Source organism: Narcine bancroftii, chromosome 4, assembly GCF_036971445.1.
Source record: "Narcine bancroftii isolate sNarBan1 chromosome 4, sNarBan1.hap1, whole genome shotgun sequence".
Taxonomy (NCBI): Eukaryota; Metazoa; Chordata; class Chondrichthyes; order Torpediniformes; family Narcinidae; genus Narcine; species Narcine bancroftii.
The window spans coordinates 262,910,209-263,054,387 of NC_091472.1; the positions used below are offsets into that span (position 1 = coordinate 262,910,209).

General features: G+C 40.9%; 1 protein-coding gene and 1 long non-coding RNA gene across 8 annotated transcripts; one reads left to right on the forward strand and one right to left on the reverse strand.

Annotated features, from left to right (window-relative positions):
• Positions 1–10,500: 10,500 nt before the first annotated feature.
• LOC138761912 (ras-related protein M-Ras) lies at positions 10,501–83,351 on the forward strand. Of its 7 annotated transcripts, XM_069934861.1 has the most exons (7): positions 10,501–10,848; positions 13,396–13,483; positions 32,189–32,394; positions 58,833–58,986; positions 71,195–71,294; positions 78,926–79,005; positions 82,985–83,351. In XM_069934861.1, exons 3-7 carry the CDS (start codon positions 32,202–32,204, stop codon positions 83,082–83,084), a joined length of 627 nt encoding a protein of 208 aa, XP_069790962.1. In that variant the 5' UTR covers positions 10,501–10,848; positions 13,396–13,483; positions 32,189–32,201; the 3' UTR covers positions 83,085–83,351. The 7 variants fall into 7 exon arrangements, with proteins under 7 accessions (XP_069790962.1, XP_069790961.1, XP_069790963.1 ...); XM_069934860.1 differs by lacking the exon at positions 13,396–13,483; XM_069934862.1 differs by lacking the exon at positions 13,396–13,483 and having other exon boundaries at positions 10,501–10,787.
• Positions 82,348–84,563, reverse strand: LOC138761913 (uncharacterized). Its single transcript, XR_011356613.1, has 2 exons — positions 84,267–84,563; positions 82,348–82,899 (listed from the first exon to the last, which is right to left on the reverse strand). It is a non-coding gene; the product is annotated as an uncharacterized lncRNA (long non-coding RNA).
• Between the last annotated feature and the right edge of the window lie 59,616 nt (positions 84,564–144,179).

Genomic DNA, 144,179 nt, shown 5'->3' on the forward strand with positions numbered 1-144,179 from the left:
ATTCAGCGCTGTCGTGGGCTGAATCTAAAGTCTTAGCGAGCTGGAGGGCTCTCTGCAATGTCAGCCTGTCTTCCTCTAGCAGTTGCTGGCGGATGTAATCGGACCTCACCCCACCCATACAGGCACCCTGGATCAGCTCCTCCACATACTGGTCCATCGATACCGGGGCAGAGATATTGCCTCTTCATTCTCACCCCAGATTGTGCAGGACAGAGTCTCACTGGGTTGCTGTTTTCTTGAGGCCAGGAGATATCGTGAGTAGATTTCATTTACCCACGGTCTGTAGAGGTTGTGGAGCTCAGTCATAGCTGTGGAGTAAGTCGTGCAGCCCCTGATCACCAAGTATGCATGGCAGCCAACCCTTGCTTGCAGTAATTTGAGTTTATTCTCATCAGAGTCCACGAGGTCCTCAGAAGCTTCCAGGAAATCTGTGAGGCATTCGATCCACTAACAGTTCTAGGACTCCGGGTGACTGTGGGTCAAGGTCTAGTCTGTTGGGTCACAGCAGTTTGTCCATCCTGTGAGGAAAATTGAAAATATAATAAATTGATACACTCTTATCAATAACTTCAAAGCCGTAGAGTGAGGAACAGTGGGCTTTATTATACTTTAGACTTGTAGCTGGCCTGATTCCAGGTGCAGGACTGAGGATAGGGAGAGGGAGGTCGACCTTTATTCCAAGGTCACAAGGGGAGGAGTTAGCAGGGAGCAAGTCACCAGTGGAGGACAGGTCAGCTATCCATTGGCAGTTACATATTCATATCACCACAGTTACCCCACCCGCTGGTAAGCGCATACTTTACTATTCTTTTGACTATACATTCCTCACTACTGGCTCCCTTAATCACCTTCCCTCTTTTGGGCATCCCTGAGCTGGTCCCTCCAGCCACCTGCTGCAATAAGTCTAACACATGGAGCAACTGCCTCTCTTTTCCCCCTGAGAACAAATCCTAGCTCCACTCTAGTTGCAAGCCAAGGGCTTGCCAATGGTAAGATGTGTGCCATAGCAGGGTGCAGGGCTAGAGTGGGTGCATGTCTGTATCGCTGTTGTAATATACCCTTTATTGCAGTTGTTCTCAACCTTTTTCTTTTCACTCACATACCACTTTAAGTATTCCCTATACCATCAGTGCTTAAGTGATTGCTTAAGGTGGTATGTGGGTGGGAAGGGAAGTTTGAGACTCACTGCTCTAGACCCAATTGTCACTGAAATATTTTGCTTGAGAAAAATTGTCATTGGCCCAATTCCTTTGGAGTTATGAAACCGTGCATATAACGAGTCAATTAGGTACGATTAAAACAGTGGTTTTCAAACTTTGTTGGCATTCATTTCTAGAGAGATGGCATACAAGAGCAGGGATGTAATGTTGAGTCTCTATAAAGCACTGGTGAGACCTCACTAAGAGTACCATGTATAATTTAGGTACTGTATATGAAAAAAAAACAAGCCCACATTAGGGAGAATTCAGAGAAGATTCACTAGAATGAAACCAGGAATGGAAGGGTTAGTATATGAGGAACAATTGTTGGCTCTTGGACTGTACTCGTTGGAGGGGGGAAATTAATAAACACATTTCAAATGCTGAAAGGCCTGGATAGAGTCGATGTGGCAAGGATGTTTCCCATGATAGGAGATTCTAAGAAAGCATAATTTCAGGATAAAAGGGTGTCAATTTAAATATAGATGTGGAAAAATGTCTTTAGTCAGAGGGTCGTGGCCACACATGACTGTGGAAGTGAGGTCTTTGGATATATTTAAGGTGGAGATTGACAGTATTTAATTAGTCAGGGTATCAGTTTATGGGGAAAAAGCCAGGGAGTGGGGCTAAGTGGGTGGGATGGATCAGCTCACGCTTCGAATGGCAGAGCAGACTCACTGGGTCAATGGGCCTAATATCTTGCGATCTTGTGATTTTATCAATCCCTCAGCAGTGCTCTCAATGCTTGATACTAATTGACCTTTTTTTTGCATTGTAGCTCTGCACACTAGAGTTGTTCTCTTGCCCTTCTATTTTGTATGGCTGATTGAATGTTAGAGCTCACCTGTTAGACTGCTAGGTACAATATGGCAAAGAAGCTTAAACTCTGAAACTTGGTGATAGCCACTGCTTAAGGAATCACATAGAAATAATATGGCATGCTGAGGCAAAAAGGCAAATACAAAGGAAATGCATGAAGATGATAATTCACTTCATGCATAATTTTACTATTGATTAGGTTCAAAATTATTTGGAATAATGATGTCCTTATTTCCTGTATAAGTTCTCAGTAACCAAGGCAATGTAGGAACTGTGTCACAATATTCATTTGTATTCATTCTTTTCATCATGACAGACAGATAGGCAGTAGAATCATGGAAAGTTCAACATTAATCAAATTCATTATTGAAAATGTGATGTCTCAGCATCTTGCAGCATCAGTGAACTGATTTCATTCCTGACCAGAGGTGTTGACTGCATTGAGCTTGCATGGGTTTCCTCCATCTGGTCCATTTTCCTCCACACCCTAATGACATGCTGATTGGTAAGTTACCTGACCTCTGGAAATTGCACCAATCTGCAGGTGAGTGCTATGTGGGGAAAAATTAAAATAGAAGTAATGATGGATTGGTGTGAGAGGGTGATAGTTGGCATTGACTCAAAGGACTAAAGTGCCTGTTGGGATGTTGTATCTCTCTATAACTCAATGGCATGAAGATATTTTCAAAGCTGAGACACCAAAGTCATGATTTATTCCTTTTTTTGTCAGTGTAGGGAAGAATTAAATCATGGTTGTACAAGAGAATAGAGGAGGAGGGATGCAGTGTTCTTGGAGACATGGAGAATTTTGAAAACAAATATGATATTGTAATCATGTGGTTTTATTTTGGTGCCAACTGGATTGCAAACATATGAAGCTTTGAGAAAAAAATATTACAATGCCACTGGCTCTTTTTTTTCCCAATCATTTTCACAATCTCTTTGCCATGTGCCTGCTGCCAACATGGGTGATGTTTGTTCTGCTCTTATACTCACAACAGATTCCAGTGCTGGACAGTGCAAGACATTTCCAAATTTGTCAAATGGTATGTGCACCTGACAGTCCTTGGGTAGATACACCAATGTCAATGATCTGTGCAGCACGAGTTCACAAAGGGAAGAAAAAATGACCAAGAGTGTAAACCAGGAGATCACAAATCAACAGTGATGAAGAATCAAATTGGAAATGTGAAATGAAATGCATTCTCTAAAGTCATAGACTCATATAGCACGGAACAGACCTTTTTACCCAACTTATCCATGCTGACCAATTTAACATTCTAGGCCAATCCCAGTTGCCTGCAGTTGGCTCATATCCATCTCAAACTTTCCTGTTCATGTATTTGTCCAAATGTCCTTTGAACTTTGCAATTATACCCACTTCTGCAGCTTCCTCTGGCATCTCATTGATTACCAGATTGAAAAAGTCCCCCTCATGACCCTCTTAAATCTTTCCCCATTGAATTGGGAAGGGTTGTGGCTGTCATGTGACAGCACTGCCCCCTACCTAGCCGGAGGACACACTAGCTGCCAATCAAGGTTTGGTCTGGCCCCACCCATTAGTGCACATCTTGCTGTTTGTCCATGTAAATTACCTGGACTGCACTCTCCAGCCTGCCTGTACTTGGCCTTGGCTATTATAATTAGATGAACCCTCCTGCCACCAAGCCATTGGCCCCTGGTAAATGATGTGGGCTTGTCCTCTGGCACTCTAAAGGTGCCATGTGCTCTTTCTTCTATCTTTTTGCCAGCTTGGGACCACCCTGCTTCACTCCAGGCCTAGAAATGTAGAAGGGTGCTGGAGAAACTGTTGGTAAGATGTGCAATGTTAAAACGGTTGGAACCTTTAATCAGTTAGCACTGAGTCAAGGGCTGGTGGAACATTGCAGTGATATTTCCCTGATCAGTGTGTGCGTGTGTGTGTGTGTGTGTGTGTGTGTGTGTGTGTGTGTGTGTGTGTGTGTGTGTGTGTGTGTGTGCTCTGCATCTGTTACCATTTCCCACATTTACCTTCTGTAAATAAAATCCTTCCCTACATCAAATCTGTGTTCAGAGTCCTTGGCTTTCAAACCTACCAAACCTGTTTGTTAACTCACAACACTCTTCCACCTTAAACTTCAAGGAGAATTTAATATAAGCAGAATTATTTTCACTTTTGCTCCTTACCCACACCATTGGTATTCAAATGAATCATCTTGATGCAGTAAAGATATTGTGAGGCAACATCTGTTAACTTGATTTTGTACGTAGTCCACAAGCTGTCTATAATATAATGCACAACAACCCAACACACATTCTCACTTTATATCTTTAATTCTATTTTTTCCTTGCATACGAGTATGCATCTAAAGCATTTCTTCATTATGAAAATGTCATTCTGATAGCACTTCACAAACTACCACCTCTATCATTAAGGAGGCAGCAAACATTTCAACAAAATCTTGCCTGCAAGATCACCTCTAACTTATTCATTATTCAGATTTGGAAATGTATTGCAAATCCTAACTTATTACTGGGTTGAAATTCTGGAATTTTTTATTCTGATGGCAGTGGGGAAGAAGCTGTCCTTGTGCCATTGAGAGCTTGTTTTTAGGTCCCTGTCCCTTTTTCCTTATGGAAGCAGAGGTGAAGATGGCATGGTGGGGGTGGGGGGTGGTTTTTGAGGATAGAGGCTGCTTTTTTAAGACACTGCCTCATGAAGATGTCCTGGATGGAGTGAAGACTGGTGCCTGTGTTATTTTTTTTAATTTAATTTTTAATTTTATTTAAACATACCACACAGTAACAGGCCATTTCGGCCCACGAGTCTGGGCCGCCAAATTTACCCCCAATTACCCGACACCCCTAGGCCGAGTTAACAACCCTCTGGAGTTTATTTTTGTCCTGAGAGTTGGCACCTCCAGACCAGGCAGTTATGCAACCAGCCAGAATGTTCTCCACGGTACACCTGTAGAAGTTGTCGAGAGTTTTCGGTGACATACCAAATCTCCTCAGACATCTCACAAAGTATAGCTGCTGGCGAGCCTTCTTTGTGATTGCATCTACGTGGAGCCTCCAGCAAAGATCCTCAGAGATGTTGACACTCAGGAATTTGAAGTTCTTCACTCTCTCCACTACTAAGCCTTCAATAAGTCTAGGTCATGTTCCCCTGACTCCCTTCTGAATTCCACAATCATCTCCTTGGTTTTGCTGACGTTGAGCACAAAGTTTTTGTCGTTACACCATTCAGTGAGCTGATCTATCTCCTTCCTGAACGCTTCCTCATTGCTCTTTATGATTCTGCTGACAACTGTGGTGTCATTGGCAAACGTAGATAGCAATAGAAAGAGTAAGGGTCCCAAAACAGATCTCTGTGTAACTCTATGAGTCATTGACCTCCAGACAGAATACTTTCTGTCCACTACTACGCTCTGCTCTCTACAGGCAAGCCAATTCTGAATCCACATAGCCAAGATTTCATGGATCAATGCCTCAGAACTTTCTGAACGAGAGTCTCCCAGGGCAAATCTTGTCAAATACCTAACTATAATCTATATACACCACATCTACCACCCAACCTTTAGGCTCTTTTGTTACCTCCTCAAAAGACTCGGTTAGGCTCATGAGGCAAAATTACTATTTGGTGTGCATTATTCATAGAAGCATTAGGAAGAATGTAAAGAATAATTTGACATGGGCAGCACAGTTGCCGTAGCAGTATCACAATGCCAGCAAAAGGGACCGAACCGGGGTTTGAATCTCACGCAGTTCTCCCTGTGTCTGTGTGGGTTTTCCCAGGGGACTCATTTCCTCCCACCTTTCAAAAACATAGGGGTGTCGGCTAATTGGGGGTAAATTCGGCGGCCCAGACTCGTGGGCCGAAATGGCCTGTTACTGTGTGGTATGTTTAAATAAAATTAAAAATTAAATTAAAAAAAATAACAAATCAACTGATTCCATGCATGTGATTCACCTGTTGGTCCAGAAAAGGGAACCATTGAAACTTCAGAATCTCACACTTCCTGCTGTCAAATTGGTCCTGGAAAATTTACATTTACAACGTCAATAATTTTGTTTTATCACTTTCTCTCGCGCAATCTCCAATTGAATTGTTGCTTCCCACATATTTCTGTATCTGTTTCAATTGTTATGAACAATTTATCATTTAATTAATGCAATTTCACAATTGCACCTCCTGCAGCTGGAGGTTAATCCAGCTGCAGCTCTTTTCAGACCGAGTTAGGGAATTGGACCTGGAGCTGACTGAACTCTAGATAGACAGAAGCTTCAGGGAGATGGTCACTCCCAAATGTCAGGAGGCAGGTAGCTGGGTGTGATAGTACAGATTCTATCACCAATGTGTATATGTATAGATCGTAGTGTAGGATGATTCTGATTGGCTAAGAGCGTAGCCACGCCTACTGGCAGGTCTTAAAGGGTTGCTCTGAGCCAGATCAGGTCATTCTGGACTGGTCGACCTACATGTGATATGCTCCAGTCTTCTAGTTAATAAAAGCCTTGGTTTGGATCAACAAGCCTTTGATTCTTTCGACGTGCTCTACACTAGGTGACTGTTAGGAATGGAAGGGGAATAGGCAGTCAATGCAGAGTGTTTGTTCCCCTCAGTATTAAGTGTAATATCTTGGATATGTTGAGAGGGATGATCTACTAGGGACAAGACATAGTGGTCAAGTCTCTGGCACAGAATATGACCCTTTGGCTCAAGATGAAAAGGGGAAGAAGAGGAGAGCTATAGTGATTGGGAAATTGTTAGGCGAACAGATAGGAGGTTCTGCAAATGCGAATCCCAGATGGTATTTTGCCTCCCAGAGTCTGACCTGTACAAAAGGATGGGCTGCCTGAACTGCTGATGGACCAATATCCTGGTGGGCAGGTTTTAAACTAGTTTGGCCAGGAGATGGGAACCAGAATGTGAGTGCTAAGAATAGGGCAGAAGTTGAAAAGGGTGATGCAATATATTCTGGGTTTGTGAAGAAGGACAAGAAGTCAGTTGGAGGTTTTGAAATGTGTGCCTTTCAGTGCAAGGAGTATTAGGAACAAAGGAGATGACGTTAGAGCATGGATCCATACATGGATTTTGTGATATTGTGCCCAATACAGTGAATTGGCTGACAGAAGGAGAAGATTGGCTAATGAAAGTACTGGGGTTTAGGTGTTTTAAAGGAACTAGGATGGGAGGTAAGAGAAGGGGGATTAGCATTGCTAGTCAAAGAAAGTGGAGGGAGGGTCCACTGAGTCGGTGGGCTGAAGTCAGAAATAGGAAGGAAGCAATCATTGTGCTGGGTGTAGCCAATAGGCTCCCAGATAGCTCTTGGGGGTATAAGGATCAGATAAGTAGGCAGAATTTGGAATGTTGTAGAAATTACAAGGTTGTTATGGGAGATTTCAACTTCCTTAATATTGACTGGCACCTCCTGATTGCAAGAGGGATGAGGCAGAATTTGTCAAGTGTGACAATGAAGGCTTCCTGACACAGTATGTGAAACAGCCAAATCTAGTACTGGGCAAAGAACCTGGTCAGGTGATAGACATCTTGGAGGGGGATAATTTTGGTGCTAGTGACCACATCTCTTTAAGCTTTAGTATAGCTATGGACAAGGTTAAAAGTAGACAAAATGGGAAAGTGTTCAATTGGAGAAGGGTTAATTAAAATGGGATGATGCAGGAACTAGGGAGAGAAAATTGGGAACAAATCTTCAGAAGAAACCACAAGTAATTTGGAGGATGTTTAAGGACCACTTGCACAGGGTTCTGGATGGGTTTGTCCCACTGAGTCCAGGGAAAAGATGGTAGGAAAAGGGAACCATGGTTGACAAAACAGGTGAGGAAGAAGAAAGCATACATTAGATTCAGGATGCAAAAAACAGGAAAGGCTCATGAGAATTATATGGTAGCCAGGAAAGAATTTAGGATAAAATAAAGGACTGGAGAACTTGAAGGGGCATGAGAAGGCTTTGGCAAGTAGGATTAAGGAGAACTCCAAGGTGTTCTATGTGTACACGAAAAACAGAAAGGTGATGAGAATGAAGGTAGGGCTACTTATGAATCAAGGGGGCACATGTGCCTGGAGGAGGAGGAGAAGATTTGGGAGGTCCTACATGAAATCTTTGCTTCAGTATTCACCAGAGAAAAGGGTCTTAAAGAGGATGAAGTCAGAATATATCAGGGTGTGTGCTGGATGATGCTGAAATTAGGAAAGAGGAAGTGCTGGATCTTATTAAAAACATGAGGATTGATAAGTCCCAGGGGCCAATTGCAATATTGTGACAGAGTATATAGAAATGTTTTTGGGAGATAAATTGGGAAAGGTTTGTTAGAGTAGGTTACATACAAACACTTTAAAACAGATCTTATTTAAAATACTGGAGCTCTGCCCCATGGTAGAAATATCAGACTGTGAACCAAAGAACTTTTCTGAACTTACACACACATTACACACATGTGTGCTTAGAATTAGAAGGGGGTTAAGTTAGGTTACTTAAGTTAAAGTGTGATTCTGTTTTCATGTTTAAAGATAATTAAAAGCAACTTTTGTTTAAGTAACCATTTGTCTTGGTGAATTTCTATTGCTGGTGAGTTTATGGGTCCTCTGGGCTCGTAACAATATACCCAAGGTTGCTGTGGGAAGCGAGGGATAGATAGATGGGGTTTTGGCTATCATCTTTGCATCTTCCTTGGCCACAGGTCAATGTCATCCCCATGTTTAAAAACGGTAATAGGGTAAGAACCCTGAGAATTATAGACTGGTGAGTCTCGCATCAGTGGTGTGCAAACTATTAGAGAGGATTCTTAAGGACTGGATTTATGAGCATTTGGAAAAGTATAGTCGTCTCAGGAATAGTCAGCATGGCTTTGAGGGAAAGGTCATGCCTCACAAGCCTTAAGTTTTTTGAGGAGGTAACAAAAGAAATCGATGAAGGTAAGGTGGTAGATGCGGTATATATGGATTTTAGTAAAGAGTGCGACAAGATCCCCCATGAGAGACTCGTTTTGAAAGTCATAAGGCGTGGGATCCATGGAAACCTGGCTGGACGGAATTTGCTTGTCTGTAGAAAGCAGAGAGTAGTAGTGGATGGAAAGTATTCTGCCTGGAGGTCAGTGACTAGTGGAGTTCTGGGACCTCTGCTCTTTGTGATTTTTATAAATGACCTAGGTGAAGAAGCAAAAGGATGAGTCAGTAAGTTTGCAGATGATGTGAAGGTTGGTGGAGTTGTGTATAATAGTGCTGAAGTTTATTGTAGGTTGAAAAAGATTATTGACAGGATGCAGAGTTGGGCAGTAAAATGGCAGATGAAGTTCAATTTGCATAAATATGAGATGGTGATTTTGGAAGGTCAAACCTGAAGGCTGAGTACAGAGTTAATGGTGTGGAGGAATAGAAGGACCTTGGGATCCAAATCCATACAAGTTGATAGGATAGTTTAAAAAGCCTATGGTATGTAATTTCTGTGAATCCAAACACACTTTGTGTCCTCTTTTAAATTCCCCTGTATCATTCCTCGCTGGCTAATTTCACTGAGGAGAAATTGAGCATTATCCCAGGGGCATCATTGGAAAATGTGTTTGATCATGTTAAATCTGTTATCAAGTTGGTTCTGTTCGACTTGCTGATTGGTATGAATAGAAATTGTATTTGCGAAGGGCAGTTCTGGAACCTGTTGGAATATACTTTTCTCAATTCTTCCAGAATTTTGTTGATGGTATCCAGGTCGTTTTCATCTCTGGTCCCACGTTGGCTGTGATTAGAAGCAACACCTCAGTTTTAAGCTTTTTACTCTGTTAATCACACCCGTCACTATTCTTGGCTCTTTAAAAGACCCGCTGAGTTTCTAGCCATTGTGTTTTCACTTCAATCTCTGCATCTGCAGACTTTAGAGATTTTACCCCCTCTCTGAAAAGACTTATTCGCTTGCGACGCCTCAGGACAATAACCCCTTTGGTCAATGGAAATGGGCTTTTATTTCTTGGAACTGCACAAAAGTGCTGGAGAATCTCACGCGGTCCAGCAGAGTCCAGAGGAGGCAGATAGGTAACCAACGGGAGCCATTCGACAGGGGCTTCTATTTCACAGACAGGAGAGGAATTTCAACCCAGTTGATGGAGGGGATCCCGAACGAGGTGCACGTTTGGACGCCGGAGCGCCCAAAAATACACCCAGGCTCATTGCTCACACGAGGCACGCAGGCTTGTCAGTGGAACCAGGAGCGACCAACGGAGCAGACGGCCGTGGGGCTCGCTGGTGTGCCAGAAGCATTGGGTCGGCAGGAGCGCGGCACATTGCGACCAGCGCTCATTGGAAAGACGAGGCCAAAAAGGGGGCGAGGAGAGGGTCCCGGCCCCCAGCTGTCGTGAGGGGGTCGCCGTGGGAGACACCACGCCAACAGCCCCACGCAGCCACCTGACTGGTGGCTGGACCAGTCCATTTCGCAAGCGTCAGGCCGAGCTGTCAGTATAAAAGAGGAGGAAGGGGGGGGAGGGAGGAGATTCAGTGTTGAGCAGGATTTATCCACGCTGAGGCAGCAGCACTTTGCCTGCTACTTACAGCACCAGCTGGTGGGGGAGAGAGCCGATTTGGAGGAGGGCAGGTTCGTTCAGTGGGATCAAAGAGGACGGAGGCCGTCCCTTTTGATACTGGAAAGAAAAATGAGGGCATCTGTATTATACTGGGAGAAGGAGAGCGGACTGAAATAGGGGATGATAGAGAGATTGGCCCGGGGTGGGGGGCTCGCTACAGTGTTGACCAGCGCGGCGAAGAGAGGCAAGGCAGCGGTGAGTGACTGGGTGAACGCCAATTCCTGCCTTGTGAATTGAACTTCGCCTGAACCTTGAGGTTGGAATTTCCACCATTTTTTTAAAGAACAGCAAACTCTTGTGCTTTTTTTTTAAAACTCCTTTCTTTCAGCTTTTTTATTTAAAGCCTAAAGTAACCCAATAAGCTGCTTAGCCTTCCATAGATGTCACGATCCCACATTGCACTGTCTAATACGTTTGAGGCATTGTACAGTTTGAAATCAGTTGCCAAAGCTCAATACCTATACTGTGTTTGGCTAGGATATGGTAAATTAACTTAATTCAGCAAATTCTGGTGGTTTGAAACTTTTTGTCTGCCTGAGTTGATGTGTTTGCATTATTGGAAGATACTGCTTGTGTTGAGAAGGGAATGCATGAAATGATCTTGCTGACTGTTTTCAACCCAAGGCAGTGGTGTGAGTGAGTGGTTCCTCCTGGAACACAGATTTTCTTTCTATTTTTTTCCTTTTCTGCCTTGGGCCTCTTTTTAAGGTTTTTTTTGGTGAAATGTATAAAATTGTTCAGCAAATACTTCAGACATTTTACTAGATTTGACCCATTATTCCTTGTGCCCACCCCCACCTCTCTATACCTCACCTCAGAATCAGTCACTTCAAGGTCATGAAACAGATTTACACCGGAGTTGTGAATCAAATGCATTAAAATGGGCTCTTAACAGTTCATTTTAACTGTGATGCTATCAACCACCAATTCTATTTGCATATATTCCTTCTGCTTTCATTTCCAAGTACCTGCCCAAATGCCTTTTAAATGTTGTCATTGTGCCTGCTTCAGGGCAGTGTGTTCCAGATGTTAACAATGCTGTATGGGGGGGAAAAAAAACCTGCTCCTCCCTTATCTGGTTCCACTTGTCACCTCTACTTTCTACCTCCCTTTATATTATCCCACCTCAGCTGACTCCTCCCTCTCAACTCCTTTCTACTGGTTATCTTCTTACTCTTCTTTCTTCTTTGGCTTGGCTTCGCGGACGAAGATTTATGGAGGGGGTAAAAAGTCCACGTCAGCTGCAGGCTCGTTTGTGGCTGACCAGTCCGATGCGGGACAGGCAGACACGATTGCAGCGGTTGCAAGGGAAAATTGGTTGGTTGGGGTTGGGTGTTGGGTTTTTCCTCCTTTGCCTTTTGTCAGTGAGGTGGGCTCTGCGGTCTTCTTCAAAGGAGGCTGCTGCCCGCCAAACTGTGAGGCGCCAAGATGCACGGTTTGAGGCGTTATCAGCCCACTGGCGGTGGTCAATGTGGCAGGCACCAAGAGATTTCTTTAGGCAGTCCTTGTACCTTTTCTTTGGTGCACCTCTGTCACGGTGGCCAGTGGAGAGCTCGCCATATAATACGATCTTGGGAAGGCGATGGTCCTCCATTCTGGAGACGTGACCCATCCAGCGCAGCTGGATCTTCAGCAGCGTGGACTCGATGCTGTCGACACTTCTTACTACAGCTGCGCTGGATGGGTCACGTCTCCAGAATGGAGGACCATCGCCTTCCCAAGATCGTATTGTATGGCGAGCTCTCCACTGGCCACCGTGACAGAGGTGCACCAAAGAAAAGGTACAAGGACTGCCTAAAGAAATCTCTTGGTGCCTGCCACATTGACCACCGCCAGTGGGCTGATAACGCCTCAAACCGTGCATCTTGGCGCCTCACAGTTTGGCGGGCAGCAGCCTCCTTTGAAGAAGACCGCAGAGCCCACCTCACTGACAAAAGGCAAAGGAGGAAAAACCCAACACCCAACCCCAACCAACCAATTTTCCCTTGCAACCGCTGCAATCGTGTCTGCCTGTCCCGCATCGGACTGGTCAGCCACAAACGAGCCTGCAGCTGACGTGGACTTTTTACCCCCTCCATAAATCTTCGTCCGCGAAGCCAAGCCAAAGAAGAAACACTTTCAGTGCTGATCGAGGGCCTTGTCTCAAAACTGAACTATTCTTTCATCTCCACAAATGCTGCTTGTGCTCCTTTATTCCTCCAGCAGTTTGTTTTTTTACACTTCAGATTTCCGTTAAACTTCTTCTCTTCCCCCCCCACCCCCTCACCTTAAACTTGTACCATCTAGTTGGAGACTCTTCTGCTCTGGCAGAGGAAAAAAATCCAATCATATCTACATAGCTCATAATTTTGTAATCTTCTATAAGATCACTCAAAAGCCTTTTATGCAACAGTGAGACTAAATGGTAGTAAAAACACAATGCTGGAGAAACTCAGCAGGTCAAACCATACTTTATATAATCAATGTTTCAAGCTTGAGCCCTTCATCATACCTTGATCTTTGCTACATAAAATATGCTGCTTCATTTGCTGAGTTTCTCCAGCATTGTTTTTTTTATTTCAATCACTGCATCTGCAGACTTTCATGTTTTACTCCAGAATAAACGGTAGATCTGGTTAAAATCTAGACTCTAAAGTAGTGCTACACTATCCTTCAAATGTGATTCATTGTTAAGCCAATCAGCCACATTTATTATGGTGGCAGTCACTAATTTACCATGGGAACTGATGATCTACTACCGATACTAATTATCATGGGTTCTAATAGTGAAAATCCCTGTGTTGTCACTTGCCTCCTCTTCTAGTAACAGAGGGAGAAGTAAATCGATCAAGAGTATTCCCATCCTAGTCAGAACAATGAACTGAAATTGCACTGCCAGATTTGTACTGCAAGTATGAAAAATTATTTCTAAGATCGTGGTATGGTCCTGGGGTTCCGATAAAAGACCCGGGTAAAGTCTGAACTGCTTGCATTTAACGATGTAAGACTGCTAATGAGATTTCTGTTTTGTGATTCAATTATGGCAAGTGAGGGTAAATGGTCAGAGTAGCAATTTTGTTAACTTTAATCGAGAGCAGTGATTCTCATTTTTTTTCCCACTCGCGTATCATTTTAAGTTATCCCGATGACATCGGTGCTCCGTGATTAGTAAGGGATTGCTTAAGATGGTATGTGAATGGGAAGAGAAGGTTGAGAATCGCTGCTCTAGACCCAATTGTCACTGACATATTTTGCTTGAGAAAAATTGTCATTGGCCCATTTCCTTTGGAATTATGAACCGTGCATATAACGAGTCAATTAGGTACAATTAAAACAGTGGTTTTCAAACTTTTTCTTTCCACCCACATATCACCTTAAGCAATCCCTTACTAATCACAGAGCACCTATGGCATAGGGAATACTTAAAGTGGTAAGTGAATGGAAAGAAAAAGGTTGAGAACCATTGATCTCGAGGAATAAGTAGTCCTGCTCATTTTGGTTGAGGAGCAGTAAAAATCAATTGGATTTTGATTGTTCTGCTCCATATAGCTTAATTCCAACCGCAATTGTCATGAACAATTGAGCAACATAATTTTTGTTGCTTAACAGTATTAGCTACAAGAAATTTCTAATTTAAAATTAAATTTAGATATACAGCACCTTAACAGGCCCTTTCGGCCCATGAACCTGTGCCATCCAATTACACCAACTGACCTACAACCCCTGGTATGTTTTTAACAGGTGGAGGGAGGAAACTTGACCCCTGGGGAAAACCCTCACAGATGCAGGGAGAATGTACAAACTCCTTACAGACAGTATTGGATTTGAATCCCGGTCCCGAAGGCAGGTGCCGTCACAGCATTGTTTGAACAGCTACATTAACTGTGCTGCCCCTCTCTATATGTTTACATTTGTATATCAACCATATTACATTGTATTCTCTTTCTCACTCATTCATACCCCAAATGTATATTAACAAATAGCTGTAAAGACCCTACAAAAAATGTATATAAAATAACTATTCTAATAATCTCACCCTCCCATTATGAAATTATGATTAAATTTGAATGTTCCATTAATGCATTAAAGAAAGGACAACTAGCCATAAAATGGGATCCAATAATCGTATAAATTCTAAAAATAATTAAGGAAAGAACCCCAAATTTAGAAAATTAAGGTTCATTACATTAGTAGAGCATCTAATTTTTGCAGAGTCAAGCACGCCATCACATCAGATAACCAATGAGTATGTGTAGGAGGGACAGCATCCTTCCATTTATAAGTACAGGTCTTCTGGCAATAAGAAGAGCAAAGGCAATTACATGGGATTATAGCCCAGATAAATTTAAATCAGCTGACATACTTTTTCCAAATAAAATTGTATTCTCAACCAGATATTATCTTGCTTTCCATTCATTTTAGAATAAAGATGACATATTTAAATAGTTTCTTTGTTTAAATAATGCTGCATCCAAGTTTGTTTTCTTAAACTTAGAGCCCCAATGTGAATTAAGAATAGTTTCTCTGCAATCAGTAATATTGGCTCAATTCAGTCATTGGATCTGTTTAAATGTTTGCCAATTTGTAAAGCAAACGTGTACTGGGTTTAATACCTTTTCCTTCACACTGAGTGAAGACAAAAGGAAAATAAAATTTACCGACAGCTAAAATATTAAAGGCAGCTGTTCTCACCATAATGATTCTCTGATGGTATGGTTAAATTACTGGATTGGTTCTGGACCATTGAGTCAGCAATATGTTTGAATCCCACCACAACAGCTGGGGAATTTAAATTCAACTCATTAAACAAATCTGGGATTAAATCAGTCTTGGTAATGATAGCCATAAAGCGTTAAGTTGTTGTAAGAAAACTGGTATTATTTGAGGAAGACAATTTACCATCCTTGTCCAGATCGACCTCTGTGTAACAAATCCAGCAGTCTGGGTTTAACCCAAACCCTTAACTACCAAATGAGTTTGGGAATAATTCGGCACAGACAAGGAATGCTGGCATTGCAAATTGTACCAATATCCTGCAAGTGACTTCATATCAATATTGATGCAATGGGATGGGATACACCACTACTGACCAAATTTTAAAAAAAAACACAAAATGCTGGAGAAGCTCAGCAGGTCAAACAGTGTCCTTTAAGTAGCAATGGTAGAAGAAATGGAAGTCAGCCGGAAGAAAACTGAGGTCCTCCCATCAGCCAGGTCCCCACCATGACTACCAGCCCCCCCACATCTCCATCGGGCACACAAAACTCAAAACGGTCAACCAGTTTACCTATCTCGGCTGCACCATTTCATCGGATGCAAGGATTGACAACGAGATAGACAACAGACTTGCCAAGGCAAATAGCGCCTTTGGAAGACTACACAAAAGAGTCTGGAAAAACAACCAACTGAAAAACCTCACAAAGATTAGCCTATACAGAGCCGTTGTCATACCCACACTCCTGTTCGGCTCTGAATCATGGATCCTCTACCGGCATCACCTACGGCTCCTAGAACACATCCACCAGCGTTGTCTCCGCTCCATCCTCAACATTCATTGGAGCGACTTCATCCCTAACATCGAAGTACTCGAGATGGCAGAGGCCGACAGCATCGAATCCACACTGCTGAAGATCCAACTGCGCTGGGTAGGTCACGTCTCCAGAATGGAGGACCACCGCCTTCCCAAGATCGTGTTATATGGTGAGCTCTCCACTGGCCACCGTGACAGGTGCACCAAAGAAGAGGTACAAGGACTACCTAAAGAAATCTCTTGGTGCCTGCCACATTGACCACTGCCAGTGGGCTGATATCGCCTCAAACCGTGCAACTCGGCGCCTCACAGTTCGGCGGGCAGCAACCTCCTTTGAAGAAAACCGCAGAGCCCACCTCACTGACAAAAGACAAAGGAGGAAAAACCCAACCCCAACCAACCAATTTTCCCTTGCAACCGCTGCAACCGTGTCTGCCTGTCCCGCATCGGACTTGTCAGCCACAAACAAGCCTGCAGCTGACGTGGACATTACCCCTCCATAAATCTTCATCCACGAAGCCAAGCCAAAGAAAAGAAAAAGAAGTACATGAGCGATGTTTCAGGCTTGAGCCCTTCATCAAAGTATGAGAGAATGCTGGCAGGCGTCTGAACAAAGAGGGTAGCAGGGAGGGGAGGTGGCAAAGGCAGGAGATGACAGGTGGATGAGGGGAGGGAAGGGAAGGTAGCAATAAGGGGGAGGAGGGATGGCTAGGTGGGTAAAGGGGAAGGGAGGGGAGAACTAAAAAAAGACAGGAAAGGTGGAGGGGAAAGAAAAGGCGAGCAAGTTTAGCTGAAAGCAGAGAAATCAATGTTAATGCCATTTGGCTGGAGAGTACCCAGATGGAAGATAAGATGTTGTTTCTCTGATCTGCAGGTTCGGGGTGGGATAATGCAAAAGGCCATGGACAGACATGTGAGTCTGGGATTGTAATTCAGAATTGAAATGGTTAGCTACTGGGAGGTCATTGTGATTGCAGACAGAGAGGAGCTACTCAGTGAAGTGATCACCCAGTCTGTGACCAGTCTCTCCAATGTAGAGAATGCCACAGAGAGAGCACTGAATGCAGTAAATAAATCTTGCAGATATGTAATTGAAGTGTCATTTCACTTGAAACTTTGGGGCCCCGGAATGTTGTGAGAGAAAAAGTATGGGCACAGGTGTTGCACCTCCTGCAGCCACAGTGGAAGGTGCCGGGGTTGGGGGGGTGGGGGGAGTGGGTGGGTGGTGATAGACGGGAGGGATGAATGCTCAAGGGAATCACGGAGGGAATGGTACATGCAGAAGGCCAAGAGGGGAAGACAGGAAAAAATGTGTCTGCCAGTGGGATCCTGTTGTAAGTGCTGGAAATTCCAGAGGATAATATTTTGGATGTGGAGGCTAGTAGGGTGCAAGGGCGAGGAGGATTTTATATTTGTTGGATCCGGAGACAGAGGGGTCCAAGACAGATGAGCAGGAAATAGAGGAATTGCAGGTGAGGGCTGAGTTGATAGTGGTGAAGGGGAAGCCACTTTTGAGGGAGGAGGAGACATTTCAAAAGATCTGGACTGGAAGACCTCATCTTGGGAACAGAGAATTTGAGAGAAGGGAATGGAATCCTTGCAGTGGACAGGGTGTGAGGAAGTGTAGTCAAGGTAGTTGTTGGTTGTAATATATGTCAGTGAAAAGCATGTCTCCCAAGATGGAGACAGAGATCCAGGAAGGGGAGAGTGTTATTTAAAATGGACCAGGTGAGTATGGGATCAGGGTGGAAGTTGCACGCAAAGTGAATGAAGTTGACAAGCTCATTGCGGGTGCATGAGGCAGCCCCGATGTAGTCATCAATACATCGGAGAAAGAGCTGAGGAATCTTGCCTGTGTAGGCTTGTAGCATAGATTGCTCCACAAAGCCCACAAACAGGCAGGTGTGGCTGGGACCCATGCGGGTACCCATGGCTAATCCTTTAATTTGGAGGAAGTGAGATGAGTTAAAGGAGAAGTTATTTAGTGTGAGAACAAGTTCTTCCAGGTGGAAGAGGGTGATGGTAGAGAGCACCTCCTCTCCATCCACAACCACAGCAACCTCCCAGTTGCACCTACTGCATCTGGTGATCCCTTATGGTGTTCGACATCGGAGAGTCCGGTTGCAGATTGGAAGATCGCTTCGTTGAGCACCTCCTCTTCGTCTGTAACCACAGTGACCTCCCAGTAGTCAACCATTTGAATTCTGAGTCACACTCCCAGACTCGCATGTCTATCCATGGCCTTTTGCACTACCCCACCCTGACCACCCACAGATTGGAGGAACAATACCTTCCATCTGGGCACTCTCCAGCCAAATAGCATTAACATTGATTTCTCTGATTTCTGCTAAACATGCTCGCCTTTTCTTTCCCCTCCCCCCTTTCCATTTCTCCCCTCCTTTACCCACCCAGCCATCCCTCCCTCCCCTCATCCACCTATCATCTCCTGCCTTTGCCACTCCCCCTGTGATAGTACAGATCTATCACCAATGTATATAGTGTATATAGTTACAGTATCTAGACTGTGCTTACAGCGATTGTCTGAGAGCTAAGCCACACCTACTGTCTGGGCCTTAAAGGGTTGTGTCCCTAGCCAGGTCAGATCATTCCGGACTGGTCAGCCACCTGTGAAGAGCTCCTGTCTTTTGCTAATAAAAGCCTTGGTTTGGATCAACAAGTCTTTGATTCTTTCGACGAGCTCTACACCCCCTCACCCCTACCCTTTTGTTCAGATTCCTGCTGGTGTTCTCTCATACCAAGATGAAGGGCTCATGCCCTTAACTTTGGTTATGTACTTCTATTATTACTACATTAAGGACACTGTTTGACCTGCTGAACTTCTCCAGCATTTTGTGTCTTTTACTTTTCATGATTTACATCTGACCAAACAAAGACCTGCTGTGGAACCTGGTTTCTGTGTTGGTCAAATGTTTTCTTCCAGTGACCTTGCATGTTCTGAACTATATGGGTATGGATATGATTGCAGGTTAAAGTGGATGGCCGGTTTGGATTTCTGAAAACAGGCTAAATGAATAAGAAAACAGTGCAGCTTTGTGAAAGTCTCTTAAAATTCTGGTTTCAGATCAGTATTTAATTAAGGAAGAAAATTTCTTCTTTCAAATGAGAATGGTAGAGTGCAAGATCATTGACATTCAGTTTTTATGGGGGGGGGGAGGAGGGAGGGAGGGAGAAGAAACAGGAAGCTGTATTTTTTTTCCGAGAATTGTTACAAGGAGGTTGGGGGAGGGAGTTGTTACATTGGCCTACAGGATCATCTGAAGTTGCTTTTTACTTAGCAGCATGTAAGGTCCTTCAGGGTCATTGCTTTCTGTGTTCCCTGCAGCTACGTTTAGGTATCACTCTTTGTTTTTTTTTAAAATACTGTGTTTAAAGAGATTCTCCTTCAACACGGTGTTGTCCAAAATACTCATCAGCTGTTTCTTTTACACTTGTTTTTGCTTGACCGGTGTTAGATTTCAGTTTTATAAATAACAACAGAACATTGAGTCACAAAGTGTACAGAAAGTATGTCTATAACTGCTTCATAAAATAATGAAAAACAAACACAACATTCATGAAGAAAAAATATTCTGAATACATTTCAGAGCCCACTCTTTATCTAACCTGTGTATTTGGATATTCCCATTAACCTGAATTGCAGCATTGTTTGAAAGTCAATAAGGCCCAAAAACAATTTTTTTAAACCAATCAAAAGACTGTTTTACTCAATATTGCAGATTCTTGGAATTTTCCAACCCAGAAGGCTGGCTGTTAATTTGGGGTTGAATCTTAAAATAAATTGAGGCAATACTCTGTAAGAGAATGAATAGAATTTGATAAAGAAGATGATGACTGTCTCCAAGATCAGGTGATCTAAATGAATGGTGGAGGTGAACACTGTCTTCTCAATCTTCAACTTGTTCTTGCATTATAGAAGCATAGACAATTACAGCATTGAAAATAGGCCCTTCTAGTCTGTGCAAAGCTATTATTGTGCCTAGTCCCATTGACCTGCACCCAGTTCATAGCTCTCCATACCCCTCCCAACCATGTACGTGTTCAAATTTTTCATAAATCTTAAAATTGAGCCTGTATTCACCACTTCACCATTGTTTCTATAAATCATAATTAAGACAGTTTTCCTGCTTTTATTTTTTTTTAATTAAGTATACTTGTACAATATGCAACAACATTAAATTTGTTTGACACAACTCCAGTGCAATTGATCGTATGGTCTGAACTTTGCAATTTATCTTCACAATATCAGAAACCGTGAGATTCTTGGTAACTCCTCCCCTATGAAAGTTGCTTTCTTTTTATTTCTGAGGATGTGTTAAGAGCACAGAGGACCCCAAAGCCCAGCAGCAATAGATATTCACCGAGACAAATGGTTACTTAAACAAAAGTTGCTTTTAATTATCTTTAAACATGAAAACAAGATCAAACTTTAACTTATCACTATTAAGTTAACTAACCTAACTTAACCCTCTTCTAATTCTAAACGCATGTGTATACAAGGTATGTGTAAGTTTAGAAAAATTCTTTGATTCACAGTCCAATCTCACTTCTCATTCCTCCAAGTTCATTGGATGCAGGCAATTCTTGTTCTGTGCACAGAATTTAACATTTATGAAGTTCACCAGGCTTTGGTGCTTGAAAGGGAAATGGTTAGCACTCAGGAAGGTTCTTGTTGGTTTTCAGGGAGAGATTTGTTGTTCGCTGGACACAAACCGATCCCTTCTAATCAGCCACGTCAGTGTCTTGCAGAAGAAACTTGCCCCATCAGGGTTTTCCAGATGATAATCTCTTTCTTTCAGGTCATCACAGAGTTTCATTTTGTTTCTCTTTTTTCAAATGAAACATTATGCAGCCAGTCCTCTCCTCTTGTATGGACCACAAGGGCTTTGAACAGGCTGAACTAAGAACTCACAACCTGTCTTCAAAATGGGGTTTTTCCACAAGCTTGCCAGCTTGTCCTGTTCCAGTCCCAGCTGCTGTTGCTGAACTATAGAACTGCAGAACTGAATTTTCTCTGAGAGAAAATCCTATTTGACTCTCTGCTTGCAAAACCACATGACCCCCTTAGAAACAGCCTGTGTCTCTGGACCTAATCCTCCGAGTTCTTTCATCTGTTGCTTTTCAAAACAACAATCCATTAATGAAGTCTCTATAGGCACTCCCTAAAGCTTTTGCAAAGGCACTCAGAGCCACCCTGTCTGGCTTGAGCAGAGCGCCAGTATTTTAAATGAGATCTGTTCTGAAGTGTTTGTATGTGACCTACACTTAAAAAAACTTGCCACAATTTATCTCCCAAAAGCATATCTATATACAATATAAAACACAACATATTCTGTCACAGGATGCTTGACATTTCTTGTAATCGTGCTCTTATGTATATGGCCCCATATATTCTTGTTTCTATAGTAAACAGAAAGCCTAAATTAATACAAAATCCTAGAGAATGATAATTTCTATTATTGAATTTAGCCCATTTTTATATTGAGGGATCTGGAAATTACTAGTGCTTGCTTCTACATTAAAACCTCTGCATGCAATTGTTAAATTAGACCATAAGACCACAAGGCATAGGAGTAGAAATAGGCCATCCAGCCCATCGAGTCTGCCCTATTATTTATTCATGAGCTAATCCATTTCCCTACTCAGCCCCACTGCTGCCCCTTCTTCCCATATCCTTTCATGCCCTGGCTAATTGAGAACCTATCAATCTCTGCCTTAAATTCACCCATCTGCCTGTGGCAACAGATTTACCACCTCTGGCTGAAGAAATTCTCCTGCATCTCTGTTCCAAGCAGATGCCCTTCAATGCTCAATTTATGCCCTCTTGTTCTAGAATTCCCCCATCATGGGAAACAACCTTTATACATCTACTCCATCCATGCCTTTCATATTCAAAATATTTCTGAGATCCCCCTCATATTCCAAAAATTCCAGTGAATACATGCCGAGAGCTGTCAAACACTCCTCATATGATAACCCTTTCATTCTTTTCATCTTTGTGAATCTCCTCTGACAATGTCACACATCCTTTCTTAATTAAGAGCCAAAAACAGCTCACAATACTCCAAGTGAGGTTCACTAGACTGATACCAGGGATGGAAGGACTTGCATATTGATATACTAGGTTTGTATTCTCTGGAATTTGGAATATTGAGGGGGAGTGGGGGGATCTTATAGAAACATATAAAATTCTTAAGGCTTTAGACCAGTGGTTCTCAACATTTTTCTTTCCACTCACATACCACTTTAAGTAATCCCTATACAATAGATACTCTGTGATTAGTAAGGGATTGTTTAAGGTGGTATGTGGGTGGAAAGAAAATGTTTGAAAACCACTGTTTTAATCATCCTTAATTGACTCGTTCTGTTCAGGGTTTCATAATTCCAAAGGAAATGGGCCAATGACAATTTTTCTCAAGCAAAATATTTCAGTAACAATTGGGTCTAGAGCTAAGATTCTCAGCCTTCCCTTCCCTCTTACAAACCACCTTAAGCAATCCCTTACTAATCACAGAGCACTGATGGCATAGGGGCTACTTAAAGTGGGATGTGAGTAGAAACAAAAAGGTTGAGAACCATTGGTTTAGTGAGACTAGATGCAGGAAGGTAGTTTCCAATGTTGGGAAAAACTAGAACCAGAGGTCACAGTTTAAGGATTTGGTGGGGGTGGGGGGGGGGGGGGGGGGGGTGGGGTTTAGGACTGAGCTGAGAAAAAATTTCTTCTCGGAGAGTGGTTGATCTGTGGAATTCTTTGCCACAGGAAGTAGTTGAGGCCGGTTCCTTATCAATACTTAAGAGTAGGTTAGATTTGGCCCTTATGGCTAAAGGGAACAGAGGTATGGGGGAAGGCAGGAACCGAGGACTGATCAGCTATGATCATATTGATTGGCAGTGTAGGCGTGAAGGACCAAATGGCCTACTCCTGCACCTATTTTCTATGTCTTACCAGTGCCTTATAAAGCCTCAACATCACATCCCTGCTCTTATATTCTCATCATGTTGAAATGAATGTCAGCATTGCATTTGCCTTCTTCACCATTGACTCAACTAGCAAGTTGGATATACTTCACTTGTCTTGATTAAGTTTGTGGCTGATATTCTAGCTTACACTACTTTCCTGAACCAGGCCCATATTTCCTTCATCCTCTCAAATCCAAGTCCAGATGAAGCTTCTCAACCCAAAACTGGGTGGCATGGTTGGCATATTGGTTAGTGCAATGTCTTTACAGCGCCAGCGATCAAAACCAGGGTTCAAATCCTGTGCTATTTACAAGGAGTTATACTATCTCCCTATGTCTGTGTGGGTTTTTCTCGAGATATCTTGTTTCCTCCCACTGTTCAAAATGGTTTATGTTAATTGGGTGAAAAATGGGTGGCATGGACTCTTGGGCCGAAATGGCTTGTTACCATGTTGTATTTTTTTTTAATTAATTACCCATTTACCTCTACAGATGTTGCCTGACCCACTGAGATTGTCCCACAGTATTTTCTTTCTCCTTAGATTCCAGCAACTTCAGTCTGTTGTCTCAATTCTATCCGCATATATTCAGCAAAGGAGATTCTCTTCCAAGGATTCTCTTGATAAAGAAATTATCCCTTGTCTTTCTTAAATGATTGACCCTTTTGTGCCAGCCAGCAGAAAACATGCCAGCATCTACTTGTCAAATTTTTTATTTTTTTTTATTCATCTAAACTAGAAAGCATAGATCCAGAAAGCTGAATCTCTCTCCCTTTTGGATGTAATCACTTTTAGCCTTCGCTGCATGCTTTACTGTAAATAATGTATATCCTTCTTTTGGGAGGGAAGGGATTCCATCTTTACACTCTTGTAATAAAGGCTAATGTATTGTTTACCTCCTGTAGTGTGGATTGTGGAGGGTTGTGTAACCTCTCCATTTGGAATCTGGTAGGATTGTGGAGGGTTTCTTGACCTCTCTATCTGGAACCTAGTTGGAAGCTGCATCACCTGTCAATCAAGATTCCATCCACCCAAGATTCCATCCACCTGACCATTGGCCCCTTTAATCATCTAGTGATTACCAGTTTCTTTGGCTTGGCTTCGCGGACAAAGATTTATGGAGGGGGTAAAAGTCCACGTCAGCTGCAGGCTCGTTTGTGGCTGACAAGTCCAATGCGGGACAGGCAGACACGGTTGCAGCGGCTGCAGGGGAAAATTGGTTGGTTGGGGTTGGGTGTTGGGTTTTTCCTCCTTTGCTTTTTGTCAGTGAGGTGGGCTCTGCGGTCTTCTTCAAAGGAGGTTGCTGCCCGCCAAACTGTGGCGCCAAGATGCACAGTTTGAGGCGATATCAGCCCACTGGCGGTGGTCAATGTGGCAGGCACCAAGAGATTTCTTTAGGCAGTCCTTGTACCTTTTCTTTGGTGCACCTCTGTCACGGTGGCCAGTGGAGAGCTCGCCATATAACACGATCTTGGGAAGGCGATGGTCCTCAATTCTGGAGACGTGACCCACCCAGCACAGCTGGATCTTCAGCAGCGTGGACTCGATGCTGTCGACCTCTGCCATCTCGAGTACTTCGACGTTAGGGATGAAAGCGCTCCATTGGATGTTGAGGATGGAGCGGAGACAACGCTGGTGGAAGCGTTCTAGGAGCCGTAGGTGATGCCGGTAGAGGACCCATGATTCGGAGCCGAACAGGAGTGTGGGTATGACAACGGCTCTGTATACGCTTATCTTTGTGAGGTTTTTCAGTTGGTTGTTTTTCCAGACTCTTTTGTGTAGTCTTCCAAAGGCGCTATTTGCCTTGGCAAGTCTGTTTACTGCTCTATAAAGTACACCATTTTGATTAGCTCTTTACCTTTTGCTCTTTGGTCCTGAGACAAGCCCTGCTTTACTCCAGGATGCAAACTAGAAATTACTGGAGAAGTCATTGGTAAGGCATGCACTACATGGGGATCGGGGCTGTTGTACATTAGTGTTGTAGATATGCCTATGTTAGACAAGGAATTGCAGTTAATATATTGCAATCTTTGGTTATTATGTGTCTGTACACAGTTACTAGTTTCAATAGTGTTAAGTACAATGTGACTGATTATACTGTGTTGAATGATTGAGAGTACGAGTGTGTGTTATCACTGTTGCAATTCCCTTGTTTGTGTTTTTAATAAAGATCCTTCTTGTGTTCAGCTTGTCTCCAGACTCATTGTTCTTTGAAACTTCTGAACATGTTTCTCTTCCCACATAGCACCTTCCTAACTGTCTGTTGTCCTTGCACATTGTATGCACGGATATGTTGATCCCTCTGAACATTAACACCTGATTCCTCTCCATCTAAATCAATTTTTTTCTCCCTCTCATGTCCTCAACCATTCACCTGTACCAACTATATGTACCTGAAGTGTCTCTGCATCATGTTCACAATGAATATTACTGCCCAGATTTGTGTTGTCAGCAGATCTGGAAACTAGACCTATCTGACTCAGTTTGTGCAGGCGCAAGAGTTAAGGGTGCAAATTCAATATTGTTAGGACACTACTTATCTCTTGCACATTCACCAACCAAACTCCAATACGTGAACCCACCAAAGACTTGCACACGTGCACATGAATCAAGATGGCCACACCCAACCCTGGAATGCTAACTAACAAGGTAAGCATGGACCAGAATGTCAAAATATTCACCAAGGTTCATCGACAAATTCAGAAAGCTTTAAATTGTTATCGGCAAATCTACGAGGAAAACTAGATTTGATTAAAAATGTTGCTTTAAGACTTCGGTACTTCACGGGCAAAAGTCCAACTTGTGACCATTCCAAGATGCAACCAATTCTTTATGGTCATAAGTCAGAGAATACCTATATTCTAATCAAAGCCTGGCTCAATAAAGAGTGGAGAAAATATGTCTAGAGGAACAGCAAATGCGTCTAGTTACAGGATACCAAATGGGTGAAGCTCAATACAAGTCAATGTGCATATTAAAGTAGATTGATTCAGCGCTGGCCTCCAGTGCTGTGTGTGTCTTCATGGGATTCCTGCAGAATTCCAGTGATTCACTGCACTCTGGATGGTGCAACATCATTCTCTTGATCATCTCTCACTTCAAGATTGTGATGCCCCTGATTCAATGCTGAGGGGAGGCTTTTGCAACCCTTAATATTCACTACATCTATTGCACTCAGGAATGCGCAGACTTCCTCCCACCTTTCAAAACTTACCGGGATTGTAGGGTAATTGGGAGGTACAAATTTGTTGGCCGAAAGGGGCTGTTACTATGCTCTATGTCTATGTCTTAACTTGAATCTATGTCCTATTATTTACCTCTTGTGAGGGGAAAAGTTTCCTTCAGTTAAGTAAAAAAAAATATTACTTGCTGTTTATTATCCCATGCCTAAAATATTGCCTATGTCTTGATGCATCTGGCTGCTTCATTTTCTGTGGATGAATGGAATTGAACATTGTGCAGTCATTAACAAGAATCTCCACTTCTGACCCCCATGGAAGGAAGGTCTTTAATGAGACAGCTAAAGATGGTTGGGTCTGGACGCTGGCCTGAGAAACTTCTGCTGAGATAAAACCATCTGTTTTATGCAAGATGTGTCTCTTGCTACTGAAATGTTTCTGTTGATGCCCTCATTTTGCAAGTCTTGACACCATATTTTGTCAAATGCTGCTTTTATATTGCCTCTTCTTTTGCTGTGCCGATAGAAATCAAAATCCCTGAAGTCATCATTTGTGTGTTTGAGTGGAAGGCTTTTGGTGTGCTGGATAATCCGGATAATCAGACATAGTGTTCATGTGCTTAAATTCTGGTATAGAGTTGATGATGTACATTCACGCACAAAATTATTGAGGACCCCTTCCTTCCCACACACAGCATCTTTCAGTTGCTCCCATTGGGAAAGAGATCAGCACCGGCAGGCTGAGGAACAGCTTCTTCCCACAGGCAGTGAGAATTCTGAACAACCAAAGGAACTGCTCACACTAACCATCTGAGATAGTCATGAAACAAAATTTATTTATTTATTATATAAATACTTGCCTTGCACATGTATGTGTGTTGTGTCTGGTTGTGTGTCTGCCTGTTTTGGATCGAGGGCTAGAGAACGCTGTTTCATCAGGTTATACTTAAGGAATCATGACAATAAACATCTTGATTTGACCCATGTTGTATTAATTAGGATACTGATTGTAAAGCACTCCTGCAAATTCCAAATAGATTATGGAGAGTTACCGTTTAAAATACCAATGTAAATTCCATCATGGTCAGATAATCCTGGGCTGCAATGGTAAAAATGGGCTTGATTGAGTAACTCATAGAAAGAATTGTATCCAAATTACCAAGTAGTTTCAAAGATTGTATGACTTTTTCAAGTGGGAAAACAGTGGCCAATTGTTGCTGAGTAATTGTCATTGCAATGAAGTTCCTGTAATTGTGGCTGGTCCCATAAGATGTATCACATTGAGTGAATAGTTAACTTCAATTTATTTGGGGGAAATTTATTTGGAGAAATAGCTCATTGAGCAGATCCAAAAAATCAACAGCTGCCCAGCTTCAGTTTAAGATTCTACTTTAAGGAAGAGAGTTTTTAATGACACAATTTCTCTGATATAACTAGGAGAAAAAGGAAACAGCAAGATTAAGACAGGTTTGCAAAAAAAGAATAAATGTTTGAGGTCTGATTTGAAGACTAAGTTCTATCATCAAAATACAAATTAGCAGTTTAAAAACTACATGCATGAATAAATATTATTACATGTATTTCTTAACATTTATAGATTTTTTTGTAACTAAGTGCATGTAAGAGTAGAAATGTGGATGTAATTTTTAAAAATGTCTTACACTAAGCAAGTTTGGCTACCCCTGCTCTAAAACCAACAAGGTTGTTAGGTTAATTGGGTGTAATGGGGTGGCACAGCTTTCATGGGCCAATAGACTTGTATCGTGAAAACTTTAAAAAAAATAAAAATTGTTGAAATCTCATGAGATTCTGTTGTTCTGCTCACTGTGGCTGGATTTGCATAATAATGAATTTGTCATATATTTTGTACAAACATGCTGATTTTTTTTTCCTACAGCCAAGCAGGTTCTTAACACACAAAAACGCTGCCATCGTATACATTAAATTAAAATGAGATAAATACCCCCCCAAAAAATGGATAATATTCAAAGTTACCATTGTGCAAGAAAAAAGTGGTGTTACAGACAGACTTTTTGGTGTCAGAGCGCTCCATAATTAGGGTAGCAAGGGCAGGTTCAAGAACCTGATAGCTACGGGAAACCAGTTTCTCTTGAACCTTGAGGTGTCGGTCTTCACGCTTTTTCTGTACCTCCTATCCAGTGTAGTAATGAGAAGATGTTTTGATCAGGGTAATGGGGGTTCATTATCATGTTATTTGCTGCCTTGAGTATTCACTGGATGAGAAGTCAGAGCATTAGACAGAGCTAGATATATTTTCTACCTTCTGTAGCCTTCTCTGTTCCTGGGCACTTGAATTATCAAACCAATTAGTGTACTTTCCACAGTGCATCTGCAGAGGTTTATTTAATAAAGTATTCAATGTCATACTAAATCCCCTCAGACTTTAAAAAAAAAGAATTGTGTTCTTTGAATACAATTAAGATTTTTAAAATTTTAAACTGCTCTGCCATCTCTCTGCTCTGTCTATGAGCTCTATGTAATGTAAAAAAAACCTTTTGAGGCAGAGATTAGTATCTTGTAAAGAGCAAGAAAAAAATAAAGGAAAAAAAAATCAAGTGGTTCTCCAGTAGTGATCAATAATTTGTTTGAACATTTTGGGCAGGACTTGGGAGCATCAGATCTTGAAGGATGCCTCAAGCTAATCTTCTTCTTTGGCTTGGCTTCGCGGACGAAGATTTATGGAGGGGGTAAATGTCCACGTCAGCTGCAGGCTCATTGGTGGCTGACAAGTCCGATGCGGGACAGGCAGACACGGTTGCAGGGGAAAATTGGTTGGTTGGGGTTGGGTGTTGGGTTTTTCCTCCTTTGCCTTTTGTCAGTGAGGTGGGCTCTGCGGTCTTCTTCAAAGGAGGTAGCTGCCCGCCAAACTGTGAGGCGCCAAGATGCACGGTTTGAGGCGATATCAGCCCACTGGTGGTGGTCAATGTGGCAGGCTAATGGATCCATACTAAAGGATCAATAAATCAAGAGAGGTTGTAGGTTAGGGAGAAGTGAGCACTGTAACTTTCCACCCTTGTTCCAAAAGATATTCAGTGACCTGCTAGCACTTTGTTTTTGTTTTGCACATCTTTGTGCTTTTGTTATCTCAGGACCAAATGAGAAAAATAATATTTTTGTTTTCTTTAGAAAGTTAATTTTCTTACTGTAACTACATTTCCAAGTAAACTCTCTGCAAAGTCTCTGAACAACTTGTAGTTTTCATGAATAAATTATTCATAAAGAAAACTTGTAACACCTTGTATACAGCACAATCTTGTTTTGCTCAGTCAAGGTTCTGTGTTTATAGAAATCTTATTTTTGATAAGATTTTTTTTTGACCCCTGAATATAGCACTAGTATCTGAATCACTACAATTATCTGCTTTATTTTAAATGTGTTTACACATCAGCATTTGCCAATCTAAAGTAAAGGTAAGATTTTGGTGTATAGCAGGATGGTGTTTATTTGCTGGCATTATGAGTTTGAATGGGTCATTTTAGCATTTCGAGAGATACACTTTCCATGTGCAATTCTTAACAACAAACTATTGCCATATATTTTCTTGTGGTCACATTCTGACATGATTTTGCTGTACCAACAGCTCTTGGTTAATATTTGTCATGTCAACAGTCACACTGTCATTATAAGCTTTGACCACTAAGTTGTAACGTAGAGTGAATTTCTGAAATTTATTTGTCTTCAGATAAATTTAAGTAAATTGTAGGCAACATTGGTCATAATTAAAGTGAACGTCCAAATTCATAAAAAATAATGTTCTCTGAAATTTGGCATCCTGTACTTGTGCACAGAAATATTTGAAATAACATGGGAAAAGGCTGAAAATACTCAGGAAGCAACCTCTGCAGAGAGAGAAATAGTTAACATTTTGGACGGATGGTCGTTCATCAGAACTGGGAAATGTTAGAAAGTAAGAGATGTTAGCAAGTAGAGAACACAAAAAGCAATGTCCGTGACACAACTGAAACCAAGATTACTTGGCATCTGATGGTGACGACATAAGGAAAGTGGTGAAGGTTTCTCTTGATGTGTAGATAGGAAGTTAATGAAACAATAAGCACCAGAAATAATGCTGGAAATATGAAATACAAGGCTGAAATTACCTGAATATTGGAGGTTGTTGAAGTTAATATCGTCCAGAAGATTGCAATGTGCCAAATCCGAAATGGGGAGCTTTTCCTCAAGATTGCACTGAATTTTATCTGAGGTCCAAATGAAGTACCGCTTTGGGTAGCTGCAGGCAAAGAACATAGAAATCTACAGCACATTACAGGCCCTTCATCTCATAGTGTTGTGCTGACCTAATAACCTACTTGAACTGCCGAGAATTTCCCTGCTGCATATCCCTATATTTTTTGTCAGATAAAGGTTCACCCTTTTAAGCTAAACAGAATAATTCTGTGAATGTAGTTGCCCAAGCTGCATTTGTACTGCAGAGACCCTACGGTGAGCATAGATAACAGTCTGTTAAATTAGAAGTGTACAAATGATTCACCTACTCTGCATTTTGTAGCAGACATCAGCGCCTGATTTATTTCATTTTCACAAATAACATAACATAACATATAACATAACAATTACAGCACGGAAATAGGCCATTAGGCCCTTCTAGTCCGCACCAAACCAAAGACCCCTTTCTAGTCCCACCTCCCTGCACAATGCCCATAACCCTCCATCTTCTTCTCATCCATATACCTGTCCAACCTTTTCTTAAATAATACAATTGACTCCGCCGCCACTATTTCTCCCGGAAGCTCATTCCACACGGCTACCACTCTCTGAGTAAAGAAGTTCCCCCTCATGTTACCTCTAAACCTCTGCCCCTTAATTCTTAACTCATGTTAAGAATTTTTATATTTGAATTATTTGGTTGCTTTATTAATATTTGGAGTGCTTGCTCTGTACAAGTTTCTAATGCTGTGAGCAGGGCTGCCTATTATAAATTTGGCTTTATTTATATAAAAAAAATACATCTTTTCAACTGCATTAATTCCTACCAAAGAAGATCAAGAAGTGTTGTGGACCAACACTTGTAACATAAAATGGGAAGGGCCACCATTGACTTGTTAAAGTTAAATTATAGGGCATGGCTTTAAAAGGAGAAAAGGGGTGTATGAGAGGAGGTGAACATTTTAACAAGCAGATGCTAGGTTTGAGTATAAATTGGAGACTTTGCGAAAGGAGATGAATAGCCATGTGCAAGGCACAAACTTGTTGAGGGAAACTATATAGGTCACGCACCATCTGCAGGAGGTAAAACGCAATCGATGTTTCTGTCTAAGGCCCTTCGTCAGGAATCACGAAAATCAGGTAGATACCTGAATAAAATGATGGAGGAGGGGTGGGGAGGAGAAGAGGAAGAGGAGGAGCATAGGCTAGCAGGTATGAGGTAATAGGTGAATTCAGGTGTCAGATTAGAAAGAACTGAGAAATGATGAGAGAGGGAAAAGGACTAAGAATTGGGGAGCTGGAAGAATGGTGATAGAGGGATAGGGAAAGAGAAAGACTGGGGGGGTGTGTGGAGTTAACTGAAATTGAGGGTCGCTGTTGATGCACTATTACTGAGATAGAATACAAGGTGTTGTTCTTCCAATTAGTGAGTAGCCTTGATTTGGCAGTACTTGAGGCCATGAACAGACAGCCAATGTGGCAATAGTGTATTATAAATGGGGGGGGGTTGGAGCTCATGAGTTGTGGGACTGGAGGAAGTTGTGGATGAGATGACGAGTGACGGAATGCATTGCTTTGAAAACCTCAAAGTTATGTGGATCAAAAAGCACAATTTAATAATGCTAACAGTGGAGAAAAAAAATATTTTAATTTTTGGTTTCCTAAATATCTGAGCCTTATCAATTAAAAAGAAAACTTGTACCCTTTGTGATAAATGTTTAATACAGTGTTTTATTTTTAAACAGGTCCAATTGTGACATGGCAGCGAGTGCAGTACCAAGTGATAATCTTCCCACGTACAAACTTGTGGTGGTCGGGGATGGTGGTGTGGGGAAAAGTGCACTCACCATCCAGTTCTTCCAAAAGATTTTTGTGCCAGATTATGACCCAACAATTGAAGATTCTTACTTGAAACATACAGAAATCGATGGTCAATGGGCAATTCTAGATGGTAAGTTGTGCTAATTGTACTTGGGTCAGAGCATTGTACTCTTTTCCATTTAATGTGTCAAAGTTGCAGAAAGTGCATTGACATCAATTTTTTAATGTAAATTTTTTTTTCATAAATATAGAAATGCAGCACAGTAACAGGCCCTTACAATTCACAAGCATGTGCCACTCAATTACGCCCGATTGACCAACAACCCCCCCCCCCCCCCGTACGTTTCTGAAGGGTGGGAGGAAACAGGAGCCTATGGGGAAAACCCACACAGACATGAGAGAACAAACAAACTCCTTACAGACAGCATGGGATTCAAACCCTGGTCCCAATCGCTGACGCTGTAACAGCATTGCATGAACAGCTACATTAACTATGCTGATATGTTGTATTGTTTTACACTGAGCAAAATATTTGAAACCATGCATTGAAGCATATTTTAGATATCAGCAGTGGCAACATTTAGATTGTAGTGTCTGGTTTCCCATTCTACAAGGAACAGAGTATTGAATCATTAGACATTTACAACCCTTGGCACATGTCCAAAATCTATGAATAAGCTGAGCTTGGTAAGAGCTCACCACCAGTTTCAAGAAAAGTTTCTTTCTTCCTATTATCTGACTCATGAACAAACCTTGTACATTTACTGGCAGGGGAGACTAGAACTAGGGGACATAGCATAAAGATTTAGGGTGGAGATAAGGAGAAATTGCTTTTTGCAAAGGGTGTTGAATCTGGAATTTGCTGCCCATTGAAGCAGTGGAGGCTACCTCAGTAAATATATTTCAGACAAGGGTGGATAGATTTTTTACATAGTAGGGGAATCAAGGGATATGGGAAAAGGCAGGTGGATGGTGATAAGCCTATTATCAGATCAGCCATGATCTCATTAAATGGCAGAGCAGGCTCGATGGGACGGATGGCCGACTCCTATTCCTATTCTTGATCTTGTGTTCTTTGCTGTTTCTGACTGGCCTGTACTGTGCTTTACTTGTGTACTTTGTATGGGTTAACTACTATAAACTATAAAAATCTATTTTATACTTCCAGGACACATGCCAATGAATTAAAAATTTGAATTTGCAAACTTGCAGTTCGTTAATACTGCTTCCCCGACCAGGACTTTAGCTTTGAAGATCAAGGTTCCATGGTGCTTAAAATAGGTGCTTTTTAAATGTGAGGGTTGTACAATGAGAAACATGAAAATTCATCTCATATCCTACAGAGGAGTTTTGTGCTAACCGTGCACTTCAATCGACTTTTTTTTCCCTGACAGACACAAGCTTGTGGACATATTTTTGAAGATGTTCCATTGCAAGTAGTTCCCATTCCATTTTTATTATGCTGTAATTACAGGTACTGGCCACTGAGGATTTCTCTGAGGCAGTTGTTCTTGAAAGTCAAAGGGTCCAGCTTAACAATATAGACAATTTAATAATGGTTATAAAACAGAAAGAACACAACTGAGATGTAACAGACCTGCGGCAAAAAAAAACTGGGAGATATTAAAGAGCTGGAAGGATGAGTTGCGGTGAGGCAAAGTTTGACTCTTCCTTCTTCTGTAGACCACTGGTTATTAAAGGGGCATCGTTGGCAGTCATTGGACTAGTATGCTTCTCCAAGGAGATGTGGTGGATTGGGGACCAGTCCTGATTCCCTGATGACTAGTTGCAGCAATGGAGTCCAGTTCCGGTTTCTCTGAGACCACATGGTTCAGCCGTAGTAGTGGGTGGGCTCACCATGGAATGTCCAGAAGGCAGAATATCGTAGGAAAGTAGGTTCTTTGCAGCTCCTGTCAGATAGGTGAGCGACTACCAGGAGCGGTTGGCAAGGAGTGCAAGAGACTCCTGTGGCTGTACCCCTCTCAAATAAATATAGTGTTTTGGGAGGGGGTAGTGGGAAAGCTGATTAAGTGAAAGTCACAGCCACACCTAGATCGGAGGTACCATGACTCTATAACAGGGTAAATTGAAGTCTAGGAGAGCAATTGTGATCATGGACTCTTTAATTAGGAGCACATTTAGGCATTTCTGTGGCTACGAGCAATAGTCCAAAGTGTTGTCTGCAGGCACAAGTCTATCTGAAATGAGAGAGTGTGCTGCCAAAGGTTGTGGTTCATATTGTTTCAGTACTAAAGAATTTTAAGAGTCGGATAGAAATTCAAAGCTCAAATTTATTATCGGAGTACATTCATGACATTGCATACAACCCTGAGATTCTTTTTCTTGCAGGATTTCTACTTTTTCTACTGTAAATTGTACTCAAGAAGAAATGTGTATAGAAAGAGAATTGTAAACAAACTATGCAAATACTGGAAAAAAAAATAGAGTGAAAAATGAAAGTTTGCAAACGTCATAGTTGAAGTAAAAACACTACTGGAGAAACATAGCAGGTCAAACAGTATACTCTGTATAGCAAAGACAAAGACAGATGACCAACAATTTGGGCTTGATGTTGATGAAGGGCTCAAGCCCAAAACATTGGTTATGTGTTCTTATCTTTGGTACATAAAGTTCACTGTTTGACCTGCTGAGTTTTTCTCCAGTATTGTGTTTTACTGAAAAAAAAATCAGAAGTAAATAATGTGCTAATTAAGAATCCTTAAATAAGCCTCTGAGTCTGTTGTTTAGATGTGTGATGGTTGAGGAATAGCAATTGTTCCTGAATCTGGTGATGCAAGTCCTATGGCACCTATACCTCTTTCCACATGGCAGCAGGAAGAACAGAGCATGTTCCTTGATGATTGCTGCTGCTCTCCGATGGCAGTGTTCCATGTAGATGTTGTCAATTGTGGGGAGAATTTTGACTGTGATGTACTGGGCTGTGTCCACTACCTTTTGCAGGGCTTTCTGGTATCCCATACCAGGTTATAATGCAGCCGGTCACCACACTTTCCACAACACATCTGTAGAGCTTTTCCAAGATTTCCAAATACATACCGAACCTCCGAAAACTCCTGAGGAAGTAGAGGCTGATGGGCTTCACGATAACGTTGGTATGATAGGTCCAGGAAAGATCCTCTGAGATGGTGACTCCCAAGAATGCAATACACAAAAGTCTGGAGAAACTCAGGAGGTCACACAGCATCGATAAGACTCTCCTCAGGTTGTAATCTCAGAATACTTCCTGTGCCACATGCTTGCAAGAAAATCAGCAGGAAGATCCTACAGTTGAATGTGTGGCTAAGGAGCTAGTGCAAGACAAAGGGCTTCATCTACATAGATCATTGGGCTGGAGGCAGGACATGTATAAGGACAGATTGCACCTAAACCAGAGGAGCAATGAATACTGGTACTTGCAGGGTGTTTGCTAGTGCAGGTCTGCAGGATTTAAACTTGTGTGGCAGGTGACTGGGATCAGAGCAACAAATTGATGCATTGGTGGGGGGGGGGTGAAGATGGAGGTAAGGTCAACTAAATGTGATAAGCAGGGCTGGGTTAATGACCATGAACTGATAGACTGAAGAATGCTTTCTTTTAATGCAAATGGTATGATGAAAGTAGATGAACTTTTTTCTGTGCACTAATCAAATCTTTATGATGTGGCCATTACAGAAGCTTGGTTGAGAGACTGGGAACTCAACATTCTCAAGTTTCAATATTTCAAATGTGATAGAGTGAAGTAAAATTGGAAGAGTGACATTTACTTATCAGGGAGAATGCCTTAGTTACAATCTGAGACAAACTACTGAGGCGATCTGGGTAATCAGAACATGAAAGGTGCTCTCATAGTGGGGGGGGGGGGGGGGGGGGTTATACTATTGGCCTCCAAATAGCCAGCAGAAGATGGTGGAATTGTCTGTAACTAAAGAACATGGATTTTAAGTGAAGAAGAGGAGGAGATGTGAGGCAAGTTTTTTTTTAATATAAATTGAAAGGTGCCGGAACATGGGGTGGTTGGGGCAGGGGTGGAAGCAGATACCACTTTGAGGCATTTGGACACGTGCATAAACTGGCTGAGAATGGAGGGAAATGGATTATGAGTAGGCAGATTAAATTTTTCACTGCCTTCCTGGGCCATAGAGGTTGATATTGTTCTGTACATTCTGATAAATCCCATGGGGCTGCTGACCTGCAGTCTACAGTAAAGAAAGAGTCAGTTATGGTGAAAGATCACCATTTGACAAAATTCCGGAACTGCCCCCAGTACTAAAGGAGAGAGAGAGAGAGCACAATGGGGAAATGAAAGACCAACTAGCCTGATGGTGGTGGCTAAGAAAATGTTGGAATATTTCATTCATGACGTGGGATAGACTTTTTAGAAAATAATAATCAGAGCAAAATTTTGGGGAATGTCAGAGGCAAGTTTTTTTTTACAGAGTAGTTGGCTTGAAATACATTACTGGAGGAGGTGGTAGAGACTGGTACAAGAGAAGCATATGAAATGTAAGAATATAAGAAAAAAATTAGGGTTATGGGTTTGAGGTAGGGAAGGATTTGATTGTTGTGGATTAGGTTTACATAGGGTGATACAACATTGTGGACTATCAGTACTCTGAGCTATGTTTGAAGTTAACATGGATTTGAGACTGGGAAATTATTGTTGCCAAAACTATCAGAAAATTTTGACTGATCACCCTATTTATTATCAATGTAATGTATTTTGGATACATAGAAGGCCTTCAATAAGCTACCCAAGTTCTAACTACTGGTTATAAATCTCTACTTCCTAAGGACCCTGAGTTTCTCCAGCATTTTTGTGTTTTTACTACAATCACAGTATCCACAGACTTTTATTCCACTTGATATTTTTGGGCTTTTTATTTGTTGGTTGTCCTCACAAAACCCAAAATAAATTAAGAGGCTCTGCGTAATGTAGTGGAGGGCGGGGAGGAAGAAATTAATGTATTTATTCCTAACAATCAGCAACTTGTGCATTTAAAATAAGATAGGTAACAAGACCCGAGCTGGTCTTGTCTAGATCCATATATTCAATGTTACTGTATGATAATAAATATAGAAGCCAAAATTTGAGTTAACTTGAAATCCGAGCAATACAAACCAAAAATTTGACAATTGTAATCAATTTGTATATTCATTTTTACTTTTGATGTAAAAACTTGGTATTATTGTTTTGATATTAATTGGCTCTATTTCCTAAGTAGGCTGAGCTCTCCTTCCACAACCCCTTTAACCAACTGGTGACCAACATCACTAGTGTTGTAATATTGCTATGGCAACTGGTTATTTTTAATGCAGTGTGTTTCACTAGCTTTGAAAATCCATGATTTTGGTCTCCTTGAGTAAGTGACAAATTACTTTTGCTTTACAATGTTCATCCTTCATTGGAATGTGGACAACAGAGCTTGGTTTAAAAAAAAAATTGTGCTGTAACAAAACCTTTTCACCTCCCATTTACTTTACTGACCAGAAAGTCAATACCATTTTATTTCTTAGAATTATGTTACATATAGAAAGTGGCTAGTCACTCCATGGACTCTATGCCCTGTGCATATAGAGCAGTCCCATTAGTCTTTTCCCTTGCTCTTTCTCTCCTCCAAAATTCTGCCACATTTTCTTGTGGCATGTACAAGTATGCTGACAGAACCATTCTGTTCTCCGCTAATTTCAAGTCCAATCAAACTTCTGTTTATTGATGCCAGTTGAAATTTTATCAGTGTTTCTTTAACCTTTGCAATTTGCAAAATTGGAACTTGTGCCAGTGCATTTCTCAGTGGAATTTGGAGCTGTAAATTTGTTTTGAAATCATGGAGGTTTCATTTTTAGCAGCGAGCACTTTGAATCCTGTATATGTGACTTACCAAAGATGCAATCTAGTCAAGTGCCGTGATCCTCAATTAGTGCAGTTATTGCAGTCTTGTCTTTGCTCACCAGTGTTGTAATTATTGCCATGGCAACTGATTATTTTTAATGCAGTGTGTTTCACTGGCTTTGAAAACCCCTGATTTTGGTTCTCCTTGTGTAAGTGACAAATGACTTTCACTTTACAATGTTCATCCTTCATTGGAATGTGGACAACAGAGCTTTGGTTTTTTTAAAAAATTGTTGTAACAAAACCTCTTCAGCTCCCAAATGTTTGAAAGAAAATGAGGCGCAAGATTTATTCCAGGTTAAATTTGATAAAATTGCTCATCTGACACCATTAGAACTTGAGATCACCCTGAATAGATAAAGTATTTGGAGGAGGGAACTGTGATGTTAATCTTTTTCCATTTCTAACTTTTCTCCTACATTCATCCACAGGAGCTACAAGGAGGCATTGCCAAAAATGGGCTTAATTCCCACAACTGGTTTAAGCCCCTGAATTCTTGCCTTTAATGTTCCTTTTTTCAAAGTTGATAACAGTTCGACACTTTCTAAATGGGTCTGATGCAGTGCTGTTGTGTTCTATGGTCCAGTTTTGTTAATTCCAAGGCAGTTGGTGCCCGAAGGCTGCATCAGGAAAGCAGTCTCTGACCACAGGAATTGGGGCAAGCAAACATTTCTACCCTTTGCTCATTACATTCGTAATGAGTAAATTTTTTTTTAATTGAATTCATGAGGCAGTCTCAATGTTTCAGATGTGATATTAATAGGTGACCAGAATAATTCCCATCCAGATTCACTTCCTCTGATAGCCTGAGCTCCTTTCCACTCCTTACCCTTCCTTCCCCCCCCCCCCCACCCCTCTCCCCTCCCCATCCTGAACACAACCTCCTTTAATCAAGATTAGAACTGGAATTAAACTGGAAAATCTGTAGATGCAGTGATTGTGATGCAATGCACAAGAGCTGGAGAAATTCAGCAAGTTATGGAGTGTCCATGGGAAGCAAAGGGATGTAACCAACATTTTGGCCCTGAGCCATTCGTCAAGGTATGAGCAAAAGCAGACAGGCACCTGGATAAAAGGATGAGGAGGGAAGAAGGGGTTATAGGGGAGGTGCATGAACTAGCTGAACTCATGGGTGGATAGAGGCGGGAGGGCAGCAGGGAAATAGCTGAGAAATTATAGGAGAGGGAGTAGCTCTCTGAATGAAGAGGGGAGGGGTGCTGGAGGGAGTGAGAGAGAAGGTTGAAGTTAATGCCATCTGGTTGGAGAGTGCCCAGACGGAATATTAGGTGTTATTACTTCAATTGGTGGGTTGTCTCATTTGGCAGAGTACAAGGTTGTGGACAGACATGTTAGGATGTGAATGGGGTATAGAATTGAAATAGATTGGCACTGGAAGATCCCTGTAATTGCAGTGCATAGAGCTAAGGTGCTCAACAGTACTTCAGTTGGAAGGATTGTTTGGGGTGGTATGTGAGGACAAGAGGAATCCTGCCATTGTGGCATCTAGGGGAAGAGGGAGCTAGGACAGATGTTTAAAAAAATAGGAGATGCATTTAAGGGCTGAACTGATGGTAGTTGAGGGGAAGCCACAATCTTTGAAGGAGAAAATCTTAATTTGAAGACTCCTGAGAGCAGATGTGACAGAGGCAGAAGAACTGAGAGAAAAGAATAGGATCTTTACAAATTACAGGGTATGATAAGGTGCAGTTGAGGTAACTGGGGGAGATGGTGGATTTGTTGAAAATGTTTGCAAAGTTTGCCTCCTGAGATGAAGACAGAAAGATCGGGGATGGTTGTGAGAGATGGACCAAGTGAATTTGAGTTCAGGGTTGAAATTGGCTGCAAAGTGAATAAAGTTGACCAGCTCAGCATGGGTGCATGAGGCAGCACCAATGTCATGGTCAATGTAGCAGAGGTACAATGGAGAAGCTTTGTCTTTGTAGGCTTGTAGAATGGACTGCTCCACAGAGCCAACAATAAGGAAGGCATTGCTGAGACCCATGAGCTATGGTTACCCATTTGACTCTGAGAAAGTGGATGAGTCAAAGGAGAACCTATTGGGGGTGAGAATAAATTCTTCCAGGAGAGGGACTGCTTGAGTGTTGTTAAGAAAGAAACAAAGGGCTTTAAAACCTTCGGAACGGAGGTGTAATCGATTGGATGTCCATGGTGAACGTGAGGTAGTTAAGTTCAGGGGATTGGAAGTTATGATAGGGAGCATATAAGAAATCACAGGTATAGGTAGGGAGAGACTAGACCAGGGGTTACAAAATGGAGTTGAGGCAAGATTATACCATTTTATTGGGGTAGGAGAACATGGAAATAATAGGTCTACTAGAACAATTGGGGTTGTAGATGTAGGGTAGGAGATAGAACTGGGCAGTGAGTAACAATGAGGTTAGGGGCCGAGGGAAGGGGATGAGTGGAAGTGATGAGTTTAGTGATGAGTTGCTGTTTCTTGGTGGGTCCTATAAGAAGAGGTGTCTGAGAGTTTTGGCTTCAGCAAGGTAGAGAGCAATAACCTGGAATTTACTTTAAATGTCTTCTGTAAATCAAACTATTCTATTTCCTAGAATGTGGGCATTGTTACAGTATGGGTGGCCTTTCACTTCATCCCATCTACAAAGAGAAAAGTTCTATCAGTGCTCCTCTCCTGCTCTTTCTCCCCCTCCAGAATTCTGCCACCTTTCCTGGCAGCTTGCATGGAGATTACTGCAGCTAATTTTCCATTCCCACTAATTTTCCCTGTAATCATTATATCAACTTTTCCTATTACTAGCTTTTTAATCCCTCTTGCACCCATCCAATTCCTTGATGCAAGCTCTGACTCTGTTAACAGTTGTGTCCTGGAACCCATTGTTTACAAGATTTGGAGACAAATGTCCTTTCTATCTTTTAGTCAAAATTTTACCTGGAATTTGGGTGATTTCCCACCGCCCCACCCACCCCCATCCTGAAGTGCTTCCCTACCTTCTGGCAATGGCTGTTCACATAGGAACAACCAAAACTCCAAATATCCATATCTGTCCATGCATTTAGACAGAATACCAGAAGTGTGGTGATTAAGGAGGTGGGACTTGCAATGCTGTTGTGGTGATGTTAATCTCAACGTCTGACGTATGTGGGACATACAGCACCACTGCGGTGCCATCGAGTGTGACGTAAATATAAATGTCAGAAATAGCCCATTGTTCACGAAATGGCTGCAGTTAACTTTAGACTGCAGGTGTAGCGGGAAATTTACTAGGGGACGAGGAGGAAAAGTATTGGAATGGGATTAACATCATTATTCTCGCTCTGAGTGTTTTATACAGCATGCATTCCGGGAAACTGGCAATAATTTCCTGGAATGCAGTGGCTGTGTAAAAAAACATAATATGACTCCTGGACCAGTTACAAATGGGGATGGTTTCTCTTTTATTTTGCTCTACCTATATCCAACATAATCTAGAACTCTTCTTTCATTCTACTCTAGTCTTCTTGAATGCAAGGAAAACAGTTCCAGAAATCATAATGCTGAATCCTGTGCACTTTTACTGACTTAATACATTTGCATCAGATGACATGTAAAGCTAATCCATTAAAAATGTTGACCAGTCCCATCCATGCAGGCTAACAGTGGGGGGAAAAAACCTGATGAACCTGGAATAAAAATGGTATGCTTGTGGAAACCTAGTAACTAACCCACATTAGTAGACCAGACAGTGACTGCAAAGGCCCAATAAGTCGAGCTGCATTTAGATGATGTAAGATGCTCCCAATGTAAGATGTAGCAGAATCAGAAATCCTAAAATAGACCTTGCAATGAGATTGCACATGGAATTGATGACAAAAACAAAGTTGTGCCTCATGATCAAAGGTTCTATGTGCACACAAGGCTATTCCATGAAGTTGGTTCTTTCCCCGCACTTTACAAATCATTCTAAATAAATGCTGCATTTATTTTTTTTTTAATTTGAATTTAGACATACAGGACATTTTGGCCCACATCTGTTCTGCCCAATTAACCTACACCCCCAGTACGTTTTGAATAGTGAGAGGAAACAGGAGCCCCTGGGGCAAACTCACAGATGCTGGGAGAACATCTAAACTTGCAGACAGCCTGATTTGAACCCTGGTCCCGATTGCTGGCGCTGTAAAGATGTTGAACCAATGGGTAAACCAACCATGCTGCTTTTGGATATTACTTTAAAATAGCTTGTTGACTTTCTCGAGCAGAGAGATGAAATACATTCTGATTTTTTTTGGAAGAAGTGTTCACGGTGTTAAGCGAAGCAAATGGTGAAAGTTGGCTTGGATGTTTAGGCTGATGGACAACCACCTGTGAAGGGGGGAGAAAAAGCAGAGGCTGTCAGCAGTACATCAGAGGAAGGCAGATTGAGGGTGGTGCTGTATTCAGTGTGATTCCTTGTGACTGTTGAGATTTGTTGAAAAGGGAAGTGGACACTGCATTTGATTAATTGCTGAGCTTTACTAGCATTCAAGTTCCCCTTATTAAGAGTTGAGGTTGGCGTGCAGTAGGCATGGTAATAGATTGTGATGGATAGTGGGCAAGATGCATGCTTTCACTTCTCACATATTGCCATGGACAAATTGACTGCAGCATTTGGACTGTTTTGAATAAAGATGCCCTATCAGTTTTAAAGGAGCCTACCCTTTACCTTAGTAACAGATCTGCAGCATCAATGTCTTTCTATTGCACTGACATTTTTAAATTGAATGCAGGACTGTGAGCACAACTCCACTGAGGATGTTTAGCTCCAGCCACCTCACAAGCTGCAAAGTTGGAAATAAAAATACAATATATTAAATGTACTGATAAAGGTCTTTCCAGTAACCAATTGGAAATTGCAGGCAAAACCAAGCATTGAGAATGGTCTGTTAAATGCACCATTAACAAGAGAGAAAGAAGCAACGAAGGAACTGAAATCAAAGCTTTCAGGTGCATAGAGGGCCATCAACTGGGGTCATGTAGTGATCATGCCTGCTAATTTGAGAGAAAGTCTTCTGGCCAAATGATTTTGGCATGGTTAGTGTAGTAGACAGCACGACGCTGTTAGAGCGCCAGTGGGGGTTTGAATCTGGTGCTGTCTCTTTGTACTTTTATGGACCCTGGACAATTTTATTTTAGGGCCAGGGACAGGACTGAACCTACAGGGGAAAGAAAGGATCATGCGCTTCTGTGAAGCTCTGAAGTAGCGCTGGGAAAAACTGGCAGCTGCGTGTGAAGTGCTGAAACAGCGCTGGGAAAGCTGACAGCTGTCAAAAGCGTGAGAGCCATGCTCTGGAAGCCGGTGGGCTCGTGGAGATCGAGCCCATTGCGGTCAACTTCTCTGCTGGGGCAGTTAAAGAACCTGATGCACTGAGTTTTTGAATGGTTGGAGGGCAGTCAGTCAGACTGTAAGTGTGCTCACCCAATGGTTCCAGTGGGAGAAAGAAGACTGAGCTACTTTGTGGGTGCCAGCACTGTTGTCCTGATAGCAATTAGCACCACTCTGATACCCAGAGTGGGTATGACTGACCAGGGCATCCCCAGTCCCCTTCCAAGAGGACTTCATGTGACAGGAGTTACTTGACGACCTAAGATAGGGTTTAGAGGGGAAGACGTGTGACAGAAGGTGACTTGTTAACCCTGAAGTGGGCTTCAGAGGTGTGAAGCTCATGTAGTGACTAGGAAGTCACTGGGTGAAAATTCTCACGTGAAGAAATCAAAGGTGGTTGTTGCCACAATCAAAACTCTGGAAAGTCATAAGTCTACAGTGATCACGGCCGTCTATCTCCAAGCGCCATCTAAAAGACCAGCGTGCAACCAAACTACAAATCTCAAGCCTGGAGACTGGACTCTCTGAGCTGTTCCTTTTTGGCTGATGGACATGACGTGACTGGCTTGTGATTTTTGTTTTGGGAGTTTTCATTTGGGCATTTTGAGCTTGGACTGTAATGGTCTAGGGTTATTTTTCCACATGCACCATATCAATATCTGTTGTTAATGTAGAATTACCATAAAGGCTTTTGTTCGAGGGTTAAGCATTGAGGTAATTCCATTATTGTTAATTTGTTAATAAATTTTGTGTTGGTGTAAGACAATAAACAGAAGGGTTAAGTGTGTCTTTCAATTCCTGCTGGTGAGGTATAACATTATGTCCTCCCTGTGTTTACATGGGTTTCCTCTTGGTGCTCTGGTTTCCTCACACCATTCAAAAATGTACCCTGGTTGTAGGTCAATTGGGTGCCATGGGCTCATGGGCCAAAAGTGCCTGTTAACATACTGTATGTCTAAATTTAAATTTTACATTTTAAATATTTTTTACTTTTTTGAACACAGGCACATTCCCAGAGCTTTGTTTACTTGCTTTGTTTGGGTCGTTGCCAGTATTCTTAAGCTGTGTAATACAGACATTCCCCGACATGCGTCCAAGTTCCATTCCAACTGATTGGTCGAATCTCAAAATGGGCCCATGTTAGCATGGCATGTCGTCCCCACTCAGATCCCACAGCCTGCTGTGCTTGTACTGCATTGTTCTCTCTTGGGAACTGAGGGAGATGCTGTGATGTTCACAATGCCTGGATCTCATCTGATGGTCACTCTCATATGCCCACAGCCATTAGCACTGGTGGACGTTTGACCAAGCATAGTTTTTATATTTACATACATTTTTTTTTTAATTTGTACAGTTTAATTTTTCAGTCCTTTGTACGGATGGTCATAAGTGGGGGATAGGCTGTAATATATAAAGTTGGTGCATAACTTGGTATTGAAGCACAATAGAAATTTGAAACTTTGCACAAGTTAGGCTTACCATAAGTACGGGCACTCTTTTTTTCTAAAAGCCCCATCGGAGGTTTTCCATAGCCTAAGAATATTTAAGAATATTTAATTTTCTCCATGGAAGCTTGATTTTTCAAATCTTTCCGTGGGTATTAATTATTTGGATGGCCCAGATCCAACAATCTATTTTTCCTCACCAAAATGAGAATTTTGAAAATTTTACCCATGTTTTTGCAGGAGACCAGCTACAAATTAAACCTGTTAGATGAATATATTTGAAAGACATGTGGTTCTACACCAAAGTTTCTATCTTGCATACAGAAGCTTTTAACAATGGAAAAGGCTTTTTTTTCGATGCTGCTGTTGGAATGGGCAAAACTATCCTTGTAAATCTGCCTTTGACAGAAGTTTTAAGAAACACATGATTCCCATGGCAACATCAAGCTTTGTTTCAACCCTTTTGATGGGAGAAAACTGTCCATTCTGCTATTAAGCACCATTAAAATTTGACCTATGCAGAGATTTGAACATGTAAGATTGGTCAGTGAATTGCAAAGGAAAATTTTTTAATGATTGTGAACTAGTTGCCTGGGATGTCTGTACAATGGCTCACAAAGCAGCCACTGACACATTAGATAGAAGGTCTCAAGATCTTGGGCACATTAATAAATTAATGCAAGGTGTTTCTTCAGTGGTAGCTTGAGACTTTTGTCAAATACTGCCAGCAATTCTGTAAGGGACAAAGCCAATGAATTGAAAGCCTGTAATAAAGCATCATCTATTTGGGAAAAATGTAAATGATTACTCTTGAAAACCTATGCGTGAGTGCATTCGACAGGTGATCCTTGGTCAAGAACCTTTGCTTCAAATTTACTTAAATGAAGAAATTTAAAGATGAAGACTCAACAGGAAATAACTTCATTGAAAAACCTGGGCTGAATTGTTATATCACTTCATGATCTGATGCATGCTGTCTATCTGTATGTTACTGAACACCATTTGAATTAAATGGTTGCATGAAAGAACAATTTTGGCATAATAAAGATGACACAGTGTAGCCATGAATAAAGACCTTTGGAAGCTTTCTAGACAATCACAGTGAGCAGCACAGTTAGTTTAGCAGTTTGCGCCATACTGTTTCAGCGGCAATGACCAGGGTTCAAATCCAGCACTGTCGGAAAGGAGTCTGCGTGGGTTTCCTCCCATCCTTCCAAACCTTTCAAGTTGTAAGTCAGCTCAGTTAATTGGGTGGCACAGGTTCAAGGGGTGAAAGGACTTGTTACCATGTTGTATGTCTAAATTTTTAAAATTAAAAATGTAAAACTGTACAATGTCAATAGATTGATATTGTAACAGATGTAGATGAGACGATACATTTTCCTGTTGAATTTTCAAACTAATTGTTACCAACGAGTATGCCATCACTAACATTGAGCTAACAGATGAAGGTCCAATCATGGTATCTGAATTTGAATCAACCAATACTATTTCAATGGCACAAGATTAAGGATTTATTACTCTAAGCACCTGTAGTTGAAGCTATCATAATGATACATAATGCTGGTGGGCAAAATATCTTCAGAATCAGAATTTATTGTCATGAACATGCCACAAAATTATTTGTTTTGTGTCAGCATCATAGTGCAAACGTTGATATAAACCATCTTAAAAAATAAATTAAAAAAAAAAAATAGTGCAAGATAAAGTCAAAGTAAGGCCGTTACTGTGGTTCATTGTTTATTCAGGAATCTGAGGTAGAGGGAAACAAGATGTCCTTGTTCCACTGAGTGCTCACCTTCAGGCTCCTGTACTTTCACCCAAATGGTAGCAGAGTGAGAAGAGCGTGGTCATTGTGGTAGGGTCCTTCAGAACAGAGGCTGCTTTCTTAAGACACCACCTCTTGTAGATGTCCTTGATGGAGTGAAGACTGGTGCCTGTGATGTTGCAGGCCAAGTTATCAACTCGTAACCCTCTGATACAAAGTATTCCTTCTGATTTACATTTTCAATTCAAGCAACTTCAGTTTCCTGCCAATCTTTTGCTGTGAGCTTTAAGAAAACGCGAGGGCAATCTTGCAAAGTTGTTGTCTTTAATCATGGTCAACTACATGCTAGTTCTCCAAAGTTGCAGATAAAAACAATTATGCATTTTACACCAGATTTAAAAGTACTTCAACACAGAAATCAAGTAACATTACATTATGACTATGTAATGAAACTATGTTGTGATATGCACAAGTACAATGTACATATGTTCTGAAATTCTTACCTGCTGCTACCAAACAGGTACACAGACCTGCATCTCTGCTGCTGACTCAGGTTAGATGGGGGGAGTTAGGTTGCAGGAGGTGACTGATGGCCGGGAGTGGGGGTTGTTGACATTTAGAAGAATTTCACTTTAAACAGAAAGGGAACAGAAATTTTAAGCAGAAATTGAACTTTAAATAGAAAGGGAACAGAAAGAACACAGGGGATTCCCTGTGGGGCTGCTTGTGACTAGTGATGTGTTACTCACCACATCATCGCAGGGGCGGGATCCCCCTTAAATCGCTGGGTTCATGATTTAACAGGTAGGTTAAGCTGCTGTTTAAAAGGAGTAGGAGGTACCGACTACCCAGTAATCTCACCCGGGTCCTAGGAGGGATATCTGGTTGCTGCATTTGAAAAGGCCTAGTGTCTCCCGTAAATGTGTTCAGGGGATGAGAGGTGAGGGTCTGTGATGTACCTGGCTAGGTCTGCCACTTTCTTCAGCCTTCTGCGTTCCTGGGCACTCAAGTTACCAAACCAGACTGGCAATCAGTACACCTGTAACTATTTAAAGAGAACTGTATTGAGTGCATTTTATGTACATTTTTTGGTGTATATTTTATTTTTAACTTTTATTAACAGAATTTAATGGAAATAAATGCAAACCCCTAATTTCCAGAATAATAAACTGAACAATGCAAGGTACAGCAGTATCATTAATCTTCAACTTGCATACGACTGTAGTCATGGCTACTAGATGGTATAGAAAAACAATCATGTTTACTGTCACTGAATGATAATTACTCAAAGTAGATTCATATTTAAAATAAAAAACTTTTTTCTGGACCAAACAAAACAAATTACATGTCATGGTTTACCAGAAGAGTCCATTTCTGACAATAACCCACATTTTAGCCTGAAAAGGTTCTTCATTACTCAGGGCAATGAGAATGGCAGTGACGATCACTAGGGTCTCCCTCCTCCTATCGACGTGATGTATGGGGAACAATATCTGAAGAGGGTGTGGAGCCTCTTTTACCCAGCACACAGCATCTTTCAGCTACTCCTATTGGGGAAAAGATGCAGGAGTATTAGAGACAGCACCACCAGGCTGAGAAACCGCTTCATCCCGAGACAGTGAGAATGCTGAACAACCGAAGGAACTGCTCACACTAACCATCTGAGACTTTCATATTTATGAAACAATGTTTATTTTATTTTATTTTTTTGTATATTATTTGTCTTGCATATTTATTGTTTGCCTATATGTGTGCTATGTTTGGTTGTGTCCCTGCATGTTTTTCATCAAGGACCAGAGAACACTGTTTCATTGTGTTGTACTTTTGGAATTGAATGACAATAACCTTGAACTTGAATTTGAACTTCAGCCCTTGAGGAGCATGTTGATCATCAAGAGCTCCTTCTGCACTTGTTCCTTGCAATTCCCATTTTATTCTTCTTATTCCCCTTCAGTTTTTATGCATTCTTTCATTCACCTACAGATTTGAGGTGATTTACAATAATTAATTGGCCCTCCAACATGACCATCTCTGGAATGCAGGATGATATGGGACATCCAGAAATAAAACCCACTTGTCCACTTGGAAAACATTGCAGCTCAATGATGACAATAACAGAGGACAGACTTGAACTCTGATTTCTAGAGTGAGGCAGTTGGACCACTGTGTTGTCCAGAGATCCACACACTCTGTGAACTTTTTGAGTTTTTATCAAAAAAAAAAATCAAATTTTAATTTTAGACATACAGCATGATAACAGGCCCTTCTGGCCTCTGGACCATGCTGCCCAAATATCCCAATTGACCTACAACCGCCCCCCCTCTTACATTTTTGAAGGGTGGGAGGAAACCGGAGCACTCAGAGGAAACCCACGCAGTCATTGGAAGAATGTACAAACTCCTTACAGACAGTGCCAGATTTGAACCCAGGCCACTGGCACTGTAATAACATTACACTAACTGTACTGCCCTAATGAAAAAGAAGCTGTCTTACCAAATGGACCTCTGTCATCCATTTACAGTATTAGAGGTGCCATATCAACACATTACATTTCTCTATCTAATATCAACTAATGTTAGCACATGTGAAATAAATAGGTAGCTGACACATTAAAAAACCAACATATGTCTTAAGAATGTGTTCAACCGATAAAGTTTCAAACCGAAAATGTTCAGGTAGTTAGGGAAAAACAGTGATTTTAATTTTGTATGCCATTGGAGTTGGTAGATTTGCATTTGACTGGCAGAGGCCTCCTTTGCCAAAGTCATGTGTGGAAAGTGTGGTCAATCACTTGGGGTGAAACACTGAAGTCTGCAGATTGTAGTAAAAACTCAGTAAATGCTGGAGGAACTCTGCCAGTCTCACAGCGTCCATAGGAGGTAAAGATATATTACTGACACGGAACTACACAGATGCTGCGGTAATGTATCTTTGCCTCCTATGGATGCTGTGAGACCATCCAACTTTCTCCAGTAATTTCAGTCGATCACTTGGGGACCCTTTTGCTATTGAATTGCGGAGTAACTCAAGATACAAGTATAGTAGCAATTGTCTTTATTGCAATCCTTTAACGATAATGTGTGTGCAGTTTCACTGATCTCTCGGCCAGTTGGCACTAGAACAAACGAAGCTGAGATTCTCTACGGGAAAGAATCTAGTTTGTGTTTAATTTGGAGTCTAGTTCGGTCTTCGTGCTTTGATTTTCTATTGGCATAGGATGGTTTTGCAACTGTGCTGATGCTTATCTCCTGAACCTACTATGAAGCGTCACCCAATCTCTTAAGTGTAATATACAGGAGAAAACTTTATGATTCCCACCCCTCAGTCTTTATCTCTGAATTAGAGGGAGTACATTCTAGCCATAAAGTGAAGGAATTTAAAAAGTGCTCTTATTTAAGAAAATAAATGTTTATTCATTGCTATTCTGTGCTCTTCATCATATTCCCCCCCCCCCCCCCCATCACGTGCCCAATTCAATCTCTTTTATGCATGAGAAACTTCCCTTTGGTGGCCCATCAAAGTGTTTCCCTCTAGGAGCAGAACCTACATGCAGCTACATTTGTTTTGCATTAGTATGGATATTTTATCATAATGAAACTTAAGGGAAATAAATGACTCCTACTAAAAGTAAGCTTCTCCACAAAATTTCTCAAGAGCGAGCAACAGGAAAGATAACAGGTTTTAAATGTTTAAAGACAAATTGTTTTGCCTATCAATTCTGCAAAGGATAACTTGGTCGCTAAATTGGATTCCTAAATTAGGAGTAATTGCATGATGTAATGTAAACTCCATGTAATCTATCTGCAGGTCAAAGTTGAGGGTAGATTACAGTTTGTTAGCTGTAGGGAGTGGTGCCAGTTTATTTTTCTTAAAATTTGACTTAATTGTCAGGCTTGAATGAGAGCCAGATGTTGAGAGGTCAGAATGAGAACCTTGGGAAAGTCAGATTTTTCATTTCATCAAAACAAGAACTGCATTCTATGGAAGAGTAAGAGAAGATTATGTCACCATTTCGTCCCTTTTAATCTCTTTATGTTGGGGGAAGAATGTGACAGAACAGCCACTTTCTGGAAATTACTCTTAACATGCCAATCACCAGCAAACCATTCTCGGCTGTTGGCTGGAGGACGTATATTTTTCAGGACGTAAAGGTTGTATTTCTAGCACAATGGCAGAACATGAAGAATTGTTTCATAGGTGCCGTAGCTGCCTCTGGTCAATCCTGACCTCAGGTGCTGCAGTGTGAAGCTTGCCCATTCTCCCTGTGACTGAGAGGGTTTTGCTCCAAGGTTAGGGTTTCATTTCATGCATTGGTTGAATGAACAGACTTCCCCTTTAAGTGACAAAATTGTCCCTTGGGTCACCTTTAATCCATGCCCTCTCGTTGTGGAATTGTCTACCCTGAGATATAGTTCAAAGTTCAAAACTATTGTCAGCGGACGTACATGTCATCACATACAACCCTAAGATTCTTTATCCTGCGGGCCAGGCAGAGTATATACTGGTCAGTAACTGTAAACATGTATATACTGGTCAGTAACTGTAAACTGTATGCAAGAAGAAAGATACGAGCGAAGAAAGTTAATAAACTGCAAATAAAGAAAAATTGATATTCAGTAATAAATAATGAGCAAAGTAAGAATCCTTAAATGAGCCCCTAAATGGGTTTTTATGCATAAAAGCCCCATCATTACCTGCTCGCTTTTTTTTTAAATAAGGCAAATTTACCTTTTAAGCAGAGGATGGAAAAGGTGGATAGTGCAGTCCTTTTATGTAGCCCGGAGCAGTGCACCGACTTCCCAGGGCAACAGGGAAGTGCAGCATAGCAGCAGCCTCCCCACCCCACTGCACTGTTCACAGAATCTGCAAGTCTCATACACCCAGCGTTGAATGAAGCGGTTTCACCAACAGGAGCCTGCAAAGTCCCAGCCTTTCAGTCCAAGGGGGCAGGGGAGCACAGCGAAGTGAGTGAGCACAGCCTGACAGCTCCACCGGCTGCTCTGCGACAGCTCCTGTTTGGAGCCACTTTCACCGACAATCCTTTTACACAGGAGGTGGAGTAACTTTGCTCCACCTCTGACACTAGCCCTTCCCCACCACCCAGGCAGAGGGAACGTAGAGCAAGTTGGACTAGCCAATTCTTTGGACCTTTTATGGAGGTAAGTAGAGTGTCTTAAAGGCAGTGGAAACCTGTCTTTACAAATTGCGAATTTTCACTATAAAAGGGGTTTAAGTTTGTGGTTGAGGAGTCTGATGGTGAAGGAGTGGCAACTGTTCCTGAACCTGGTGGTGCAAGTCTAGTGGCACCTATACCTCTTTCCTGAGGGCAGTAGCGAGAACAGTGCATGTCCGGGGTGATGTTGATCCTTGATGATTACTGCTGCTCTCCATGCTTCGATGGTGGAGAGAGTTTTCTCTGTGATGTACTGGACTGAGTCCACTACCTTTCTCAGGGCTTTATGCTCAGAGGTATTGGTGTCTCCATACCAGGCCTTAATGCAGCGAGTCAGCACACTTACTACTTCAGATCTGCTGAGATTTCCCAATGTTTCTGAAGACATACCAAACTTCCTGAGAAAGTAGAGACACTAACATGACATTAGTACATTGAGTCCAGTAAATATCCTCTGAGATGGTGAGCCCCAGTTATTTAAATTTACTCACCCTCTCTACCTCTGATTCCTGAATGATCATTGGGTTGGATCGTACACCTCTGAATTTCCTTTTCAAAAGTCTACTATCATCTCCTTGGTCTTGGTGATATTGAGTGTGAGGTGGTTGTTATTGCATCGTTCAACCAAGTTTTCAATCTCCCTTCTGTATGCTGACTCATCACCCCTTTTAATACCTTCCACTACTCCAGAAAATGGAGGTTAGCATTCACTTTATCCATGCCCCTCACGATTCCGCTTACCTTTCTAACCTGAAGTTTAATAATACATCCTCAGGGCTATTGTGAAATGTTAACTTGGATTTAACATTGAAAGGAAGTGTGCAACTTGAATCTTAGACGAAAACACAGAGAAATAAGCTATACATCTGATTTTCCTTCATATCTTGGCAGTTTACTAGTTAGCAGTGGGGTACAGTAATTCTTGTTCAATGATGCATTGAATAGTTGGCTCTTTATCCTGTTGTTAACCTTCTCCAGCTGAATATTTGAGGGAATGTTGCTTTTTGACTGATCGCTGATGCTCACACCACTGCATGGTTCAGCTGTTCCAACATGAACTTCTGCGAACCCTGTCAACATTCATTTGTTGGGCAGTGTGCAATTTGCTTTTATTTAATTTTTTTAAAACTTGACCACTGGGTCAAGGATTGGACAGTAAAATTGTTTATTTTTCACCTGCTTATCCAAATTCCAAAACATTTTGAGAATTTAATGTTAATCTTTGATTTCCTAGTATGTGCAGAAAATACACATCCTTGATTTGCTTTTAAAACCAGTTGCATAGCAATAGCACACACAATCATTTAAATTTAAATATGAACACATGGCTCCTTTTACTGTCCAATTATTTTCCCTCAATTAACGGCCTTGCAGAACTAATGAAAGTTGTGATTTTTTTTTTCTTAATTGATTTTGAAGTGATACATACAATGAGTAAATGTTAATCCCACAACAAGTTCCCATTTCTAAGGGCAAATTCTGTTCTGTTTTTGATAATAACTTGCAACAAAGGCTATTCCGACACAGTAGCTTTAATCATTGCTGCATAAGCCTAGGTTGGCAATTAATTCGGGTAATCTATTTGTTCCCAATTTATGAAAATGATCTTTTTGTTCTCTGCAAAGGCATAATGCTTTCACATTTTACAACAGAGCTGAACCAGATTTCTAAGTACTCTGAGAGAGTTGGTGGAGGCTGGTAAAACAATGATTTTCTAAAACTCTCAGATAGACACATAGATGAAAGAAAAATAGAGGGTTATGAGTGTAAGATAGGGAAAAAAATTAGATTGTTGTGGAATAGGTTTATATCATGGACTGAAGGACCTGTAATGTAATATTCTATGGTAAGTAGTAGACCAGCATATTAAGGCATTCACTCACTGTTCTGCCGAAACTGTTGACTAACTTTTTTTGAAATTTAATAGGGAGACCTTTAAATCACTTTAAAAAGCAACAAAATATTTTATTTTCCGGTCCTTTTGCCATAACTTATCCAGACTAGATGCAATGAGGCAGAATTGATGCTGGTGTTAAAATGCCTTCACTGAATAGCAACATGAACTTTGTCAGTGGCTTGAAAACTCCAGGAATTATATTTTTTTTATTATAGCTGCCCCAATTACAGGTTCTATATTACTCTATTGCAACACGAAAGCATTGAAAATTGTTTGAGAAGTGCCTTTTTTCGGTTGAAGTAACAAGCTGAGTTGTGAACTGAGCTGGGTAACCTCACCATTGTAGAGAGCGTCTTGCTGGAGGGCTCAAAAGCAGTGAAATATTGATTTCACCGTGTAAAGCAACCGTTCTCAATGTGTTTTGTTTTTTGGCTGTTGCCCAATTAGGACTCTGCTCAAAGTTTATGGACCTTCTGCCATTTGAAGCAATCAAGTTTAGTTGGCTTCTTCTTTACTTCTCTCCTACTAACTACATAAATTTTCAGTCCATGCCCCCCCCCCTTCTTCCAAGAGGGGTATATGGCCCACTTTGAGAATGGGTGGTGTAATGCAAGTTTGAAGATTAGTCGTTCCAAGATATGACGAACAGGAAAGCAATGAGGGTTGAGTTAATCATGTACATTGCATTTAATTCTTCGATGTCTAGGATGTTGCTGCTGCCTGCAATATATATAGAGTCAGACTTAATGTTATGTTTGTTTTAAGAATTAAATGAATGGAAAATAACTTAGGGTGAATCAAACTCTAACTGCAAAATTGAGCCTTTGAAGACCAGTCAGGTATGAAAGTCGCTGGTCCAGTCACAGCTCGTGCTGTGTGGAACCAGTCATCTTTAACTGTTGAGAGCGAAGTGATGTGGGAGTCTGGGACTTCCAGACAAACTAGCACCGTATCAAGTAATTTGGGTCAGTCATTAAACTATCCTGAAAGACCAACAGATGAGCCCAATCTTGGTGGGATTTGCCCAGTGTTCCCGTGGGAATTGCCACATTCATCCTCCGCCAGGCCAGATGTGGAGCACATTTCAAGATCCCCGAAGCATCCCAATGCTTCAGAACCAGGTGTTGAGGAGATGCAACATGGATGCTTCAAGCTAGATAAGACAGGAGATCGTGGGGATATCGAGATCATGGGAATGCAAGAGGATGTGGCATTAGAAGGTGTGACAGTTCCATGGATGCTGTCTCTGAAGGGACTCTTCTTTGTCATGTTAGTGGCACTGTATTAATAGTGTGTGTCTTTACAGGGAAAATTCAGGAAAGATTTTAGTGTACATGACAATAAATGAAATCTTGAATTTATAGTACTCAGATTAGGATGCAGAGGGCAGGATGAGATTTTAATAATTTCCCTCTGTTCAAGCTTAATTATTTGGGATTTTGTGCTAATTAAACTCTTATTAAATAACAACCATATAACCACTTACAGCACAGAACAGGCCAGTTCGGCCCTACTAGTCCATGTCGTAACAAATCCCCACCCTCCTAGTCCCACTGACCAGCATCCGGTCCATACTCCTCCAGTCCATGTAACTATCCAGTCTTTCCTTAAATGTAACCAATGATCCCGCCTCGACCAAGTCTGCCGGAAGCTCATTCCACATCCCTACCACCCTTTGCGTAAAGAAATTTCCCCTCATGTTCCCCTTATAATTTTCCCCCTTCAATCTTAAACCATGCCCTCTAGTTTGAATCTCCCCCACTCTTAATTGAAAAAGCCTATCCACGTTTACTCCATCTGCCCCTTTTAAAATCTTAAACACCTCTATCAAGTTCCCCCTCAATCTTCTACGCTCCAGAGAAAAAAGCCCTAGTCTGCACAACCTGTAACTCAAACCTTGAAATCCTGTCAACATTCTCGTGAACCTTCTCTGCACTCTCTCTATTTTGTTTATATCTTGCCTCAACTTATTTTTAAATCAGTTGGAGCTTTTACTGCTGATTTTAAAAAAAACCTTTCTCAGCTTTGCTGTTTGTTAGATTGGCTTTGGAGTTAGGGCTTCAGCACTGCCCGGAGTCCAAGTGACATTTTTAAAAACATGCCATTGGACCTCAGAGAATGGATCTCCACCCCTGGGCAAAGCCAGTACGAGAAACATGGGCAGGGAGATAGGCTTAGAATAACCTGTCTAAGGTGCATTTACATAATGATAATTTTGCAAGTGGTTCTTTTTCCCAAAAGAATTGGTGGAAATCTAATTCGATCTTCAATAAAATGTGAAAATGCTGGGAATGCTCAGCAGCTGAGGTGGCATCTGTGGGAAGAGAAGCCGAGTTAACCTTTAAGACTGAAAACCTTTCAACAGAATTGAGCTGGAGAGAAAATAAGCTCATTAATTTGCTGGCAGCGGGGGTTGTCTCTAAAATTGTAAAATCAAGGTTACTGAACCTGTGTGGTTCTTTCCATGGTTGCCATCAGTACGTGGGTGATTGAAAAGGTGGCATTTGAAATTTCAAAATTGATTAATCATAAGGGATCCGTGTCATTAGATTGTATATCCACCATGGTAGAACAGCTGTGAATAGCTTTCTTTACTCCATGGCCATGCAATTTGCCATCATGCTCTGCAATTACTGTAACTTTGATTGCACAGTTTGGGGGAAGGAAAAAACTGAAATGTTCACAAAATGACTGCATTGTTATTAATACACAAAAGTACTGGAGAAACTAAGTAGTTCCAGCAGCAACCATAGGAGGCAAAGATATATAACTAATGTTTCAGGCCTGCCCCTGTCACATGCACCTCATCACTTCTGGTCATCTCCCTTCCACAGCCTTCAACCTTATTATTTCCCAACCTTGTACTGCCCTCTTCTATCTCCTATGCAAGATCCACAAATCCAAAATAGTCCTAGTAGACCCATTGTTTCCATGTGCTCCTACCCCACTAAACTGGTATCACCTGACCTTGACTCCATTCTGTTTCTCGGACCAGTCTGTCCCTACCTCCGTACGAGATATCTCACTTGCCCTCTATCACTTCAATTTCCATTTCCTTGAACTTGACCACCTCATCTTATATGGGTTAGAAAGATGGCATGCTGAAGTCTGGAGTTGTATACCACTTGAGAAAATTACATAATTTAAAAGACATATATATTTTGGAAGATATGGACCCCTTATTTATAAAATATGGGTGTTAAAATGAAACTCTGACATTCCCTTCTCCTTAAGGTCTCAGTATATTATAAGAGACTTTAAAGAAATAGGCATTCCTGTTGAGGGTCTTTTGTCTCTTTTTTCTTCTTTGTAGTGGGATAGTGGAGGGAAGGGGTTGGTATATGGGGGGGTTCATATTTTTCTTTTTTAAATACATGTATCTGTATTTTGAATTATTTTAAATTATGTGTTTTATTGTGTAGTTTAAACTAATAAATAAAATTTAAAAGAACAATTCCAGTCCCCCTTCACTACCACCCTCCTCATGCTGGCAGAATGTTCTTTTAAACAGAAGGTATCTTGATGAAGGACGGCTTGAAATGTTGGTTATGTATCTGCGCCTCCGATGGATATTGTGAAACCTATTGAATTTCTCCAGCACTATTGTGTGTTAACTACAATCACAACTCTGTCATGTTGGATCAGGTTTGTTGGGTTCACAGAGAGATGAGTCTAGACACAAATGTTACAATCACACATAACTTTAATTAACATATGGGAGACAAACAAGGGAGTGTGGTGGCCCGCCACCGCAGGGATAGAGCCAGCACGTCACGTGGCATGCGCGGTAGTAAATAGCAGCATAACGCACTGTAACACGACCCTTAACACAGTTGAAAGCTAAAGCAGTGCAAGACCAGCATCGCTGAAATGGTGCTGGCCAAGCCTCCCAGCTAACAGATCAATAACAGGCTGGGGAAGAAGGGTATTCACATGCAAGAATGTTCCCACCCACTATTGTTCTTCATGCATCTGATGTCAGCCAATCAAACAAATGGAACTCCAACTGTATAAAAGGAGCCTTTACAACCTCAATAAAGCTCAGAGCTTAACCTCCCTATAGGAGAATGTTAAATGGTACTCAATTTCTATTTCACTTAAGCAATGATATAAACATTCAACTTGAACCAAGGTTGTACTGCAGCATCCTGGCATGATGCAATATCCAGGGCTCGACCCTGAAGCAGAGAAAAAGAATGTGCAATGTGTTGGTGCAATATACAGGGCTAATCTGTGCTTCTAGCCAATAATAACACTAGGTGATTTAAATTAGCCAATGGCAAGGTATGCATTAATAGCCTGAGTTCAACCTTGATTGACAGGTGATATGACTTCCCAATAAATTTCAGACAGGAAGACATGTGACCACCTGCAAGACATGCATTCCAGACAAGAAGGGAGGCCACGTTTCCTCCACACATAACAAGCACCCGCAGAATTACTTGTTTGATTGCATCGTCGTGGAAGATTGTGATGTGCTTAATTTCATTTTAAGGTGATAAGACCATCCTCAAGCTTTTGCTGTGAATCTTCAAATATTTTACTGTTTTTGAATTTGTGAGAGAGTTTGCTTTTGAACTCTGCATACGTTCACAGGACACGAAAACTGTGAGGGGTGGGAGGAGGGAGGTGTTTGCTCTGATGTAAGTGTGCAGGCAAATTTATAAGCGATTTTAAAAAAAGATTTATTGTCAGAGATCATGCATAACATCATATAACCCTGAAATTCTTTTTCTTACAGACGAAGCAAAATTACTATAATGCAAAAAAAATACACAATGTACACATGTAAAGAAATGTAAGCAAATTGTCTGTGCAATACAGAGAAAAAAACATCAAAAATATGAGTTGTTAAATGAGTCAATTTGTTATTGAGGAGTCTGATGGTGATGGGGTAGCAGCTGTTTCCGAACCCTGTGATGTAAGTTCAACAAACTACATTGGAAGCAAAGTAAAAACAGATTCCAAATATGAAACGCCCAAGCTTTAGCTTTCTCATTGTTACACCTACAGTTGTTGTGAACAATTTCTTCCTCAATAATCATTTTCTTTGTTTTTCTGTCCATGACCATAGTACTGGATACTGCAGGTCAAGAGGAGTTCAGTGCCATGAGAGAACAATACATGAGGACGGGGGACGGGTTTCTCATCGTCTATTCAGTCACGGACAAGGCCAGCTTTGAACATGTGGACAGGTTTCACCAGCTCATCCTGCGGGTCAAAGACAGGTATGTCTGTAATATTGTGTGAGCTCTGCTTCCTCAAAATTTGCCTGACGACAACTGTTTGGCCTCGGCTTGCCCTGCTGTTTGAACCTTTCAGAGTACTGACTTCCCTCTCTACCCACCATTGGCAGAGCTTCATATGCACATTGTCCAACCTAATCTTCTGCATTTAGTGCATTCCATGTGACCTCTTCTACATCAATGAGATAAGCATAGATTGGGTAACCACTTTGAATGCCTGTGCTCTTTCCATGGGTCTAAGCTTGAATTCCTTCACAGATGTGTCTATCCTTGGTCTCATCCATTGTCTGAGTGAGGTCAAATTTAAACTTGAGAAACAACATGCCACATTTCTCCTGGGCAGCCTTAAATCAATGGCATGAACATTGGTTCTTATAATTTTCGGTATCCCTACCTGGTTCCACAGTTTCCATCTCTTGTTTAATTACTCTGTTTCCTGATTTTCTCCCTACCGCCCTTGTGGTCTCTGCCCCGACCTATCTCATCACCTCTCTCACCTTCTATCCAGTACCCAATCATCTCTTGACTCCTCCCCAGCTTATTTCACCCCTTGATAGAATTGATATCTCCCCTTCCCACTTCAGTGTCGATTAAAGAATCCCGACCTGAAGCACTGACTGACCTTTCTGTACACATGGATACCCTACTGTTCCTCCCATAGCTCATTGCTTGATCCTTTGGGATCTTTTGCATCCACATTGGTATCGAAGTATCAATTAGCTAATCTTAACCAAATTTAATTATTTCTTTTGGAATACAAAATAAGCCAATGTCATCAACCAATGTAGCAGCAGAATGATATGAGTGTTTGTCATTGAGAATTGAGATGTGTAGGAATTTCTTTTAATAGAGGTCGATGAATCTTTGGAATTCTTTACCTCAAAAGATTGTGGAGGTATTTAAAGAAGAAAAAAATATATTTTTGAAAGATCTGGAAATTTGAGGGTATGAAAATGAGGTGAAGCCTGGGGCAGCTCCACCACGGGCACGTTCAAAAGCAGGTTTGGCTTGTCAAAGCAGGTAGCCTGCTCCTACTCAACATATGTACGTAGCATTCTTCAGTGTCATGGAATATTGGAAAGCCTTCCTTGTCAATAAATTGTATGTTCATAGGGAGACAGCAGCAAATATAAACACAACAAAGTAAAATTTATTCTACAACCCGTTGAAGCAGTGTTCTCCAGTCCTCAATGCAAAACATGCAGAAGTACAAGCAGATATAACACACATACAGACAATACATATGCAGGGCAAGTATTTACACACACAGACTCACTCACTCACTCACTCTTTTGCTTGGATACTCCTATATTCCTTTACTAATGGGAACAGATGAAAAATGCTGTGTGCAGGGTGAAAGGGGGCCTCGGTGATTTTGTGCACCCTCTTCAGATGGGGGGAGGGAGACTCTGGTGATCCTCTCTGCCACTTTTATGGTCCTCTGGATTGACCTCCTATGCATTGCTTTGCAGCAACTGCATTGCACTGTGATGCATTTGGCCAGGACACACTCGATAGAGCTCCTGTAAAAGGTTGACATAATGGTGGCCGGTAGCTTCAGTCTTTTCAGGAACTGTTGTGCCTTCCTGACAAATAAGGCAATGTTGAGTGTCCATGATAGGTCACTGGTTAAGTGAACTCCAAGGAACTTGTTGCTCTTCCCTCTCTCCTACAGAGTTGTTGATGTATAGTGGAGGATGGTTGTTCCTGGACCTCGTGAAGCTCATGCTCATCTCCTTCGTCTTGTCCACGATGAGACTCGGGTTGTTCTCTTGCACCATTTCACAAGATTTCCCACCTCTTCTCTGTAGTGCGACTCACTGTTGTTGCTGATGAGGCCATCTACTGTTGTGTCATCTGCATACTTGATGACACTCTGGGAGATGGATCTAGTAATGCAGTCGGTGGTCAGTAGCATGAGCAGGAGCAGGCTGAGGTGCACTGGTGGTCAGCATGATGGTGCTCGTCGTTCTGCTATCAACCCGGGCGGACTGTGATCTTTCCATTAAGAAGTCCAAAATCCAGTTACAGAGATGGGTGTTGAGTCCCAGCGAGGACAGCTTCTCCACCAGTCTCTGGAGAATGATTGGATTAAACACCAAGATGAAGTCAATGAACAGCAGCCTGGCACAAAGCCTCACTGAGATAATTGGCCACGTCTCCTGATTTAGTCAGTATGTGCTGTGAGGTAGGTTACTGCTGGTGAAGATATGGAGGTGTCTTCCCTGCTTGTCTTGCGACAGAACCAATTATTTTTATTTTTACATCTTTATTAGGGTAGATCACTGTTTAATGTCATGGCTAAAAGAAAACACATGAAGAGATGCACATCCCTGAGGCAGAGCCTGTACACTGAGACTTTATTTTGTGAGCAGGGAATGTTTTGGTTCTGGAATGAGGTGAAAGAGGCGGATTCAGCCATTGCAATCAAAAACAAACTGAATAAATGCCAGAAATACGGAGGAGAAAAAAAAATACAGGATAGTGAGAGAGGGTGGGAGAGAGGATAGAACAGAGAAAACTTACAGCACAATACAGGCCACAAAGTTGTGCCGAACATGTCCCTACCGTAGAAATTACGAGGTTTTCCAATAGCCCTCTATTTAGTGAAATTGCTATTTCAGAAAACATGCTCCTGATCTGAGCCCAATGGCATCTTCCCACCATAGTCTTTCTTGAAAGAATAAGAAAGCTGCGCCACATTAAGATTGTAGGATTGATATCCAGCCAACTCGATGTGGAGTGTTCCATTTGGAAGCTTTCAAAATTATATCACTTTTTGGAGGGAATGTCACTGATGTGCTTCTAAATTTTAATTAAATCTGCAGCAAATTGTTAGCTATGGTGCTGTCAATATTAGCAGCTGAGTGCAGCCTGCTTCTTTGACATTCCTTCATCCATTGCTTTAATGCATTCATTACTCTGATTTATTGCGTTGGGAGATAATGAAGTTACTAAGGAAGCATCATTAACTGTCCGATTGTAAGTTATTGATTGCAGGTGCAGATTTAATTTTGTCCTATTGAATCTTTTATTAAAACATTTGAAGTTATTTGTTCTGAAGACGAACAGATGCTGAATGATTTCCAAATATAATCAGAGGAGGCTCAGAGCATCTACTGCCATCCCACCTGATTGACTGGTTTCTCAACACAAGTTGATAACACTGCACACTGATATTTGTCGAAAGATTTTTTTTCTGAAAGAAGATTGGGGATTATAATGGACAACTTCACGTTGAACACAAAATCAATTTCAGATGTGCTGCATCACATAGGACGCTGGAGAAACATTAAATTAACTTTTATTGAATTTAACTTGTTTCATCACATAACGATACTGAGCCAAGTTCTCAGGTTGACTGTATGTGTTGTGCAGCAAATGTGAGCAGCCTATGTTTTGTCTTGGTCACCAATTTTACAACCAAAGCAGATCTCATAGGCTTTCTTAATAAGTGTAGCCATTCTGCCTCTTTGGGCCTTAAGCATATACTCACCGCAAATGTAACTGAATGTATCGCAGCTGTTGCAATATTGATGGAAGATTTCTGCTGTATTGAATCTTCCTGAAGACAATAAATGCTATTGTTAACTACACTCACTGTGCTATTTCCTGAAGAACATGCGCATCAACATGTGTTCAATCCTTATCAGTGTAATGCACAGCATCTGTATATGTGGCTATTTATATAGCCTGTCTGCATCTATCAAGAGTAAGCATGCCCAGGCCTAGGACAATATTTGCATAGCACCTGCACTGAGTACATGCCCAGACACACTTGGACTGACCAAAAACTGCCTGCTTGTTGGGCAATATACTCATAGACTTAAAATATGACAGGAAAACCACAAAAATAGGTTATATCGTTTTTAAAAAGTACATGATAGGAATATTTAAGGTGAGTTTTGTGAACAGCAGCCCAAAATCCATAAAATCCATAAAAAAATGTTCAGGAAGCTAAATTTTCTTTATCCAGTGCAATGGGTTTATTGTAGTGCACAATGTACACTTACACTAAAATTCTTACTTTCTGCAGCCGAAAAATATTTGTAAAGTAAAACAATAATTGTAAAATAATTGAATTAAATTAAAAGAGACAATAAATACATAAGGTAGATAATAAATATTCACAGTAAACTTCATGCAAAAAAAGTGACTTGCAATCGTGCAGACAGTCCTTTTGTGGTGTCAGAGCAGTCCATGTTTAGTATACCAAAGAGAGGTTCAAGCTTGGAAAGAAATTGTTCTTGAACTTAGAGATGCTGGTTTTCAGGCTTCTATATTTTCTGCCCAAAAACAGCAGTGAGAAGAGGTTGTGACCAGGGTAATGGCATTCTTTATGACTTTAGCTACCATCTTGAGGCAAAGCCTTTCAAATGTCCCATCCACTGTGTTCCTAGGTACTTGAATTGCCAAATAAGGTTGTGATACAAGCAAAGTTAAAAGTTCAGATTTATTGTCAGAGTACATACATGACATCACATACAACCCTGAGATTTTTTTTCCTGTAGGCGAGGCAAAATTACCACTTATTGGTAGTGCAAAAAACTATACTCAAGAAGATATGTAAATAAATAAAGAAGTGTAAACAACCTGACAATACAGAGAAAAAAAAATCAATAAAATGCAAAAGTAAGAGTCCTGAAATGGGTCTCTGATTGAGTTTGTTGTTGAGGAGTCTGATGGTGGAGGGGTAACAGGTGTTCCTGAACCTGGTGGTGCGAGTCTTGTGGCATCTATATCTCTTTCCCGATGGTAGCAGTGAGAACAGAGCATGTGCTGGGTGATATGAATTCTTGATAATTGCTGCTGCTCTCTGATTGCAGCATTCCCTGTGGATGTTCTCAATGGTGTGGAGGGTTTTTCCTATGATGTCCTGGGCTGTGTCCACTACATTTTTCAGGGCTTTCCACTCAGGTGTATTGGTGTTCCCATACCCGACCATGATGCAGCCAGTCAGCACACATTCCACTACACATCTGTCAATATTTGCCAGGTTTTCAATGAGGAAGGATAGACAGTAAATGTAGATAGGCTTTTTTCCAGAGGGTAAGTGTTATATAATCAGGATAATGTGTATTATTTTGTAACCGTGTAAGAATACACCCTTCTCACTGTAGAAACTGTAGTGCACCACTGTTTATGTATATGTATACGAGTGTGTGTGAACAGTTTCCTGAGATGGTGGAAGACATCAGTAAGTAAACTCTCTTTTGTTATTCGAATCTTGCATCGAAGTTATTTAAGAAGCCTCCCAAGTAACTCCAGAGACATAACTTGGTGGGAGCAGTATAAGAGAACAAGAATAAAGCCATACAATTTATTGTAAGTCACTGATATACAAAGGGGAAGAAAAGAAAAAAAAACAAAAAATGGCCGGAGCAACAGCAGTTCACCCAGTGATGGGCTGAGAGGCTGAAGACATTGTTGAATCGTATAAGAAGTTTCAGTCGAAGTGCAATTTAGCATTCAAAAGCTATTTTAAAAATGCAACAGCAGAAAAGTTCAGTTATATACTTCTCTGGACAGGGGACCAAGGCCTTGACTTATTTAATGGCTGGGAGCTTACAGAGGTGGAGAAAAATGATCTAGAGTAGATATTTGCAAAGTTTACTTCTCACTTTGAACCCAGGTCTAATCATAGAATTAGATGCTATGAATTTCAATGCTTAATACAAGAGACAGATAAGACTGCTGATAACTTCCTCACTAGAGTAAAAATTGTTGCTGATAAATGCAGATTTAAGGACATAGACGAAAGATTAGTCAATTAACTAGTATGGGGGAGTGCCCATCCCAAAGTGCAGAAGTCACTTATAGGGAAGGATAGCTTGAAGCTGGCTGAAGTTATGAATACAGCCAGAGTCTTCGAAGCCACGAGGATGCAAATGGAATCTCTATGCAGACCACCCACAGCAAAGAGAAGGAAGGGTTGATGGTATAAAGAACTCAAACAGAAAAGTGTAAACCCCCAAGACCTGCAGGAAGTGTGGCAAACAATGCCCTTTCAATGACCAAAGCAAATGCCCTGCATATGGTTCTGAATGAAGAGCCTGTGGTGAAGATGTGCAAGTCTGATATGAAGAAAATAGTAATACCAGTGAAGATAAAAGACAAGGAGAAGATCAACAACATAAAAAGAAACAGCAATGAGGATTTGGACTCCCAGATACTGGACATAGAATCCATACACCTTCACAAGATGTTGAATGAGATGAAAGAAAGAAGCAAGTTGCACACAAGGATCCAAATACAGAGAACAATCCAGAACAAGCCTATGATATGTAACCTAAAAGATACTGGATCACAAAGCAACATCCTTCCACTTAGACTCTACTGCCAGATGTTCCCAGAGAACATAATAAAAGGGTATACAAAAGACAGTGCATTGGAAACAGCAAATGTCGCATTAATGGCCAATGGTGGACCCATTATCAAGCAGCTAGGGAGAGCTAAGATCAATGGCTGCCATAAGGGAAAGAATATCTGCTGTACATTCTACATGATAGATGCTGACGGACCAGCAATTCTAGGTCTGGATAGCTGCCAGGAGTTGCAATTAATCTCTGTCAATTATGAGATCCAGACAAACAAGACATCCAAAAGCATCAACAGAAGCACACAACAAAAAGAGGAAATGATTTCCACAGAAGTACCTTCCAGGCCATGGCACACAGTCGAATAGACTTGTTCTCCGAGAATCAAGAGTGTTACCATTCTAAGTTTCCATTTGTCAAAAGGATGAAACACCTGAGAGTGCCAACTATCACCTCAAATGAGAGCGTTCCTTCCTGAAAAAGGAATATCTAAGTAAGTAATGTATGACAATGGAACACAGTTGACATCACAAGAATTCAGAAAGCTAGCTGCAGAGTATGGGTTTGTTATCACTACATTATCCCCATACTACCCCAAAGGTCATGGGTTCATTGAAAAACAAGTGTAAACTCTGAAATGCACACTAGTTAAGTGTCACGAAACAAAAGATGACCCATCCCTAGTTCTTCTATCATTACGAGCAACACCTTTAAGGGCTGACATGAAGTCCCCGGCAGAACTTCTAAATGGAAGGACATATAAAACAACTCTGCCAAGCAAAATACACCCTCCAGAAGACCATGAGGAAGAAGACTGACTAACATGCAAGAAGAAGGACGTCAGCATTTCTAACAAACCTGTATAAACATTGCCAGAACTCTTCAGAGGGGAGCATGTGCACATTCAAGAGCCAATGTTGAAAACATGGATCCCAGCAAAGGTCATCAGAGAAGCTGAGACACCAAGATCATACATTGTCAAGACAGACTCTGGCAATCAGCTGAGGAGGAACAGAATTTACATCCGGCCGACACAAGATGTGATCAAGCAGAAAGCTTTAATATCAGCAAAGCCTGCAACACCAATAGCAAGTGAAGTATCAAGTGAAGAGACCACAACCACTAATACTGAAACATCAACACAGCAGTGGTCAGGTGAAGCACAACAAGCTACATCACCTACACATGTACCAGCAACACAGAGCCCAATGGTCGCAGCCAAATCCACAAGATGGTGAAGCAACACACTGCCACCAGTGCGATACCAATAAGAACTATTTAAAAATAGTTGTGTAAATAAACTAGTGTACAAATTCAGTTATTTAAGTTGCACTGGAAAGAAAGTGATAAAGAACACTAAGTATTTCTTTATCTTGAGAAGGAGGGATGTTATATAATCAGGAATATGTGAATTATTTTGTAACTGTGTTAGAATACACCCTTCTCACTATAGTAACTGTAGTGCACCACTGTGGGGTGTATGTATATGTATATGAATAGTTTCCTGAGATGATGGAAGACATCAGTAAGTAAAGTCTCTTCTGTTATTTGAATCTTGCATCTCTAAGTTATATAATAAGCCTCCCAAGTAACAGTACAGTAGGTGACATAACAGTAGGTGAGATACAAAACAGAGGACATGGTTAAGGGGAAAGGGGAAGATGAGGGGGAACTTCTTCACATAGAGTGGTGGGAGTGTGAAACGAGCTGCTAGTGGAGATGGTGAATGAGGGCTAAATTTTAACATTAATAAAGAATTTGAATAGGTACATGGATGAGAGAGGAATGGAGGTCTATGGACTGGTGGAGGTCAGTGGAACTAAACAAAAAAAAAATGGTTTGGCAAGACTAATGGGCCAAAGGGGCCTGTTTCTGTACTGTAATGTTCTATGGTTCTATTCTAAATATATTGATGATTGGAATTATAATTTTAATCACTCACCTCTATCTTAACAATTCTCTGGATGGCTCGTTAATTGAAAAGAATGTGTAGAGCATGTCTCTTGTAAAAATTATAGCATTAAAACTGGATACAACACTTCTGATTTATTCCAAAGTAAGCTAGTGTACAAGTGAATTAACTTGAAGGTGGGTGCTGTCTGAATCTTAATCATCATTTTAATGCATATTTCCTTGTTTTTCCAATAATCGGATGGCATGGTTAGCACAGTGGTTAGCGCAACATTGTTACAGCGGCAGCACTATAGGGACCGGGGTTTGAATCCTCTACTGTCTGTAAGTAATTGGCACATTTTTCCTGTGCCTATGTGCATGAATCTTGGTAGCAGACTGGCATTTCAATACAGTTGAATTATGCATTTGCCACAGCTTCTCAACCCAGAATTTTGATTCTGAATCACAAGAGTGAGTGTTCAAGACCTACTTCAAAGAATTGAGTGTATATGTAAGATAGCATGCCCGTGCAGTATCATGGGAGTGCCAAATTGTTGAGGTTGCTAAACAAGGAAGTCTGTAGATGCTGCGGCTGAATGAACCATAAAAATGCTAGAGAAACTCAGCAGGTCATGCTGCATAAGTAGAAGTTAACAATGTTTCGTGCTTGGGCCTTTCGCCATTAAAGGTACTGGTGACAAAATTTCAGTCAGATGTTTGATCCAGTAGGATCACTGCAATATTATTTTCAGAATAAAACTTTTTTACACTGTCCCCAACCATCACTTAAAACACATCATTCATTAGTTTACCTCATTGTTATTCTGAGTGATATTGCCTACTGTAAAGAGCTGTGACTAACTGGGTCTCAGAACAGTGCTGGAGAAACTCAGCAGGTCACGTAGCATCCATAAGAAGTAAAGGGTAACCAACGATTCAGGTCTGAGCTCTTCATCAAGGTATGAGCAAAAAGCAGGTAGGTGCCTGAATAAAAAATGTGGGCGGAGGGGAGGAGGGAGGAGGGGCAGGGAGAGGAGTATAGGCTGACAGATAAGATTTTGTAGGTATATACAGGTGGGAAGGTAGAAGAGTTAAAAGCTGTAAAGTAATAAATAGTGTAACTCTATGAATGGAGAGGGAAAGGAAGGGAGTGGGGAGTTGAAGGAAAGAAGACAGAGAGATAATGAAGTAGAGAGACTCAGGGAGGGGCTTAACAGAGACTGAAGAAGTCAATGTATATGCTTTCTGGTTGGAGTGGTTGGAGAATGTCCAGACATAATATTAAGAGTTCCGCCAATTTGCAGTTAGCCTCAGTTTGGCAGTGCATGAGGCTATCCCCCAACCCCCCCCCCTCCCCTCCTCCATTCAGAGAATCCCCTTCTCTGAGGTTCGCTCTTTCCCTATCCCTCTGTCTCAACTTCCCACCCCTATCCTCTTCCCCTGCCCTTTCCTCCCTCCTCTCCTCTCTTCCCCCCCACCTTTATTTTGAGATGCCTGCCTGCATTTTGCTTGTACCTTGACGAAGGGCTCAGGCCCAAAATCTTATTTAGACTTCCTATAGATGCTACGTGAGCTGCTGTGTTTCATCACACTACAATCACTGCATCTGCAGACTCCCGTACTTAACACACACTGAAACTAAAAGGGCAAGTAAATCCCCTCACTGCAATTGAATTGAACTTGGGTGCACTGCTGATGCCCAGTGACCCAACAGCCTAACACAAAACAGATGTTGGGATTTGTCTGGTGAGTTTTTCCTTGACTGCTGCTACGTAGCCTCATTTGTGCCATCAGTTTGTATGATGTTTGTGATATGGAAGTTCAATTAAAACTCACCAACTGGAAACCCAGTGAGTTAATTTAAAAACACATAAAATGCTATCGAATGAGCAGGCTTAAATTTGGGGTTTGAAGGCTACAGTCATCTGGGACTGTACTTACAGGAATTTAGAAGAATGAGAGGGGATCTTATAGAAATGTATAAAATTATGAAAGGCATAGATAAGATAGAGGTAGGTAAGTCTAGAGACTGGAACGAGGGGACATAGCCTCAAGATACAGGGTACTATTTAAGATGGAGATGAGGAGGAACTGCTTTTCTCAGAAGGTGGTGAATCTATGGAATTCACTGCCCACTGAACCACTGGAGGGTGCCTCAGAAAATATATTTAAGACAAGGTTGGATAGATATTTATATAGTAGGGGAATTAAGAGATATGGGGAAAAGGCAGGTAGGTGGAGATGAGCCTAACATCAGATTAGCCATGATTTCATTGAATGACGGATCAGGCTCGACTGGCCAGATGGCCGACTCCTGCTCCTATTTCTTATGTTCTTTATCTTTGAATGGCACCAGCCAGATTACAAAATTGCTTGACTGAAAGAAGGTGGAAAATCTACCTGCTGACTTAGTGGGTAATATCTTAAAAAGTTATGAAACACTTGATTGTTTTTCATGCAGTATAATTAGACCACTAACAGTCGACATTACATTGATCATTTGAGAGCTTTGCTGAAGACTTTAGTGCCTTTTTTTACAAATGATGGTATTAATTTCCAAAGTACTAATCCTGACAGCAGACAGATGAGACATTATGCAGAGCAATGACAGTGGAGAATGACAAGAACATGTTCTGTGTAACCTACCCAATAAAGTATAAATTAATGCAATCAGCTGGTTAATTAGAAGTGCTCATCTTTAAAAAGGAGAGACCAGAACTTACAAAAGTGCCTTTCGCGTTCCTGTTGGAATGCTTCAAAGTACTTTTAAAGTCTAGTCACCATTATTATTAAGCCTATTTATATATAGTAGTCTCCCACAAACAAAATTGAGGTAATGACCTAACTAATCTGTGTTCTGTTGAATGAAGGATACATATTAATCTTAAGACCAAGTATAAAACCCCAGCTCTTATTCAAAATGATGAAAGTGATTCTTCTTCTATCCATTAAAAAAAATTCCAAAAGGTAAGTCTGGTCACCTTTAATAATGGAGTTGTCCTTCAATAATACGCTATAGAACCTTCCCAGACATGAGTCTTGGAAATAGAACTTGAACCAAAGATCAGAGGAGACATATCAAAGAGAATGTCATCAAATGATCTGTAGTTGGCGTACAGATTAGAGGAAAATACAATCTTCAAGCTCACAATTTTTGTACTGAGGGCAACAATTTTTGAAACTTAATAGGGTCAATGTCATGTCCTAATTAATGTGCTTGATGAATAATTCATGCAATTATTTGTATAACTTTCCTAATGATGATGTAAGCAATAAAAGTATTGGTTTCACCTGTCCTTGACATTCCTCAGTTCTCTCGCATGGCCTGTAGTGTTGGTTATAGTTCCACCTCATGCTGTTCCCCACAATCTTTAATTTCCTAACTGTTTGAAAATTTATGTTGCCTTAAATTTAATAAGATGAAGGGCCCAACCCTAAACATTGGTGATCCTTTACCCTTGGCTATAATTCTTGATCCTGCCTAATTTCCATAAACGTGGCTTACTGACTGGGTCATTAACTCGTAAAACAATCGGCAAAGTTAAACAAGAAAGTTTGCAGATGCGGGGATGAATAGAGTACACAAGCATACTAGAGAAGTGCAGAAGGTCACGCAGCATCCACAGGAATAAAGTGTAACCAATGTTTCAGGCTTAGGCCCTTTGTCAGGTAGATGATCTATTAGCTTGTATGTTAAACTGCTTGTGATGATCTTATCTATCACTTGAAAACTGGAAGTACAGTAGTCGTTTTTTAAACTTTTGCCAGTGTACAAATACACTTCCAACATTTTCTAAGAGATTTATGAAATATTTTAATTTGTAATGTACTCTGTAAATGGCATTTCATGGACAAATTGATTAAGTTTCTGAATGAAAAGGTGGTGATCACCTAGTTTAAAAATTAACTCTTGTTTGGAGTGTTGTTGAGTCTAACGCTGCTACACTGGTTTAATCTTGGTTGCTGTCCCACTGTTGCAGGGAATCATTCCCCATGATTTTGGTGGCCAACAAGGTGGATTTGATGCACTTGCGCAAGGTCACAAGTGAACAAGGGGGAGAGATGGCAGCTAAATACAGTGTAAGTATTATCAAAGGAAATTTTGTTGAACACTTTCCCTACAGAGCAGGACCATTGAGCTTATTGTTTTCCCAATAACTAGCACCGCGGTTCTTCTCCTGGGTGAGAGGTTCTTTACAATGAAGCCCAGATACTGCAGTGTTTTTTTTCATGCTGCCCATTTTTTATTCAGATAATTTTGTTTGAACAGCAAGGAGTTCTGGTACCTTGCAAGGTAGGTGTGAACAAATTGGGGGATTGTTTTTAGAAGGATCTCCTTAAGTGTAACCATCGTTCTCAGGTTAATTGACAGTATAAACCAGCTTTAAATCGGGATACAAACAAACATATATATTTATGCACATTCTACTCTGCTTCAACACAACTCTTTCTCCACTTCACAGTTTCTACTAATCAGTTATAAATTTTAAATTTTGACATGCATCACAGTAAGATGCCTTTTTGGCCCATGGGCCCATGCCACCCAATTACACCCAACTGACCTACAATCCCCAGTATATTTCAAACAGTGAGAGGAAACTGGAGTCCCCAGAGAAAATCCATGCAGATATGGGGAGAACGTACAAACTCCTTACAGACAGCGGGGAATCGAATCCATCCCGATCACTGGTGCTGTAACATCATTGCACTAACATTGCGGCTCTAAAATTCCCCACCTGTCTTTGTTTAGATTTGAATTCACATCCCTGGATCAATGGGTCATACCTTTAGTTCCCAGTCTCGTAACTTAACCATTATGCTAATATTCCCCTAATTCTTTATGTAAAATAAATGGTCATGTTTTATCAATTTGACAACAAAGGAGTTTTTTGGGGGGTAGACTTGTAAACAGAATGGAAATTATGTTGGCAGAGGGCCAAGTAGATTTTGCTGTTGCCCTTTAGATTGTACTATCAGCAGCAGGCATTGAGAACAAGAGCCCAGTATGCAGTGCTCCAGTTCCATTGGAACCATGCTTCCACCTCCCTTCGCTGCCTTTTAAAAAGTGCCATCTCTGATTTTTAGCGATTAATTTTTTTTAAACTTTATTTATTCATTCAAAAAGCAAATAATATATGACTTATACCGCAATTAAACATGAACATGAATGTTTTTTTTATATATATAGAAAAAAATAGAAAAAAAAAGAAAAGAACCCCCCCCCCTCACTTCAGCCAACTCTCTTAAGCAGAGCCATAAAAAAAGAAAAAGAAAGAACATTTTAAAAAGATGCATATTAAAATCTAATCAATATAAATTAAAATGTAAATATTCTGAGTATAACAGCCACTTATTAATTTAAAAAATTATAATTATGCGAAACAGATGTAATTTTTCCATTATTAAACAATATTTCATCTCATTATGCCATCTATTAATATCAATCATATTTGTATCTTTCCACGTACTAGCAATACATTTTTTTGCTACGGATAAAGCTAAATATACAAAAGCAAGCTGGAATTTATCTAATCCCAAGCCTTTCAGAGGTTGCAAACTACCCAATAAAAATACTGTTGGATCTAAAACTATTTTAATCTTATACAGATATTCTAAAAACGATTGAATTTTCTTCCAAAAAGATTGTATGACCAAACAGCATGAAAAAAAGTTCCAACCGTCTCACCACATCTAAAACACAAATTTGATTAATTAAAACCATATTTTTTTAATTTTTCAGGTGTCAAATATAATTGCTGTAAAAAATTGTAATTAATCATTGCATAATGTGTTTATCAATCTAGTTACATTATCATAACAGATATCTAACGAATCATCTTCAGAAAAAATAAAACCAATATCCACTTCCCAAATAATTTTAGATCTATCCCAACCTTTTTTATCCATACCATCCTGCAATATTTGATACATAAATAAAATATAACCCTTCACTGGTACCTTCATAAGAAAAGTCTCAAATTTAGTCATTTTAGGTAAAATCATATCTCGACCAAACATACATTTTACCCAAGATCAAATTTGATAATAAAGAATTCTTATCAATACCAAAATCTTCCCTCATCTGATTAAAAGACAAAAATTCACCCTCTTTAAAACAATCTCCCAAATTTTTCACACCTTTAAATCTCCAATGCAATAAACTTTGATTATGTATTGAAAAAGAAATAAGTTGATTATTATACAATGGAGTCAAATCCAATAATTTACCCCTAGAGCCTATCATTTTATTTTTCTTTATCCATAACTTCATTAAATGTTTTAGTATAGGCACATTATATTGTTGTTACAAATTTATATTCCACCTGAACAAAAATTGATGTATTTCAAATTCAGAAATACTTGCCATCTCAATTTTAGCCCAACTAGGAGGCCGTACCAAATCCATCAATGAACTAGTAAATTTAAGTTGGGCTGCCTCATAATAATTTTGAAAATGTGGTAAACATAGTCCCCCTAACTCATATTTCCAAGTTAATTTATTCAAAGCTACTCTCAAAAATTTACCCCTCCATAAAAACTCCCTAACCATTTTATTTAAATCTTGAAAAAAAATTTTATCAAGTAAATACGGAATAGATTGAAACAAATATTGTATATGCGGAAAGATATTAATCTTAATTGTATTTATCCTTCCCATTAAATTAATAGGTAAATCTTTCCATTTAATCAAATCAGTTTTAATTTTTTTCATTAAAGGAGCATAATTTAATTTATATAAAGATTGATAATTAACATTCAAAATTATACCCAGATATTTAATTCGATCAGTCCACTTCAAATTAATAATAATCTTACAAACTGAATAATCTCCTTCACTTACTGGTAATATTTCACTTTTTTCCCAATTAACTTTATATCCAGAAAGACATCCATATTGTATTAAACATTCCTTCAAATGCAAAAGTGACTGAGCTGGGTTTAGTAAATACACCAATACATCATCAGCAAATAAATTAATTTTATACTCATCTAAAACTTTCATAACTTGTATCTGTGTATTTTGTCTTATCAACTGTGCTAAAGGTTCAATCACTAATGCAAACAAAGCTGGTGATAAAGGACAACCTTGACGAGTTGATCGAGTTAACTTAAAAGATTCCAAAATCAAACCATTCGTCAATACTCTAGCTACCAGTTTACTATATAGAGCCCTAATCCAACCAATAAAAGAAGGACCCAACTTAAATTTCTCCAAAACTTTAAATGAAATCTTACATTCAACTCTATCAAATGCTTTTTCTGCATCTAAGGATATCACCATCGGATGATCTAAAGATTGTCAAAATCTATTAATCAAACTAATCACGCGCAAAATGTTATCTGAAGTATATCTATTCTTTATAAAACCTGTTTGATCAATATGAATCAACATTGGTAAAAATTTAGCCAATCTATTCGCTAATATTTTAGCTATTTTATAATCTACATTTAACAATGAAATTGGCCTATATGAAGATACTTTCAAAGGATCTCTATCTTTTTTAGGAATTACTGTAATTATGAAAGGCCGACATGGCCTGTTTCCGCTCCATAAATGGTTATATGGTTAAAGCACTAGAACAAGACTCAGGTAATTCATAATGTTCTCCAACTTGACGTAATACATCCCCAAACACTGTAGATAAATCCTCATTAAAAAAAATTATAAAATTCAACCAAAAATCCATCATCACCAGACGATTTACCGTTTGGCATTTCCAGCATAGCCATTTTAATTTCCGAATCAATAAATGGTTCTTGTTCTTCTATCTCCATCCTCTAATATCGGTGAATTCAACTGTGATAAAAAAAGATCAATCGATCCAGTTTCCTGTTTTCCTTCAGATGTATATAACTTTTTATTAAATGAATAAAACTCATCATTAATCTCACGAGGTTTATAAGTAATAAGAGAATTCCGTCTAACAGCATTAATAGTTCTCGATATCTGTTCTTTCTTTAATTGCCACGCCAATACCTTATGTGCTTTCTCTCCCCATTCGTAATATCGTTGTTTAGTCCTATAAATCACACATTCAAATTGATAAAATTGCAAAGTATTATATTTCAATTTCAGCCTAGATAATTCTATTTTATGATCTTCTGTAGCATCTTTCTGAAATTCCTTTTCTAACTCATCAATCTGTTTCTCTAATTCAAGACTCTGATTTAATCAATTCATTTTTTTATTTTAGAAGTATAACTAATTATTTGTCCTCTCAAATAGGCTTTCGTAGCATCCCATAATACAAACTTACTTCGAACAGAATTAGAATTTTCTTTCAAAAAAAATTAATTTGTTTTTTCAAAAAATCAGTAAATTCCATATTTTTTAACAACATTGTATTAAATCTCCAACGATAAACTATTTGAATTTTCTCAGAAGTCTCATATGTAAAATATAACAGAGAATTATCTGAAATCACCCTACTTTTATATTCCACTTGTTGTATTTTCCCTTGTAAATGTGCCGATACTAAAAAGAAGTCAATCCTTGAAAACAATTCAAGTCTAGATGAATAAAAGGAAAAATCTTTCTCTGTTGGATTAAGACGTCTCCAAATATCTACTAAATTAAGATCTTTCATCAATGCTTGGACCTGAATTGCCATCTTGGATTTTTTAACTTTCTTTGGAGATTTTTCTAATAAAGGTTCCAAAACACAATTAAAATCACCACCAACTAAAATATTATCATTAGCCTGAACCAAACATAAAAATGCATCCAAAATAAATACTTCATCATCTGCATTTGGAGCATAACTATTAAGTAAAGTCCAAAATTCACTAAAAATCTTACAATTCAATTTAAGAATACATCCTGCCTTTTCCTCCATTGATTGTAATTCAAAAGATACATTTTTATGTATCAAAATTGCTACACCTTTAGCTCTAGAATTAAATGAAGAAAAATATACATGCCCAACCCAATCCCTTTTTAATTTCACGCTTTCCATCACATTCAAATGTGTTTCTTGTAAAAAGGCAATATCAATTTTCATTTTCTTAATATATGCCAAGACTCGCTTATGTTTAATCTGACTATTTAATCCTTGAACATTAAAAGTAGCAAACCTCAACTTTGACATATCTACTACTATTATATAGGCCCTCCAATAAAAAAATCACAAATTAAAAACTAAAAAAAATTTAAAAAATAATAAAAAAAAGAAAATCCCCCCCCCCCACAAAAAGAACTAACAAAAGGTAGTAATCCATTTTTAGCGATTCTAATGCATATCTTTGCCCTGAGATGGTTTCTGTTTCTCACCACGTCTGGTGCTTGACCTGCTGAGTATCTTTTTCCTCCTAATTCTAATGCCCATGTTTGCAATGTGGATACTGCATTTTTAGACTCTGCATTGTTCTCAAATATCATGGCACACCACTTTCTTGAAAATTTGGCAACTATATCTAAATTCTATAGGAGCACAATTATATTGTGGACTATCGTGCCTCGCTGCCCTGCCCTCCCCATCTACCCCTCAATTGTCGGGAGTGGGGGAGGGAATGGTGGGGGTCCATCCCATCCCAATCAAGAAAAAGTCAAGAAAAAGAAAACAGCCTGAGCACTAACGTGACAAACCCATAAACCCCTGATACATGTTTCATACATTTGCTGTGAACATCCTGAAAGTTGTGTGTAACTGTAGTTGTTTGAGTGTTAAATTGGGAGGGAATGGGATAGAAAAGTTTGAAATCTACAGAAAATATGTATAGAATTGATAATTGTAAACTGTAATCAAGGTTGATGTTGTCAACATTAATATCGATAAGACTGATGACTTTCTGAGTTTAAGTTTGGAAAATCACAAATAAAATATATTTTTTTAAAATCACAATACACGAGCCTTTGCAGTACCAACTTTATTCTTTGCCATTAAGTATAAGATGCCACCACCAACAGAAGTAAAAGGGATACCCATGTCAACAAAGTAAACTGATTCGAAGACATCAATTATCATTATCATTTCAAGTTAAGGGTTGGGGGGGCAATGGTTTATAGAGGAAGCTTCTTCACTCTGAGAGTGGTGGCTGAGTGGAATGACCTTCCGGAAGAGGTGGTTGCAGCGGGGTCAATTTTGTTATTTAGGAGAAGGTTGGATGAGTATATGGATGTGAGAGGATAAGAGGGTTATGGACAGGGAGCTGATAGGTGGGACTAGAGGAGTTCACTTAAATCGGTGCGGACTAGAGGGGCCGAGATGGTCTGTTTCTGTTCTGTAATTGTTATATGGTTAAATGATCTATCTAGAGAGTAGGTAGCAGCTTCCACTGCTCCAAAATCTAATTCTACAAGCACATACAGTAAAAATCTTTGGTTTCTGGTACCTGAGGGGATCGCAGAGGTCGGATATGCAAATTTTCTCATTGACTTAAGACACACTCTTGCAATGCCTAACTAATATACCTGCTTGAAGTACAAACAGTTAAAAAGACAAAAGTCAATGCAAATTGTAAAGTAATTTGAAGAAAAAAATCAGTTTGTAGTCCTTAATTATGTAAAGTTCACTTTAATTGGGTAATTCCCGTAACTTACAAAATTTAAATTCAAGGCCCGGTCGCTGGTGCTGTAACAGTGTTGCATTAATTGCTACACTAACTAATTAATCCCTTCTCTCCCAAGTTTACAAATAAAGTTTTATTCACATACTTAATACTGATAAAGATAAAGACTCTTACTAGGAGGAATAAGGAGAGAGTTGGCCCAGCGGAGAGCCACATTGGCCAAGTCTTCATCCTGGGCACCATTTTATTCAGAACAATATTAATGAAACTTTATTCAAATAGCTGTTGCGGGCTGAGCACAAATGGGGCGCTATGCTGGTTAAAGTTTGTTACCATGTACACCAAGGGGTGTGTAGCTTTGGAGAATATTTTCTTTTACAATTATAAACTTTTAAAAAAATGTTTTAATGTATTTATTTCCTTTTTTGCCAGTTGTTTGAATTCTGGATGCAGGATTTACTATATATTTATTGAGAGATTCAAACAAGCTGCTAAAGAAGTAGGATTACTTCGTGGAATAAACCTATTGAAAACTACATCAAGATCTTTACTGCAATATTTTTGTATTAAAATCTTTGTTTTGGCTAATATGAAGGAGAGAGTGTCAATAATTACTGTTAGTGTCAACAACCACTGCTAGACCCCTTGACTATGGTTAATTAAGGCTTAACTTCTAAATAATATCTCACTAATAGATGATGTATTAAAATGGGCTGTTCAGCAACTGTTAGTGTCAATTTCAAGTGTCAATTTCAAAGCTGCAGCACAAACTTTCTTTCACAGAGTGACAGGGTCAATCTTCATAAAATTTCTTCCACAACTCATCAAGCTGTCAACATTTCAGTATTTCCATGAGTTAGACACAGAGTAATCAACCCCTAACATCCCCTTTAAAATTTATTTACTTTCTCCCTGCATCAGTGCAGTTTTTCTATGGATTTCCCAATATTGTCACTAATTGCATTCTGCCATTTGCACATCCATCTTTGAGGAGACAACCATCTGCACTGAATAAAAGGCATTAACTTTTGCCATTTCTGTTGAAGTTCATTACTAAAATGCTGGATGTAATACATTGGCTATTTTTGCAACCCTTCTCCCAATCCTGAAGGGGTAATGTTGCAAGGTTCAATCTTTGAATTTCCCACTGTAATCATGTTTACCTTTGAAGTTAATTGAGAAATCCTTTTCTCCTACTCAAGATACCTTACATCGAGACGAGTGCTAAAGATCCCCCTTTGAATGTTGACAAAGCCTTCCACGATCTTGTCAGAGTCATAAGGTGGGTACCCACAGTTCAGTCAGACTTCAGTAATATTGTTCCCTTGTTCTGAACTGCCAAAATACTTCTAACACAGAGACACTGCTGTGTGTAAATGAGAAGGCAGTGAGTAGTGGACGTTACTTGGTTTGGTAGAATATTTCAATGATTGCTCATTTTAAGTTTAGACTTGTGGACAATCTCTCAGCAGCTGCCAGGAGGAATAGGAAATTGATTTCTTAATTCTTCTTGGAAGTTTTTATTTCAGTTGTTAAATATTGCATGCTTCCTGTGGAACATGGAGAGAAACACAGTCTTTGTCTTTTGAAATTTTATTTTTATTTTCACACAAGCTTGTACAGCTATATACAGCGTCATGCCAATCATGACAGTTCATATTCAAATGTACATATATTCATTTTCTTTTTGACTATATATACAAGGCCGTGTCTCTACCAACCCTCCTCCCCCCACACATAAAACAAGACAACTCACACAAACTTCAATCAACAACAACAAAACTTTAATGCCAGGAAAATAAATAACAAGGGATTGTCGTAGCTCAGTGGGCGGCCTCTGGGCCGATATTCCTGACTTTCCTTGATTGGAATCAGTGCGAGGGTGAGGAAACCACAGCAAGGAATGGCAAACCAATCACCGCCATGCGCCTAGGTAGTGTATGTATGGTTGCCAGATCCTATGAAAAGTATCGTATTTGTTTCTCAGGTTATGTTATTTTCTCCAGGGGAACACAGCTCTTCATTTCCTTGTTCCATCGTTCAATACTAAGACTAGAGTTGGACTTCCAAGTCACTGCAATGCACTTCTAGGCCATTGCCAATGCAATTAACACAAATTGGATTTGAAATTTGGACAGCTTCATTGTAAGCCTTATGTCCATTATATTTCCCAGCAAGGAACTTCTCTGGGTCCTGTGGGAATCACTTGTCTATAATTTTCTCCAGGACTTGGCCTAGATCTACCCAAAAGGGCTTCACCTTGATACATGACCAGGTTACATGCACAAGCGTCCTGGTCGCAATACCACATCTGAAGCATTGGTCTGAGAGTTCTGGTTTTGATCTGTTTAGTTTCTGCGGCGTTATATAAAACTGGTGCAAATGGTCATACTAGACCCTAACCCTAATGTACCTTGCATTGATGACCATGGTCATGCTTTCCCGCTGGTCAGACCAGCATCTCTCAACAATTGCAATGCTCAAGTCCAACTCCCATCTTTCTCTCGACCTATGAAGGCCCAGTTTGGGTCCAGTTTTCTCCCTTGAAAGGGCCTCCAACTGAACAGTGTTATTCCATGACATGACCCCTTCCTTGACTTTTGCACTGAATATGAGCAGATCATTGTACAAGCATGTTTCTTCACAACCCACTCCAATATTCTGTGATGCCATTCTTTCATATTGGCTGCTCTTGATGGGAGTCCAAACTACACAATTGTCTGAGAAATACAGGAAATGCAGACGCTGGAATACTGAGCAATCAAAAGAGAAGCTGGAGGAACTCAAGGAGGTCCATGGGCAGAAATAGTCAGTCAACATTTTAGGTTGAAACCTTTTCTTGAAGCAATCTCGATTGAAAGGTCCAGCCCAAAACATTGACTGACCATTTCTGCCTATGGATGCTGTTTGACCTCTCAAGTTCCTCCAGCTTCTCTTTTGTGTCTTATTCAATTGTTTAACTACTACATTCTGGAATTCCCTACTTACATTTATTTTTTGAAGCAAAATAAACTATCAGAACCTGTTCATTATTATGTGGCTCAGTTTGATAAAAACTTGATGGAAATCTTTCTCACTATCTTGCAATTCATTGGATTAGTGCTCCTTCCATTTAAAGAAAGAGTATCTATATTTATAACACATTGGTGGGTCATCCATTGAATTATATCCGACATTTGGACACTTGTTTTAGGTTGATGCCATAGCACATTGTGAATATCAAATCACCAGTGGCTTGAGTGATTTGTATTTTTGTTGGTTGAGGAAAGAATTTTAGTCAGCACCTCAAGAAAACAGTTTGTTTTCTCAAAATCATCTTATAATTTTTATTATATGTATTAAGCAGAAGGTTAGTGCCACTGTGCAAGTTAACCTTCAATGGACAACAGGAAATGCTTGAGGGGATGATTATCCTGATAAGAGGGAATCATAACCATTTATACTTTGGTCCTTCACTTACAGAGTCAGGGGTCAGAAACTCTTCAAATTTATTTAGTCATCTTTGCAAGCAATTTTATCTTTTGCAAATATCACTTCCATAAATATCAATAGGCGCAATATCAATTTCTGTAAATTGGCAATCTTGGTCAAAGAAGCGGAGCATTGACAATCTTATCCTGAGTGGTGGAGGCTGGTACAATAGAGACATTCAAAAACCTTTTTGAGAGGCATGTGTATATAAGTAAAATAAAGGGTTATGGGCCGTGAGGGAGGGAAGGGTTAGATTGATGTTGGTTACATAGGTCGTCAGAACATCGTGTTGTAATGTTCAATAAGCCACAAGATGAATGACGGGGGAAAAAGTAAATTCATTATATTTGTGGACCACTTCCTGTCCAATCTTGAGATCGAAGTTAATTTTACTATTAACCATTCCCAGATCACTTTGCACTTCAAAGTGTCCATTCAAGAGGGTTTTAAGAATCAGCTGCCCGCAGTGGGACAATAGTCTTACAAAGCCTGGATGAGTGGCTAGGTGAATCAATTGGATTTTTAAACTTGATGTTATGATGGAGCTCACCATCTTGAATCTCATGTGGTTGGATGAGTATTCACCCACAGTTTTTTTGAACTGTTCAGAAGGAGTAGAAATGTTAATTGTGCAAACTAGTATTGTCCCTAAATCTAAACTGGCAGTGAATGGAAAAAGATACCAACTTTGCTGTGGTGAACTGCTAAACTGCTGTATTTCTGATTACCTGGTTCTGTCCTGCCTTGTGGCTGTACCTGTGGCCCCTTCCTCTTTTGACCTTGGATAAAACCTCTAACATTTTGACCCTTCCCCAGAAAGCCCAGGTCATGGCATCGGATGAGGTCCCTGTCCATTGTGAATAAAAGCTTGAGAATCAGTGACTCAGTCTCAGCCTCTTGAGTTATTTACTGTGTCAGTTGCTGGTCATGAAATTCACCCAGTTTTTAATTTATGAAATGTTTGAATTACCATTGTGACGATTTACTGTAAAGCAAAGAGTAAATTCTCACAACGTTTCATGATTTGACTCAACAATTTTACTTTAAATTAAAAAATATACTTATTCAATAATTCCATTCCTTACCCTCATTTATCCTATTATGTGAAATATTTATAGATCATTCAAACCAATAAGTGGGTTTCAACCTATGCTCTATTTAAACTTGTTCCCAGCTTTATTCACCTCCTTGTCTTTTTCTATCATCCTTGTGTGCATTTTTTGCTCTCAAATGAATTTGCATTATTCACTTCAACAGCTCCTTGCAGTAAAACACAATGCGAGAGAAACTTAGCAGGTCAAACAGTGTCCTTTCATGTAACAAAAATAAAGATACTGAACATAACCAGTGTTTTGGGCTTGAGCCCTTCATCAAAGGATCATAACTAACAATTTGGGCTGGAGATCATCATTAATGTATGCCATGCTTTATTTTTGCTACAGAGTGCACTGTTTGACCTGCTGAGTTACTCCATCATTGTGTTTTTACTTCAATTACGGTGCCTGCAGACTTTTGTGTTTTAGCTGCTTGCAGTTTCAGGTTCCATATTTTTTCCCCTGGTAAAGCTTTCTCTCTGATTCTTTTTTCAAGTTGATCATGCCTCCAGGGGTCCTTCTGTCTGCATGTCCAAAAGCCAGTTTGTTTTTATGTTTTGCCTCCATCTCTTGCTTGTCTGTCCAGGAATGAAGCAAAGGCTTTCATTTGCCTGAAGAATGAGAACAATGGAACATTTGGCAAAAGTCGGGCATTAATTAAAGATGTGCTGTTTCTTTGTGTCTAATTCCAAACAGGCAACAAATACCAGAGAAGAGCCAGAAAAAGAAGAAGAAAACAAAATGGCGTGGGGACAGGACAGCTGGGTCAAACAAATTGCAGTGCTCAGTCATGTGATCAATCTCTTGCCGATTTGAAAGCTGCTATTGTTGAATCAGAGAGAACGTTGAATCTAAAGCTAAGTTATGTAACGCCTGTATGTGTCACAAGGACATTTAAGCCTGTGCACAGTAAACTGTAGCAGTGTTATTTATACTGTGAGGGAATGCTCTTCCCTCTATGGAGCAGGTTTGCACACTTGATTCCAGTCTTGTGAAATGTGAAGGCCTGAGTCATCAGACTTGCATCAAACTGAAACTCAACATGAAGCCACTTTGAAGAAAAGATTGGTCTTTGTTTCCTTGCCTTTCACTTTCAAACCATACATCAATTTAAACAGCAGCACCAGGCTGAATTTATCAAGCATACAAGATTGTGGGCAATGAGGCACCTTGAGTTTTTTTTTAAAACAAAGACACAGGGCAATGCCACGAATTGTGCAAGCAAGAGAGTGGAATGTGAAGGAGACAAAAAATTGCATTGGCATTTGCCTCTTGGATATTGCATCAAATTTGACATGAAATAAGCTTGCAAAATGCAGTTCTTTCTTGTGTGTGCACGCATGCGCGCGCACACACACACACACACACACACACACACACACACACACACACACACACACACGTATGAAGAAAGGTTTTGCAAGGACTGTTCTGCACAAGGGGCCAGTGTCTTCAATTGGTAACACTTAGAAAAAGACCCTCAAAGAGGTGGGCTGAAAGTGTTTTTTTTAGCAATGGTTAAATTATCTGCACTTTTGTTGGGGTTTCAAACCTATTTTATCTGTGCATTCTTTGTTAAAACTGCACTGCATTTTTTTTTGAGTCAATGTTGGGTAACTGGCACCTTCTTGTACCAGACATGCAAAAAAAAGAGATTTTAAGAACTGATCAAAAAGGGAATGTCGCCCCACCTTGCCAAGATAGGAAACAAAAATCATTGCTCTTGTGTTTTCTGTGGTAACTTTACCACGGTTAACATGCTTCCATGAGGAACTAAGTGAAAAGAAGCTTGAATGTCAAGAGGTAAGAATAGCTGTAATTGTTAGGGAGCAAGCATGAGTTTAAATTGTTTAAATTCAATTTTCAGTTCTGGCTTTGCATTGCAAACATTGATAATTGTGAACTTTAATAGGGAAAACTCCTGTTAGATTAATGGCAGAAAATGAGCAGGAACCACTGCACAGCCGTACAGACTTACCCTGTACATGAAGTTTCTAATGGCCTCACCACACAGATCAAGTCTTCAGCTGCTTTCCTTATTTTATGGAGTTTGCACTCCAAATAGATTGGTGGATTTGTCTTTTTTTTTGGTGTTTGCTTAAGTGATTTTTAAGTGATGTGCCACTGGAAGTAACTCTGGTGACATCCCTCAGTATTGCCTTGGATTGTCACAAACATTCAATGTTTTGAGCGTAGAGCTGAGACAAACTCCTGCCTGTAGCTGGAATCATTCCCGAGATGCCCAGCATTTACCCTGAAGCCATGATTGTTTAATTGTGAGGTCATATAATTGTTTAATTGTGAGGTCATGTAATTGCTGATGAATTGCAATCACCAGCAATAGAATTAGAATATTGTTGCCCCATTGGGGCTCCTTTGCAAAACAGCCCATGTACTCCAGGGCTCTGCCACCAGAAGAATGAGAGGGGATCTTACAGAAACATATAAAATTATGAACAGCATAGATGTGAGATAGAGGTAGGTAAGTTGTTTCTATTGGGAGGGAAGACCAGAACTATGGGACATAGGTTCAGGATTCAGGATTGTAAATTTAAGACAGAGATGAAAAGGAACTGCTTTTCACAGAGGGTGGAGAATCTATGGAATTTGCTGCTTATTGAAGCAGTGAAGGCAACCTCAGTAAATATATTCAAGACAAGGTTGAATAGATTTCTACACAGTAAGGGAATTAAGGGATATGGGGAAAAGGCAGGTCCGTAGAGACGAGCATTTTATCAGATCAGCCATGATCACATTGAATGGAGGATCAGGCTCGATAGGGCCAGATGGCCGACTTGTGCTTCTATTTCTTCTTACCACAGGGTTCTGCCACTTGAGTACTCTTGAGATTTACATTGCTGTGGATTGACTTAGGTGAATTGCTTTTGGCTGAGGAATGCTTTTTGTGTCTTGCACAGTTATTGTTAGATGATAGACTGTCATTGGATTCCCATTATGGAACAAGCACGAGTGAGGAATTAAAAGAAATCCTAAAAGGGTTTCTGGCAATGTAGTTGTTGTAGATAAAAGCAGCAATTGGTTTATGCATGGAAAGTTCCACAAGCTTAAATATATACTTGTCAATGGTTAGTGATGTTTAGGGCAGTGAGTCTGTGGAACTTGTTGCCATGGACGGCTATGGAAGTAAGGTTGTTGGGTGTATTTAAGGCAGAGATTGACAAGTATTTTGATTAGTCAGGGCATATCAAGGGTTTCGGGGAGAAAGCTAGGGAGTGGGGCTGAGTGGGTGGATAGATCAGTTCATGATTAGAAATTGCAAAGCAGATTCGATGGGCCAGTGGGCCTACTTTGCTCCTATATCTTGTGATCTTGTGAGTGTAAATGAATTTTTTAATATAGTTATGGTATCATTTCTTTTTACTAAAAAAGGGCTATTTTTGCATTACATCTGAATGGTGGCAATCTCTGCCCTTCCCTCTCCAGATTATGTGTTTAGACCAGTGGAGCAGAAATGCTCAGCACTGAATTTGACTAAAGTGAGTGTGGCCTTTGAGTCAGGGCAGATACCCCACAGAACTTCAGTATCTGAGGCCATAGTTCAAAGACAGCCTAAACAGAGGAGGCAAATCTTATCTGACCATTGTGGGGAGTGAGGGGGTTCTAATGGGTGAAGCTAAACTGCTTCAAACCACTTCATGGATGTCAGCATAAAAATGTCATCAAGTAGCCTTGCTCTGCATTATGATTCAAGGTGAGTGGGCAAAGCAGCAAATTGTACAAAATATTGTTTCTGATGTCCGAGTGGAGCTGTACTATTGGAGTAGTTTAACTCGCTCCCCTGTAACAAATGTTGGAAACTTCATCTCCTCGCCGTCACTAAGAACCTGTACAGTTGGCCCATTGTTCCTGGATCAGTTCAAGACTTGTGAAGTTATCACTTATGTATCAGAAGATTTGTCTGCAAATGTTATGTAAAGCAACCAGGCATTCCTTGCATTTTCGAAAGCCCACATGGTTATCATCAGACTTGAACTATTGGCACAAGCCACTTATTTGTTGCAATATTTTTATGTATGTAATACTGTGACATCTCCAGAACACCAATACTTTAAGTGCAATTTGGCAAATGTGTTTATGCATTAAATTGTTTGAACAACAGTTTAAAGGGATAGCAATCACCCTTCAGTATTTGACACCGGAGAGGTTAAGGGCTTTAATTGGTGGCATTTAAGAGTTAACCACAGAACCATGTGAAGAGCAATCATTTTACAGTGAATTCAAATGATTTCCAAGTCAACAACAAATGGAATGCATTGACAACTGTACTTAATATTAATTGGAATCTGGGTTTAATGTGTGGTAATTTGTACAATGTGACTTCATTTGCAACAAAAAAAAGTTTTAATAAAATTCTAACTGGAAAATTGCCAACTACAATGTTTTGAGCAAGATACACGTGGAGAAATCGAATGTATAATTTTTGACCAAAAATACTTTTAATTTTACTCAAGTCTAAAGTGCAAAGGACTGAATTTTCATTGTATCCAAGAATTCAATCTGAGAAGGGAGCAAATTCAGCAACTTGAGGTAACTCACTTTCTCTTTTTGTATCAGGTCTGACCGTTTCTACAAATCCAAATGTAGTACTTGTCCAGTTTCCCTCCTCCACCAGCTTGGCCTGACCTTGTGCTATCCCTTATCGCTCTACATTTCACAGCTTCTACATGTCTATTTGTTTCTGTTTTTGTAAAACCCATCAACCAATTGACATATTGATGGCTTATCACCATGGTAACTTTGGCCTCTTCCAAGTGGAGGGGTCCCTTTCTGTCCTGCCCATCCTTCCCCCACTCTCCATACAACTTGTAACGAACAATTCTCACTTTTTCCATCCTGGTGAAAGGTCTTGGACCTGAAATATTAAACTGCTTCTCTTTCCACAGATACTACCTAATCCTTTGAATAGTTCCAATCTTTTTTTTTAATTTGGGATTTTTTTGTCTGTGGAAAGGGTCAATGAAAAAAGCAAATAGATTGCCGTTACTGCCACTTGCTTCAATCAATCACAATTTTGAAACAGTCATGCAACACAGCAGCAGACCATTTAGCCCATCATGCCTTTGCTGAGCATCCAGTATTTTCTTTGGCTTGGCTTCGCGGACGAAGATTTATGGAGGGGGTAAAAGTCCACGTCAGCTGCAGGCTCATTTGTGGGCCTATACTAACCCCTTTTACTAACATTTAGTCCATAGCTTGTCCAGATACTGAACTGTTGAGTGTCCATGATACCTATTCTGTACATTTCAGAGTTTCAAGTTTATTGTCATCTGACTGTTCATATGCCATCAAACAAAATTAGTGTTTTTTTTTTGGTGTGTGTGTGTGTGTGAGTGTGTGTGTGTGTACACATAAAGGTATAGTTTAAAAAAAAACATATTTGATGGCACATAAGACCCACCTGCATATAAGACTCCCCCCCCCCCCCCCACACCTCATTTCACCAGGGAATATTAAGATTTTTAAAGAAATATATTTTTTTTTAGTATGCATGTTTTAGTGTATTTACAGGTAGGCAGGTCCATGTTTTAGTGTACTACGGATAGACCAGGTCTTACCATGTTTTATCTGGCATCATTTCATTGAGGGCAAATGCTAGGATGAGTAGGTAAGTGTTCATTCTATGTCCAGGATAGCATCAGCAACAGTGGCAACAGTATTTGGGGGACGGGGGGAGGGGGGGGGGGTGTTAGGATAAGGAGTAGTGGCACGGGGGAGGTTGGTTTAGTTAGCAATAGCAGCTCTCAGGGTGGAGGAGGGCCTTCAAGTGATGCCCCAGACCCTTTGGTGGATCCCTTCATCCATAATACTGGACCCTAGCGGCAATACTGAATGGACGGCGGGGATCCCTCCCTCCCTCCCTGATGACAGGTTCAGGTGGCAATACAATTCTCTCCAAAATGTCACCTTGGCATACAAGACCCTGGGTAGTTTTTCAGGTGATTTTGTTTGTGGGGGGGGTCCCTATATATCGTCAAATATGGTACTCAGTTACAGGATATTATTCATCAATCTTATAGTCTGTAGGAAGAAGCCATTTTCAATTCCTTGCAGGTCTGATTTTGATGCTCCTGTACTTAACTGATGGTAGTGTTAAATTGATCCTGAGTTTGCTTGAAAACAAACACAAATACAACCACAAAAATTAATTCTAATAACTTTAGAAAGCATGAGAACTCTGATACAGCAAGGAGCTAGTCTCATCCCAAGAGAGTCTGCCTCATGACTTTTGTGTTGCATATTTATACAGATAAATTTTTTAGCCCTCCAGAATACTCAAACAGACTTCCCCATATAAGTACATGTTTCTTAAGATTCTCTGGGGATTTGTTAATCAGGGTCATGTCCTTAACCTAATGGTTAATAGTTTTTTTTACTGTCTTTGCCAAATGTGGAGGAGTTGTTGATCTTCAGCTTTGCTGAATTATCAAAACACAATGGAATGTTCTCTGCTATATTATTTAGGTTACTACTTTAAAACTTACATTCTTAGTAGTAGGTCAAAGAAACTGTGTGCTGGATGGTAAAGGTGCTCAATAACAATAGCTCATCTCCATTTCATCCCACCTCCCCTGATATTTGATGTTCTTTCCTGGGTTGGGAAGATTGAACTTTTAATGGCATCGAATATTCTTGTTCAAGTGACCGTTTCAGACTTAGTTTAAAGGCACCAATATATACTTAAAAATTAAAGTGCAAAGGTTGATGGCACCCTGCTTTATCTGCAGAGGAATTCTATTTGTTGTTTGGTCTTTTATTCAAGTTTATTATCTGATTGTACATACTGTATACAACCCAATGAAACAATATCTCTCCAGATCATGTTGCATGCACAAAAACACACAATATGCAGTACATAATGATCACAGAAATAATCAAAATAAATAAATATTTGGGATGGCATTTATGGTTACAGGATACTGTTCATCGGTATCTTGATTTTGATACTCTTGGTGGTAGTGAATTGAAGATACAGTACACAGGATGGAAACAGTCTTCTATAACTCCTTGATCCCTATTTGGACAACACTCCCAATAAATGTCTTTAGAGGAAAGGGAGATCCCAGTGATCCTCTTGGCTGTTTTTTAATGATCCTCTGGTCTGATGCTTTGCAGCTACAGTAGTGGCCTAATTCTTTTACTTACCTTGTTAGGTCAGCATCCCACTTGGTTACCGCGAGTGTCGGAGGCGTCCTGAGTTAGTTTGACTTTTGGTAGCCATCTTTGTTGTATGCATGTACAGTTGCAGGAGCATGCACAGGGTGATCGAATATTGTAGTGCTGGTAGGAGCATGGGCAGTAGGGGCAGATCATGAATCGGGAGTTTAGATCGAATACTAATGTGGAACCATAGAGAAGGGTGAGTGAAACATTCATAACTTTAGTTGACCGTTAGCACTAATGTTACTTTATATTCATGGAGCATCAGTGCAGATGTTATTTATGAATATTTCATGTCAACGTTAAAGAAGATTATTTCAAGTTTACATGTTAATTAAAAGATAAAAATACATCTTGACTTGTATTGAAACTAATTGAAAACATGCCACTAATAAGTGCCTCACTTAGCTTTCAAGTGACTATTTATTGGATCAAAGTCACTATAGCTACCATACTACAACAATGCAGCCAGACAGGACACTCTCAATTGTGCCCATGTAAAAGGAGGTCAGTTTGGGACCTGAAGGCCTTGCCTCAGCCTCCTGAGGAAGGGTATGTGCTGTTGCACCATACTGACAAATCAAGTTTATTGTCATCTGCTTGCACAAGAACCAACGAAATGGTCCTTGGTGCAAAACACACAGACATACAAGACATAACACACATACAGACAAACAATACATCTGCTGGACAAGCATTCCTATACAGGTACTCCTTGACATGTCCGTATTCTATTTTGGATGACTGGTTGAATTTCAGAATGGAAGTATATTGGAATTGCCCTGTATCCCACAAGATGAAGCTGCCGGTGATAATGAAGAGTAAAACAAAAGATATAATTTTATTCTCTATCTCTGAATCCTTCTCATTTGCTGTGGACCCTGAGCATCCTTCGGACTCTATTGGCCTCTAAAATCTGTCTGACAGTCAGAATATTGAGTAACAGAATCAGGAAAAATGGGACACAAGGAGTTAAAATGGTGAAAATCTCCACATGCCAACCTCTCACGAGAGGCATTATTTTCATTGGTTAGGCCCGATTTTCACCGTAATCGCGTTAAGTTTTATATTTTTTTAATTTAAAAAAATGTTTGTCGTATGTGTGGATGGACGTAAGTTGCATAGGTCATAAGTCGGGGAGTACCTGTATGCGAATAAATAAATCATGTTTAATGAATACGAGAGTCTCAGATGGTTAGTGTGAGCAGTTCCTTTGGTCATTCAGCATTCTCACTGCCCTTGGGAAGAAGCTATTCCTCAGCCTGATGGTGCTGGCTCTGATATTTCAGTGAAAGAAGCCATGCACAGGGTGGAATGGGTCCTCGGTGATTTTGTATGTCCTTTTTGGCAATTACCACATTGATGGGGGGAGGGAGATTCCAGTGATCCTATCTGCCATTCTTATTGTTCTCTAGATCTTTTTTTCCAATCCATTTCTCTCCAGCAACCACACCACACTCTGATGCAGCCAGCCAGGATGCTCTCACTATTGAGTTCCTATAGAAGGTTGACCTACTGGTTGGTGGCCAGTAGCCTTACCTACTTCAGTCTTTTCAGGAAGTGAAGTCACTATTGCACCTTCCTGACAAATGAGGAGATGTGTGTCCATGATAAGTCACTAGTTAACTGAACTCCAAGGAACTGTGCCTCTCCACTGTCTCCACTACAGAGTGTGTAATGGAAGGTGGTCATTCCTGGTCCTCCTGAAGTCCACAGTCACCTCCATCGTCTTGTCCACATTGAGGCTCCGGTTGTTACTCCATATCACAAGTTTTTCCATCTCTTCTCTATAGTTTGACTCATTTGTTTTTTGCTGATGCGGCCAACTTGATGACACTGTTTGAGCTGGATCTGGTGATGCACTCATGGGTCAGAAACATGAACAGGAGCAAGTTGAGCATTCAGCCATGAGGGGCACCAGTGCTCAACATGATGGTGATCGACATTCTGGTAACAACCCAGACAGACTGAGGACTTACTGTTAAGAAGTCTAGAATCCAATTACAGAGAATCCCAGCAAGGACAGCTTCCCCACCAGCCTCTGGGGAATGATTGTATTAAATGCTGAGTTGAAGTCAATGAACATCAGCCTGGCGTGTGAGGCCTCATTCTCCAGGTGGGTCAGGACAGAGTGAAGAGACAAGATTATAGCATCGTCTGTGGAATGGTTTCTTCTATGGGCGAATTCACATAGGTCAAGCATCTCTGGGAGGTATGCTTTAATGTGTTCCATCACCAGATGCTCAAAGCATTTCATAATGGTGGAGGTGAGTGCCACAGGGAGGTACTCGTTGAAGAGGTGTAATGAGTCCAATATAGGTTATCCATCATATGCAAAAGAACCTTGTGCTCTCCATTCTCTCCACTACGAAACCATTGATGTACAGAGGAGAATGGTAAACCATTCTGCTGAAGTGCACAGTTATATCCATTTGTTCCTGTTGCTTTGTTACATTCTCTGTCCTGTCTAATTTCGCAAAAGTGCCCATATGGTTAGCAGTCACATCTGTTCAGCTGTTGAGCACTGCCTGGGAATGGACAGTGGCAATCACTATTTGAGCTTGTATTAAGTGTTGGCTTGAGTAAGCGATCAAAAGTCTATTTGCCTGATAACAATTTGAACAATTGCCCCATTGGTTGAAGGGCAGAATTTTCATCTTTTTTAAACTTGACTAGCAGTTGCAAGTGACAAGAAGCAGATTTTTTTTTTTCCACATCTAACATTCTTGCTGTATCTGCCAACAGTTTTTGTTGTGGTGGAAAGAAATCTGCTTTATTCCACTAGCCCACAGTAAACAAAAATTTTGGCACCAAATATAAATAGCTCAATAAAATGGACAAAGTAACACTATTCTTGCTTAAAAATTAATGTTCATGATTCAGTGGAAATGAAATTCTGTGCAGTCAATATGAAGATCCTTATTTGGCTGAAATGACTGCACAGAGAGAGGGATCCACTAGCAGAACATAAATAGGTTTTTGCTTGCTGGGGGAATTAGCTATTTGCATCAAGATTCTTTCAAATTATACTTATTGGCAGTCAGTGCTATTACATCATGTCATTTATTAACACAATCAGCTGTGTGTTCAGCATGAGTGATGTTACAATGTTTTGATAGCTGAGGTATTTTCTCTTATTCTGAAATAATGGGGATACCAAAAAAATTAGGAGTAGGTAAATCAAGAAGAAATGGGAGCAAGAGTTAGTCATCTAAGCCCGTTGAGTCTGCTCAGCCATTAAAATAAAGTTATGGCTGATCTGGCTGTGGATACAGTTCCACTTACACCCCTGGTCTCTATATGCCTTAATTCCACAATTATTCAAAAATCTGTGTCTTAAGTACATTCAAAGAGGCAGCCTCTACTGTTTCCTTGGGCAAAGTTTCCAAAGATTTACTACTCTCCCAAATCTGAAGGCTTTGTCCCCTGATTCTAGTCCACCTGCCAATAGAAACAACTTCCCTTCTTCTAATCTATTTTTTTTATGTCCCTCTCAGATTTGGCCCTCATACTTCTAAACCAGAGGTTGTCAACCTTTTTTTCCACTCACATACTACCTGAAGAAATCCTTGTCTCACCACAGAGCACCTATGAAATCCTATCAGTCAACTGTTTTGGGAAGGGTTGTGGCTGTTATGTGACAGCACTGCCCCTTACCTAGTCAGAGGACACACCGGCTGCCAATCAAGGTTTAATTCCGCCCCACCCATTAGTGCACACCTTGCTATTGGTCACATGTATATTACCTGGACTGCGCTCTCCAGCCTGCCTGTACTTGGCCTTGGGCCATTGGCTGTTGTAATTAGATTAACCCTCCTGCCACTGAGCTATTGGCCCCCAGTAAATGATGTGGGCTTGTCCCTTCAGCACTATAAAGGTGCCATGTGCTCTTTCTTCTCTCTCTTTGGCAGCTTGGGACCTCCCTGATTCACTCCAGGCCAAGAGATGTGGAAGGGTGCTGGAGAAAGTGTTGGTAAGATGTGCACTGTTAGAAGGGTTGGGAGCATTTAACTAGAGTCCCTTGTAGCATAGAGCCGAATCTGCACTGAGTCAAGGGATGGTGGGGCAACGTAGTGATTTTTCCCTGATCATTGTATGTACTAGTTCATTGTGTGTGTGCTCTGCATCAGTTACCATTTTCCCACACTTGCCTTCTGTAAATAAAATCCTTCCCTACATCAAAACTGTGTTCAGAGTCCTTGCCTTTGAGACCTACCAAACCTGTTTCCTCACTCAACATCTACTCAACCTTTCCTCATAAGATAACCCCTTCCTTTCTAGAATCAATCTGGTAAATCTCCTCTGCAAGGCCAGTGTATCTTTTTTCAGAAAACAAGAACTGTGCAAATACTCTGGGTAAGGCTGAAAATTGTTTGTGCATACTGGTAGACCCCTACTTACAATAGGGTTCAGTCCCGCAACTCGCATCATAAGGTGAAATGATCATATGTCAGGATCTACCTGTACAGGTAGTTTCCTGCATCACTCCTGCCGAGAGGCCAACGTCCCCGCTCCTGGTGGGAGGTCGAGATAATGTTGGGTAACTAGGGGCAGCAGTGTCACTTCGCAACCTATGTTTTGATTTGGAACGCATGCGCAGATTGTCGTTGCTCTCTTTCCCTCTTTAATCTCTCTCCCTCCCTAGCAATGGCAATCTACGCATGCGTTCCAAATCACCTTATTTTTAAAAATGGTGCTGGATACAACAAAGCACATTTCCTTGACCTTACTACAAGGGGAACACTGAAATGATGATGTTTAGGAAGGATGGTGGCGGTGGGAAGTGATTGGACGGAATCATTTCTTTTAGAGAAGGAAAAGCAACCATGTTGATACAGGTAGACCCCGACCTACCTTTATTCAAAACCGATTCTAAACATCGTAACTTTGAAATATCGTAAGTCAGAACATGGCAAGTAGGGGTCTATCTGTATTGTGAACAGGAAGGCAATCTTATTCTGTTGTAAGATGGTGATCTTTTCCCATTATCTTGATCCCTTATGGCTGAATAAAGAGAATTGGTGATGATTTTTAATAATTTGCATCACTTTCATCTTAGCATAACTTTTTAAAAATTTGGTAGGTAGTTAAAGGGGAGACAAATCAAAGATGTTGTTCTACAACTTATTTTGAAAAGGCAGTTGGACCTTTGAAAGGCATTGTTTGTGGATTATTTGAGCACCAATGTAACATGCGAATGGAATACTTTGCTATGTAAAATTAGAACCATGTATCGGACCAACAACCCTCTGACTCCTGATAGCTGCCGTTCTCTGCAGTCAGTCTAAACAGTGTTTCTCAATCTTTTCTACTCACAGATCCCTATAAGTAACCCCTTTCTATAGGACACCATAGGTGCTCTGTGGTTAGTAAGGGATAACTTGAGGCTGTATGTGAGTGGCAAAAAAAAATGGGTAAGAACCACTGGTCTAAAGGATCTGTACATCTTTGGTTGGTTTTCTGAGGTGGATTCACAAGCATTTTCATTAGGATAGAGTATTTCTGCACAGTCAAGATCATAGTTTAGATCTCTTCAAAGATGTAAAAATCACTTTTGATCAATAATATTTATACATTTTAATCTTTAAACTTCAAACTATGAATAAATCTTGCTTTCAATATTGTCCAATATAAAGCAGGCAACTTGCTTGGCATCCTATCCTCCATTCTGAACATTTCTTCCCTTCAGCGCCACGTACTGTAGGAATTATGTGATGACATCTTTAAAACTGCACCATGACAACTCACCAAGGCTTCTTTAGTATCAACTCACCAGTCCCATCATTTAGAATCATTGCAGGGGGGGGTGGGGGAGGAGGGGGGAAGGGGAGGGGAGGTGGGGTGTAGAGAAGATGTAGAAATGCCACAGTATGCACCATCCTGATGTGCATTCACTGGGTTAAGATGCTTGAATCATCCCTGCAACAGCACTATGGGAATATTTCCACACAGGCTGCAAAGAAGTTGGAACACAAATAGGAAGTCGACAATTATGTATAAATTCTGGTTTAGCTTGTCATTGGCTAAAACCTATGACTAAATAGCCAAATCCACTGCAAATGACAGGGTATATAGGGGTGCATAGAAATGATTCACCAGAATACTTCTGTGCCTAATGGTCTTGAATTATAAGAGGTTGGATAGGCTGGGAATTTCCTCCCTGGAGCATAAGAGTCAGGGGGATGGATCTTACAGAGATTCTCAAAATCATGAGGGCATGGATTGAAGATGAGAGGGGAAATATTTAAAAGGGCACATTTTCATGCCAAGTGCGGGGAGTGGGGGGGGGGGGGGGGGGGTGGGAGGGGGGGTGGTGGGTAGACAAAATGAGCTGTGAGCAAGTTGGGTAAGCATGCTTATTGTAACATTCAAAAGACAGGTAGATTGGAAAAGTTCAGAGGTTTATGGACTGGATACAGACACACAGGGCTAACTTGGGTAGACATTTTGGTTGGTTTGGATGCTGGGCTGAAGAGCCAATTTCTGCACTGTAAAGCTTATGTTGGCTGATGGAGGGAAGGTGAGATAGGCTGAGATAATGGAGAGGAAATGTCAGGGCTCCTACAAGATGAGCAAACGTGGTTGTGGAAGGTACTACAGGTTCTCAGCTGCACTGAGCCCATGCCAACCATCAAATACCCTTCTATGCTATCCTACCCTTATCCATATGTACTAATCCTAACCTAACCCATTTCATTTCCTCCACATCCCCATCAACCACCCCCACAGTACCCCCCCCACCCCCAACCGATTCTGCTCATCACCAACATATTTAAGGGGAAGTTACAATGGCCAATTAAGATTGAAAACCACATGTCTTTGAGATGTGGGAGGAAACTGTATCCAGAGACAGCTCACACATTGGCATTGAGAACATGCAATCTGCCCATTCTCAGTACTAGAGGTCTGGATCAAGCCTGGGTCACTGACACTCCGACACAGCAGCTCTACAGCTGCACTATTGTGCCATCCAACTGGCTTAACTGTGGAATTGTGGCAGCTGAAGGATGGCTAATGCTGGAGTGATCACATTTCTGTTTGACAATATCCAAGGGATCCAATTTGGATGAATGCTTGTGCCTAAAGGTTCAAAGGTTCCTTGTATTGTCATGTAATAATACATCAACAATGATATACATGAAATACTTCAAAATTTGCCTGCCAAAGGCAAATGAAGAGTCACCATGAGCATTGCCCAGCATCCCCAACAATAGAAAAAAAGAAAAGCAAAAGAGAGTCCCTTCAGAGAAACTGCGTGTCTGTGGAATCATTTCCAGTATTCCTGCAGCCTTTGCAGCCACATAGAACCCTGCCCAAGCTATCAGCCACCTGATCTGTAGATCCAAACCTCTGATACGATCAGGAAGAACTTAGTGCCTGAGGCTTTTCGGAATCCTTTCTTACCTCAGCATCCTCTCAAATCCTGGTTCCGCTACCTGGTTCCCATGAGCCAGTCTCTCGTCGCCTGCAGTCTGTGTGGGTCCTTCGGCGTCAGGTCACTAAGAGCCTGTGTGAGACTAAGAGGACTCTAGAGGAGATAAGCAAGGCATGGTCTTCAATTCAACTGTTAATCTATCTACAAGTCAAAAGTGTTCATCTTATGAATTCACAGAATCATTAATACTACATTAACATACAATATTTTTAATCTGTAACGTGTTACATCTCAAACCAGCAACAACAGAAGACGCAATCCAAAAGGGTTAATTTTTAACTCTATATTTATTAATGACTATTAATAATATAATGTCTAAACACAATTAACCCCACTATAAGTATCTATAGCAAATATACAGATATCATATATTTATAAACAGTGTGTATGTGAAAAACCCAGACCATTACAGTCCGTGCCCAATATTCAAAAAGGAAAAATCCCCAAAAATACCCAGGTCAGTCATTCAGGTAAGTCAGTCCAAAAATACACAGTCCACAGAATTTAATTTCAAAGTTCAATGTCCAAGTTTAGTTCTTTAACTGATAACAAAGGACGTTGTATTGAATGTTGGAGAGAGAAATAACTGATGTTCTGTTGCAGTAAACTTACGAATCCTCACTTATGAGGCATATGTATTTCACACAGCTCTCCAGCTGCCCTCTGCCACTCCAACTGCTGTTCTGCTGCTCCAACTGCCACTCTTCAGTTTCACAACTGGATTCTCCCTTTGTTCTCAAAAGTTCCAAACAATTGGTGAGCCAGCATGAGGTGCGCCACAAGTTGCACAGAGTTCTTATCAGAAATACATCCTTTATAAACACAGTCCAGAGTCCAAAGGGTCAGTGCATGGTCCATAACACATAGACCATCTTATAAATGTTGATTCAAGCTTTTAATGTTCTAAACTGAACTATAACAAGTGAAAATCTCCCCTACTCCTTCCAAAAGTATGGAGGTATTACATGAGCAAGGACAGGATTTAAAATCTAGGTGTCCTTGTAGGAGCCCTGGCGCTTGAGATTTACTGCTGAGTAAAACTTACAGTTCTATCTCAGTTGATCAGGTGATATTTACACAGGAATAACTAAAATTAAATTTGGGGAATAGCATGCAGGCAACCTGAAATCCTGCCAACAGCAGTATCTCTTTTTCCCCACATAAACTGAAAGAACTCTGGAAAGTTCCCTTTTTTAAGAATTATCTACTACAAAGCAGCTAATGCAAACAAGGCGAACACATGTTGTAAATGATAAATCTTTTAGCTACTACATGAATCCTACAAAGAAAGGCAGGGCAAACTTGAAGCGGCAGAGCTCTGTCATTTGACAATCCAACGTAGAACAGCAAATCTAGCTTCTCTGGAAAGAGGAAGAAGGTTAATGGATGCACTCCTCATGCTGGGCAATTTGGTTATGGTTGAGTACAACCTCAGAGGTTTGTGTTTTCAGCCACAGAAGGAATGAAGATGTGGTACAATTGAATCTTGATCAATCACAATCTTTAGCCCTATCCCTGCTCCCCCTCTACACTCAGGGGCATTGTCAACATGTTCAAATTCAAGCATGCCCACATTGTCCAAACATATATTATCTCCCGAGGATGGCCATTGATCTAGAAATAATTTAATTTGGGTTATGACCAATATTTCCATTTGATGTGTTTTCTTGCAGTGGATAGATACATTCATTATTACACAAAGATCGAGGCGAATGCCTTGTGGTGGTACATCACTGGCCTACTTACTGCAGGGGGAGCATGGGGACAAGACAACACCTGGCCGGCTGTCAATCAGCTGACCTGAATAGTCCAAGCCTCACCCGGCCGGGTGTTAATCACCCTCCAAGAGATAAGCCTGAGTCGGCCCTTCAAAGACACTCTCAGAGTTTACAGCAGCTCTCCTCACAACTGGCTCTGTGGAAGTTTATCTCGAATAAAGCCTGTTGTACGGTCTTTTGGTTTTGTGTGTTTGCTTCTGACTGAGAGCCCATGCCTTAGCTATAACCCTAGCTCAGCACTCGGATCCAAATTCATGAATGAAAGTGAAGCTGCTACCTTTTAAATCATTCACCCTTAATAGTGGGGCTACATGCAGGTAAAGCTATTCTGTCATCAGAATTATAAACAGCAATGAGGATCCGTGCAAGAAGGAGATAGATCCACCAGTTGAGTGGTGTCATACCAACAACCTAGCAAAACCAAGAAGATGATTGTGGACTTTAGGAGGAATTCAGGAGAACACGAACCAGTCCTCATCGAGGGCTCAGCATCAAAATCTTCAAATTCCTGGATGTCAGCATCTCCAAGGATCTATGCTGGAGCCTCTATGTTGATGCAATAATGAAGAAGGCTCACCAGTGGCTATACTTCGTAAGGAGTTTGAGGAGATTCGGTATGTCACTGAAGACTCTCATAAATTTCTACAGGTGTACCATGGAGAGCATTCTGGCTGGCAGCATCACTTCCTAGTATGGAGGCGCCAACTCTCAGAACAAGAAAAAACTCCAGAGGTTGTTACTCAGCCTGCAACATCATAGACACTAGTCTCCAATCCATTGAGGACATCTACAAGAGGTAGTGTCTTAAGAGAGCAGCCTCTATCTTCAAAGACCCCATCATCCCAGCCATGCCCTCTTCACTTCGCAACCATTGGGGAAAAAGGTGCAGGAGCCTAAAGACGAGCACTCAGCAGCATAAGGACAGGTCCTTTCCTTCTGAATGATAATGAATCACAGACACTGCCTTCCTTTGATTGTTTTCTTGCTCTATTTTTATTTATTTTTTAAAGTGGTTTATATAAATGTTTGCACTGTAATGATCCTGCAAAGCAACAAATTTTTGTGGCGTGTTCATGACAATAAATTTTGATTCTGATTCTTTACTAGCAACACATCCATCTTCAGACAAAGGCATCTACCACCCTTTACTTGAGTGAAAACAAGTCTTATTTGCATAGTGGGCTTGCGCTGTCTGTGGAGGCAAGTTCCATTATGGTTTTCAAGAGGGAAATCAGAAGAAAAGTTGAAAGGCTACCAAGAAAAGCCCAGGAGCTACAAGTGGTAAATTGCTCTGATGGTGAATTGGCATGGACACGGCCTCATAGAGTCATAAAATCACAGACCTCTTCTGTCTACAGTCACCTTCAAGCAGCAGTGACAAATCCTGGATTAATTCCATTTTCATTATTCCACATTTTCATCAACTTCCCTGGATTCTATTACAAATCCTACACTCTTGGAGCATTTTTCAGTAGCTAAATTAAAATACCTTTATGCCTATCTTTGGGATGTAGGAGAATACAGAGCACCTGGAGGAAGCCCATGAGGTCACAAGGAGAACATGAAAACTCCACACAGATAATTCCCAAGGTCAGGATTAGGTCTAAGTCTCTGAAGCAGTAAAGTAATGAATCTGCAAGCTGCACCACTGTGTTATCTCCTTCAGCCCTCTCAACATACAATGATTCAGGGTAGCACAGTTAGTGTAGTGGTTAGCGCAACACTATTACAGCAACAGCGACCCAGGTTAAAATCTGGTGCTGTCTCGAAGGAATTTGTACAATCTCCCCATGCTTTGGTTTTCTCCCACCCTCTAAAATGTAGGTTAATTGGATGTAAATGGGCAGCATGGGTTTCATGAGCCAGAGAGCATTCTACCATGCTGTATCATTTAAAAATAAAGAGAATTTTTCTCAAATAAAACTAAGTTGTGGATCAAGCATTTGCTTGAAGATTGTGAAAGTGCGAAGGGAAGAATGAAATAGAGCTTTCCTTCAAAACCATTAGGGATTAAAGAGTACTTACATAGAACTTGGCTTTGGAAAAAAATAAATGATAAAAGATGCATGAGGGCAGCTGAGGATCTTTTTATACCCCAGCAATGGATGGTTGGCAGAAACCTCATCAGAAAGGAATGGAAATCATGTAGTCAAGAGGGCTTAACATATGACGGTCAAAATAGATAGCAGTGGGCCAGAGGGCTTGATTCCCTGCGTTACAATTCTCTGATTATCTCTATCCTTTGCAATCATGCAATGGGAGCTGGGAAGTGGAATTCACCAAGATAGCTGTTTTCATGGCTGGCATGTTGGATTCCTTCTATGCTGCCAAATAACTTTTCAATCAGAACAAACATGACAAAGAACAACCGTCCTTCAGTCATGAGTTGTTTTTGTTTGACGAGAATATTAATGAATCGACTGACCTTAATAAAATGAAAATTTAATTACAATCCAGGTTAGAGTTGGGTTAGAAGTAAACTAAGGTAGTCATCCTCAACCTTTTAAGGTTAGGGCCCCTAGGACTCGGCTCAAAGTTTATGAGCCTCCTTCCCTATGAAACAGTCAAGTTTTGGTTTATTTTGAACTTTTCTCCAACAAACTGCATTACAAAAAATATTATTGTAATGTGAGGTGAAAAGAAAACAAGGCTTTTACTTTTATGTGCTGTAGTGCTGCAGGGCCTTCATTGAGAATGCTGAACAAGGAGGTCATTGGGAGTGTTTATAAAATCTATAAGTACTCAAAAGGAAATGACACAAATAAATTTCCCATCTGTGTTTATAAATGTAAACATTTTGGGTTTTGAAATTAAATAAGGGTAATGTTTACTATGGAAAGAATCAAGTGTAGATGTTATGATTTGAAAATCAATTCAATTGTTATTTAATGGAAAGATTAATTGAAACACACAAACACATGGTCAAAAAGTGTAACTTACTGGTTAATATAATTAATAGAAGGACATTTAGGAGAAAATAAGCATTTAATAGTATACACCTTGAAGGGGAAATTGAGGAGAGCTGCACTGCCTTGTGATTTCAGACGATGTACACATCATTTTACAGTAATTAGTGGCCCACATTCACAGGCTGACAAAGCTGTCAGTGTTATTGAATATTCATGAATGTATTTGTCATTAACATGATGCATGCTATGGACCTGTTAAAAAAATTTAAAAATGGAATTGAAAGGACGAAATATCATTTGCAAAGTTTCTGATCTATAGTTAGCCTCAGTGGTGTTGGTGACTTGTGTTGGTATATTAATAGGACTGTGTAATTGGATTGGGATTACGGGGGCTCCAAATATCACATAAATGTGTATCCCAGTCTGATGAATTGGGAGATTTCTTTTTGTTGATAGGCTGGTTCAACCAACCAAAATTCCTCATGATATATTATTGGAATTAGGGGTGCACAATTAATATTTGATTAACAACACTATTACAGTTCCAAAGACCTGGGTTCAAATCCACCGCTCTCTGTAAGGTGTTTGTATGTTCTCTCCATGTCTGTCTGGGTTTCCTCTGGATGCTCCAGGTTTCCTCCCACATTCCCAAGACCAACAGGGTTAGTAGGTTAATTGGTCACATGGGTGTATTTGTGTGGCAAAATCTCGTGGGCCTGAATATATCTTTAAACTTAAAAATTAAATATTCAGCTTTTTCCTCTTCCTGAGAAAACTATTGTCTCCAACAGTCATGCATGATGGTCAAGACCAATTGAGTACAGGGGAGAACATCCAAACCTAACCCACGCAAAAAGGAATGTGGCTGATTGGATTGGACACTGTTTCAGAGCCATGGCTTGTAAAAGTGGCATCTGATTCGATCCCATCAGTTCCCCACTGATCAGACTGATTTATAAATACCTTTCAAGAGTTTCATGCTGAAAACTGTCATGTTTTTCCTATTTCATATTGTGTTTATAATTTTTGCCCTCAAAATTCATCTGGATAAACATGATTGAGCTTTAGCTGGTGTGTTAAATTGAGACTCATGTTCCCCATTGAGTGAATTCAAATGATCCCTTTTTTCCCAAAAAAAACTTTATTCTCAATAAATTATTAACAAAAAAAGAAAACATCCTTTGAGTCATATCTATATATTTTGATCACTATACATTATTATATTCATGCTCTAACTACACCGTTGCCACCACTGTGGCATCTTGTCGTTGCTACACCCTCCTTTGTTCAAGGGACTTTCCCTCAGTCTCAGCCCCTCAATGCCCAGTGACAGAAGGTCTCTGGACTGAGGTCCAAACCCACAGTGCCATCGGTTGGCAGCACCAAGCCTCAGCGCACATAATTTTGCAGCTTGGAATGTGCCAGTCAGCAGTATTCCTTCACCAACATCTCTGTGTGCTGAAAGATCAACAAGATTTGGACAGGCCAAAGGATGTCTTTCACCAATTTGATGATCTTCCAGCTGCTCTGGATTCTGTCTCTGCATGCGTCCTCTGTCATACAGCTTCTGGGAATGAACCATGACAAGGAACCTTGCACCCAACCCCACACAACAAATCTGCATTTGGCAAAGAGGTGGCGACTTCTTCCATTCCAACGCATTCATCTCATTTGCCCGAGTGGACTGGGAGAAAACACAAAAATCTGCAGATAGAACCATAGAGCAATTACAGTACAGAAACAGGCCACCTTGGCGTCTCTAGTCTGTGCCAATCCATTTTTTTCCTCGTCCCACTGTCCTGCACCCATCCCATAGCCCTCTATGCCTCTCCAATCCATGTACCTGTCAAAAATCTTCTTTAATTTTAAAATTGTACCCACATTTACCACTTCAGCTGGAAACTCATTCCACACACCCACCACTCTCTGTGTGAAGTTTCCCCTCATGTTCCCCCTAAACCTTTCCCCTTTCATCCTTAATCCATGACCTTTGATTTGTATCTCACTTACCCTCAGTGGAAAAACCCTATCTACATTTACTCTGTCTATTCCCCATCATAATTTTAAATACCTCTATCAAATTTCCCCTCATTCTTCTACGCTCCAGGGAATAAAGTCCTAACCTGTTTAACTTTTCCCTATAACTCAGTTCCTGATGTCTGGGCAACATCCTAGTAAATCTCTGCACTCTTTCCATCTTATTGATATCTTTCCTGTAGTAAGGTGATCAAAATTGCACACAATTCTCCAAATTTGGCCTCACCAATGTCTTATGCAACTTTACCATAACATTCCAACTCCTGTACTCAATACTTTGATTTATGAAGGCCAATATGCCAAAAGTTCTGTTTTACAACCCGATCCACCTGTGACACCACTTTCAGGGTATTATATATCTGTATTTTCAGATCCCTCTGTTCTACTACACTCCTCAGTGCCCTTCCATTTATCGTGTATATCCTTTCTTGGTTTGTACTTCCAAAGTGCAACACCTCACACTTGTCTGTATTAAACTTCATCTGCCATTTTTTTCAGTCCATTTTACCAGCAGGCCCAGATCCCTCTGCAAGCTTTGAAAACCTTTTTCACTGTCCACAATACCTGCAAACCTTAGTGTCATCTGCAAACTTGTTAATCCAATTTACCACATTATCACCCAGATCAGTGTTATAGATGACAGACAACAATGGTCCCTGAGGCACACCACTAATCACAGGCCTCCGATCTGAGAAGCAATCTTCCACCACTGTTTTCTGGCTTCTCCTGTCCAGCCATTGTCAAATCCAGTTCACTCCTTCATTGCTGTTATTGTTGTAAAAACGCAGAAATGCTAGAGGAACTCAGAAGGTTTTGCAGTATCCATTGGAGGTAAAGTTATTTTACCAATGTTTGGGGCAGAGCCCTTCCTCAAAGCATGAGAAAAAAGCAAGCAAGGGCCTATATTAAGCTGGAGCCCCCAGGAAAAATCCACACAGCCACTGGGAGAATGTACAAACTCCTTACAGACTGCGCGGGATTCGAAAACCAGTCCAGATCGCTGAACTGTAAATGCGTTGCACTAACCACTATGCTAACCGTATCAATTGGATGTGATAAGAGGACAGGAGAGAAGAAAGATGAAAATTGATTGGGAAAGGGTGGAAGTTTTGGCTCTATAAAATGAGACAGAAAAGGGAAGAGAGAGAGAGAGAGAGAGAGCACGAGCACTTGAAGAAAGGCAACACAGAGAAAGATGAGGGGGGAGGGGGCTAACAGACACCGGGGGAGTCAGTGTTAATGACTTCCATTTGTAGGGAGCCCAGACAGAATGTGAAGTGTTGTTCCTCCAATTTACAGGTGGTCTCAGTCTGACAGTGCATGAGAGACATGTCAGCAAGGAAATGTACGAGGAATTGAACTGAGTAGCCACTGGGAGATCCACACTATTGCAGCAGACAAGGATCGGAAGAAGTTCAGTGAAGCAATTTCCCAATCTTCATCCAGTTTCTCCAATGTGGAGGAGACCACAACAGGAGCACCAGATACAGTAGATGACCCTTGCAGATTCATGTGAAGTGTTGCTTCACTTGAAAGAACTATTTGGTGCCCCAAATGGTGGTGAGGGAGGAGTTGTGGGCATGTGGAGCATCTCCTGTGGTCAAAGGAGTAGGGGCCAAGGTGGCGAATATGGGAAGGACTCGAGGGGGGGAGGGGTAGTCCAAGAGGGAAGTGGTCACTGCAAAAGGCAGAGACAGGAGAAGAAGGGATAATGTGTGTGGCGGTGGGATCACCTAGAAGATGGCAGAAATGACAGAGGATGATATGTTGAATAGGGATACTAGCGGGGTGGTAGGTAAAGAAAATGGAGCAGAGCAGACCAGGGGAGTAGGTACTGGAGGAGGGCTGAGTTGATGGAGGTAGAGGTGAAAACATGTTGTTTGTAGAAGGAGGACATTTCTGATGATCTGGCATAATAGACATCACCTTAGGAACAGATCCAACAGAACACAGAGATCGAGAATGGGAGAGTGTTGCAAGAGAATTTGAGGTCAAAGTGGAAGATAGCAGTAAAGTGGATAAAGTCAATGAGCTCATCATGGGTACATGAGGCAGCACCAAATGTTGATATAGTAGAGATAGAGTTGAGGAGCCATGCCTGTATAGGCTTGTAGCCTGGATTACTCCACATAGCTAACAAAAATGCAGGCATAGCTGGGGTCCATTCAGATACCAATAGTGACCTCTTGACTTGGAGAAAGTGGGATCAGTCAAAGGACAAATTATTGAGAGAGAGGATAAGTTCTGCCAGCCAGAGGAGGATGGTGGTGGAGGGGGAATTATTGAGAAAGAAATGAAGGGCTTTGAGGCCTTTTGAGTGGGGGATGGAGGTGTATAGGGGTTAGATATCCATGTTAAAGATGAGGAAGTCGAGTTCAGGGAAATGTAAGTTGTTGAAGTGATGTTGGGCATGTAAAGTATCACAGATTTAGGAAGGGATATCCCAAACCAGGAGCTACAAACAGTAAGTGGATACTATTTTAGTTGGGCAGGAGCACATGGAAATAATGGGTCTGCTGGGACAATTGGGTTTATGAACTTGGGTAGGAGGTAGAATCAGGGAGTGCAGGGTTGGGAAACAATGAGGTTGGAGGCCGTGCAAGGGAGATGAGTACAGAGATGGTGCATGATACAGTGGTTTGATTATTTTATTGGGTTCTTGTTAGAGGGGTAAGAGAAAGTGTTTGAGAGTTGTCATCTGGTTATGGCCAGATAGAGTGTGGTAAACAATTGTATGTATATATTTAGCTGTCTGGGCACACCCATTGGCTGAATGTACCTGTGGCCCCTCCCACAGGCTCCTGAATAAAGGTGACGGCCCCTCAGCCCCCTCCTCAATTCGGGACAGTTGGCCAGCAGGGATCTGCCTTCATTCTATTGTGAATAAAATCCTATCAGTTTTGCTCAACTTCAGTCTTTTGAGTCATTGATGATGCATCAATTTTATTCACAATAGTCTTGACAATGGAGCAGATCTTGAAGCCATGTAAACTGGAAATCGACCCTCAATTCCCCGAGGCATCTACCAACTTTGAATTATGGCTGAGCTGTTTTGAAGCATTGCTGCAGACATCATCAGTCATCATTCAGTTAGAGAATGACAAACTGCAAGTACTGCACTCCCAAGTCAGGCCCTTAGTTTACTCAATGATCAGGGATGCCATGTCGTATCTGGAGCCAATGGACATGCTGAAAGGCTAGTACCTGAGAAAGGTCAACAAGGTCTATGCCAGATACCTCCTAGTGATCCAAAAGCACCAACCCGGGGAATCAAAAGTTGAGTACCTCCGAGCCCTATGAACCCTCGGACAGGCCTGTGAATGCAAGGCTGTGATAGCCATAGAGTACAAAGAGGATCTGATTAGGAGTTCCTATGTTGCAGGCATCAGGTCCAATTAAATCCACCAGAGACTACTAGAGCAAGGTGAGCTCAGTCTACGGAAAGCAGTTGAATTGGCAGGCACTTTGGAGGTGGCCCTTCAGAACATGAAGGCCTACTCAACTGACAATGCAGCCACCTCGTGGTTTTCCCAAGCGCCACTAACTTGAGACACACTGGCACCATCATATTCTGCCAGCAATCCAACCATATGCCACAAGTGCCAAACACTGCTACCTCCATGTCCCGCTGTACTCCATGCACACCCAAAGTGCTACTTCTGTGGATTGGGCATGCACCTGAGGAAATGCTGCCCAGCGATAGATGCGGTCTGCTCCAGCTGCAGGAAGGGCACTATGCAGATCAAAACCACCCCTCCCTAGCAGTCCCGCGTATGGTCCGTGGGGGCTGCCATCTTGGATGCCATGAGAACTAGTGGTGCCACATGCAAGCCTTGGGCGCCATCTTGGAGATCCAGCAGCACCACGTGCAGGCCGTAGGAGCTGCCATCTTGGATGCCGCCATCTCCCGATTCAAAACTAACTCTCTGATGCAGCGATAAATATCAATCCAACACTGGCTTCCATCACACTTGACCAGGGAAGTCCCCTGCAACTTGCCAGATCGATGATGGGCATTCAGGTAAACAGCCACATGATGAGTGGCCTGTTCAATAGTGGGAGCACAAAGAGCTCCATCCACCCTGACACAGTGCAGCACTACTCCCTCATTGTGAGGTCAGTAAGTCAAAAAATTTCCTTGGCCTCAAGGTCACATAGAGCAAATGTCCGCATCTGGTGTGTAGTGACTCTAACCGTGCGGGGCATAGACTATAAAAACTTTAAACTTGCAGTGATGCCACAGCTCTGCGCTGCCATGCTGCTAGGACTGGATTTTTCTCTGTCATCTTAAAAGTGTGACGATGGAGTACAATGAGCAACATCCATCCCTCAAAGTCTGCAACCAGCAGTTTTTAAATCGCCCACTGCTCTCCACCGGCCCTTCGGCCCCCTCCCCCCCTCCCCCACTGCACACAGCCAACAATCTAATCACACATTGTACATAACCTGCAGACTCTCCACTCTCAAAATCACCCCTTCATTGCTGTTTGCCAACCTTACCCCTGATTGTAAACCTGTGGCCACCAAAAGTAGGTGGTACAGTGCTGGGGACAGGCCTTCATTAGGGCAGAAGAGCAGCAACACCTCAATGAGGGGATCATTGAGGCTAGAGCCTGTCCTTGGAGAGCACAAGTGGTGGTAGTGAGGAATAGGGGAAAAAAGCAGGATGGTTATCAAACTAATTCAGACCATAAACAGGTACACACAACTGGACACGTACCTGCACCCCCCCCACCCCACCCCATATATCCGATATGATGAACCAAATCACACAATATCAGGTCTTCTCTACCAATGACCTGAAATCATCATTATATCAGCAGCCCATCCACCAAGATGATTGCCAATATACTGGTTTAGAGGTGGACGGCCGCCTCTATCATTTCCTGAGAGTCCCCTTCAGTGTCACCAATGGGGTCTTGGACTTCCAAAGGGAAATGGACTGCATGGTAGATCAGTACCAGCTGCAGGTCATATTTTCATATCTTGACAACGTTACCATCTTGCGGTCATGACCTGCAGGAACATGACACCAATTTTCAAAAATTCCTCCTCACTACCAAGTTCCTTAACCTCATGTACAATATTTAAGTGCATATTTCACCAACCCACCTTGCCATGCTTGGCTGTGTCATTGAGAATAGAGTCATCGGTCCTGAGCCTGATTGCATGCGCCTGGTCCTGGAACTCCCCCTCCCAAACAGCCTCAAGGCCCTGATAAAGTGCCTGGGCTTCTTTTCTTATTATGCCTAGTGTGTCCCCAACCATGCAGACAAGGCCCATCCTCTTGTTAAATCCTCCTCTTTTCCCCTAACACCAAAGACCCGTGCAGCCTTCAGCCGCATCAAAGCAGACAATGCCAAAGCCACGATGCACTCTGTGGATGAATCCATCCTGTTCCACGTGGAGAGTGATGGGTCAGACTTCACTCTGGCTGCCACACTTAACCAGTCACTTTCTTTTCCTGTGCCTTCAAGTCCATGAAATTCAACACTCCTCTGTTCGGAAGGAGGCCCAAATCATTGTCAAGGCAATGTGGTACAACACTGGAGGTACTACCTGGCCGGGAAATTATCTACCTTGCAAACTAACCACTGTGCTGTTACATTCATGTTCAATAACCAACAGCGAGGTAAAATCAAGAACCACAAGATATTGAGGTGGAGAATTGAACTTTCCACCTACAATTACAATGCCCAGGAAACTCAATGAACTCCCAGATGCCCTATCATGTGGAACTGACAGAAGAACGGCAGAGAAACACGTGGATCCAGCAGAAGATGAAGTATAGGAGATGACCTTGGCAGGTCATGGCAACTGCGGTATGGAACTGTGGTAGTGAGAGAGTGAGGGTCCACTAGTATCTATGCATTAAGGTGAGGGTGGTCCATAGGATACAACAAGAGAAATGCCTGTTACTATGCTATATCTCTCAATTATTTTTTTTTAATTATGGTATTGTAGTGCTGGACCCAGCCAAGAAAGACTCAGCCACCACATTGTAAGTCTTTAATGACTTTATTCAAATTCAGCGCATGCCCTTTTAAGGGCAGTGTGAGCTCAGTCACCTCGTGCATTGTGACATCATAATCACTGCCCCAGGCACTTACTGGGCAGGAGACTTGAGGTAGGGGGAAAACCCTGACAGCACCATCTTCCCATGGCTGCCCCGCCACGTGGCATTACATGCGAGGCTGGTTCGCCATGAGAGAGTGCGCCGCCACAGTATATCATAACAGTGTATAATATACAAATTTTCAGTCTACATATTTGCTGTGTTTTAATCATAACAATTGTCATCTCTTAAAAGTTACTTCACTATGTAGCACTGCCCTTACCTGGTGCTAATTGATCTTCCTTTCTATTGCAATCCTATACTCTGTAAATTGTTTCTTTACACAGCTGTATGTAATCTATAAGATAATCAGCTGACTGCAGAAGAACCCTTCTCACTGTTCCAGATATCTTGTGACAAATAAACTTAAAAGGAATTGCAGATTTACTTTATCTTCCCAAAGAAATATTCATCTTTACTGCAGTTTATTTTATTTCAGATTTGCTCTTTTTAAAACTTTCTTTCAAATAAATAGTTTGGAGTGGCAAGTTCTATCTACTTATTGTAGTATGTCCATTTTTTTCAATGCCTGGAATTAATCACCCTTCATTACTCCCAGGATAGCCGAACATAAAATGCATGTGAGGGAATTGGTTCCTTCAAGGCAAAGCATAATCACAATGAAAGGCAGAGACTCGTTTCCAAATCCAACCCTCCCAGAGGTAGGAAGCCTCAAGGTGAAAGCTGTAAAATGATTGAGAGAGATGTTGTAGAAGATGTCAACTTATTAAAAAATAAACTTTGGATTCTGGCTTCTTGAGGGAGTCTGCAAAGGTGAAATGAAATTAGTTTTGAAAATTGGAGCTAAATTGAAGTTGATACAAACATAATGCTTCAGATATATTGATGTGAATATATTGGGAATGGAGGGTAATGTATCATGTGCAGACATTTGACGCAAACATTGTGAACCAAAACACCTATTTCTCATGCCATTCTATTCTATGTTCTATGAAAAGGGGAATGTTGAGGAAATAAAATCACCAGAGTTTGTATCAGGGTCTGCATTGGCATACACTCTGCTCAGGCTGATCTGTGCAGTCAAACTTTCCTCTTCCTTCAGTACTCTTTTGCATATCTGCTGAGGTATCAGTAAAATAACACTGGCTAAAATGAGGAACGTTAATCAGAAGCAGATGACCTAATTAAGCGGAAGCTTGATAAATGCACTGGGAAATAAAGAAAGAATAGTGTGTTATCATGTTGAGCTGTTATGGCAAAGTTCCTTCTCTCATCCTTTGACATACCCTATTTGCTACCCTCATAAATTAATATACCTCAATTAGGTCTCCCCTCAACCTCCTCCACTCCATGTTCTTCAAAGTCTAATCTTTTTATGGACATCAGCTATCAACTTCTCAAATTTGTAAAATTATTTACTTAAAATTCGAAGTGTAATCAACTGTCCTCCATCAGGGGACCTCTCTAACCTTATTTTTAGTTCCATTAAGTCATCCTATAGGAGATTTGGGTGGAAGAAAGAAAGCACTGAATCAGAGTAAAAGTGGAAAGCTGGAGAAACTCAATAGGACAACATTGGTACATATCCAACATTTCAGGCTTAAGTCCTTTACCAAGGTATCATAACTTGATGAAGGGCTCAAGCCCAAAATGTTTGTTATGTATCTTTATTTTTGCTATCTAAAGGACACTGTTTGACCTGCTGAGTTTCTCAGTTTTATGTTTTTTACTTCAACCATGGTATTTGTAGACTTTTGTGTTTTACTTTCGCATTGAATACGATGAATATATATCATGAATTTTGTTGTTTTGAAGCAGCATTTTTGGGCATTACAGGTGCAAAAATTGCTGTAAATTACATTTTCATAAATATACATTTTCATAAATATACTATTTAAAAGAATAAATACATTTGTACAAAAGTGAGGTCATGTCTGTGGTTCACTGTCCATTAATGTCCTTTGGCCACCTGTCCTTTGGCCACTTGTCTTTCAGATGAGGTTACTGTGTGCCTGATTTTACCCCTGTGAAGGACCACAGGATGAATGGAGCGATGCCATTGTATGGCAGGAGGTTCTGCTGCCTCACTGTTCAGCGACCTGGATTCAATCCTGACTTCCAGGGCAGTCAGTACGACTGCAGTTGCTCTTCTTCCCACATCCCTGAAACATGCTGGTTGATAGGTCAAAGACAATCTGTTGGAGAAACTCAGCAGGTCAAGTAGCATCAGTAAGGGAAAAAGAATGGTCAATGTTTTGAGCCAAAACTCTTCATCACTCCTGATGTTGAATTTCAGCTCAAAACGTATTGCTTCACCCTCTGAGTTCCTCCAGCAGATTATGTTTTGCTTCAGATTCCAGCATCTGCAAGTGTCCTGTGTGTCTCTTGTTGATAGGTTCATTGGTTAGTTGGTTTCTGGATCGTAGGAGATTTGGGGTGGATGAAAGAAAGAATTGATTCAGGCTTATTGTCATGAACATATGTCACAAAATTTGTTGTTTTGCAGCACCATTATATTGTGCATTACAGATACAAAAATCGCTATATATTACATTTCCATGAATACATTTTTTTTAAAGAAATAAATCAGTGCAAAAGAAGAGAAAAAAGTGAAGTTGAGCCTGTGGTTCATTGTCTATTCAGAAGTCAGAAGGTGGAGGGGAAGAAGCTGTTTTTGTAATGTTTGGTTTTGGGCTCTTGTACTTTCTTCCTGATAGTGGCAGTGAGAAGAGGCCATGGCTTGTAAGGTGAGGATCCTTGATGATAAAGGCTGCTTTCTTGAAACACTGCCTCTTGGAGATGTACTTAATGGAATGAAGACTCATACCCATGATGACACTGGCCAAGTTCACAGCTCTATGTAGCCTTTTCCTGCACTATGCATTTGTACCTCCATACCAGACAGTGATCCAACCAGTTAGAATGCTCTCCACGGTGCACCTGCAAATCTTTTTTTTAAATATACAGCACAGTACAGGCTCATCTGGCCCACAAGCCCATGCTTCCCAATTACCTACAATCCTGATACGTTTTGAAAGATGAGAGGAAACTGGAGTACCCAGAAGAAACCCACGCAGACTTAGGGAGAGCATACAAACTCCTTACAGACAGCGGTGGATTCAAACCCAGGATGCTGGAGCTGTAACAGTGTTCTGCTAACTGCTACACTAACTAAATCTCTTCAAATTCTTCACAAAATATAGCCGCTGATGAGCCTTCCTCATGATTGCATCGAGGTGATGGCTCCAGGATAGATATTCAGAGATGTTGACACACAGAAATTTGAAGTTCTTGACTATCTCCTTTGCGAGCCCCTCCATGAAGTCTGGTTTGTGTTCTCCTGATTTTCCCTTCTTGAGAGAGAATTTGTTGCAGGAATAAAATATGTGAATGTGTGAGAACAAGCAGAATGAAATATTGTAAGCATGGTCATTGAACAGCATATTTTTTTCAAAAAAGCAAAACTATTTTATAGGAGAAAAGATATTCAAATTTTCTCTGGCAGTATATGTTAGCCATGACCTTGAAAATTTCTTTCAAAGCATTTGCAGAGCAGAAAAAAGTAGTTACCATTTTTTTCATATTTTTGTCACAAGAGCTCCAGGTTTGAAAATTAATTTTGTAAAATATCTGCAATGACCTCATGAAAAGGACTACTTGTTGATTTGTCTTTCAGTTTGTGAGCTTTACAGGGTGTATTTTTGAAGACAGGGTTTACAGATTGTGAACCGAAGAACGCAAGCTGCTAAATATTCAGTGACAACATTACACAAAATGTTCAGAACAGTTTCCAAAACCCAGAGCCAGTTGGGGGGATGGTAGGGGAGATGGAAAGAATATTACCATAGCAACAATAGCAAAGCCAGTGTTTACACAAATTGAGTCCATAATGAAATCTTTAAAAATTGACCATAATGACTGGATCATTATTAGTCTGAATGGCTCTGTTTTTGTGTATACACTGTTTTATTAATTGAGGTTCATTGTTGTAATATTTCTTCAATATTGAACAATTGGGCCATTGGTAATTTGTGTTCTAGCATGTCTGGATGTCATCAGCATAAAATACCTTGGAATCCTCAAAAATGACCTCTTATTTTCCCATGGGCCCAATTGTTTGTCAATTTTGTCACTCCAATCATAATTCACAATCATTAAACTGCTGTGGAGTCTGTAGAATAATGTATGACTTCATCACTGCAGTCAAATAGGTCAGGCAACAGTATTTATTTCTTTAAGGGCATGCCTTGCTATGCTATGATATTTAACAATCTACGGAAGGGTGAATTTGAAGTGTCATGTAACAGGAGCTTCCAAAAGGCTGCATTGAACCTCAAGCTGAGCATTTGTTAAACTGATATTATATAGTACCATAAATATAGTATTTAGTGTGCCCTTTGAGATTTCCCATAATCTTGCTTCTCAGAGCTAAGCATTACATTGTAGTTGCTGAAAATTGATCACCCCATTTCCTTCCCTTCCCCTCCTCCCATTCTGATTTACTCCCTTTGAATGGCACAGAAAATTAGGGCATGAAGAAAGACCTTGCACTCCATCAGGCTGACTCCTTACAGACTGTACAATTCACACGCTCATTGACTTTTCCTCAGTCATTTAATCTGTTCTGGAAATCTTTCGCTCAATGACAGCAAGTGAGGAAAACACTAAATCTTTGCACTTAAAAATCTAACTTTAACACAGCAAAATGTCCCAAGAGCATAAGGGTGGCACGGTGAGCGAAGTGGTTAGTGCAATGCTGTTACAGCACCATCAACCCAGGTTTAGATCCGTGCTGTCTGTAATGAGTCTTCTCCCCATGTCTTCGTGGGTTTCCACTGGGTGCTCCAGTTTCCTCCCATATTCCAAAAACTTACGGGGGTTGTCAGTGGATTGGGTGTAATTGGACAGCACGAGCTTGTGGGCCAGAAGGGCCTGTTACCTTGCTGTATGTCTAAATTTATTTTTTTGAATTATTAAATAAAATTCACCAGAAGTCAAAACCACCCGGTCGTCACGCCATTCGTCATGTGAAGCAGACATCTGGACACACATGAGAGACTGCCAATGCTAGAATCTGGCAAGAAACAATCTGGTGGAGGAGCTCAGCAGCTCAAGCAGTGTTAACGGGAGAAAAAGAATTGTCAGTGTTGGTCGGAACCATTCATCAAAGTCTCAATTAGATCTAAGTTCCAAAACAATTGTAGCAATTCTTCAGTTCGTGCTTTCCCTTTCTGGGATTGCAGGATTTCTGAATAAATGATGCTGGAACACTGTTTCCTTATATGAAGGAATATGGGGCATGAGACACAGTTTCAAAATAAAGGATCATCAGCTGAGAATGATATAATGAGGAAAATCTTCTCTTCAGAATGGTTTAAATCTTTTGGGATTCATCTGAGAGGGCTCAGTCATTGAACCCATTCAAGGTTGCTTTATAGACAATAGGGAAGACATGAGTTATGTGAAACAGATAGGAAAGAAGAGATCAAGACCAGACAGCCAGTATCTTATTGAGTAAAAACACACAAAAATGCTAGAGGAATTCAGCTTGTCTCGCAGCATCCAAAGGAGGTAAAATATGTGACTGATGCTTCAGGCCTGAGCCCTTCTTCAAGGTATAAGCAAAAAACAGGTAAGCATCAGAATTAACCCAGAATGAGGGGTTGGGGGGTGGGGGGCAGAGGAGGACAGACCAACAGTCAAAAGGTGTTAATTGGATATGATAAGAGGAAAGGTGAGAATTGATTTGGCTCTGTGAAAGGAGACAGAGGGAAAAGAGAAGAGAGAGAGAGAACAAGAGAGAGAGACAGAGCTGGGGTAAAAGGCAACAGGGAAAGAAGAACAGAACCCAGGGAAGTCCATGTTAATGCCATCCAGTTGAAGAGTGCCAGAGAGAAGATGAGATGCTGTTTCTCCAATTTTTAGGTGCTTATCAGTCTGGCAGTGCATGAGACCATGGATAGACTGTCAGTAAGGGAATGGGACGAGGAATTGAAATGAGTGGCTACTGGGAGACTCATGCTATATCGCGTTCACAGTCCAACTAATGTCAGACATTTACTGCTTAATTGATCACTTTTTTTTTAAATCAAATGAATGCAAATGTATTTCTGCATCTGTTTTCTAAAACCTCAGACTTTGAGTCAAGAAATCTTCCACATCATTTTCCTTTGGAAAATTCTGTGTAAACTTTATCAACGTGTTAACTTTGAGGCCATGAATAAGGTTTAGATTCCTTGTGTTGGTCTCAGATTGCTGACATGGCAGTGTTCCAGTTTCACATTTACCTAGCATTAGGGCAGGAAAACAAATTGGACAACTGATATTCATCTGTGTGCCTTCCTCAGACCCCAGCACCTGGCAGTATCAAATGTTCCACATATTCCAAATGATGTATGGAATGAGTACATACAACAGGATGTAGTCTGGATTGGATGACTTTAGTTAAGGAGAGTGATTCTTCCGACAGTGCTATTAACCCTCAACAAAAAAAGGCTGGTGATTGACAAAAACATATAAGATTGTGAGAAGCTCAACTAAAATACATATGGTAATCAAAATCTTTTCCCCATTGTGGGGTCCTCAAAATGGCATGGATTTAAGTTGAGAAAAGGAGTTTTAAAGTGAATCTGAAAGGATTTTTTAAATACAGAGACTGGTTAATATCTGGAATGCATTGGCAGGGTAAGGGTTGGAATCAGATACAGTCATTTTGTTAAGAGGCATTGAGGCAGACACATAAATAGGCAATGCATAGAAAGATAGCCTCTAATGCAAAAGGATTGGATGAGATGGGCCACAAGATTGGCATGGAAATTGTTTGCTGACAGATCCAATTTAATTCTCTTCATTCAAGAACATAATTTTTAAAACTAGGTCATTGACTTCTTTTATATAATATTTCTCTATAATGCATTCCTTCTCAGAGGGCAAATAATTGAATGATTCATAGAAAGACATCTTTAAGTTTGCAGTGCTTAAAATCAGACATATAACATTTTGGCTCCAAGGTTATGCTGTGGGATTCTGATGTTTGAAGGAAGGAATTTCACGAGAATATGTCAACTTCACATGGTCTGACACTGATCCAGAAATCTTTGGAGAAAAAGTGCACGTGCACACGGTTGCGTTGAGGGGGGGGATTGATGGAGTGGAGGGTGTTTCATTTGAGAAAAAGAGAAGGGATAGTTTGAAGTCAAGGCATGAGTAGGTTTAGACAGGGTCAGGGAAGAGTGGGGGAAGAGAAAGGTCAATCCCTATACTCATTAAACATGTTAAAGGGGCACACATGTATATATGTGCACTGCTCCTTCCAAAATTACAGATTTATTTGTTGTGCATTCCCCTGTAAGAAAGTATCTGAAATTTAGTTACACTATTGATGTGAGCATGGATAGACTGTCAGTAAGGGACTTCTAATGAAGTTGAGGTTAACTCTTTCTTCTTTCTTTGGCTTGACTTCGCAGACGAAGATTTATGGAGAGGTAAAGTCCACGTCAGCTGCAGGCTCGTTTGTGGCTGACAAGTCCGATGCGGGACAGGCAGACACGGTTGCAGCGGTTACAAGGGAAAATTGGTTGGTTGGGGTTGGGTGTTGGGTTTTTCCTCCTTTGTCTTTTGACAGTGAGGTGGGCTCTGCGGTCTTCTTCAAAGGAGGTTGCTGCCCGCCGAACTGTGAGGCGCCAAGATGCTCGGTAAATTAGTAAATCCACATCCTTGATTTATGTTTTTTTAAATTATTTCATGAAAATACCCTCTATCCTCAAGTATCCCCATCACCCAGGCCACACCCTCTTCACTCGGGGGGGAAAAAAGGTACAGGAGCATGAAGACTAGCATTCAGGGCATAAGGACTGTTTTTTCCCCCCCTCTGCCGTCAGATTCCTGAATGAACAATGAACCACAGACACTGCCTTACTTTGATTCCTTCTTGCACTAGTGGTATTTATTTTGTAAAGTGGTTTATATGAATATTTTCAATGTGATGCTGCTGCGAAACAACAAATTTTGTGATATGTTCATAACATTAAATTTTGATTCTGATACAGCACAGTAACAGGCCCTATGTTCTGTGTACAAATCCCACCATGACAGCTGATGAATTTAAATTCACCTGGAAATTAACAAACAAAATAAGCATTAGTAATGAAGTCTGTGATCGTACCAGATCAAGCCCATCTATTCACTCATGTGACATCTTTGTTCAGATTACATTGTAGGTGACCCAGCAATATGCCCAACTCTGAAATAGCTCAGCAAGCCATTTAATTTAACTGCATTTAGGGCTGAGCAATAAATGTCTTTGCGAGCCATGGTTGGATCTTTCACTATTACTGAATATTACTAAAAAAATTGTGCTTACATAATTTTGCAAAGCTTCATTCAGATTTCCAGCCATTTGTAGCCTGAGCGACAGATGCAATTAACAGATTTGAGAATAAAGGAGAGGAACAAGATTAAATTTTGAACAGCCCGATTGGTGGTGAATACCAGTTGATACAATTATCTACTTGCCATAATTTATGGTCTTCCAGTAAAATGTAGCAACTCACATTTCACTTTGAGGCCCGAATATCGATAATATATCTTTACCTCCTCCAGACGATGCAAGACTGCCTGAGTTCCTCCAACATTTCTGAATTTTGACTACAATCGGAGCATCTGCAGATTTTGTGTTTCACTCAACTCCTACTTTAACACAGTTGCCCATTCAGAGCCAGCTCTTCAGCGCTTGACGTCCTGCTTTGCGGAAACTGCCAAAATGTTTGGCCTGGAAGTCAGCCTGAAGAAAACTGAGGTCCTCCATCAGCCAGCTCCCCACCATGACTACCAGCCCCCCCACATCTCCATCGGGCACACAAAACTCAAAACGGTCAACCAGTTTACCTATCTCGGCTGCACCATTTCATCAGATGCAAGGATCGACAATGAGATAGACAACAGACTCGCCAAGGCAAATAGCGCCTTTGGAAGACTACACAAAAGAGTCTGGAAAAACAACCAACTGAAAAACCTCACAAAGATAAGCGTATACAGAGCCGTTGTCATACCCACACTCCTGTTCGGCTCCGAATCATGGGTCCTCTACCGGCACCACCTACGGCTCCTAGAACGCTTCCACCAGCGTTGTCTCCGCTCCATCCTCAACATTCATTGGAGCGCTCACACCCCTAACGTCGAGGTACTCGAGATGGCAGAGGTCGACAGCATCGAGTCCACGCTGCTGAAGATCCAGCTGCGCTGGATGGGTCACGTCTCCAGAATGGAGGACCATCGCCTTCCCAAGATCGTATTATATGGCGAGCTCTCCACTGGCCACCGTGACAGAGGTGCACCAAAGAAAAGGTACAAGGACTGCCTAAAGAAATCTCTTGGTGCCTGCCACATTGACCACCGCCAGTGGGCTGATAACGCCTCAAACCGTGCATCTTGGCGCCTCACAGTTTGGCGGGCAGCAGCCTCCTTTGAAGAAGACCGCAGAGCCCACCTCACTGACAAAAGGCAAAGGAGGAAAAACCCAACACCCAACCCCAACCAACCAATTTTCCCTTGCAACCGCTGCAATCGTGTCTGCCTGTCCCGCATCGGACTGGTCAGCCACAAACGAGCCTGCAGCTGACGTGGACTTTTTACCCCCTCCATAAATCTTCGTCCGCGAAGCCAAGCCAAAGAAAGAACTTTAACACAGCAAAACTGCTGACATTGTGATTTCATTGGTGTTCTCAATGCATCCGAATGTCATCGTCAAGTAGAACAATGGATATGAAAAAATGAAGTTGGTTGAAAAGATTTTGCAGAAACAGAGAATGTATGATAAACATACAGCATAAAGTGGGGAAAATATGCATTAGGTTTAATGTACCATAATGGCAAACAAGAAGATTGCAGCTTTTGAAGAGTAATTGAACTGCAAGAATGGAATAGCCACCTCATAAAGAAGGATTTGACAACTTCAGAACCTCCAGAGATTGGAGGTGGCAAAGAATGTAAAGAATGTATAAGGAAGAAAAGGGGTCTTGTATTTATTAAAGTATTCAAAAGCTCTTCAATATGCTTCAAAAATATTGAGCTACGCAGTTAAACTATGGCTTGTACTTGATGCCCCAGTAGCCTTCACGCCCACTCTAGTTCAATATCTGTATGTTCCTGCCTCAATCCAAATTGAAAGAAAACCTCTGACAGCTGAATTTCATACCTGTGTAATTGTTTTGCTGATCTATTTTAAAGCTTCTCTTTAAAAGGGAGAAAGGAATGCTAAATTGATATTTTAATTTTATCTGATTCAGTTTTAAATTCCTTTTATTATTTGGGTCCAGAAGGTTGTGTTTTTAAGAATGTATTAATGCATATTTCAACCATGGATTCTGTTTCCCAAATTAAACTAACCAAATACCCACTGATGGCAGGAAGCTAAAATGAGAAAATGGAAGTAGCTATCACTTTGTAAAATTGTCATTTTCATCAATATGAACAGTTAGATAGTGTCAATAGAAGGAGAAATAAAGTTAAAGGAGCCTTTGATTTTCTCTCTCTCTCTCTCTCTCTCTCTCTCTCTCTGTGTGTGTGTGTGTGTGTGTGTGTGTGTGTGTGTGTGTGTGTGTCTGTGTGTGTGTGTGTGTGTGTGTGTGTGTGTGTATTTAAACAGTTGCACATAAATCATCTGGTTTAGCAGTATCAGACAGCATTTAAACCAGACAAATGGGAGGTCCGATTCTGGTAGGATGTATAGATAAGTGGCAGGTTTTTCATCATCCTGATCTGCAGAGACACCTTGGGGTGTAAATTTATAGCTTCCTGAAAGTGCCAACATAGGTTGAGGCATTCAGTATTAGTTGGGGCATCATGTTGCAGCGATACAAAACATTGGTTAGATTGCATTATTACGCTCAGTTCCGGTTGCCACATAAAAAGAAGGATCTCTAACAACAGAGAGAGGGAGTGCAGAAAGGATTCACTAGGAATTGCAAGCTGCACCCGAAGAAGAGATTGGATAAGATGGGTTTACTCTCACTGAAATTCAAGGAACCGAGGGGTAACTTTGCTGAGTTTTATAAAATTATAAATAAAATAGATAAGAAGAATATTTTACCCAATGAAATGCGGAAGTCTGCAAAAGCAAAGAAATGCTGGAGGAACTCAGCTAGTTTTGTAACATCCATAGGAAGTAAAGGTATAATACTGATGTTTCGATGGTCTCCTCCCCTGCCAATCTTCAGTCTTTATTCTGATGCCTTCCTGTTCTTTGCTTATACCTTGAAGAAAAGCTCAAGCCTGAAATGTCAGTAATCTTTACCTCCTATGGATGCTGCAAGACCAGCTGAGTTCTTCCAGGATTTCAGAATATTTTTTTCCAGGAAAGGGGAATCTAGGGCAACAGGTTTAAGGTGAGAGGAGAGAAAATCAAAGCAAATCTAAGAGGTAGGTATTAAACACAGAGGGTGGTGAGAGATCTATACGAGTTGCTGGAGGAAGTGGTGGAAGCAGATACAATTACAACATTTAAAAGGTGTTTGGGCATACTCTTGGATAGGAAAGATATGGCAGATACAGGCAAATGGAATTTGTGCAAAATGAGTCCACAGTCAGCATGGTCAAGGTGGTCTGAAAAGATCCATTTCCCTGCTGTATAATGTTAATTCTATGAATGAGATGTACTCTCTCCTGGAGAAGTGGAGATATAAATGGGAAACACAAAGAAACAAACATGGATGCCAGCAAAATGCTTCCTCTGACTGAAGAGTGTAGGAGTTTTTAAGATTTATGGATAAATTATTTAAGACTGAGATGAACACAAGAAAATCTGTGGGAGCTTGGGTCTGGTGCAGTGCACAAAAATGCCAGAGGAATTCAGCAGGTCACGTAGCATCCTCAGGAAGTAAAAGGCTATCGATGTTTCGGGCCAGAGCACTTCTTCAAGCCTGCGTCCAAATTTTTGATCCAATTTCTGGATGCTGCATAACCTGCTGAGTTTCTCCAGCCTTTTTTCTAAGACTGAGATGTGTAAACTTTCATTACTCAGGTAATGGTGAACCACTGCAGTTCTCTGCTGCAGAGGATTATGGAAGAATACTTGTTGGGTTCATTCAAAAAAGGAAACCATGATAGATTGCCGGACATTAACAGATTCAAGAGATATGCAAATAGTGCAGGAAAAGTCGAGATCTTATTGAATGCTGAAAAATGCTTGAAGGGGCAGATGACCATCATGTGGAGTCATACAGCACAGAAGCATGCCATATGCCCCACTACATCCACACCAATCACTGGGCACCCATTCATGCTCCTGTTCCTATTTCTTATGTCCTTTGTTTTAATATTTTGATTCTATTTTCTTCACCCCCCCCCCCCCCACCCCACTGAATAATCCATCTTTCTCAAGATGATGCACTAGACTTTTCTGGATATTCATTGTTCAAGCCTGTCAATATTGGTTTCCACTAGAGATCTGGATACGCCTGTCTTCTCTGGTTGGATGCAGATTACAAATGCTCCTGTGGCAGGGATTCATGAAGATGATCAATGTGACATGATGATCAATTAGCTGGATATGTAACCAATGTGGACACACTGCTCTTTTCTTATGTGCATGGCTCCTAATTACTGGCCCATCATTTGGTTGCAGTTAGTAATAAAATGTTCTTTGTTGCATGCACTGCCACAGACTGCATTCATTGATACAGGACTCATGCAAGCATGACTGAGTTAGATATGGAAATGGAGGTCAGAGTTTCTCGGTTGGTGGAGTCGCTGCCTCAGAGCTCCTGAAACCAGAGTTCAATTAGAAATTGGGGGTACAGTTAGCATAGTGGTTAGTGCAATGCTGTTACAGCACCAGTGACCCGGGTTCAAATCTGGTGCTGTCTGTATGTTCTCCCCATGTTTGCATTTTCCCCCTCCTGAGTGCTCTAGTTTCCTCCACCCTTCAAAGCATACAGGGATTGCAAGTAAATTGGGCGTAATTGGGTGGCAGGGGCTCATGGGCCGAAACAGCCTGTTACCATGCTGTATGTCTAAAAGAAATTCTGATTTCTAGTGCTGAACATGGGGAGTTTGTGTATATTCCCTGTGACTTGGTGATTTTTCTTTCGATGCTCCCATTTCTCCTCATTTCTCAAAAAATTCAGATTGCTGGGTTAATTGGCCACTGTAAATTGCCTCATGAGTGGTAGAATCTGGGGAGTGATGGGAGGTTGATGGGATGTGTAGAGAAAAATTTGGGTGGGGATGATTAGTATAAAAATAGATGTTTTGTTGTCAGCACAGACTCATAAGATGGAGAGTTTGTTTCCATATTGTATCTCTCTCTGATTCTATGACTCTAGGGTTATCTGGGTGTGAAATTTATCCATTGAGATAAACGACTGAAAAGAAATCCATCAACTCTATCAAAGTCAAGTTGTTTTGAACCATACAGTTTTTTTTTTCAAAAATAGACTTTATTCACAATAAATGATTTAAGATCTAGGAGCAGAAATAAACTATTCAACCCATCAAGTCTTCCCCACCATTTAATCGTGAGCTGATCCATTTGCCCACTCAGCCCCACTGCTCGGTCTTCTCCCTGTAAGCTTTGATACCTTGGATAATCATGAAAGAAAACCATTCAAAGTCTTTTCACATCTTTCACATTTCGATCACTGGACAGTATTACATTCATTCTCCATTTAGCACCATTGGCCCCACTATGGCTCCCTGACATTACTCTCCATCCCCCCCTACACCCCACTGTTGTTTGAGGCCCCCCATTGACTGATTACGGACTAGGTCTAGGCTGTGGTACTTTCCACAATGCCCTCAAGTTGGCAGCACCATGCTTCAATGCATCTCTCAGCATGTATTCTTGGAGTCTAGAATGTGCCATTTGGCAACATTCCCTCACCGACATCTCTGTGTGCTGAAAGACCAACAAGTTTCGGGCAGACCAAAGGATGACTTTCACTAAGTTGACTGTCTTTGTGTACATCCCCAGGTATTGCCTGTAAATCAAAGTGTCATCCTGCTGCTGGTAATGAACTGTGACAAGGACCCTTGCAAACTTCTCCATGTGCTCTTAGCCAATCCACATTCTGCAAAGAGGTGGGCATCTGTCTCCACTCCACCTCAGGTCATCTCAGGAATGTGAATTATGGGTGGTATTTTTGTTGCACAGGAAGGATCTGACCTGGAGAGCTCGTCTCACTACCAGCCAGGCCAAGTCCTGGTGCTTAATGGTGAGCACTGGCGATGAGGCATTAATTCAGTTATCCACATTGAACCTTCATTCCCCAATTGAGAACAATCCTCCACCTATATACGTCATTGGCCCACCATTTTCAATGAAAAGTTAGTTTCCAAATCTTGCACGGTTATTAAATCAAGTGTGACAGAGGCAGTAATTTTGCCACAGGGATGGGAGTCATGGGAAAATCACTAAGCTTTTGGTTTTTTACTGTCAATGTAATGTGTGTGATCAGTGAGACCTTGGGGCCATGCTTCCTCTCTGTACATTTAATAATGACTCACTGATTGAACATACTGAATATACCACATCGTCAAGCACTGTGTCGGAGTTATGGTACACATCGAGCTCCCTCGCCACTAAATCCAATATGACAAAAAATGCAACTGGGTTTAAGGACATAGAATATGGAAAATTACAGCACAGCACAGGCTCTTCAGCCCAAAATGTTCTGTAAACCTACCTCCCCTCCCTCACACCCATAACCTTCTATTTTCTTTGTGTCTATGTGTTTGAGTTTTTATATGTCCCTATTGTGCAAGCCTCCACCACCCCAGCAATGCATTCCTGGCACCTACAACTCTGTGCAAAACATTTACCCCTAACATGTCTCCTGAACTTTCTTCCCCTCACCTTATACAAGATGTCCTCTGGTATTTGCAACAGTTTCCCTGGGCAAAAGGTGCTGGCTGGCCACCTTATCTCTGCTTCTCATATTCTTGTAGACCTCTATTAAGTTACCTCTCATCCTTCTTCACTCAAGATGAAACCCCAAGCTTTGTTAACATTGCCTCAGAAGACATTTTCTCCAACTCTGGCAGCATCCTGGTAAATCTCCTCTACACCATCTCCAAAGTGTTCACATTCTTCCTGCAATGAGGCGACCAGACCTCAACACAATATATCAAGTGTGGCTTAACCAGAGTTTTATCGAGGTGCAACATAACCTTGTGATTTTAGATTTAACTCCAGAATGTTTGGTAAGAAAATTTATGCCTGAAATGCTCTGAGATGACAGAATTTAAAAATTCTGTCTCCTTTTCCTTTTCCCAGCCTCCAATTTTCTGACCTGGGATGAATTTAAAAGTAATTTATTATTTGGCCAATTTTAACTTTAATTACATTGCCTGAGAACATTTGGCCCTAATTGTAATGCAGTAACCCACTTTAGATTTTATTCCTCTGATATTTTTGACATTTATAGGCTTTCAGCTAAATCCAAGCTGGATGTATTTTACTCTTATTTTGGGTTTTTCCATACCTGAAGAAAGAGAGTAATTCAGAACAGAAATCCCAATGGGCCTCAGACACCACAAGTCAAGCCAGAATTTAATGGAACATGTTGTATGCTGTAGAGGATTTGTGTCTCACATGAGGTACAATTTACTTGTGCCCACTTACAATTAACATGCTACATTTGCTGCTCACAATGCCATTGCCTCTACATTCAGATTACAGAAACCTCCATTCAATGCAGAATCATTACCCCTAACCTCTAGTCATCTATAATTTAAACACTTTCTCTCTCTAATTTCTTGCTTTTAATATTCTGCAGTTTCTAATTGAGCTGAATGCAAGCTTTACTGGCAAAATCTTGTCTTACACTTCAACAAATGACAGCCCTCTGGAGCCAATCCCCAGCTGAATAAGTATGGAAACACACTCTTTGACCATCCAACATCCATGCTGATCAGCTACAATAATCCAATTTTGCAGTATATAGTTTGTAGTCTTTTATATTGTGGAACTTCAAATTGTGAGAATTATCCAAAGTGCTGTTTCAGATAGATGTAATAATCAGTGTTAACAATGGCTGTACAGAGATGAGACGTGAGAGAAGAGAAGGGCAGGGGGCGGGGGGTGGGGGGGGTGGTGTCTGCTAGAATACAAAGTAAGGACAGTTCCTGCAAGAGATTGCAGGCAAGGCCAACTTGATATATTAAAAAAACTGCGAAAGAACAAAAACATGTGACAAAGCATCATAGCATATAAGGTTAAGAATAAATAAGAATTGGGGTCCCAAAAATCATGGGAATGTGAGAAGTAAACAAGGGTGGGCTTTAAGATGAGGAGCGGAACAGCTTTTGATAGGTTAAACTAACATATCAATTACTCAGTTAACTAACCAATTAAATTAACAAAGGAGTGGTTATTAACACAAAGAAATGTATAAAAAAAGCTTGTTGAATATCAGTGAGTGTGCCTTCTCTGAAGGAGACCCGCTCTTGCAAGAATGTTGAATAAAAGGTTATATCGCTTCACCGATTGACTCTGAGAAATTATTTAATAGTGAGCTGTGTTTCTCACAAAATGGTCATCCAAATACTTGTTAAATACATCCACCTTACTCTAAGACAGTGACACGGGGACACCAATATCCCTGAGCATAAAGCCCTCCCAAAGGAAATTACAGGCAATACCCTCCCCATTGTGGAGAACATCTACAGGCAACACTGGTGTCAGAGAGCAGCAGCAGTCATCAAGGATCCAGCACACCCTCTGTTTTCACTTCTGCAATCAGGAAAGAGGTATATGTCCCACAAGACTTCAGGAACAGCTGCTACCCTCCACCATCAGATTCCTCAACAATAAACTCACAGGGACTCATTTAAGGACTCTTGTACTTTATTGATTTTTTTTCTGACTGTATTGCAGTCAGTTTGATTACATTTCTTTCTTTGTTTATATGTGTACATCAAGTACAGATTTTTTTGCACTACCAATAGTGATAGTTCTGCCTCATCCGCAGGAAAAGAATCTTAGGGTTGTATGTATTGTCATGTATGTATTTTGACAATAAAACTGAAATCTGGTATCTGAATCTGAGTGCCAGATGAATGCCACCATGATATTAAGGTAAGCAGTGGAAAGGTTGAAGAGATGTGTGGGGCAAATGTTTTACAGAGAGAGTCTGGAATGGATTTCCAAGAGTAGTAGTGAATGACGATAGCATTTAAGAGGCTTCTCAATAGACACAAGAAAATACAGGGAATAGAGGGTTATGTATCATATGCCAGCAGCAGAGTTTTACTTTAATTTGGGTATCATGTTCAACACAGATATGTGGACGAAAGGGCTGTTCTATTCAATGCAATTCCAACAACAATCTGGGTCAATAAACCTTTCCTCAAATCCCCTCTAAGTCTTTTCTCCCTTATCTTATATTTCTGCTCTCTGGAGGAACTCAAAGGGATTTGCAGTGACCAGAAGAGGCAAAAATATATTACCATCATTTTTACCCTGAACCCTTCATCAAGGTATAAGCAAAAAACAACCAGGGGCCAATATTAAAAGACTTCTGAAAAAGGAAGAATGGCAGGGAGAGGAATACAGACCAATAGACAAAAGGTGTTAATTGGATGTGATAGGAGGACAGGGGAGAGGAAAGTTGATTGGGAAAGGGAGGTAGTTTTGGATCTGTGGAAAGAGAAAGGAAAAAAGGGTAGTGTGTACGTGTGTGAGAGAGAGAAAGAGAAAGAAAGAAACAGAGCTAGAGGAAAGGAGTCATTGGGAAAGATGGGGGGGGGGTTACAGAAACTGGATGTCGACGTTAATGCCATTGGTTGGTAGTCTCAGTACGAGACCATGGACAGACATGTCAAGAAGGGAATGAGGCATGGAATTGAAATGAGATCCACATTATTTTGCAGGTGTTGAATATTTGAAATTTTTAAAAAAATGTTGGAAATACTCTGCAGTACAGATAGTATCTGTAGAGACAGAAACAGTCTTAACCAATCAAACTGATTGCCTTTCATCAGAACCCTGAAAATATCACTGCATGTTACACTATTAATTAAGCCTTAAAGACCTTTCTGGCTCAAAAAAAAACCCAAACTATTCATGCAACTATGTGACCATAACCATATAACCATCTAACCCTTTACAGAGCGGAAACAGGCCATGTTGGCCTTTCGAGTCCGCACCGGTTCACTGATTTTGTGCGCCCTCTTCAGACAATGGTCCCGGTAGATCTGGTCAGAGCTTCCAGTTCTGCTCAGCTTGGCCCAGTCCCCAATTATTGCAGGGGAAGAAGGCAAAACTACAAAAAGCTTCAGTTAGACCACACTTGGAATATTGTTGACCATTTTAATCACCCCTATTACAAGAAGGATGTGAAAGCTTTAGAAAGAATGCAGAGGAGATTTACCACGATGCTATCTGGATGGGAGAGTATGAATGACGAGGAGAGTTTAGACAAAACAGGTTTGGTGCCTCCGAACTGAAGGAAACTGAGGGGAAACGTGATAGAAGTTTGTAAAATAATAAGAAGCATAAGTAGGGTGAAAATGTTATATATTAGAGGATATGCGTTTAAACTGAGGGAGAGAAAATGTAAAGATGAGTGAAACAAGATTTAATTTTTGCATAGAGCAACAGGTGCTAGTGGTGGCTTGCAAAAGAGTGTTTATGAGGCTTCTAGATAGACCCACAAGCATACCAGGAATAGAGAGTTATGTATCATACACCAGCAGCAGAGGTTGAGTTCAAATTGGGCATCATGCTCGGCCAAGACAACTTCTTCCTAAGCTGCACATTTTATGTTCTCGGTGTGAATTGTCATTCTCTAAGATAAATCATCTGAAATTCCATATGTATTCAATTAAATACCATTTTTAAAAATAACTAGAAGATAGAAACAAATATTTTGGCAAAAGTACCAAAACTGTGGTGAGAAAAACAAATATTGCAGTCAGTGGTTAGATTTTGGATGTGCTGCCAAAGGGTGCAGTGGACATAGATTCAGTTAAGGCGTTGAAAAGGAAATTGGGTAAGTCCCTGCAGAGAGAGAAAAAAAGTTCCAGGACTATTACGAGAAGGCAGAGGAATGGGACATATCGAATTTTTCCTGCCAAGAGCTAGAACAGACTCAGTGGACTGAATGGCCTCCCTGTGCTGAGGCCTTTCTGATATTTATTTATTTTACAATTTAAACATACAGCAAGGTAACAGGTTCTTCTGGCCCGCGAGCCCAAATATCCTAATTAACCTACAACCATTGGTACACTTCAAATGGTTGGAGGAAACCCGAGTGCCCCGAGGAAGCCCAAGCAGACACGGGGAGAATGTACAAACTCCTCACCGAGAGCACTGGATTCGAACCCAGGCTGCTGGTGCTCTAATAGCATTGTGCTTACTGCTTCGCGCTAACCATGTTGCCCCGTCATTCTGTTTCAATAATACAATAAAGAACATTTGTTTAAGTTTATTCATGCAATTTCAACATCTGTTTTACACTTATGCCTATCTTCCAAACGTTGTTTCATGTTCTAACATGTCTGTCCTCAGCCTTATTCATTGTTAGGGTGAGGCTGAAATTAAACATCCTATTCTCCATAACACCCTTAAACCAAACAATATGAACACCAATTGTTCTAATATTAGGTAACCCCATTTCCATCTCGACTTTGCCTACTTCTGATGTACTTTTCTCTCTAATTACACCTCACCCTTCCCAGTAGGCAGTTCTATCTGTCTCTCTACCTATTAACTAGTAAAGTGCCAGAGACCTGTCCTCAATGCTGACCTTGAGTACTGTCCATGCGGAGTTTCCCCATTCTCCTTGCAATCATGTAGGTTCCCAAGATGTGTCGGTTGGTAAGTTAATTCGCCACTGTGAATCACCACGCGTGTGTTGGTGAGTGGTAGAATCTGGGGGAGCGGGGATGTTTAATGAGAAGGTGGGGAGAATATAAAATGAAATTAATATAAATATACTTTGTGGCCGTAAGGGCCTGCTTCTTTGCTGAATTACAGGAGATATTTAGATGTGAGAATTTCCAGCATCTTCCATTTTAATTACATATTTCCAGCATCTGGGCAGGTATCTGGGACAACGATCTGCAGCCAGGAGCTCGGATGGGCAGGGTGCTAGGGCACTGGGAGATCCAGTGGATGGACTGTTGGCACAAGCATCTGCTGAAGGGGCGCTGGAAGCTCCAGTAGGAGGGCAGCCGGAATGTCATGAGCTACGGTTGGCAGACTGTTGGAGTGAGGGTCCACTGTTGGAGTGATGGGAGCTCAGGTGGCTGCTGCAAACACCCCCATCCAGCATCACCGCCACCTCCCCATTCAGAGACCCTTCCAGTTAGAGTGTGTCTTTGTTTTGTGCGATTCTGAAATCAGTGCATACACACAAACTTATAGTACACCCTCACACAAATGGCATATAAACATAGCAATCCAAAATTAAAAAATAATTACACGTTTCTCAGATTGTTCCACAGCCTGGCAGTCCTGGTTTTTATGCTCTTGAACCTCTTCCTTGAAAGTAGTGTCTCAAAGATACTGTACGCTGAGTGATTCTCAATGATTCTCTGAACCCTAAGCCCCTCTCTGCAATGTTCTTCTCAGCAGTTTTAATCACCCTCCATACTGCCTGCTGATCTAATGCTTTGCAGCTATCACACCACACTATGATGCAGCCAGCCAGTCCACCCTCCATTGTGCTCTTGTAAAATGTGTTGGGATGGTGCCCAGTTCCTTGCCCTCCTCAACCTCATTAAAGAAGTGTAGATGCTGCTACACCTTCTTAACTAATGAGGACACATTGTGGGTCCAGGGTAGATCATTCTTTAAATGTTCACCAAGGATTTTTGTGCTGTCCACACTCTCTCTATGACATGCACACTCTGTGTTTCGCGATATGAGAGCCCAGGCCCGGGATTAAATCTGCCTTCACTGCCACCGACTCTGCAACCTTATTGTTTTATGGGAATGAACTCCTCGAGCCATTGGAAAGCTTAACAGATCATAACAAACATCATGGCCCCCTAAATGGTTCACTTATAACTCCTATTTCTCTCTTTATCTCAATATCCTTGTAGTGTTACTTATTTAAAAGAAGTCACTCTCCTTTATGTGTGAGTTTACCCAGAGCAACTAATGCGCTTATTCCAGTCTGCAAATCATTAAAGCTGAGGCATAAAAAACATGGCATTTTTCATGGACCAATGTCCTGTCTCCCTGTTCAGTTTCAAAGAAGTTCCACAGATTTAGTTTCAAGAACAATTCACAATAATTATCAATTGTAAACTACCCTACAGTGTAAATTAGTACATCATTTACAAGAATGAAACCCTCTGTTGCAATCAGATAGGATCCCATTTCTTTTTGTCCTGAAATTATCCAGGTTGGCAGTGATGTGAGTGCTGTGATATCGTGCACCTGCTGTTAATCAAGGAAACAGCTGTCTCTAATTTTCAGTGTTAGATAAAATACTCATTCACATCAGATGAGAAACATTTCCCCTCCTGCTTCCCACGAAATAGTGAGAAACACTTGTTGCCTGGACGACAGCCTTGTTGAATTATCCTATCATTTCTCTGCTGCCAGACACATTGCTTGGTTGGGACAGCCTTTCTCTTTCTGGTCAGCGTGGGTCCCACAAGTTGGTCGTTTGAGAGCTAGTGAGCTACATTCTTTCTCCCTTTCCGTGGGCATTTTATGTGGTCCTAATGAACTAGCGGATGGTTTTCAATGCTACTCTTTCCTCTTTTGCCATCAGGAGCAATGGATTCCCACAAATGAATAAGGATTTTACGTATTTTTATAGAGACTTTGAGAGCATTCTTAAATCTTTTGCTTTGTCTTCCTGGTAATGCCTGAATACTTCAGTGCATTGACACAGCAAGCAGGTCCTTGCCCAAAATTCAATATCCTGTTTAACATGCGGCCAGCTAAAAATGTTAAGTAACTAATTTGGCTGTTGCTCTTCTACCAGGATGCGATAGATTGTGAAGAGACTCAAAAATCAACTGCCTCATAGCCTAAAAGGTCTAGTTAGGTCTTCCTGTGGAAAAATCACAGACTAACTTTTCACCAGATTCATCCAGGGTCACATCGCTCCACAACAGATGCAATATCGTTGGCTCTCTACTCAGCTCTGGATCACCTCGAAAACAATAGCTCATACATACGGCTGCTCTTCATAGACTACAGCTCAGCCTTCAATACCACACTGCTGGTCAAAAAGCTACAAACTCTAGGCTTCTGTACTCCACTCTGCAACTGGATCCTTAACTTTCTCATTGGAAGACCACAGTCACTGAACATCAACACAAGCACATCCCAAGGATGCATGTTTATCCCATTGCTCTACTCATTATACATCCATGACTGTGTGGGCAGGCACAATTCCAATGTTATTTACAAGTTTGTCGATGACACCACAGTTGTCAGCAGAATCACAAATGACAATGAGGAAGCGTAAAGGAGGAAGATAGATCAGCTCGTTGAATGGTGTAACGACAACAACCTTGCACTCAACATCAGCAAAACCAAGGGGATGATTGTGGACTTCAGGAAGAAGTCAGGGGAACATGACCCAGTCCTCAACAAGGGCTCAATAGTGGAGAAGGTCAAGAACTTCAAATTCCTGGGTGTCAACATCTCCGAGGATCTGTCCTGGAGCCTCCATGTTGATGCAATCACAAAGAAGGCTCACCAGCGGCTATAAATTATAAGCTGTCTGAGGAGATTCAGTATGTCACCAAGGATTCTCATAAACATCTACAGGTGTACCATGGAGAGCATTCTGGCTGGTTGTATCACTGCCTAGTATGGAGGTGCCAACTTCAGAACAGGAATAAACTCCAAAGGCTTGTTAACTCGGCCTGTGACATCACAAGCACCAGACTTCACTCCATCAAGGACATTTACATGAGGTGGTTTCTTAAAAAAGAAGCCTCTATCATCAAAGATCACCCCCCACCTAGGCCATGCCTTCTTCACTCTGCTACCATCAGGAAAAAGGTACAGGAGCCTAAAGACGAGCACTCAGCCAGCTTCTTCCCTGCTGCCATCAGAATCCTGAATAATCAATGAACTAAAGATACTGCCTGAATTTTTATGTACTACTGTTGTCTTTTTCTATATAGTAATGTCGTAAGACATTGCATTGTGATGCTTCCGCAAAATACAAAATTTCATGACTTGTTCATGGCAATAAATTCTTATTCTGAAGATAGAGACCAGAGTTGATCTGGCAATACCACATGAGATTGGAATCAGTGTGCTGTGCACGAGACATAGCAGTAAAATCAATGACAGTAGTTGTATGTCAGGTGTCAATCAGTCATGGCATTCGCATTTCCTCAGCATGTATGTCCAATGAAAATTGTAAGATGCCGTCCAAGCGCCAAATTTCCCTGGGCGAGTAGAGATGTGTGCTTATACTCACAAGATCACACAAGATAAAGGAAAAGAAGTAGGCTATTTGGCCCATCGAGTTAGCAATGTGCATAAGAGGCTGGTGGTCTGTATAAATGGTGAAAGGACAACCTTCTAATAAAAAGCCGAAATGTTTCTCTGTGAGATAGATGGCAAAGAGTTATCGACCAAACGTACTATAGTTTGCCTGGTAACTATTTGGTTAAAAATAGTGCCAGAGGTTCCAATTGCCCCCAGTCTCATTGTTCTAACACTGCTCCGACAGCATTGACAGATGCATCTGCGTTAGGAGAAAGTAAGGCTTTGGGCTTTTGATGTACAAGCATCGTGGCATTCCCAATCGCAGTCTTCACATCGTTGAAAGCACGCACAGTATCATCTCCCAAAGTTAATGGTCTTTTGGACACAGACTTATTGGCTCCTTTTAGTTGTTCAGTAAGGGGTAATGCAGCATTTGGCAGGAATCGGCGATAAAAATTCATCATGCCTGAAAAACGTTTCAACTGGCCAAATGTAACAGGTGTAGGAAATTTTCAAATTTCTCACACTTTCGATTCATTGGGAAAAAAGCCATGCTGCGTAACTCTATGTCCCCAAAATATAAGATCAACAGCACCAAAAATGCATTTATTGGGATTGATCATAATGCCAAATAATGTGCTCCTCTTCATCCACATTCATGACATGAATATTGCCGATACAAACTAAGTGGTCCATAAACCGTTGGAATGTCGGAGCTGTGCTCCATTAACTGAATGGAATTACAGAAATTCAAATGTGACAAGAGGGGGTAATTACTGCCATCTTTGGGACATCAGAAGGCTCAACTGGAATCTGATAGTAAGCACGTATTAGATCTATTTTTGCAAATATGTGTACAGGATGTTGTTGATGTTTTCTGAAAAGTCCTGTAAATTAGAAATGTTGTATTGGTCAGGCATGGTGGAATTGTTCAGGGCATGATAATTGTCACAAGTCTGCCAATCCCCCAGAGATTCTTTTGGAACCATATGCAATGGGGAACCTCAGCAGCTGTCATCAGCTAGTAATTGGGCAATATGAGTCTCCCTAGATGGCTGACTATGCCACAGAATAGCAGCCTTAAGTGTGTCGTATGGGAGATGACCATCCAAATCCATGAAGACCATCCTCCACTTCACAGGCAATCTGCTCTGGGAGACGTGCCACAAGTAAAGGGTACTTCATCTTGTGACTCGTCATTCTGAGGGAAGAGAAGCACACTTCATGGATCGTGAACCATACTGCTCCATTATTAATAAAAAGGGGAAGGGGGAGAATCTCCAGTTTGACCTCCCCAACACTGCTCCTGTAAAGGGTTCATCCTCATCACCATCCATTTTAAACTAGAAGGTCCTGTGAACTCCTAGGGTCACCACTTGTAACAGCACTGATTTACCACAGTTTACACACAAATAAAGAATACACTCACTCATTTCTTTCACACCCATGAAGTCGACTCTCTTTATTCTCTATAGACACATGCCCCTTTCATATTGGCAAACTGCTAAACTGGTGGTTCAATTAACTATTTTAAAATTCCCCAACAGCCATTCACACTCGACAATGTTAACCAGTCCTCTGCACCCTTTCACATTTACTACCTGACATCGCAGAGTAAAGGGGCACCTATCCTTCACCGGTTATGTCCTGCATATCCACTGATCCATTCACACTGGCTAACTGGTGTGCCGATTCAAAACAAATCGGCGCTGATACAACTTCCTTAGGTGGTTCATCCCCGGGGTGATTTGACACCTGTGTGCTGGTTCATGAGCGTTCATACTGGCCTGTTGACTAGTAAATTAATGGTTCTCGCACCAACCCTCTTTTCAATCTTCTTCAGCATGATGCTGAACCAAGCCATGAAAGACCTCAGCAATGAAGACGCTGTTTACATCCGGTACCGCACGGATGGCAGTCTCTTCAATCTGAGGCACCTGCAAGCTCACGCCAAGACACAAGAGAAACTTGTCCGTGAACTACTCTTTGCAGACGATGCTGCTTTAGTTGCCCATTCAGAGCCAGCTCTTCAGCGCTTGACGTCCTGTTTTGCGGAAACTGCCAAAATGTTTGGCCTGGAAGTCAGCCTGAAGAAAACTGAGGTCCTCCATCAGCCAGCTCCCCACCATGACTACCAGCCCCCCCACATCTCCATCGGGCACACAAAACTCAAAACGGTCAACCAGTTTACCTATCTCGGCTGCACCATTTCATCAGATGCAAGGATCAACAACGAGATAGACAACAGACTCGCCAAGGCAAATAGCGCCTTTGGAAGACTACACAAAAGAGTCTGGAAAAACAACCAACTGAAAAACCTCACAAAGATAAGCGTATACAGAGCCGTTGTCATACCCACACTCCTGTTCGGCTCCGAATCATGGGTCCTCTACCAGCATCACCTACGGCTCCTAGAACGCTTCCAGCAGCGTTGTCTCCGCTCCATCCTCAACATTCATTGGAGCGCCTTCATCCCTAACATCGAAGTACTCGAGGTGGCAGAGGCCGACAGCATCGAGTCCACGCTGCTGAAGATCCAGCTGCGCTGGGTGGGTCACGTCTCCAGAATGGAGGACCATCGCCTTCCCAAGATCATGTTATATGGCGAGCTCTCCACTGGCCACCGTGACAGAGGTGCACCAAAGAAGAGGTACAAGGACTGCCTAAAGAAATCCCTTGGTGCCTGCCACATTGACCACCGCCAGTGGGCTGATATCGCCTCAAACCGTGCATCTTGGCGCCTCACAGTTCGGCGGGCAGCAACCTCCTTTGAAGAAGACCGCAGAGCCCACCTCACTGACAAAAGACAAAGGAGGAAAAACCCAACACCCAACCCCAACCCACCAATTTTCCCCTGCAACCGCTGCAACCGTGTCTGCCTGTCCCGCATCGGACTTGTCAGCCACAATCGAGCCTGCAGCTGACGTGGACATTTACCACCTCCATAAATCTTCGTCCGTGAAGCCAAGCCAAAGAAGAAGAAAAGAAAGAAAGTGCCAGTGAGAAAGGGGCTATTGCATTCTTCAGCTCCCCAAACACCATCTAGCCAAACCCCTCTGACCTTCTCATTGGCTCACTGCCACACTGGAAATCCTGATGCTCTCAATCTCCTCCTCCTGCATTTGAGATTCATCACCCGTATACTGACATTTAACATACCTGCGCATGCGCGCTATTACTCCCGTGTGTCACTTCGCTTTCATCATCAACGGTGACCAGGTAAGTATGCAACCGTGACAGTATAACAGAGCTCAGAGTGGGGTATCTGATATTTGGTGCACTGATCATATACAAATCAGATCTGATGTAACCTGCTGAATATTATTTTGACCTTGGCATTAGCAATACTGACTGGGTTTATGATGTTGGCATTAGCTCACTTCTCCCACTAGTGGATTTGAATAATTTTGCAGGGATCAGCTTTGGTGAGATTTCTTTAGGACTTCAATTTGTCTGCTCTAGATATGCCATGCATCAGAATGGTACAGGAGGGAAGGAGTGCTGGGAATATTCAGCCGGATGGATCCCATCTGTGGAGAGGGAAACAGTCAATGTTTCAAGTCAATGACCTTTCATCAGGACTGGTAAAATGTAGATCAGAGGCCTGGCATTATGTTCAGCACAGTCATTGTGGGCAAAAGGACTGTTCCAAATCAAAATCAGAATTTATTTTCACTAAATTCTTTGTTTTGTGGCAGTATCACAATGCAAATGTTGTTATAAATTACATTTAAAAATAAATAAATAGTGCAAGAAAATAGGAGTAGGTGAGGTAGTGTCTGTGGTTAATTGTCCATTCAGAAATCTGATGGAAAAGGGGAAGAACATGTCCTTGTGCCTTGGGTGCATGTCTTCAGGCTCCTGGACCTTTTTTCCTGGTGGTAGCATCATAAAGAGGGCATGGCCTGGGTGGTGGGTGTCTTTGAGGAGAGAGCCTGATTACTTAAGAGACTACCTCTATGGATGTTGTTAATGCAGTGAAGATTGGTGCCCGTAATGGCACTAGCCAAGTTAACAACTCTATAGAGTCTTTTTTCCTGTCCTATGCATTGGCACCTCCATACCAGACAGTGATGCAACCAGTCAGAATGCTGTAGAAATTTTTGAGAGCCTTTGGTGACATATAAAATCTCTTCAAACTGTGTTGTGATGGTCTATGTTGCAAATGAGAGGGAGAGGTTGAGAGAGCAAGGGATGGAAACAGAGAGAATAGATGGCCCAGAGATCAGTAGTCTAGGTGAAAAGGGATTTTCAATGGATTCCAAACAAAGTGTAAATATATGAACAAAAGAGGAGAGAGCAGGAAACAACCAATAGAAACAGGCTGCAATGGTGAGATACTGTTGGAAATTGAGAAATAGAAGGCTGTTTTCCAAATAACCAAGGGGAAGAACATGCACCCAAGGCACAAGGACATGTTCTTCCCCTTTTCCATCAGATTTCTGAATGGACAATGAATCACAGACACTACCTCACCTACTCCTATTTTCTTGCACTATTTATTTATTTTTAAATGTAATTTATAACAACATTTGCATTGTGATGCTGCCACAAGACAAAGAATTTAGTGAAAATAAATTCTGATTCTGATTTGGAACAGTCCTTGACAAAGGGCTCAGGCCCAAAATATTGGTTTTATCCCTTTGCTTCCTATAGATGCTCATCACCTGCTGAGTTTCTCCAGCACTTCTGTGAATTGGACCAACCTTTACAGTTTGCATTTGAACCAACCAGTTCCATTGTAAGATCAGGGAATGCTGATAGAGCCAGAGATTTGGGCAATATTTGTCAAGGTGGAGAGAAGAGAACAGGCATTTCAGTTTAATGAAATTCCATGCAGGTGGTGTTTCTTTCTCCATAGATGCTGTCTAGTCTGCTGGACTTTCACAGCATTCTCCTTTTCAGATTTCTCGGTGCTGCTGTGTTTGGAATTGCACACTAGCAAATCTTTTTTTTGTTTTTCTCTCTCTTCTACTCTCTCTCTCTTGATCCTTCTCTCTAACCTCCTGTAGACAGAGCAGCTGTGGTGAAGGAGACTTCCTCTCAATCATCATGTGGTGAATGTCTGCCAAGCTGCCTGTCTCCTTAAGAAGTTATCACCCCCAGTCTGTGACCCCTAGTAAGCTTTCAGATGGCCATGCTGAGGCTCCACTGCCTCACGCTGGCGATTCTGGAGTGGGTCCAGAAGTCAGTCCTTCCCACACTACAGACCCAGGAACTGTACCAGTTACCAAGGTTGCAAAGGAGCCACCTGTTTTGAGAAGAAGCACCAGAATTTGTAAACAACCTGATAGGCTGACATATTCATAAATCATCTCATTATATTTCAATTGCTTGCTAGATACTGGTGTATTTTGGCTGTTAGAGTATTCTCAATGCCAAACATGGTATCCATGTATCGCTTGCTTCAGTCTTTCCTAGCAGCTGTCCTTTTGATTTTAACCCTTCTTCTGCCAGAGGTGAGACTATGGTGAATGTCTGCCAAGCTGCCTGTCTCCCCTCCGGCGAGTCTTGCTATACTAACATTGGCTGTGCATTATCTCTACTGTTAAGGACACTCCCCTTGGATATAACTGTATATGCACCTATTGCCTTGCATTATTGTACCATGAGTTTCTGCTAATAAAACCCATGATTATTGTTTGAGCACATCGTCTTTGTCTACTTCATCAACTGGTACTTCACATCACTCATCAGGGCCATCCATTCTCTGTTGGGCTCAGCAAAATACACAAGCACATCACATGTCACACACACACACACACACACACACACACACACACACACACACACACACACACACACACGTACACACACACACTCACATGCATGCATACATACATACAAGAATGCACAAACATGCACACACACACAAAACAGGCATACTTATATTCTAAGAGTATGTACCCTGCACCACATCCTCCACATTTTCAAACCCCTCCAAGACTCTCTTAAAGCAGCCATTTTCAAGTCATAATCTTTGAGCAGGTTCCAAGGGGGACTATATCTTTAAACAAAAGGTTGAGAATGGTTGGAAATTATACTAAAGAAAAAGAGAGAAATGTTTAAAAAAAAGAAATGTAAACAAACTGACTGTGCAAATATATAAAAAATAAATATTCAGTAATAATTAAAGTGCAAAAGTAAGAGTTCTTAAATGAGTCTCTGAATGAGTCAGTTGTTTTGGAGTCTGATTGTGGCGGGGTAGCAGCTGTTCCTGAACCTAATGGTACAAGACTTCTGGCACCTAGACCTCTTTCCTAATGGCAGCAGCAAGGACAGAGTGTGTGCTGGGTGGGGCAGATCCTTGATAATTGCAGCATACCATGTCGATTTGCTTGATGTTACGTAGAGTTTTGCCTGTGATGTATCCATTACCTTTCGCAGGGCTTTCTTCTCAGTGGTATTGGTGCCCCCATACCAGGCCATGATGCAGCCATTGAGCACACTTTCCACTGCACACCTGTAGAAGTTTGCCTAGGTTTTCGATGTCATACTAAATGTTCGCAAACTCCTGAGAAGGTTGAGGTTCTGACAATTAAAAGTGACTTCAATTTTCTTAATGTTTAAAGGGTGACTCACTAAGGTAATGTTTCCTATGACAGAGAAGGAAGCCATTGGCCCATTGAGTTTATCAGCAGATTGTGTATCAGAGAAATCCATCAATCCCATTTCCCCATTTCTTCCAACCTTAGCCCTCTCATATGCCCATCAATAGACATGGCCACCCACCTGCATAGAAGTGGCTTACAGTGGCTAATTAACCTGCCAACATGCACAACTTTGTATATGGGAGGAAAATGGAGCTCCCAGGGGAAAATCCACATGATCATGGAGAGAACATGCAAATTCCACATAGACAGCTCTCAAGATCATGGTTAAACTTGAATTGCTGGAGTTGTGAGGCAGAAGCCCTATCTAGTGGCCACTCACATCTCTTACAGAGAACATGATCCTTATTAGTCCTGAGCAGTCAAGGGAGAGAGCAAATTTGGAAAGGATGCAAAAATAAAAATAAGGATCACTCTGTTTTCTGCAATGAGTCAAGTGGCTTCACTCTTACAATAATAATCAAATAGAGATGAATGTGATTTTGAATGCATTCCAACTGTAATCTTCCCACTTTATCGTTTGAAGGGAATTTGGCTTTGACAAATCTTAACTTGATCAGAATTATATTTGATGTAATTTTTAGTTACCAAACAGAAAACTTTTGGGAAGCTTAAAACCATGTTTCAGAAAATACCACTGGTCTCTGGGGCAAGAGAGTGGTTGCAGTTAGGAAACAATGAGCCCTTAGACATACAAGTAAATCCCAGGAAATATTACAATGCTGCTTTTAACAGTTCTTGTATGAAACAGTCTGTGCAACTGCAAGAAATTTAATCTGCACCAAGTCAGTTGATGGGGTGGGAATTGATTAATATAAAAATGAACTATTTTATTTATTTACCAGCACCGAGGATGCTGAGGCAGCATTTCAGTTACTATTTTTAACTATTTCTGTGACCTTAGCAGGATCCTTTCTTGGTGCTTGATGGGAATGAGGCTATTTAGTTAATCAGGTTCATGGTCCCTGGTAGAACAATCCCATCAGTCACATTCCTGTCCTGCAATGGGTTATTTCTGATATGCCCTTCAACACAGCCTTTTAATCTAATGCTATTAAAGCAATCAATAACTTGCAAGCATAAATTTAAGTCAGCTGGGAGAATAACTAAGGGAGAGTTGAAGACAACATATTTCATTCATGGGGTTGCATTGTTCTGAAGTCACAATTGCATTGAGGGGAGCAGAAATTTTCAGCACATGTAAAATGTACCTGAACAAGAACTTTACAAACCATGACCTTGGGATCAAGATCTCGAAAGGGGGATTAGTCACTACTCAAATTGCATGGACAGGATGGGTATAAAGGTCTCCTTTTGTGCATTAGATCTCCTTGGCCCTCTAAAAGTAATGACATTATTCTTTTTTTAATACTTTCACAATCAATTTGCACGAAGCATTTGAACTGGCTTTCAGTCCAGTTACTAATGGATGTTGGCAAAAAAATTGAACAGGATTTGATACTAATTGGCATGCTGTATGCCATCAGAATGGATGGGACGGAGTGGAGAAAATGTTCAGCTTCACCAATCAACAATGCAGTTCTGTGTGCAGAGGTTAATGTGCACTACAAAGGGCAGTCTTGAAGGAGATTTGAACCATATCTGGGATAACTTCTATCTGAACAGGGGCACAGCAATCACTTTTGGAACCAAACAGCATTCAGTTTCACTTTGCTCATTTTGAAACAGAGTCCAAACGTGCCAAAGATTATGTAGAATTTTAAAAGCTGCATAAATTTACTCGATTGCTTTCAGATTGTACACTGCTGGGGAACAATACCTAATTCCTCATGCCTTGCTCTCAAATAGCCACAATGAAAATGTCCAATTATATTTATTGACAATATTGAAATCCCTCAGCATTATTTTTAACTCTAATTAAATACAAGGTGTTATGGACATTCCAAATAGGATTACTGGGCTTTTAAAAAGATTAATCATTTGAATGCATGTAATTTTGTGGCTTAATGTATCATGACTGGGCAGCTAATGGAATCATGGAAACCTTGCATTTTCTCTTAATCATTCAAAGTAAAATCTTTGAGGTTAGCAATCAGACTAATGCACATCAAACTAATGTACATTACAGCTGGATCCCTTCTTGCAGTTTTTAGTCCATGGATGCCTTCCAATATTTAAAAAATGTTATGAAGCATTTACCATAAAAAAGTGTTACATACTTTTTTTTCTGATGTTAATATGTGCCAAGAATGTTAGGCCAAGCCCTCAGAATTCATGCAATTTTTTTATTGAAAAAATAGTTTCCACCACAGAAATTATTGTAGACTTTGGGATAATCTGTTCTGTCAGGAACTCTATCAGGGGCACATATAGCAATCTCCAACCAAACCATAACCAAGCTTAAAATTTGGATCAATTAATCACTCTTTTTAAATTTTAATTTTTTTAATTTTACATATACAGCACGGTAACAGGCCCTTTTGGCCCATGAGCTCATGCTGCTCAAATTGCCCAATTCACCCACACTCCCAGTGCGTTTCAAACCTAGAAGGAAACAGGAGCACCCAGAGGAAACCCACACAGTCACAGAGAGAACATACAAACTCCATACAGACAGCACTGGATTTGAACCTGGTTGCTGGCGCTGTAATAGCTTTGTGCTAACCACTACACTAACCATGTTGCCCCTTAAAAATCTTGATGTGCAACCCCATGTTAACTCAGAGAATGTGCTTGTCATTATTGTGCAGTTAAATCATACCTATTTTGGGCATTTCCATGCTAGATGCTGATAATGATATCACTATTCATGTAACACTTGCAAGTAGCATCTCACTGGTCAACGATGACAGCAAGATGTTCATGAGTGGTAAGACATCCAGATGCTGCCTGGTGGCAGAGTTCAGACCATATGGATTAGTGCAAGACTGCACAGAAGTAGAATCACTTTGAGTAGTCCCTTCAGCAGCAATCACCTGAACACATGCCAGATAGCAAAATTGAGATCCCGGTTGCTATGTTGCCTCCCAGGTGCCAAGGTCAGGGGTGTCTCTGATCGAGTCCTCAGCATTCTGGAGGGGGAGAGTGAGCAACCAGACGTCATGGTCCTCGTGGGGACTAATTACATAATTAGAAGTGGGGATGAGGTCCTGAAAAGAGTTAGGGAAGAAGTTGAAAAGCAGGACTTCAAGGGTGGCAATCTCGGGATTGATGTCGGTGGCATGCACTAGTGAGGGTAGAAATAGGAAGTTGTGGAGCAAGGAAAGGATGAACTGCTTGAGGAATATAAGGAGTGTAAAAGAAATATTAAGAAGGAAGTTAGAAAGGCTAAAAGGAGACATGAAGCTGCTTTGGCAGGAAAAGTAAAAATAAATCCAAAGGGTTTCTATAGGTACATTAAAAGTAAAAGAATGGTGAGGGATACAATTGGACCCCTTGAAGATGAGGGGGATGGGTTCTGTGAGAAGCCAGAGGAGATGGGTGAAATTTTAAATGATTTTTTTTTCTTCAGTATTCACTAAGAAAAAGAATATTGAGCCAGATGAAGTGAAGAAATAGGGTAGGAAGCTCATGGATAATATAAGAATTAATGAGGAGGTAGTGTTGGCTATATTGAAAAAGATCAAGGTGGATAAATCTCCAAGTCCTGAAAAAATATTCCCTAGGACCCTGAGGAGGTTAGTGAACAAATAATGGGGACATTGACAGAAATATTTAAAATGTCACTGGCCATGGGGGAAGTGCCGGAGGACTGGAGGGTGGCTCATGTTTTTCCACAGTTCAAAAAAGTATCCAAAAGTAGACATGGTAATTATAGGCCTGTAAGTCTGATGTCAGTGGTGAGTAAATTAATGGAATATGTTCTTAAAGATGGTATATACAACTATTTGGAAAGACAGGGATTGATTCGGAGTAGTCAGCATGGTTTTGTACATGGTAGATCATGTCTAACAAATCTTATAGAGTTTTCGAGGAGGTTACTAAAAAGGTTGATGAGGGGAAGGCGGTGGATGTTGTCTATTTGGACTTTAGGAAGGCTTTTGATCAGGTTCCCCATAAGAGGTTAATCAGAAAGGTGGAAGTATTAGGTATTAATGATGAAGTAGTGAAATGAATTCAACAATGGTTGAATGGGAGATGCCAGAGAGTAGTGGTGGAAAATTGTTTGTTGAATTGGAGGCCAGTGTCGAGTGGAGTGCCTCAGGGATCAGTACTGGGTCCACTGCTGTTTGTCATATATATTAACTAGATGATAGGGTGGCAAATTGGATTAGTAAATTTGCAGATGATACAAATGTTGGCAGTGTGGTGGACAGTGAAGAAGATTATCAAAGCTTACAGGATGATGTAGGACAGTTAGAAGAGTGGGCTGAAAGATAGCAGATGGAGTTTAATACTGATAAATGTGAAGGGCTATATTTTGGTAGGACTAATCAAAATAGGACATACACATTAAATGGTAGACAATTGAGGAGTACAGTGGAACAAAGGGAAT

Coding starts and splice junctions, on each gene's coding strand:
- LOC138761912 (XM_069934861.1), top strand. CDS start 32,202: ATGGCAGCGAGTGCAGTACCAAGTGATAATCTTCCCACGTACAAACTT. Junction 32,395..58,832: donor TCAATGGGCAATTCTAGATG/GTAAGTTGTGCT, acceptor CCATGACCATAG/TACTGGATACTGCAGGTCAA. Junction 71,295..78,925: donor AGATGGCAGCTAAATACAGT/GTAAGTATTATC, acceptor CTCCTACTCAAG/ATACCTTACATCGAGACGAG.